We start from the raw sequence: 127,605 nt of genomic DNA, 5'->3' as shown, positions 1-127,605 counted from the left end.
ATAAAGACAGTATTCGTTTCCCTTTGTTATACAGAAGAAATCATCGCTATAAAATTCTGATATCACTTAACTATATCGTGAGATGTTTAACTTATATAAAGTTTTATTCTAAGTGTCAACTCATTATGAAATTTGGAGAACGAGAGCATTAGCAGTGATAATAGAGAAATGACAATATAAATGTCCTGCAAGTACAATATATTTATCGTTCATGTCGATGATAATGTGGATATTGGTAACTTCAATTTGATAAACATATTAGTTTCGATTCAGTACTGTTTTTGACTTTCAAGAACATGTCATCCCCATAGTTACAGTCTGTACATCAGGAAGATGCTCTAAGCTGATTATATGTCCTAGGTTTCGTAATTAAAATCTAGGTACAGACGGATGTCCACATCGATATGTATTGGTCCCCTTGACCTCAGATTCGACGAATTAGGTCTACAAGGTTTACATAGAGTCCAGTTTACGCAAATGACACGCACTACTTACTCCATCATACATACGGGTAATATACAGCTTATAATAGTTAAAACTATAGTAGAACTGCAAGTCATTCTCCTGTATACGATATGGTACAAACTATTTAATTTTGTTCTCGGTTTCATGTCAGAACTTGCCAATAAATTGAAGGAATGGTATCTATGATATTTTATCTATACATAACTGAACAAACAGTTGTGATCAATACAAATGGATGTGGAAATCCTCACTTCGACCAATGCATACATGGAAAGTGTGAAATTGATAACTGACAATGTATATGACAAATTATCAGTCACATCAACCATGATAGATGAAGTCTCCTCTGTGTTACTAAACAAAACGGGTACTATGAACTCTGTACCATGGTACACTTTCCGTTGTTAATATTGCCGATCAATAATTTGTGTTGTCAGTTTTGTGTATGATAACATAATACTACAGACAGTGAAAATGACTCCAGGAGCTATGAATGTAGTAAGTGAAGGATTGATGAAATAAGTCAAACATTAAACATTTCACGACAAATTTGTCATCCATTATTAAATGAAGTTATCGGTCTCGTGACCCAAATTACTAAAGAACCATTATCATTTTGATCTGTCCTGGTCGACGACCTGACTTGAGTAATTGTTACATGTTCCCTGGTCACAGCTACCTGCTTATCTTTTGCCTAGTTTCGTTATTCAAAAAGTACTGAATTACTTTGTACATACATTTGGTGTGCTTTTTTAAAATCCAGATAACAGTAAAATTTACAGTCTCCTGTTAATTTAATCGGAATGATTTAAAGGTAGTAGCCAGTCACAATTACAGCCCAATATTCTGAATCATTTTACCTAATTTACGAACACAAACATTATATGTTAGTTTTAATATCACTTTCCCATATTATGCTAAAAGCGCTTTACAATTGATATCCCTGGTATAGACGTGTCATGACATTTATTCTCCCTAGAGTAGCATGGGGAAGGGGGGGGGGGGTCTAGCATATATAATCAACCACAGTCCCTTTAAGCACATAGCATTCATATTGCTACCTCTACCATAACTGGGTTGAAAGGACAGGGGGCTCAAATATTGCCAAAGGGCTTTAGATATTCAAAACTAATCGTCAGTGACGAGAATCGTAACTGCAACCTGAAGATTCCAAGTTCGACCACTGTAACCATTTGACCATCCTGACAGCACGATTCCCAGATACTATGTCTAAATAACATACTTAGGTATTCAATAAATTAAGTTGACGTTTGAGTAGGATAAGAAATCTGTTCGTATGACGGTCATTATTCGCAACGATATATGAATTTAATGCCAAAATGTTCACTTTCACGTGATCGACTTATAATATGCACATCTAATATTAGAAAGACATGAAAAGGAATGAAAACATTATTGTTCTGCTGCCGACTACGGTTTGCCTATTTCTGCAGTGTAATTAAGTGATCACCTTTTCCCCAGGCTTATTACATAAGAAATCTCATCATTGATGTTGACAACAAGTCGGATTTATTTCTTATTACTTGCTATTCATCTACATTTCAATAAAAAAAAATCGTTTTGCGTAGTAACGGTCCCTGAAGATGTAAGTACGTACGTATGTATGTATGTATGTATGTATGTATGTATGTATGTATGTATGTATGTATGTATGTATGCATTTTATGGATGTACGTATGTATGTATGTATGTATGTATGTATGTATGTATGTATGTATGTATGCATGTATGTATGTATGTATGTATGTATGTATGTATGTACGTACGTACGTACGTACGTACGTACGGATGTACGTATGTACGTATGTACGTACGTACGTACGTATGTACGTATGTACGTATGTATGTATGTATGTATGTATGTACGTACGTACGTACGTACGTACGTACGGATGTACGTATGTACGTATGTACGTACGTACGTACGTACGTACGTATGTATGTATGTATGTATGTATGTATGTATGTATGTATGTATGTACGTATGTATGTATGTATGTATGTACGTACGTACGTACGTACGTACGTACGTATGTATGTATGTATGTATGTATGTATGTATGTATGTATGTATTCTTTGCAATTTCTGTACTCCATTAGCTAAAAGCCATAGTGATTCACTACGTCACTGTTTATGCGTACTTCATTTGTTGAACCTATATTCAATCGGTATACTTGTAAACTGACAAGCTTAGCATGAGTACTGGAAATTGATAGGTCTCATAAGTGTATATCATAAGAAGTTATTATATAAAACATTTTATGAGGACATAAATTATATTGCTATACAGAAACCTAAGGGTTAATAGTCAATACGTCGACAAAGACAGACAATTAACACATAATATATGCATCATCCGTTGTTAACGCCAGCATGAAAGTGGGATATACTGCCATGATGACAGACAGCATCATGTTCACATACCAATATTCTTCTTCGAAAGCGGAAATTTCATTTTCGAACCATATACAATACTATGTGTTTACTATATTTGCTTGGAAGAGTCGCGGTACAATTCTAAATCATAGGTCCCTAAAACAGTTTAGTCTTTTACACACATGATTTATAAATTAATAGTTGCTTATAAGCTTACGAATTATATTGCAAATTGATGTTTGATAAATGGATATTGTCTATATGTTATCCCTTTACATTCAAGATTTACATGTCTTGAACACTAAAGTAGATTTTTCAAGTCTTACATTGATGTATTTGAAGGCTGTATAAGTCCTACAAATGCTCCACAAGGCTCTCTAAGGCTCACAAAGGTCAACATACCAGACAACATCAGAAATGTAAAGTTGCATCGAACATTAAGTTTCCCGTATAAAAAATTGTTTTAGGATATATATATATATATATATATATATATATATATATATATATATATATATATATATATATATATATATATATATATATATATATATATATATATATATATATATATATATACACACACACACATATACATAATTTATACATTTCAGACATAGCTTTCGTTGGTATTTAATTTTAGGCTCAGTCTCTTGTTACGAAGTAAGCTTATGTGAAGAAAAGTTCGCTCATGGGAAAGGTACAATGGCAGGCATCCTGTCGACAGACTGACATGCACGCAGGTAGGCAGGGAAGCAGGCAGGCAGACAGACAGACAGACAGACAGACAGACAGACAGACTGACTGCGTTAGTGATAGGAACACCTTTTATCGATAATATGGAGCTGACCAGGGTCTATGGCTGTTGTTTATGCACCCAGAGTATTTGAAATTGGGTTAGAGATATCATGGGCAAAACAATATTGACTAAACGTACAGTTGTAATTTCTAGATGACATGTTTCATTCCAACTTATTCATAGCGTTGGCATATATATGTTTCATTATACTAGTAATTCTAAAGACGGTTGGTAAATGAATTGTGGTGTTTAGTCGTAATTATTAAGTCGAGTTCTTTCAAAAGTCGTGCATAGATGTAAATTAATCATAAATACCATCATAAAAGTAAAATGGTATCACTCAATATGATAGGAATTCAATATGTTGGTCGGCCATTGTTCAAAATATTTATAGTTCTCATAAGTGTATATCATAAGAAGTTATTTTATAAGAAATTTTATGAGGACATAAATTATATCCAGAAACCTAAAGGTTAATAGTCAATACCTCGACAAAGACAGACAATTAACACATAATATATGCATCATCCGTTGTTAACGCCAGCATGAAAGTGGGATATACTGCCATGATGCCAGACAGCATCATGTTCACATACCAATATTCTTCGAAAAGCGGAAATTTCATTTTCGAACCATATATAATACTCACACAATACTATGTGTTTACTATATTTGCTTGGAAGAGTCGCGGTACAATTCTAAATCATAGGTCACTAAAACAGTTTAGTATTTTACACACATGATTTATAAATTAATAGTTGTTTATAAGCTTACGAATTATATTGCAAATTGATGTTTGATAAATGGATATTGTCTATATGTTATCTCTTTACATTCAAGATTTACATGTCTTGAACACTAAAGTAGATTTTTCAAGTCTTACATTGATGTATTTGAAGGCTGTATAAGTCCTACAAATGCTCCACAAGGCTTTATAAGTCTCACAAAGGTCAACATACCAGACAACACCAGAAATGTAAAGTTGCATCGAACATTTAATAAGTTTCCCGTATAACAATTTGTTTTGGGATGGATATATATATATATATATATATATATATATATATATATATATATATATATATATATATATATATATATATATATATATATATATATATATATATATATATATATATATATATATATGCACACACACATATACATAATTTATACATTTCAGACATAGCTTTCGTTGGTATTTAATTTTAGGCTCAGTCTCTTGTTACGAAGTAAGCTTACGTGAAGAAAAGTTCGCTCATGGGAAAGGTACAATGGCAGGCATCCTGTCGACAGACTGACATGCACGCAGGTAGGCAGGGAAGCAGACAGACAGACAGACAGACAGACAGACAGACTGACTGACTGCGTTAGTGATAGGAACACCTTTTATCGATAATATGGAGCTGACCAGGGTCTATGGCTGTTGTTTATGTACCCAGAGTATTTGAAATTGGGTTAGAGATATCATAGGCAAAACAATATTGACTAAACGTACAGTTGTAATTTCTAGATGACATGTTTCATTCCAAATTATTCATAGCGTTGGCAAATACATGTTTAATTATACTAGTAATTCTAAAGACGGTTGGTAAATGAATTGTGGTGTTTAGTCGTAATTATTAAGTCGAGTTCTTTCAAAAGTCGTGCATAGATGTAAATTAATCATAAATACCATCATAAAAGTAAAATGGTATCACTCGATATGATAGGAATTCAATATGTTGGTCGGCCATTGTTCAAAATATTTATAGTTCTCATAAGTGTATATCATAAGAAGTTATTTTATAAGAAATTTTATGAGGACATAAATTATATCCAGAAACCTAAAGGTTAATAGTCAATACGTCGACAAAGACAGACAATTAACACATAATATATGCATCATCCGTCGTTACCGCCAGCATGAAAGTGGGAGATACTGCCATGATGCCAGACAGCATCATGTTCACATACCAATATTCTTCGAAATGCAGAAATTCCATTTTCGAACCATATATAATACTCACACAATACTATGTGTTTACTATATTTGCTTGGAAGAGTCGCGGTACAATTCTAAATCATAGGTCCCTAAAACAGTTTAGTTTTTTTACACACATGATTTATAAATTAATAGTTGCTTAAAAGCTTACGAATTATATTGCAAATTGATGTTTGATAAATGGATATGGTCTATATGTTATCTCTTTACATTCAAGATTTACATGTCTTGAACACTAAAGTAGATTTTTCAAGTCTTACATTGATGTATTTGAAGGCTGTATAAGTCCTACAAATGCTCCACAAGGCTCTCTAAGTCTCACAAAGGTCAACGTACGAGGCAACACCAGAAATATAAAGTTGCATCGAACATTAAGTTTCCCGTATAACAATTTGTTTTGGGATATATATATATATATATATATATATATATATATATATATATATATATATATATATATATATATATATATATATATATATATATATATATATATAACTCGGTGAGTATCAATCTGCTAAGACAGTGCTCTATACCGCAGTGGCAGAGCGTAATAGTTTTGGTAGTACTGGAACTCTTTCTTGGGTGTAACTCGGAGTTTCACGCATATTGCGATCATCAGACACTCTGAGGCCTACTCTCTGGGTGTGCTGTATATATAGAGTGTAGACAATAGAAATACCATCACTATTGTCTGTGTCGGTGGGTAGGTGTTGTATGTGTGGAGGTGTTGGTTGTTATTGTGTGGGTTATTGGGTGCGGACAAGTAAGTTTGATAAATGGATATGGTCTATATGTTATCTCTTTACATTCAAGATTTACATGTCACTTATTCATAGCGTTGGCATATGTATATGCACACCCAGAGAGTAGGCCTCAGAGTGTCTGATGATCGCAATATGCGTGAAACTCCGAGTTACACCCAAGAAAGAGTTCCAGTATATATATATATATATATATATATATATATATATATATATATATATATATATATATATATATATATATATATATATATATATATATATATATATATATATATATATATATATATATACATTTCAGACATAGCTTTCGTTGGTATTTAATTTTAGGCTCAATCTCTTGTTACGAAGTAAGCTTATGTACAAAAAAAAGTTCGTTCAAGGGAAAGGTACAATGGCAGGCATCCTGCCGACAGACTGACACGCACGCAGGTAGGCAGGGAAGCAGGCAGGCAGACAGACAGACAGACATACAGACAGACAGACATACAGACAGACAGATAGACTGACTGCGTTAGTGATAGAAACACCTTTTATCGAGAATATGGAGCTGGCCAGGGTCTATGGCTGTTGTTTAAGCACCCAGAGTATTTGAAATTGGGTTAGAGATATCATGGGCAAAACAATATTGACTAAACGTACAGTGGTAATTTCTAGATGACATGTTTCATTCCAACTTATTCATAGCGTTGGCATATGTATATGTTTCATTATAATTCTAAAGACGGTTGGTAAATGGATTGCGGTGTTTAGACGGTATTATTAAGTGGAGTTCTTTCAAGAAATCTTCGGGGAAATGATACCATCCATGTTGAGTTTTAATACATATCCAGACCTGTTCAACTAGTTAATGTGCGAACATTATAGAGGGAGAATTTAAATAAAAATGTCTACAGACATTCGAACAAAGAGAGTAGAGTAATGATGGAATTAACTAATTTGAGAGAGCACACAATTTCTTCAGCATTGAAATATGTTAACTTGAATTGAAATACACTTTACTTTGTTACTTTATGAGGGTGAATAAACAGGGTGAATGAATTCAAACAACAGATAAAACGTGCATAAATAATTGAGATATAATATCAAAATGCTATTTATGACAGAATATTTGTGGTATCACAGCTTAGAAAAACATGCCTCTGTTTAATATCAAACCTCTATAATCTCTAGTGTGCCGAGTCGCCAAAGTCCATTTACACGTACATAATTGTACACATGTTTTGGTGTGTTTCGCACGAATTCACAAAAATGTATCTTTTATAAACAACGTGTTAATACTCCCTATAGAGGTTTCACACGTTCAACTGGCACTAGTTGTAACTGTGGCGGTTCTCCAACCAAGCATTCATAGATTACCATATCACGTGTACAGCTAGCTACACACGTAAGCTTACATATACAAATGTAGATGGTTCAATACATCACAGGGTGTGAGAGTAGGTCATTCTATCTAACAAAACAGTTTAATGGACCAGTTGCATCTAATGCAGACTTATTAATCATGAGCGGCACAGTAGAATCCCCGCATAGTGTAAAGACACCCATCGTACGGTGTATTTATTTCCAGTGCATTTGAAGGGTAAATATACATATGAAAACAGTATAAAAGCTCTCTGCAGACTAAGGTAGATTTTGGACTTGCAACTTAAGCCAAAGCTCAATTCTTTTATTCTAAATGGTTGGATGTTGTAATGATTTTATTCTTAGAAATTTTAAATAGTATCATCAGCTGTTCAGCGCAGATATGATAGACCACTGTAAACTACTGTGAACACGTCGTTGCTGCGAAGGTTGTAAAGTTACACGGTGATAACCATTGGACGTGTTGAAATTTGTTATAAATGAGGAAAGAAAGGTGACACGTGTAGGAATTGAACCCACTTCCCCTAAACACTAGTCAGCGTGATGTTTGCCATTTTAATGGAACTCTCGCTTGTCACTAGTATAGTTCAATTATCAGGATTTACAATTTGGAATGAAAATCGTCAAAGCAAATACAGTACCTGCCTGTGGTTATTGCCTGTTTATATGGTATATAATATAGTGTTGTATACACTAACAGCAAATACATTTTATTGTTAATTTTGATAGAAGGCTTGCGGTGATTAAGATCTGCACATATTTAAAACATGCTAATATTTCTAACATAAATGAATCTGTCTAAAAATGAAAGAATTGAAGAGCACTAGATATATAGTTTATCGTTCGAAGTGTTCACCAGTCCTCTCGTCTGTTGTCATGCTTGTGACGGCAATATATTGAGTTAGAATAAGAGGTGTTACAGTTTCCCCGTTGTGATGGTATATGAAATATTTCAGTTGAAAAAAAAACATTTGTTACAAAATGGCTGTAGGTTGGCGTTAGCGTTTCACATCACAACAGCAAATATTTAAAATCTATATTATCATAAAACCGACAAGGGCAATAATCCGAAGACTTTGCGAGATGAAAATAATCACTAAAGCTTTCGCGCGAAAGTAGGTAAAGCTACAATCTGATTAAAATCCGATGTAGATGTCGGCTAATCGTGCATTGCTATCTTACCATCGTTATTTAGCTTGAATTGACCTTCGTAGTACATGTTTACGTTTTTAGCCTGTAGAGGAGGCGATCAGGCTAAAACGTAAACATGTACTACGAAGGTCAATTCAAGCTAAATAACGATGGTAAGATAGCAATGCACGATTAGCCGACATCTACATCGGATTTTAATCAGATTGGTAAAGCTAATGAAAGTGTATTTTAATTCTATCACAGTAAAGTCGTCCTTTTTTGGGAGAGTCCGTTTGGTTTTTAATTATTAAAGACAGTCTCTATTCATCGATTTTCAACAGACTTAAGACCAACGAATTTTAGTGAAGGATTACTGCCTTTCCTTCTTTTGAATATCGTCACGGAGGCACTTGTTAGTGCTTAACACTTAACTTAGTCGTTTCTTCACCTATAATGTCATTGTCATTCAAAAAGGTTGCCATGGCATCTGACTGAGTATCTTTGTTCATAAAGCGGGTAAGTGAACGGCGCGTTTGTATTCGTGAAGATATACGACCAATTTCCCGTCATTAAATCCGATGAACACATGCATCTGTACGGTGTGTACTTGTGATCTATTCAAAGTACGTGTGTATCTTTAATACCACTCAACCTGAGGTAAATATAGGCAAGGACTTTCACGCTGCTTAGAAGTCACAAAAAATGCACGTTTCACAGTAACTTGTCTGACAACCTTAATAGCATCAAAAGTATTTTTTTTTCTTTTTGTCACCATGACAACCAACGTGATAATTTCATTATTTCACGGTGAAATAGTATGTCAAGACTAACCACTTCAAACGCAGAATTCTACCCAATAATGAACAAGTACATGTAGGCTAGCGCTGTTCTCTTAACATTTCAACTATATTTGTATATACATGTACATATGTAACTATGAACCCAGAGTCCATCAACATTCATTCTTGCATATCTATATGGTTGACAAGGACCTCCCATTAACGATGGAGGCTGATAACATATGTGAAAAAAATACCCTGAATATATAGCTATACTTTATTATTTTTTTAAATTTATTTTCCAATCAACAGCGCCATGAGGCAGTCACTTACAAATCTGTTCTGGAAAAGCTGTCTTGTCGCAGCATATACAAAGAAATAAAGCAAAATTCATATGAATTTCAATAACTATTTGATATGAAGACAAAAATATAGTTTCATTTCCCGCTTACAGTTTCCTTAATCGACCATACACATTGTAGGTAGCATTTTGTACCTACAAGTCTGATTACACACCTACAATAAAAATCACGAGACCTGAAACGAAACGTTATCAGGCTCGACAAAATCTTACCCACACATTACTACATCATATCATCTGGCTCAACAAAATTCTCACTAATACTGGTATATTTTATCGTCTGGCCCGACAAAAATCTTATCAACAGAGATATTTGTCTAAAATGTAGCATTGTTAGGCCTAAAAAAAGTCGTTTGGTTCCGGTTACCCGACCCCATCTAATTTTTCACTGCCGACCCTGAACCTTTTTAGGTATTCCAGAAAAAAATAATAAATTCGCAAAAATTTCTCGCGAGTAATAGTGGATGCGCAAACTTAAATCAACTTAAAAAGACAACATAAAACTGTTCTTCCAATCTGCAATGGCTGTACATCTCATGGAAAGAAAATAATAAACTAGAGATCACATGGAAAACAACAGAAAATATAACTACCTGAACTAGACAGCTCACACATGGAAAAAAATCTACCTATCCCACCTATTTTATTGAGCTTAATCTGAACCACACAATTTTTTTAGGCTTTAGTAAGATTTTGGTGAGCAGGATCCAGGAAAACACAATGTTGCTATATTGTTGGTAAGATTTTTGTTGATTAACATGACGTCTTGTTTCAGGTCTCGTGATTTTTATTGCAACATGACTAACTTCAGGATGAGATAGGTTTATCACTGGTCAAATGACTGTCGTCTTCACAACAAAGGGGCTTCTATATCTGCAGGTTAATGTCCGCTGAGTGTCGATGTAGCTATGTAGACTCAGAGTTAATTTACGATGGGATATTTCTAAGACGACTGTTGCATGTAATTGGAAATTAAATAGTGATGGGGCTCCTTCTTGATCGATGAATGAACAAAGTAAACACTTTATACTTTGTATAGTTACCATGATGTCATATGACCCAAAAAGAAGCTAAAAGTTATCCAACCATTAATGATATGACAAAAAAAAAAGAAACGCAATGGTCAAACTGACTTGATTTCAGATGAGGGATTGGAGCAAACAGATTAAGAGACTCTTGGGGTTGCTCAAAAGTGAGTGGGATGCATAGCCTGCTGCAGGCAAGAACATGGTATGCATTTGCAGACAAGTACAGGGACACATAATGCATATGTAGTGTACCGTGTCCAAGAGACTGGTATAATGTAAATAGATTCAAAGGTAGATTCTAGCAAAACTGTCCGTTACGGCTGAGTTGTTTTAACATTAATATCATATAGGCTAGATTTAGTAACCATAACAACAATGATGATAACTAAAAACATTATGTTCTGTAGTGAGAGGGAACGTGGCAGTTATTCATTGCATGATGAAATATCATATATATATGCAAGCACTGACTTAATTATCCATTATATATTTGGAAAGCTTAGGAAATTTCCTTTCTAGTGATATATGTTTGAGATACATATGCCAAGAAATAAAATTTTTGGAGGCTTTAAGTTGTTGATTTTTGAAAAATCAAAATTAAGTATAAACTTTCTATTTTTTTTTTTAAATAACTGCAGACAAAGTTCCAATGAGCACATCTCAAATGCTACAGTGACACCCTTTACTATGTATACGGTAAAGCTTGAATACAGTTCCACAATTTCTACAGTAACAAAGTAACAAAGTTTAATTTAGTGTAGAGACGGTCACGTAAGTTCCAATAAGTACATATCAAATTCTACACTGGCAGGGTTTAGTATATAGACGGTAGACGGTAAAGTTTCGATGAATAAACCTCAAATTCTAAGCAGTGTACTATTATGACGAAAATCACAAACCCTGAAACAAAACTTCGCCTGGTTGAACTACAATTGATACAATTTAGTCTTGACAGTCTCAAAAATATCAAAGAACGCGCCCAAACCTTAGGTTTACCAGACAGGGACATACGAATTTGGCGTTGATAATATAAGATTAATGGTAGCTCACGCAAAGAAAGTGTAACAATATCAGGAAAGATGTTAGTCACGCCAGACGATTGACGAAACGCTGTTGGTAAGATTTTTGTCTAGCCAGCCGATAAAATGTAGCTTTGTTAATGAGATTTTTGTCATGCCAGACGACGTTTTGTTTCAGGGTTTATAATTTTTGTTGTAGTGTATAAGATTACTACAATTTCTATGGATTCCGTCCGTCAAATGGTTATTTACTTCATCTTTTTACGCATTTCTTGTGGACTGCTTTACAAAAGACATTATATCATATGACAATATAACTCGTATTATTTGAATGGATGTCTTTCCTTCGTGTCCTTCCACTGATTTCCATTAAACTTAGTGCTTGTCATGTCTTGCTGTGATACTTAAAAACACAGTACTGTGTAAAAAGGATGTGTTCATCTACCTGGTTGGTTTTTGTTGATGTATGTCTACCCCTTCCAGCGATCGCCAAGCATTGTCACTACTTTCAAGGGCTTTGAAGGAACCATTTTTCAAAGGGGTGTTAGGGTATACGGCAACGATCGGATATATGGGAATGGTTTGTGTTTATTACTTTAGATGTGATGATGCCACCCCTTTCCCAGTTGGACGTCACATACTGTTGAATCCTCTGCACCTCCTGCCATTAGCAATTATGAAAGCATCTCTGTGTGAAACCTTGTAGATTTATCTTCGTCGTACGATATATCGTGAGGGAGAGCTAGTGTGCTTACGTGCGATGCCTTTCGTTATATTCTAAATCAGATCGTATGATGCAGTCAGATGTACCTATAAATGTCAGCGTTACACAAGCCGAGATTTTGTTCAGGCGGATCTTGAGTCTCTCGGCAGTACATCCAAATTACAACTGTGTGTTGCTAGAGAAATGGGTTGCTCTGAGTCACTTAGTGCGACAACAGGCGGTAAAAAGAACAACGGGAATGTTCTATTGGTGAACATACAAAAGGCACCCAAATTTACCTTTGAACAGATACATGATTTGAGACGAACTTGGCCCAAACTGGCATGCGACGCAACAGGAAACGGAGGACAAGTTTTCCTGCAGATTTTCTCCATAAATCCAGCGATCAAAAATCTATTTCCGTTTCGATACGTACCAACCGATATATTATCCCAGAATGAAATCTTTAAAATGCACTCGCGGAGATTCATGCAAGCTGTCGGCGCCTGTGTTGAGAATTTAGAAAACCTGGATGGCGACGTTACGACATTGTTCTTAGAATTGGGTAAAAAACACATCAAATTCGACGGATTCAACGTGGACTATTTCTCAGCCTACGTGGCGAGCATGCAGTTTGTTTGGGATTTAGAACTGACGGGGCACCATTACTCCAAGTCATCGCGGGAGCTATGGACGGTAATATTTAAATTCGTCGTTACTCGAATGGAAGAGGGTTATCGTACTGCGATAGAGGAACAGAAAATAGCAGAAGAGAACAACGTGTCAAACGGCAAGACAAAAGTTTGATGCAAGGTAAACCCTAAATGTATAGTATACACGATAACAACTGAAGAAAATGTAACGTTGAAGTACTACTTAATACCGGGACAATTTATGTAAAAGTAAACTTGAGGAAACATAGTGATGTACCCATGAAGATACGAACTACAGACAAGAACACTGACATGGATTACTTTCACTCATTTCCATCCTGATGAGGTAGCTGGTGACATGCGAATCAATAAATACCCTCCTTAACAACTCTCGAGTAGTCATGGACTTCTGAGGAAGATTTGATCGATATGCGTAAAACACATGTCTGCAACTAATGATATCCCATGTCTTGGGAATTACCTTTATAGTACGTCGATGAAAGATCACGATCAGCAGTATAGCAACTAAATGTATTTGTTCGTAGTTGTGTGTTGTGAAGACAATTAATCAATATAAAGTGAGGTACAAGATGATGTTGTAAAACCCACGGGAACAGTCTTAATTGATGACAGTGGACGACATTTCTTCTATCACCGATGAATATCGGATTTCTTGAGATATTTGTACATTGAGGATTTGTGTGATTACGGTACGTACGTAATGAACTGTAGTTTGTTGGACATTTTTGTCCAGATAAATAAAATTATAAGAGATTACTTAACATAATTTTGTATGATTCTCTACAGGTTAAGTCTTGCTAGGTTCATTTGGGGATTAGGTCTCTCGTCGTGATATGCCATATGACATAATTACTTATCAAAAACTTTACCGACCAATAGTGCTTCTTAATTTTGGCAGTAATTTTTAAGAGTGGAAAACGTCGGCGATGTCGCGTCACTGTTCAGGATTTCGGGACAACTTCAAGAAATAACACATCTTGAAATACAGATATTAAAATATGCAAAACTAAAGCACATTTGTGACAAAAAGTGTACATTAAAGGGACACGAACTGAGTATATACTTTTTGGGACGTAATTTCTGCTGCATATTTAAAATCTACCCACAATATTCTACTCCCTAAAGCCTTGCATGCAAAAGATTGAACTCAAACGTGGTATTAAGACATTGGCTATAAATGTCGAGGAAATACCTACTACACATGCAAATTAATTGTTCTAACATTGCCAGAAAACAATAATAGAAGGCATGCATCGACATAAATATTATATACTAGAATATGTCGTCAAATCAATGCTTAACGTAAGTATTGTACCTTCAGTAAAAGGCTCAGTTTGTACCACTTTAAAGTCGAGAATGGAGAATGGCGAGTACGGTGACTCGTGTGTTTGCTACGGACTATGACAATGGCCTTGAAATATAATCATGGGTTTTGACATTAATAATAATCTTTATTTATACTGGATAGTTCTTTAAGGATATAAACAATTGTCTCCAAGAAGAATAGTGAGGGCCATCCCTCGTGGGTTCAGTGTTAACGTAAATTACAGACAGATACTTAGATAAAAATAATAGATACACGTAAAGACAGACACAAAACGTATAGAACAATTTGTTATGTCGTTATTACCCCAAATAGTTATAAACTGTGATCAGATATACAGAAGAAAATGTAAGGTTTAAAAAGAAAATCAGTTCTTTGCCGGAGAGTATCTGCTTGTAAGTTAATCATTGCCATGAGTTTGCAAACAAGGGCTAGTCAAGAATCGGGAAATGTCAAACAGTCCTTGAATTCTCAATAAACACTTTTCTCATTTCAGTGCATCGATCGGCTGTTATCAAAACCTTTTATATTGCACTCTCGTCTGCTACTCTTATCGATTTAGATCTCATTATCTGGGAGTGTAATATTCTGAATGTTATAAAACATTAATTGAGTAAATCTAACAGTTCCTGATGGAGCCTAAATCCTTTCCCATTTACTCTCGTTGCTAAATCCAAATAAAAAAATAATTATGTGTTTTCGATCCGATAACCCGACCGACCCTTAGTTAAAGATACCGACTCTATCTAACCATATTTTTTTTTCAGAAAAAGGTAAAATGGTTTAAGACCTTACTTCTATTCGATGTAAATTATTTTCATCAAAGTATCACATTCCTGAGAAACGAGGTCTTGTAATGTTGTCTGTAAAGTTGAACAGTGCAGTCCGTATATTGTGTTCGTCTACTTCACATAATTGTCCCTCTTCACTTCTTTTACACCTCATCAAGTTATCACAGAATTACTGCAACCAACGAGTATCTTGTCTTACGGTTGAAGCAATTTCTCCAAAAAAATGAAATATAATAAAATGAAATCCTGACCTATCTACTCTATTTTCTGATGTCTTGTTATCGGAAACGAACAATCTTTTATTTTTGCCTAAAGAATTATTTTCCAATTTGAAATTATAACGTGTGGATAAAGAGAAATGTGACCAGTCGGATGTTATTACTACGATCTCAAGACACACAATATCTGACGTTTCTTTGGTATATGCAGCCTTTGTAGGAATAAATGTTGTCTAAGCTTACAGCTTTTATCCTACTCTAGCCACATATCAAATTTTCTGTTTTTTAATTTACATGGATAGAATACATGGAATACGTGATTACGTTTGTATACACCAGAAGAGATTCTGAACACAAATCTCTCAACCTATTGAATGTAACATTGACAGACTTGTATCGTATATCACGGGGTCGATTGCGTCTTTACAAATCAAACACGTCTCTTATTTCTACTTACTCATACATTTCCTGAAATTGAGATTGCTGAACAGGAGACTTTATGTCCTTGAGAGAAAGACAAAGCAATTAATTACATTTTCTCAGTGACTTGAAATTGACGACACTTCCATGTTTAGATTCGTAGTTGTTTAAGGTTAAGGACGTCATAGAGAAAGTAAAACGGACCGAGGGTGAGTACAGGGACGTGTTGAAACAGAACACAAATCTCTTCACTTGAGAACATGACTTTTCGTCGGCGACGATAATCACTTTAATCGAGAATGAATGTATTTTAGTGGCGTCAACACGTTTCGGTTATCTTTGTTGTAGTAGATAAGACATAGTTGTATTGAATCGACATTAGTGTGGAGGTACTCCTTGCCTGTCTTAATTACAGCCTATTTCACCTAACCTTGTCGGAACAGTGTGCGTCACAAATGTATTTCATACATCCCATTTCACGTCAGTGTTCACCGGTTTTGTTTGAAATAACCACTAACCACTAACCACTCAAAAACCAATAAGGAACTGCACATTCTACACTTTAAGATAGCAAAATCGCAATTTCTTGCAACATTTTGTCTAAATGAAATAAACTGTAACTAGACACATGCACGAGACCCTAGCAACAAGACCATGCCCATAGCAACGGTCAAAACATTATGTATATTGTAAAGATAATAACGGCAATGGGTAGGTATATGTAAGGGCGGCCTTAATTCTGTTTCTCATGACCCGACCGACCCTAAATTTCTTCAATCTGGTGATTTTTTAAATTCGATGCCCTATATGGCAGGGTTAGCAAATAAATTGCAACATAACTGATTGTCAGATGGCAAGCCTATGAGCGCATATCTGAATGAAAATAATTGTTTATCACTGAAATTTGGGCAAATTTAATGAAACAAACAGTTTTTCTTCTGTCATTTCTAAGTCATTCAGAATGTTAAAGTATTATTATGAATCGAAAGTATCACCAAAATGTACTCATAACTTAATATGTTTTAAAAACTTTTTATTTTAATTTTTACAAGACCGACAGACCAATCATTTTAAAGATTTTATGATGAGAAACGTATTGAGGCCCTATGTGGATAACTATACAAAAATGGACACTGTTACATATGCCAAGAGGCCCTATGTGGATAAACATACAAAAATGGACACTGTTAAATATGCCTAGCTACTAGGCCGCACACATAGCAACTTCCAAATGAGGGTATATATTGCAAAGATAACACCAGGGATGGTTAGGCAAGTGGATAAACATTTGAAAAGGGAATACACACATACCTAGCAACAAGACCATACCAATTGCAACAGTAAAATTGTGTATACGTATGAAAAATAACAATTGGGATGGATAGGCAAGTGGATGAACATTCAAAAAGTTAACACAGCGATGCTTTATTTAGCAACAAGACCATACCTATAGCAACAACCAAATAATGGTGTAGATGTACAATTCAAAGATAACAATATGGATGGTTAGGCATCCGGATAAACGCTTTAGAAAGTTAACACATACTACTGTAGAGTTGTACTACAACACAAGTTGTGTATTTATTTACACATCTGTTCATTCAATAGTGACACCAGGCTGCTCAGCAGAATATCTTGGCAAAAAGTCTCATTTGCTCCACAGGTGCACATTTCTGTACAAAACATGTTTTATCTCTTCCATAACCACCTGACTTCACATTCAACATCAGTAATGCGTTTGCACCCCCAGGTCAACTATGGCTTGTGAAGCATATCAAAGCCAGATGTCAGATCTGTAAAGGAATGTCTGCACACTTGCAAGCCAAACTAATAAGCCGAAATTGGTCAAAAGGAGGACATACAATTTGGCAAGTGTAGTTCTGTACAATAAATGAATGCCTTTATTTTTACCATGAATTTACCATGAATTTACATTGGGTGGGAAGCCATTGAGGCTTTTAAAGACCCCTTACTGTTCTGAGTTGGTTATCAATACATGCCTAAAAATGATTAATTGATGTAGTCGCAATAACTCTTTCTGGTAAACTGTCCCAAATGTCTACGACACGTTGACAGAAAAAAATATTTATGTATATCCAAACTGGATAACACTGATGAATTAAAATAATTAATTGATGTAGTAGCAATATCAATTTCTGGTAAACAGTTCCAAATGTCTACTACACGTTGATTGAAAAAAATATTTACGTATAACGTATATCCAATCTGTATTAAAGTGATGAATTATAATGATTACTTGATGTAGTAGCAATAACCCTTTCTGGTAAGCTGTTCCAAATGTCTACAACACGTTGACTGAAAAATATTTAGGTATATCCAATCTGGATCTGTTCTTAAATCATTTCAATCTGTGTCCCCTTGTTGTCGAAGTTGATACGTTGAAAAATACAACTGGATCAAGGAGTATATGTCCATGGAAAAGTTTATAAACTTCCAGCAAATCAGCTCTAATCCGTCTGGTTTCTAAAGTTGTCATTTTCAATATGCCTAACCTATGCTCATAATGCAAGCCATCAAGCTGTGGAATCATCCTGGTGAACCGACGCTGCACTTTTTCCAATAAAACAATATCCCTTCTCGTATGTGGGAAGCATAGTCAAGGTGCGGACAAACTGGTGATTTAAAACATAAACCAACCAGGGTATTCATCGTAACAGAAATAATTCATGGTTGGCGTAATTTTTGAAATAATAGCGATCAGCAACATCAAACAATACAGACAATCAAATAAATCGGAAGTATCATACATAATATGCAAATGATATATAAATAAGGAATTTATAATATATTATGATTAAAATGTAAAATTATACAACCGTTTATAGTCTACAGGATGCCCAGAAATACATTTAGACAGACATAAAGCAATCGTACAGCTCACATTTTAATTGGCCATCAATATACAAAAAACCGTGATTTTACATCAACATACGAAATTACTGCAAAAATTACCCTTTATATTGAAATAAAAATTGCCGACATATATATTTTGATTGCTTAGATGATGGGGAACACAATGAGATATTTTGGTAAAAATTAACATGAATTTCACACAAAACCCACAAATTTGCACATATGCCCCTGCACTATTTAGACAGGTATACACCATGAGTATATTGACACTTACATTAAATTCATCAGGTATCATGGTTTATATTCAATTTGATTAACGTTTTGAAATGAAATTAAAACCTCCATATAGCGTTTACAGATTATCGATTGCTTTTTCTCATCGATCCTAATGTCGACGGCAATTTTGGTTCAGACAATCCGTAGACACGCACGGGGTGTCCCCTCCACCGTGTGTTCCCCTCCACTGTCTATGTACCAACTGACCGTTCTATAGAGAGGCTGTACTAACGCACACAAAAACAAACAACCAAATAAAGAATTACAAATAGACATACTGGAACAACAAGCAATGTTACACACGTAACACAAATTTCTAAAACTTTATCGTCTGCATCTCTTGTGTATTACAAAGTGGAGAAAAAAAAACGATTTTAAAATTGATATGGTTATGTTTTAAGTGTTATTGTCATCAATATTATTCTTGTAATGACTAACATTGTTAAGATTGATCTTTAAGAAAGTGTTCTTCTGACATGTGGGCAGCATTTGAGTGTTATTAAATTTAGAGTGAAATATGACGAAGATCTAATATTAAAAGTATGTCGATTATTGTGTTTTGAATCATGTTGAATTCTAATAATATAATGACGAATATGAATATCTTCTAAAAGTATAAAAATGTTGAGGAAATTCCTATAATGCAATGAATGAACTGTTAGTGTTCTAACGATGCCAGAAGACCATTGTGATATCATAGGATGGTATCGACATTGACATTTATTTATTTATTTATTTATTTATTTATTTATTTATTTATTTATAAATCATCCAACATGCATTGCCCACTAACAGGAGGAAGGTTTTATCATTATACTTGTATAGTTTACTTAATGTTCTATATAAGTTTTTCATCAGAGTGAAAATGTATACCTACTTTAACAAAACCATCCCATAATGTTGAAAGGAAACAATTTAATGGCGGGATGATTGTTGCGTGAAGTCATGATGCTCACAATTGCGATTTCTATTTTTAAATATTCAGTTCGTATTAAGCATTTTGTACGAAAATTAGCAAGCCGCTACTTCAAATATGCGAATTCAGTAGGTGTGAAATGCATCCGTTTACAGCTAAAATGTTGTAGGTTTGGTGTTTCACTCATGGGACACAAAGATAGACATACTTCAACTCTAGCCTAACAATAACAGAGACATAATATAAAATACAGCAGGATCATTTACCCAATCACACTGAACACTGATAAGCATTGCTATTCTTTCACAGTGCAGTAAAAACAGGCTTCTAATGAAAACATTACACATGGACTTGATGATTTCAATGGCCGCAATTGTTTATTTTCTAACTAATAATCAACATATCAACGTGATTACTTCTACATCCACACTGTCCACGGCACATATGCAGTAGTTTCTTTTGCATCAGAAGTTATATGAGGGTGTGTATTAAATGTCATGTTACATGAGAGAAACGCCAAGCCTACACCATTTTAGCTGTTTATTATTCAAACCGAATACGTACAAAACAAAACAAAACAAATTAAAATGTAAAAACAAAGGCAATTTATATTAAACTAAAAATTTAGCAGATATTTATCCTCGTACAGAAGATAAAAATAAAGGTAACCTACTGATAGATGCAATTAAACGTTGGATACCAACTGAAATTAGGCTATAGAATTGTAATCCGGGAATGTGAAACCGTAGTAAAGGAATTTTAGTACGTATATTATTCACACGCTTTTCAATTATTCAATGTAAAGAATCATGCTGTTTTCAATTGACACCCAGATAATGAAAACAAGCTGTGTATACTTTACATGGTTGAGACAGTTACACGAATGCCATCCTATATAACCAAGGTGATGTGAACATCACACAGAGATGTTATTGCTAGAAAACATACATGCCATTATATGACTAGGATGAAAACACATCCCAGGATCTATAGATGGTTAGCATGGTCTCAACTTTTATTGGAGATTTACAAATCACGATAAGGGAAGCCTTGAGGTTGGTCAAACACTGGTATCGACTCCCTGGTGAACAAGTCATCGCTTGATACATACAAAGAACATGAAATTCTACAAAATCTAGTATATGCCTTTACATATATTTTGTATTGGATGTAATTATGAATATTGACATGAAGATGTACAGCTGAAATGATGTTTGATTTTCAACCTTTCAACCATATCTGGTTTTACGTCATGACTAGATATTTACTGGATTTATGACTTGCGGTACTATAATACATCTCTCTCTCTCTCTCTCTCTCTCTCTCTCTCTCTCTCTCTCTCTCTCTCTCTCTCTCTCTCTCTCTCTCTCTCTCTCGATAAATAATGCATACATCTCTTATCTTTATACAGTTCTGTATTTTATGATGCTTTAACAACTGTTACTTCAGTACAAAACACTGTAATTCTATTGAACATCAATGCTTCATTTGTTATGTTTCCTTGACAATGTCACTTCTATAACATTACACACACACACACACACACACACACACACAAACACACACACACACACACACACACATATATATATATAAATGTCTCAGTGGAGAGAACTTATGTACAGTGCTCGATGCAATATTTGTAGCAGAGCATTACATATATATATATATATATATATATATATATATATATATATATATATATATATATATAGAAAGTGTCTGATGATCGCAATATGCGTGAAACTCCGATTTACGCCCAAGAAAGAGTTCAAGTACTACCAAAACTATTACGCTCTGCCACTGTGGTATAGAGCACTGTCTTAGCAGATTGATACTCACCGAGTTATATATATATATATATATATATATATATATATATATATATATATATATATATATATATATATATATATATACATATAAGATATAAATCAGATATATATATACACACATTATATAATATAGTTTCATAATTACAGAAATATAAAGATGTATATGTATAATTTTCTGTAAGTGTACACACAAATTAACCATTAACCTACATTAGAGTACTCACAGTATTTAATGTACAGTTTTAATTTGTCTCATCATGTCAAAGTGGAAAACCAATCTGTATTTTTAATTTGATTTTGAAGCAAGTGTAAAAACTAGGTCAGAGTCTAGATTTATTGGCGGTTAAACGTTTTACGACCGTAAAAGGGTGATGATAGAAAACATGATATCGTTAATTTCTGGTAATGACTAGGATTTTCTCTATCGACTAGCTACATGTCGGTACAGACAGACAGACAGACAGACAGACAGACAGACAGACAGACAGACAGACATAAATTTAAGAGATTTTTTATTGATATTCAAATAAATAGAGATATTCTATTTAATTAGATTTTTTCCGTAATATTTCATTTTGTTTTTTTTGACTGTGATTGCAAGATTTACGACTGTTAGTAGTGAACTGATTGCAAAGGCGAGTTGACGGTACGTCAGATCCCGAGGCTGTTCGCAGAAATAAAGTCTCAGATCGTGATTTTCATGCACAAATCACGATGCTATTTGCATATTGGGTTTGGATGGAAGAACGCGTTTGCACATACATATATGATACATACATACATACGTATGTATGTATGTATGTATGTATGTATGTATGTATGTATGTATGTATGTATGTATGTATGTATGTATGTATGTATGTGATTGATTGATTGATTGATTGATTGATTTTTATTACCTGTACAAGAAATAATTACAGATCACTTGGAAAAAAATATTTATACACAATTTATACAGGCAATGGGAGTCAGAAAATAGCTTTGCTAATCAAGTCTGACCCCTTACATTAATGGTTAATGGTTAAACATTCACGGGTGTTACTAAACGCACTTGCCCCTCCCCCCAACCCCCATCCCAATCCCAGTCATTTTAAAAGTGATGAGAAGAAAGTTCGGTAAAGAATGCCAACTATGCTATATATTCTTTTAGTAATGTATGTATGTATGTATGTATGTGTGTGTGTGTGTGTGTGTATGTATGTATGTATGTATGTATGTATGTATGTATGTACATGCGTATGTGTGTACATACATAGGTACATACATGCATGCATGCATACATACATACATACATACATACATACATACATACATACGTACGTACGTACGTACAAACATACATACATATACATACACATACACACACACACACACACACACACACACACACACCGTGAAGTGCACATGATTGCATGCATATATTTATCCGTGGACGTGTGCAGTCGTGTGTTGATATGTATGTACATGCGGCTATGCATCTTTGTATATACATTGTGTTTGTCTGCAGCTGTCTACGCATCTTTTTATATCCATCCACCAATCACCAACACATCCACCCGTCCCTCCATCCCACACTCCATGCATACGTGCACCCATCCATCCTTCCGTCCATCCATCCATCTCCTGCACTCATCGATCATCCTTCCACTCCTTCCCCTCCCCCCTCACTCCCTAGCCTCCATCAACCCAATGGCACCCACCCAATACATATCAGCGTAACAATTTCAAATGTTGTGGGTTTACACATTTGCTGACCAAAGTTAAAGTCGAGTGTTTAAAGAGTAGATGACTCAGTAAGTTTATTATATTTTGTATTGAAACATATAATAAAGTTACAGAAATTTTAATTTTCCATTTTCATTCCTCGCGTATAATATATACAGCAGCTTTGGCGGAAGAGAGTCCCAGTGGCAGACTCTGGGTTGGCGAGACTAGTGGAAACACGAATCGTGTCTTCTCACATTGATATGCACATAGACCACTATGAAATTAGAGCCTTGATGATTATCTGGAATCTAGAAAAAAAACCCATTCACCTTCATTTGAAAAATCGATCTGATCTCGCGCAGCTGGACCTCCAAATGAACGTCATAGCTGACCTCCACACTATCATAATTCATTGAGTGTAATTTGTACACGTCACACGAATACATCGCTTGCCGCCTGCAGGTCGCTAGTTTATATACCTCGTGTCGTATGATTGTCACAGTGACTCACAGATGACCAATTCTGCTCGTTAACTGCCCGACAGCCACATAAATTTAACTTGCAGACCACATTATTTGGATTAATTTCATGTCGTGTCAAATGGTGAAACCAGTATTCTGATGATTTGCACGATGTCGTCTTTAGAGTTACACTAGCTGTTACGGGGGTAGTATTTTTTTTTCCATGAGACAACCAAATATATATTCACTGAAAATAGTTGAAATGCCTATTTTATCCTGCCCATAAAAAGTACAATAATAGGTTGAATTCGTGATTATGATATACATAAATATTTTTTCAGTCAACGTGTCGTAGACATTTGGAACAGTTTACCAGAAAGGGTTATTGCTAATTCATCAGTTAATCATTTTAAAGCGTCCGTGTATTGATAACCACCTCAGTGCGGGATCTTTAAAAGCCTTAACAATGGCTTCTTACCATTACTTACCATCATCAGTTGGAAGTAAACAACTGAAGTCATCAAAATCATCAAGTCCATGTGAAACACCAATAGAAACATCGTTCCTCCTGTAAAATGGCAATGTGTAGATGATATTTTTAATTTTTAAACATTGTAAGATTTGTTTTCGTGTTACACCGATGACATTTGCTGAATGTACGTAAATACCCTATTAACGTCATTATTTTGTATCGTGATAATCCTTGAATAGCATACTAGTATTACGTGTATTAGCTCACAAGTGACTATGAACGCTACTATAGTATTATAACATAAAAAACATGTATAGGGCGGTGATGTGATGAGAGTAAACGTATGGTAAACAGCAGTTCAAATCTGGAATATGAGGGCGCTATCATAGTGACGCGAGTTCGAGGCTTCGTATTTACTTCCGGGTTTCCTCAGTCATCGTCACATGAATGTCAAGTCGTCGGTGACTCAACAGATAAAAAGAGAAGTTTGTGTAATAATTATTGTGTATTTTTTAACGTGAAGACCAACATGTCGCTGTTTTCGAAGAAGCCAACAACGAAGGGTAAGAAAATACACCAATTAGTATACCAAAACGCAAAACATCCGTGTATCGTCTCCGCTATCAAATTTCAGTGCACTGTGCTGCCAATATTTACATTATCCAAATTGTTGGGCCATTTTACATCCATGCCAGACACTTTCTAGTAAATTATAATTTCAACCTAGTGCTTGAAAATGCATGTCTGACATGAGGCCATGTAATCCTACTTGCAAACGGAATTACGAGATTGGATCCGATTCTGACGGTTTCGAGTCATCTAGACCGACTCTGATCTTGACCCTTGATATCACTTCCTAAATTAGTTGAATAATTTATGATCCTACAGGTTATCCCCAGTCTTGTCAATAATTTCCGTCGAATGACCTTTTCTAATGTTGTTGTCTTCCTGTCTTGATACACATCTTGATGTACGTTTGTATAAACACACGTTCTAGGCAATGGCTCATATCCCCCACCCCACCCCACTCCCCATCCCATCCCCCAAAACCAATTCTATACATAGTGCACACGTTATTTGTAATCTCAGAAATGATGAGGCAACAAGACAGGCAGATGAGGCGGACACAAAGAGATCTAGAAAGAGACAGAGCACAGCTGGAAAGACAAGAAAAATTATTGGTAAGTGAGATAGTAAAATACGTTTCAGTTTGGTGACACACGTGTATATAATTGTAACAATGAATCTGATTTCATGAAAAGAATACTTATTATCACATTATGTACATGTATCACCGATTACTTGCATTGATGTGCACGCATACTTATGGTATTACTACTAATAATAATGTTGGTTTTTATATAGCACTTTCCCACTTTATGCTCAAAGCGCTTTACAGTTGTGGTACTAATGGTGTTACATATGTACAACTGCCAACATCAGAGACCATGGATGAACAGAACCTGTTACAAACAGAGAAAGTAAACTACTAAATTGGATTAGTAACACTTGGCACAGTAGGTTGGAAGTACAGAGACTTGTATTGCATTCCATCATTTGATAAGAACAGTTTTATGGCCACTTTACATAATAGTTCACATTCACCAAATTTTCAGTTCCCCTGGCATTTCATGTACATATAAAGAGGCCATAAAACTGTTCTTATCAAACCATGGTGTGTAATACAAGTCTCTGCTGTTTCAACCTGTTGTGCCAAATGTTATTAATCCAATTCATTTGTTTATTTTCCCTGTCTGCAAGAGGTTCTGTTCATCCATCATCTGATGTCAGCAGTTGTATCAGTGATTACTTGCACTGGTGAGCAAAGATACTAATGGTGTTTACTCTGCAGTACATGTACAATACCAAAAAAAATTATTGCTCACATGTATGCAAATTATATGCAAATGAGTACACAATCTTTCCTTTTATAGGATATTTCCACTATTCACACCACCAACAGCAACAGATACAACACACATGGCAGAATTTGTTGCCCCATCACATTGAAAAGTGCTAGTGATAAAGCATTGTTATGCTTTTACAGTACAGTAGAAACAGACTTCTGATGACAACATTACACATGAACTTTTGATGATTTTAATGGCTTAAATTGTTTACTTTCCAACTTATAATCAACATGATGCCCTGTTTACTTCTATACCACCCCACCCCCACCCCACTTTGTAGAAGTAGACCCCTGGTCTTTAATTGGTCTTTACTCTCGCTTGTGTAAATATTCTAGAGATATTTATTACTCTTAGAGTGCAGGAAAAGGTTTTGTAAATGATTAAATTAGTGTACCCCTCTTAGCTCTATTCTGTATTCTTTCACGAAATAGCATTAATTATTTTTTTACTGTAGGAAATGGAAATAAAGAAAGCAGCTAGACAAGGCAATAAACAGGTTTGTTGTTGGACACATTTACTTTTCAATCACTTTTCTGTCTTTTCCCGTATAGCACTTTAAGTCTTATATAGCAAAATTTATGAATATAAGAACAAATTTTGATAATCATAATTAATTAGTTGTGTAATAAACCCTTCATGTATGACTCTTACTGGCAAAAATGAAATCAAATACTTTGCATTGGTTCTACTCAGTTTAACCCTACAAAGCCCTAATACTGTATTATTACGTATGTGCCAAAGATTACTTGCACTGGTGCGTGCATACTAGTGGTACCGTATTTTCACTGCAGTGCAATACTGAAAACATTATTGCATACCTCTATCCAAATTGATATGTAAATGAGGGCACAATCGTTCATTCTACACGAAAGCACACTATCACACAGTATCATTTGTATGGAAATTCGCTCTTTTGGATAAACATATATGTAATGATAACAACCCCATTCCATGTGAGTGCAAGTATGGGTCCCCAGAGGTATTTGCACTCATGCTTGCAGTGCTGTACTTTCACTCACTACACTCCTGAAAGTATGGCTGCATAGAACACGGCAAGCACTCCTCCACATATATATCACATTTGCACTTGCGTGTCATAGGGTTCTGTCATATTATTTTTGTTGTAGATATTCAAAATTTCTATTAATCCATGCGTCCAGTCCCTCTATCTGGTCAGCAAAGCTGTGATAAATCATGTTTAGAAGGTACAGAAAGGAAAGAATTTTGTGTGTAATGATATGAGACTATTTCTGATGTGAAAAAAAAATTAACTATCTGTTCTGATTACAGGCAGCAACAACGCTAGCAAAACAGTTAGTGAATCTTAGAAAACAGAAAACAAAAAGCTTTGCCATGGGTTCTAAAGTATCATCTATAAATGCACAAACTAAGGTATGTACAATAGTGCAGTAAATTGAATGCCTTGAACTCTGTACATGCAATAGTGCAGTTAACCTGAATGCCTTGAATTCTGTGTACTATGGTACATGCAATAGTACACTCTATTGAACTTATATATGTACAAATGTACAGCCTAATTTGAATGCCTTGAATTCTGTGTATATAACAAAAAGTGGATCTCAACTTCAATGCCTTGATTTCTTTGTACATGCAATAGTACAGCCTAACTTGAATACCGTGAATTCTCTGTACACACAGCAGTTCAGCGTAACATGAATACATTGAATTCTCTCAGTAGAAAAGTTCCTCATGCTAATGTAATATGCTACATATAGGTTGTTAACATAACAAGACCATATTAACTCCATTTATTGCTTGAGTAGATGAATTTTTTTTGTATGTTTTAAGTATTTAAGTATTTGAATTCTGTAAGTTGACATTCCAGAGATTTCACCAAAGTGTGAGACCCCAGTAACAAAGGACAGAAACTAGTATAAACCTGAATGTCAAAGTTGTCAATGTGAGAAATACTGAGTATAAATAAAGCTGGCAAGGGAACATTACATTACATGTATTACAGTATGATCTAAATATGTCTCATCATTCTGTCAACATAGGTCTGTCTGTATGTCTGTCTGTCTGTATGTATGTATGTATGTATGTATGTATGTATGTATGTATGTATGTATGTATGTATGTATGTATCTATGTATGTATTTATGTATGTATGTATGTATGTATGTATGTATGTATGTATGTATGTATGTATGTATGTATGTATGTATGTATGTTTCTGTTTTTGTCCAGGTGTCTGTCTGTCTGTCCATCTGACTCTGTATATATTAGGCCTATACTTGTACATTGTAAATGACTTTGGTACTTGTATGTCTTCATTACAGGCAATGCATTCAAATGTTAAAATGGCTGACGCCATGGCTAATACGACCAAGGTAATTTAAATTAATTGTCACATTTCGTTCAAGAGTATGTCTGTTTCTCAGAACATTGGATTACACAGAGGGCACTAACTGCACCCAGACAGAAGTACTATCATGACCTTTTAACCTTATTTAGTAGTCTCCCGAAGCACAGATCTGAGACTGAGGTATCACTACAGTACTAGAAATAGATATACTGTATTGAATACTGACATTCACATGTAGTTTTTCAATGCCGTATTTGGAAAGTACTTGTACAACCCACTACATTGATTCACACAAAAATAGTCATGTTCAGAGATAACTTAGTGCACAACTATCCAAATAGGTCTTACAGATAACACAGGAAGCCTTCCTCAGAAGATGCACATCAACTAATTAATAATCAACATCATTCCTTTGGTAAATTGAGGTCATAGTCTTACTTTCTAGATAAGATCATTTTGCAGCTATGAGCACAGCAAGATCGTGATTGAGGAGAAAGATTTGCGTAAATTAATTCATGATTTGGACTACCCTCAATAATAATCACGCTGTTTTCAGTAGTAAAAGTGTTGTTATATATCAAGTAAAACAACAGCCACAACTTTGATTTAATGCATTATCTAGCGAGTAAAACAACCCCATCCCAAAGCATAAACTTTTACAATAAATGAATATGTTACATGTAATTTTCTGGTGAATGTGAATGGTTTTGGTTTTAACTACCATCATACTACATTTGTATTATATGCATCATTTTAATTTTAGGCAATGGGCTCAATGAACAAACAAATGGACACTAAGAAAGTTATGCAGACTATGCAGGAATTTGAAAAAGAGTCTATGAAAATGGGAATGACAGAAGAAATGAGTAAGTTTGTGTTTACATTGTGTGTGTTTACATGTATGTTAGTGTGTGTGTGTGTAAATGTGCATACACGTATGTGTGGTGTGTGTGTAAATGTATGTGCATGTATGTATGTATGTATGTATGTATGTATGTATGTGTGCGTGTGTGCATGCATGCATGCATGCATGCATGCATGTATGTATGTGCATGCATGTGTGTATATGTCACACAAAGAAGACAACATTGACTAGGTTAATATTGATCATTTTGATCTTTTAGGATTTTATTATTTATTGTTCACAAAGTCTGTTGTCTTAGAGTATCTTCATGTAATTATGTGGGTTGGTATATAAGACTTCTCCAGATATGTACTAAGTCTGTCATAGACTCCTTGGTTTTGAGAAGGAATATTCGGATGGCCTCTAAAATATTTTATCCCATTCTCTCCAGAGTAACAGTTGGTACTTAGAAGATGATGAGTGCACATTTTGAGAATCACCCTAAGTGATTACCATGCAGTACACAAAATAATTAAGAAAATTCACTTACCTGAAAGTGTCTGAGCTTGTTTAATAGTGTCATTTTCAATTGAAATGTACATGCACATACTATCACCACAGTAACCATAACTTTTGGATGCTAAATTATACAAAGCTGATCCCCTAAACTCTTGTTTGAATCCTACTCTACACTTGGTAACTCAATCCAAACCAGTCCCAACTACAATCAGCTTGTCATATATCAGTCAAAAATCATTATGAAAATAATTGCCTTCTTTTTTGCAGTCAACGATACTCTAGATGATATCCTAACAGAGTCTGGTGATGAGGAAGAAGAAGAAGCAATTGTCAATCAAGTGTTAGATGAAATTGGTATTGAAGTATCTGGAAAGGTAAGATCTTTGTCAATCAAGTGTTAGATGAAATTGGTATTGAAGTGTCTGGAAAGGTAAGATCTTTGTCAATCAAGTGTTAGATGAAATTGGTATTGAAGTATCTGGAAAGGTAAGATCTTTGTCAATCAAGTGTTAGATGAAATTGGTATTGAAGTGTCTGGAAAGGTAAGATCTTTGTCAATCAAGTGTTAGATGAAATTGGTATTGAAGTATCTGGAAAGGTAAGATCTTTGTCAATCAAGTGTTAGATGAAATTGGTATTGAAGTGTCTGGAAAGGTAAGATCTTTGTCAATCAAGTGTTAGATGAAATTGGTATTGAAGTATCTGGAAAGGTAAGATCTTTGTCAATCAAGTGTTAGATGAAATTGGTATTGAAGTATCTGGAAAGGTAAGATCTTTGTCAATAAAGTGTCAGATGAAATGGGTATTGAAGTATCTGGAAAGGTAAGATCTTTGTCAATCAAGTGTTAGATGAAATTGGTATTGAAGTATCTGGAAAGGTAAGATCTTTGTCAATCAAGTGTTAGATGAAATTGGTATTGAAGTATCTGGAAAGGTAAGATCTTTGTCAATAAAGATGAAATTGGTATTGAAGTATCTGGAAAGGTAAGATCTTTGTCAATCAAGTGTTAGATGAAATTGGTATTGAAGTATCTGGAAAGGTAAGATCTTTGTCAATCAAGTGTTAGATGAAATTGGTATTGAAGTATCTGGAAAGGTAAGATCTTTGTCAATAAAGATGAAATTGGTATTGAAGTATCTGGAAAGGTAAGATCTTTGTCAATCAAGTGTTAGATGAAATTGGTATTGAAGTATCTGGAAAGTTAAGATCTTTGTCAATAAAGATGAAATTGGTATTGAAGTATCTGGAAAGGTAAGATCTTTGTCAATCAAGTGTTAGATGAAATTGGTATTGAAGTATCTGGAAAGGTAAGATCTTTGTCAATCAAGTGTTAGATGAAATTGGTATTGAAGTGTCTGGAAAGGTAAGATCTTTGTCAATCAAGTGTTAGATGAGATTGGTATTGAAGTATCTGGAAAGGTAAGATCTTTGTCAATCAAGTGTTAGATGAAATTGGTATTGAAGTATCTGGAAAGGTAAGATCTTTGTCAATCAAGTGTTAGATGAAATTGGTATTGAAGTATCTGGAAAGGTAAGATCTTTGTCAATCAAGTGTTAGATGAAATTGGTGTTGAAGTATCTGGAAAGGTAAGATCTTTGTCAATCAAGTGTTAGATGTAATTGGTATTGAAGTATCTGGAAAGGTAAGATCTTTGTCAATCAAGTGTTAGATGTAATTGGTATTGAAGTATCTGGAAAGGTAAGATCTTTGTCAATCAAGTGTTAAATATAATCTGTAGTGAAGTATCTGGAAAGGTAAGATCTTTGTCAATCAAGTGTTAGATGTAATTGGTATTGAAGTATCTGGAAAGGTAAGATCTTTGTCAATCAAGTGTTAGATGTAATTGGTATTGAAGTATCTGGAAAGGTAAGATCTTTGTCAATCAAGTGTTAGATATAATCTGTATTGGAGTATCTGGAAAAGTAAGATCTTTGTCAATCAAGTGCTAGATATAATCTGTATTGAAGTATCTGGAAAGGTAAGATCTTTGTCAATCAAGTGTTAGATATAATCTGTATTGACGTATCTGGAAAGGTAAGATCTTTGTCAATCAAGTGTTAGATGTAATTGGTATTAAAGTATCTGGAAAAGTAAGATCTTTGTCAATCAAGTGTTAGATATAATCTGTATTGAAGTATCTGGAAAAGTAAGATCTTTGTCAATCAAGTGTTAGATGTAATTGGTATTGAAGTATATTTTTGTCAGGATGTTGGCATTTATTTTATTTTATTTTTAAAATTCTTTTATTGCTGTGCAAATTTTATTTTGTACTGTTTATGTCATATTGATAGGTAAAGCCACATTTTTAACTGATTTTAAACTTTTCCCTGAAGAATTACAAATAAGACAATTTTCAGCCAATAAAGTGTTTCATGTCTGTTTATGTTAATACTATATACAATTATCAAGTTATTTTTCTTTACATTTGACAGATGGCAGAGGCCCCATCAGCACACAGAGGTGCACTGTCTACAAGTACAGGCAAATCAAAAGTTACTGATGAAGACATCGAAGCACAACTTGCAAAATTAATGAGAGAATAACTAGACATAATTTAAAGGGACATGGTCTGTAGCTTGTAAGTATTTTTCGTTTCCAAATAAAGGGTTACTTATATTTTACCCTTTACTGTCACTTGTTTAATGAGCAGTAATCACTGGTAACACTCCCAACATATTAACTGCTGTGATACTGTGTTCTCATACTACATGAATAAAATGACTTCATTTTATTCTTGTACATTAAAATACAGAATCACGGCATGTTTATACGGTAGGAGTTTTACCAATGACTACTAGCAGTCATTAAAGAAGTGACAGTGAAGGGTAAAATGTAAGTAAACTTTTTATTTGGGAACAAAAATGATTAAAAATACTCAGTCGTTACTGACAATTATCCCTTTAATGTGGAATAAACTGATGTATGTAAAAGTAGAGTTAGGATAGAGGGAATGCATCAGAAAGTATACCTCAATCTTTGTAAATAATTTTGTAAATCAGTATCATTATATTAGAAAAGTGACACTTGATTCACACAAAGTATTGGAAAGTTGAATTACAAGCGCTTGTGACTCCTCTGTGCCATGTCTCTTTGAGTCTGAACTTTTCTTTCTCATTTCATATGTTCATCAAATCATAAATTATAATAAAACTTAGGAAGTGTAGTCAATAAAAATGGAATATTATGAACAGTTTACAATTCTAAAATGTTTGATAATGTCGTGAGATTGTCAAAGGAAAGAGCTTCTCACGAGTTCTTCCATAGACATCTTTCTTCAATGTCTATGGTTCTTTGTGGACTAGAGAATAACTACAAGTGCTCAAACAGCATATTTTGTTGATATGGTATAAGAGGAGAGTATGTCAGATTCCACACCTTGTTTTTCTTGACTCAGTGAGAGACTTTAAGTTGTAGAATCCACAACAAGTGTATAACAGTCAAATTACTACCAAACCAGAGTCACACTATAGCATTTCAATTAACTGACATGATGTTATTTATATCTCACGTTTTTTATTGTAAATTACACAAACAAAATAGTCACTGATCGTACACATACACATGAAATATTATACTTTTTATCTCAATGTGAACACAAATAAACAGTTCTGTGTTTGAGTCTTGTTTCATCCGAGTGACGCTGATGTGTTCAGAGAGATAAAATATATCATTTTATGTGCTTGCATGCTACCAGTGTCTGTAATTTGTTTGTGTAATTCATAGCAAAAAAAACATTGTATGAGACGTAAAAAACATTGTACGACCTAATTTAAACTCTTTAGTCTTTTTTGTTTCGTAGTACCTTCATTCCTATGGAATAATTTCATTCTTCCACTGGATGTAACAATTTAATTTTAAAAGACATGTATGTTGAACATGTATTTTATGGTTGATTTTGTGCACCTGCACTTGATGTTAAAAATGAAAAACAGTACAAATGCTTCGTCTACTTGAACAAATTTACCTGTGAAATAATATGTATTTTTATTGTGAAAAGGTTTCTGTCAGTTACTAAAAAAGACACAATTCACATGTAAGTGCCAGTGATTGTTAAACTTTCTTTGTAAATTATTTTGAGAGTTGAAACAAAATATTGATATTTTGAAATTTGTACTATGTAGCATACATGTATGTAAATGATTTTTTGAGATTGAATAGTTAGAAACTAGTGCCTGCCTCAAATATAGCCAACAGAAGTGTTGTAAGAGGCCATGCTAAAATCATAAACATAGGAGAAGTCTGTTCACTGTCAATGCTATGACAAAACAAAGATGAACATTGACAAGTAGTTCAGACTAAATTGAGAAATGTTAATGACTTGTATGATATTGTGACCGAACTCCTTGATGCATGAGTGCAAGTGAGGCACACTCGGGATATTTGGATGAGTGCTTGCAATGTTCTCTGCAGTTGTACTTTCATGAGCATAGTGAGAGAAAGTACAGCAAAAACACCACAATTATGAGTGCGGAGTATCCACACTGGAACTCATGTGGAATGTGGTTCTCATTACTACATATTGTTTCTGTATACCACGTGCTCACGAGATCTCATATAAAAGGAACGATTGCACCCTCATTTACAAACTGACATGCTCAATAATGTTTTCCGTATTGCACTATGGTGTAAATACCACTAATATGTGCACATACTGGTGCAAGTGGTCTCTGGTACATACATATATGCAACACTACCTAACAAAGCACTAGCAGGGTGGTAGAATTTTATGAACACTTGACGGTTTTATCCTGAAGTTGGGTAGATTTTCAAATACAGTTACGGGTGATGCTTTGGTATCCACACTATGTATTTGTGTATAGGACAATACAATATATTCTCTATTATTAGTGTATAGTGCTGATATTGGAGCATCACTAATAACAATATGACAGTCTAGATGACATACAAAGGATATAGTGTATGAAGTAGAATTAGGAATGACTGGGGAAGAAATTCTGTATTTTCAGTTTTAATATTGTTTGTGTGTTTGTTTGTATATAGTATACTAAAGCTTCTAGGTGGCCAATTCATATCTCCTATTACTCTGTTTATGAGGTCAAATCAACCACAATGGGGTTGGAGTAAATGAATAATGAAATCAGCCACAGCACATGGTGGGGGGGGGGATACGGAGACAGAGAATGGTCACACCACCCACAATAATACACAGAGATACGTATCATACGTACACATGTACAATATACTAAATACTTGTGTCACTAGACATTTAAACTGTCCAGAGGAATCAAGGATGTGAAATCAATGATCAGATATGTTGTGTGACCCTTGCTCTTACTTCTTTATCTAAAACATTATCTGGAAAACTAACACAACACATCAAATTTTAGAGCAAAAGTCAGTGGCATTATGTCAGACACAAATATCATACACCAACAATAATGGAATGTAAACTTGCTGTTTTAAAGCAAGTTGTTAAGTCTGTGATGTATTTAAAATTGATAGTCAACTTTAGACAGTAATACGTTTTTGAGTTTACAGCAGTAACTTTATTTTAATTGTTGTATATATATAATTATATATCTCTTGTAAAAATGATGAACACAGTATTAAATTTAAACAGAGTTCAAGTCATACATTTGTCATAGAGTGATAACTGGCCACCATATTGTTTAGGGTAAGTTCTGATACATATATTCAAATTCATGTCTTGTAATAATCTGCAATGGGCCACTCCAGATTGCAAACAGAAAATTGAGAATACAGCGCCTTCGCTCAAATTGGGGGTATCATCACCTCATAGTATTGTTTCCTAAGAGCTTCGTCCCTTGGTATTCTGTAGAAGTGTAAATCAGGGATGTTTTTCGTATTGTTCAGGCATCGGGGAAAGCAGCAGTGCTCGATGATTAACCGAGTAACCTATACCATGTTGACCCCCAAGGTACGTACACAGACATGAAGTAGGCCGCCATCATGGTAAATACTCATTGTAGCATACTTAACAATCACTAGCAATTGACTGAACTCAAACCTGGTATTAAGATATAACTTATAACCAATCTGATGGTGTAATTTTTCATACATACAAAAAGTGTTGAGGAAATCCCTACTATGCTATCAACTGCCAGAAGCAGTCTAGCTGCTAGACACCTCAAACTATTCTGTTTACTTTAAAAGCAAGCAGAAGGTTGCCAATGAGGGCGCTAGCCCAAAGATTTTTTCATCACATTTCAGCTTTATTAGGTAATCCAGACCAAAGGCTCACTACAAGACTATACCAGAAGACAACTGTGATGTCATAGAAGGCATGTATCAACATTGATGTTATACTACAAGAGTGGTTAATCGAGGTTGTATGTAATTATTTTCATTTTTGTAAAATGTTTGTAAACTCTGCAGCATGTGCCACATAAAGTGTACAGATAAATATCAAATACAACACATTCAAATATTATATAAAGTACATGAATTCTGCATAGAGGAAAGGCAACATACATGTTTCATGAAACTAAAATAGAAAAATCTACAAATCCTTAAAAATCATTTCATTATTTGTCAAAAATCGGGAACCCATCCACATTTATTACATAGCTTATTACATTCGGAGTGTTTCCCTTTCTCTATACATGTTTTCTGTCTTTGGATAACTTTCATAGGGAGGTAGGTATGTGTAGCATCACAGTAAGGTGGCTTCTGTGTGTACTTACAGGCACATAATTGATAAAGTCTTTGAGGTTTGGCAGGAACTTCCCATTTGATAGGTTTAAATCCGGTACCAACGTGTGACCCTGAAAGTAAGAAAATATAGAGTCAAATGACAATTTGATGGTTTGTTAGTTTACATTTACTTTACCAAATACCTTTCACTAGGAGTGTGTACAGAAAGTTTTTTTCCAGGACATTTTCGACATCATAGTTTCCATATTGCTAATTTTTACATTTTTTTGTGTGGAGATTTTGACTCCTACTGTTTGGCTAAATGTAGCCTTGGCTACCCAGACTCTCACTGCTGGGGCTCTTCTATGAGATGAGATCACCCAGACCAGAGTCTGGGGAAATGCTACAGAGTCACACAGTGCATTTCTTCCCAAGTCATGAAAAATGGGCTTACGAGGCCAGTTTGTTGTAATTAAAATATATCAGTTGCTTGAGAAGTAATAACATATTGGGAAGGTACCTAAATCTTTCAGCCTGCAATGTTGGATGTTAAGTATTCCCCAGCATGCACTGCTCTGTGAGATATACCGGGGATAGTTGGAATGTCATTTCTCCAGACTCTAATCTGGTTACATGCCGCCAACTGATGGTCTTGTGGAAGTGCCCCCAGTTGTGAGAGTCTGGGTAGCCAACACAGGGCTGAATGTAGACATCTGATGCCTATCTTTACAGCTGATGATATGTAGATTTTGAGCCCAAGTTTTTGAACTTTTGTAGCATTAACACTTATCATTTGAATCCACCAATTACCCAGCCAAGTACCCCCCCCCCCCCCATCTCCCTCACAATGGTCTGTGAATAAGTCTGAGGAGAACACTTCACTCTGAATACTGGCACTGCCCTACTGTGATAGAGATACATGGTATGTTTTGATAGAGCTTGGTCCTCAATATTTCAGTAACCTACCATCACACCAGGGTTGTTTCTTACTTAATCCACACAGACACCATAGTTTCTTATCTCCAGGTTTCAAGTCATACACATTGACTGGACCATACTTGAACAAAATGGCATAAGAAACACATCAATATACAGTGTGTATATATTACAGATGAAATTGAAAGGAATAAACTGATCACACCATTACTGTGTACATGTATGTGAATAAAAGTAGAAATGGGGATGTCATTAAAATGTTGAAATCTGTCACTCATGGATTGCAAAGCTTTAAAATGAACTATTAACACCCCATTCTTTCATTCTTAGACTCAGGGGATTGTGACCACAAGGGACTGTTCATATAATTATTGAGGCATATACATAGCAATGTTCATGGGTTAGTTGCTCAAAGCAATAGCTGCAATAATTATTGTGTTAGTTTTGATTTTGAGGATTTTTTTAAATTTTTTTTTTTATTTAAGGATTTAGTTTTGTACTTCCCACGGAATGAAAAAAAGCTCAAAAACAACCAAAAAAGAAACTCAAACTCAAAACTAACACTAGTTATCAAGACAATTGCTAGCCCCCCCCCCCCCCCATACATATAGGTAATCTCGTAGCACAATCATCCTACTGGCAAATGTGTAAAACACTGGAGCTGGGGTCAAATGACCATTTCATCCACGCATTATTTAGTGCAGTGGTTCAACATACAGATAGAACACAGAGCACTCAGGCTTAGTTGGTTATTATATTACGAAAACAAACAAACAAACAAACAAACAAAATAAATAAACAAACAAATAATAAGTAAATGAATAAATACTGACAAGCATCAACAAGAAAGTAGTTACAAATCATCATCAACTACAAGAATTGCTATATGTTTTCCTACAGGCGAAATGGCCACAATTGTACAATTGTGGCCATTTCGCCTAGGCTATAGGAAAACATGTAGGAATTCTTGTAGTTGATAATGATTTGTTATTACTCTCTTGTTGATGCTTGTCAGTATTTATTTATTTATTTTGTTTGTTTGTTTTCGTACACATAACTAACTAAGCCTGAGTGCCCTGTGGATAGAACACTTCATAAGTTCGGCTACCCCTATCTTTAAAATGAGAATCATCCGGGCCTGCTTCAAATTGCACTTTACGTGTATACGTATACGTATAGCACACGAAGGACTTTCGCTTTACCTGTGGAACAGCAGGATACATTACTTCTTGCGTAATAGTTGAATCGTTGCTACTGTTACTGTCGTGTAACGTTGATGACTGGGTGTGAGTGTCGTCATGGTCGACAGCTTGCGAACTCTCACTTCCATCATCACTCCTCTCAGGCACCCCACTACAAGATGCACCGCGACATGACATTATAGTTACAAACTGTATTAATCAGTTTGAAATGTATTATATGTGAAAATAACAACTATGAAATTGGACTTCGTCATACAACCACTGTCGTCAAAGTGCAAACAGATTTACCAAAGGTTCACTACCGGACCGTTGATGCATAGTGTCTCGGATCCGATGTCTGGATGGAAGCATGGAAGGGCCGGGCTGGTGTCGTAGGTCATGGAGTTTAGTCACATGACAGGGATTCCCTCATAATTCCACTCATCGTAGAGGGCGCACAGTATGGGTTCGGACGTACTCAAGACTCGAGTACACCCTGGCAGGCCATGTTATATCACAAGTAAGTTTACTTTAATACTTGTCTGTCGTTATATGTGCTGCAATATTCAATAAAACACATTTTCATGCATAAAACATTTATATTTACTTTAGTATATAATTCATGTTTTCATTGGTTACTCTTCATAGTCGTATTCCTAAAATCATTATGTTCAATCAGTTCATGCTAAAAATCTAATGCATTTGTATTAAACTGATAAACTCACCGAATTGCAGTGACAAACATTAACTTTACAGTGATTTTTTGTAATTGTCGGGAACGTCATCTTCGTACGTCTTCAGGTTTTCACCTAGTACTTCAGCACTTACAGTGACTGTGTAGTTATCGACTGTCTTCAATCTGTGGATTGTAATTTGGAGGACTTGTCTGATATAAATATACGATTATTTATAAGCTAATAACCAATGAAAAGCCGTCATTGCAAATAAACTAACTGTATTGAAATGTGATTGGTCAAATGACATTCTTATAGAAATATTTTTTTTTTGCCCTGTGCAAGCAGTGTACAAAATGGTTGCTTTTGACCTTTGACCTAATATTACAAGACGAGATATCGACAGGCTAGGCTCGTTATATCGACAGCATTCATGATTTGACATGGGGTCAAAGTTCAATGTGTTTTAACAGAAAATCAAATTTAAACTTCAAAGTTAGTGTAACAGGTAAAGTATCAACTTTCAATATTCCCCCAACGTGGCAAAAAAACCCTATTCCTTCTATCCTATCATGCACAAATCTCCTGTCAAAAAATCATATTTATCTGTCCCTGTGTGTTGATTTGGTCAGTTTCTGCTCAATATCCTTAGGAGCAACGTAATTCACATACAGTGACACAGAAGTTACGTCCCATGTGCACTTGGGACATCAAAGTTTGCCTCTTACCCGTCACCTTTTATTTGTTTGGTATCTATGTCTAACAGTAGACGTTGGTTTCTCTCCAAAGTTTATGGTCTAACGTACACTAATTACACCATTTGTAACAAACAAACAAACAAACAAACAAACATGCACAGGTCGATACTCAGTAGGACACATGGCATGTCTTTCAAGCTGTAAAAAGCACTTTGCTGAGTATAATTAATTGATAAACTGTGGTACTGTTATTCGATATAATATTATTGTTATTTTGTAGTTTGCTAATAGTAATTAAACTTTTAAAAATTTAGTTTTTTTTCCTCAATTGTAATAATATTGGTTATATTTTTTCAATCACCCGGGACTGTATTATATGTAGTAAATACGTATATATATAAATAAATAAATATGTTTGCAACGAACATTACCGTAAAACAACAAGTTAGTCTATACAACTGCTCTAACTGGTTGTTACGTTACTGTTCACTCCCTCGATCTCAAATATGTGCGGGCAAACTTGCTTATGCATCTTTTAATTCTGTTCAACCAACAATGTTTTTTGTCGAGCTGAATACAATTTTGATATAACCTAACTCGGGTAGTTGTATTTCTTTGTGTGTATAACCCTATTGATCAGTATGATGGCGCTTTCAAAAATGAACATCATGTAACCGCATACTTTTTCATTTCCCTGGGATGAAAAACGAAACCATTATTCCCCCCCCCCCATTCTGGTCATCATTCATGCGAAGCACACTGTGTATGCAATGACCTCATAAACTGCTTCCATTTTGCTCACACTCTTTGTTTAATCACATAATTAGAACACGTGTCAACAGGTCTGTGATAGCACTCAATGTAAAAACGATGCCTGCAAAAAGTTCAGATCTAGGGTCTCACAGGGTGCAACAAGTTAGAACGCATGTATATATTTAATTAAACAAACTGGCTGGCTGTTTTATCAAAATATGGTATATGTGTTATTGGTTTCGAATTCTTCCCATCAGATGTACAGCCATTACAGATTGGAATAACAGTTTTATATTGTCTTGTTAAGTTGATGTCAGTTTCCGCATCCACGTGCACTATTTCTGACGAGACTTCACAATTTTATTATTTTTACATATGTAAAAAAATGTTTAGGGTCGGCAGTGAAAAGCTAGGTGGGTTGGGTAATTTATTTTTTAGGCCTAAGTATAGGAGTATTCTTCGAAGAGGAGTTAGAGGTGAATTCAAGGACAACAACACTCTAACCCCTTTTTTTTTCAACACATAATTATGGGCAATTAAAATGTCATACGTACGCAATTCCGATGTATTCTCGGAAGGAATGGATGATTTGTTTTATAATCTACAGTAAACTGCTCGATATTTTCTTTCTCTAGGTTTACCTTTGCAATCCATCCATCCATCCATCCATCCATCCATCCATCCATCTATCTATCTATCTATCTATCTATCTATCTATCTATCTATCCATCCATCCATCCATCCATCCATCCATCCATCCATCCACCCAATATGCATTACTTCTTGTGTAATAGTTGACTCTTAGCTACTGTTACTGCCATGTAACGCAAACTGTGTATGAGTGTCGCCATGGTCCACAGCTTGCGAACACTAATTACTTTCATCATCATCATCATCATCATCATCATCATCGTCATCGTCATCGTCATCGTCATCGTCATCGTCATCGTCATCGTCGTCGTCGCCGTTATCTCGTCGCCGCCGCCACCGCCGCCACCACAACCACAACCACCATCTAATGTCATAAAACGAAAATTACTAACGTACGTCACTAGACAAAATACGAAATCGTTGCTATAGAGCGCCCCTATGCCCGCTTAAATTTGTCCGTACGTTTACCTTCTCCCCTTGCCCATTCGAATGAAAACATGTTTTCCCACTGAAATACTGGCCTGTATCCCCCTTCCCACTGACCAATTCAAAAACTCCCCGGGCCTCCAACTGAAAAATCGTGTATGAACAGCTTTTTGCACACACAGCTTCGTTGGCTGTAGTCTAGAATTCTAAAGTGGTACAGTATTACGTATTAAAAACTTCATTATTAACAAATGATATTAGTAATGAAGTTTTTAATACGTTATACTGTACCAGTTTAGAACTCTAAACTACGTTTAGTTGGCTGCACCTGACAATTACTCTCGTGTAACGTTGACTGTGTGTGAGTGTCGTCATGGTCGACAGCTTGAGAACTCTCACTTCCATCATCACCATCAGGCACCCCACTACAAGATGCACCGCGACATGACATTCTAGTTACAAACTGTATTAATCAGTTTGAAATGTATTATATGTGAAAATAACAATTATGATCAGAAATAGAACTTCTTCATGCAACCACTGTCGTCAAAGTGCTAACGGATGGATCCGATGAAGGGCTGGTTGCCGTAGTTCATGTAGTTAGTCACATGACAGGGGTTCCCTCATAATTCCACTTAATGTGGAGGACCTACAACATGATAAGAAAGTACGTCCCGCTTGCGGGCATGTTTTTGCATTTGTTTTCAAATTAAATGTTAATTTTTTCTTACTGAGTACCCTTTTTTACTTTATTTTTTTCCTACAAGGTGTCATGTAATAAAGTAACCATTTGAAAACATGTAGTAGTGTTTTGTTTTCTACGTCAGTTTAAACTGTTCGTATTGTTGGTTTTACCACTCCAGGCTATCCTACTAAATTAATAATGAGTTACTTTTACCGAGCGCCCTCAAACAGCGAACCTTAGAGGGCGTCGGAGACCCCTGTAACTAGTCAATTTGACCACTCTCTATCGTGCGAACAAAACCCATAGAAATTTTGAGCAAACAAAATGTGTTTTTTTTCCTAGGTAAAGTTACTCCATAAAACCGTACGTGCATGAAGACTGCAAATAAAAGAGTCTTATTTATTATGTAAGGTATACATGGAAAACTATTCATTGTCTTTATTTTTAGAGCAAATATTTACCGAACCACAAACACGGGTAGGAACATGGATGTAGTACTAAATGCACTAAGTGAATACTACTCTGACTGGACTGTTTTCCATTATCATCTATCGTTAAAACAAACTAAAATAATATGTCTCTGGGCTTGCCTGCCTTCCCGTCCGTCCGTCTGTCTGTCTGTCTGTCTGTCTGTCTGTCTGTCTGTCTGTCTGTCTGTCTGTCTGTCTGTCTGTCTGTCTGTCTGTGTCTCTGTCTGTCTATGTCTTCATTTCTGCCTTGGTTTCAACATAAATTTGATCGTAAAAATGGAACATTATAAAATAAAAGATTGGTCACAGAATACAAATAAATACTTTATCAAAACGATGCCATGCACAAATTTGAGATCTAGGGTCTCATAGGGTGCAACAAGTTAGAACGCATGTATATATTTAATTAAACAAACTGGCTGGCTGTTTTATCAAAATATGGTCTCTGTGTTATTGGTTTCTTCCCATCAGATGTACAGCCATTACAGATTGGAATAACAGTTTTATATTCTCTTGTTAAGTTGATGTCAGTTTCCGCATCCACGTGCACTATTTCTGACGAGACTTCACAGTTTTATTATTTTTCCATATGTAAAAAAAGTTTAGGGTCGGCAGTGAAAAGCTAGGTGGGTCGGGTAATTTATTTTTAGGCCTAAGTATAGGAGTATTCTTCGAAGAGGAGTTAGAGGTGAATTCAAGGACAACAACACTTTAACCCCTTTTTTCAATTTCACCACTCTATCGTGCGAACAAGACCCATAGAAATTTTGAGCAAACAAAATGTGTTTTTTCCCCTAGGTAAAGTTACCCCATAAAAGCGTAAATACTAAAAATGGGTAAAATATTAATTAAGCAGGTACTTTCGACTTCAAAGTCCGACGTACATCTGAAGGATCTATGCTTTCATGACGTGTCCATATACACCCACGCCAAATATCAAATTACTTATAACTTATTTAAAGTCGTGTTCTCAACTGACCATTCCAAATTAAGTAGCGTGCCAACCCATCGAGCAGCTGTTTGCAGCCTTCCACGGTACATTCACTTTGTTTCAAAGTAAGTGGTGACATTTTGTGTACATGCGTTTGTCTTTTTATGTTTTGCTAGTATTACAGCGGAGTTCATTCGTATAATTAAACACGTCATTTCTAGCTACAATATCTTAGGTTTAGTTTCTACAATACATCTTTGAATATAGTTTTTTTTACTATGCATTTATCAGAGAATTCAATGTCAATGACACCAATGTCAAAGTTAAGTTGATTTGAATTGATCTATTTCAGCACAAGAAAAAGAAATTATAATAGACAATATAATACATTAATGTGCTGAGTTAACACAGCAAATTAACTTATTTTCACTGTATCTTGATTACAATTAAATGATGAAATGTTCATGAGCACAATCAATCAAAAACAGCGTAATAATTAATCAAATGCAACGTGCGACCAGCTTTTATATATGTCCATATATAGTTCAATATAACAAGTGCCATACAGCAACGTACTTGGCAATTAGAAGTACCTTAAACTCAAAATCCAAGATAAGTTGCAGACCATGTTACAATATTCTTGAGTCAGTTAATGTCGTTATAAAGTAAAGTAAAGTAAAGGTATGATAATGAAAACCCGGCTTTGTCGTATGAAATCAATAAGAGTAATATAACATGTGGACTAAATTATAACTTACACTTGGAAAAAACTAGTAGTCTAGATATCTAATGGGACAACTCTGTTAATGGCTTTTAGATTGATATCAGGTTATTACGTTATGTTTTACATTACATTTGCTTCATTTGCTTGGATACTATATTTATTTCCGGCAGTATCTATTTTATTTGACAATTTTGGACCAGCAGTAAAAAGGGAATCCGTGATGACTTTTGAATTTTCCTAATTAATTAAAAGTTCTCATTCCGTTAAAGGATATGACGAACTATCAGTAGAACTTTAGATTAATGTCCATTCATAACTTTTATTATCGCAAAATGAAGTCAGCTTTTTATAGAATTATTGCTTCACAGCGTAGTGGTTTCTAAAGTCTGACGATCGGTTTGATTGTAGTACGGGGAAAAAATCTAAAGGTTTGTAAAAAGTATACTGTCTGGCCCAAAATGATCTTCACAGACATACCACTTTGCTCTCACCGATCTTAAAATTGGAAACAGAACAATTGACATGCGTACACCGACAGTACAAAGCGTTCTCTCTACTAGACCGTTTTTTACCGTATCGAGAATCTTGAAAACACTTTTTTCCAGACACTTTGCCAATTCAGTTGTTACACCGGTAAACTTGACAACTTGCCAGGACGGCTTCTGTGACAGTTGTGAAAACGCATAGATGTTGTACGTTGTTGCATCACCTGTACGTGCTATTTATTTACCAGGTGAACATATTTGATTCCACGTTCAACAAGCAAATAACACCATACGTCAAATTCGAAATATATCTGTCCAGTAACTTATGGCGCGATCGGGTGATCATAGACTGTTGACAGTCGTTCGTGCCTTTTTGCTACGTTTTGTCTAAAACTAATTAAGTGGTTGCCTCGCTCCGATCCGGAGCAATACTATAACCGCGTACTGATCAGCGAGTGCCGGAGGCATTCGTGCCTTCGGCACTCACAGTTCGTGCCTTCGGAAATCGCAGTTCCTATTATTACGCATTAGTATTCAGTGCTACGGAGCGAGGCGACGACTTTGATTTAGATGAAACGTAGCAAAAAAGGCACGAACGACTGTCGACAGTCTAGGGTGATCACTGCAAGTTCGTAACAGCTCGCACATCGAATGAATTGTATCATAAACGTGTAGGGTCGATCGGTCGTAAACGACGAGTTTTGTAATTTGGCGATTTTGATAGCGCATTGTGTAGACCTAAAACTGTCCACCATCCGAGTATTGGTGATTGCTTCATGAGTAGACAGTTAAGTAATGCCAACGAGGTAAAAACTGCATTTGACAGACAGTTGACAAATATTGATTGCGTCGACGTCAATTTATCAATGAATTTCATAAGATTTGTACCGGTATATATGAGTATTACACGATCGCAATGACGGACGGACTGACTGACTGACTGACTGACTGACTGAATGATTGGCTGACTGAATGATTGGCTTGGGGCATTTTGTTCTGTGAATTTATTGTTTGTATATGTGTTAATGTATTGATAATTAAGTTGTAATATCCATATGTTGCTGTGTGATTTTAACGCAATTTCGGTAATTTTATCTTCTTTTAATTTATTTTATTTCTATTTTTACCAGATTTGTAAATGTTGTATGCATTTTAGTCTTTCTGTAAATGGGGTAATCCTGTAGATCTCAAATAAATAAATAAATAAATCTGAAATAAATAAATAAATAAATAAATAAATAAATAAATAAATAAATAAATGGTCATGTAATAAATGAGCCAATACCACCTACTTCTTATCCTTCTTCTTTTTTAATTTCTCAGATTTACTCCAAAATAAGTGTGTTACTGACCGTTTAGTCTACAGCTGTCCATTTTATGTGTGTAGCTTTTTCACTAAATTGAGATCGGATACCCACTTTATGCTATCAATGCCTCATGTGCCAACACTACGATACATTAAAATGTTCCTGTCGTTTCTTGCATTTATTTCATTTTTTCTAAAAGTACTGAGACTGGAAAATATCATTGTTTAAAGAAATTTAGCAAACTTGTAAAGATATCGATCATTTACAGACAATCTCTTGCAGTCGGTGATGTTTTGTATATCTACGATTCGTCATCCATATTCGTACAGCAAACACTATAAATGTTGTAATCCATGGCCACAAGCCGTATATATATATATATATATATATATATATATATATATATATATATATATATATATATATATATTGCTATGTTGTATATATATATATATATACATATATATATATATATATATATATATATATATATATATATATATATATATATATATATATTGCTATGTTGTGTCACTTCAAGACAAGTCTGTTTTGCATTTTGTATAAATGTGTTGCTTGTAATTGAGCAGAGAACGAGTTTCAACGTGTCAAACTGTGCACAGCTTAAAATAGAGAATGACTAGCGTGATAAATGTTGCTGGTATTATAGTGGGTGTGTTTGTTTAAAAAAAGGGATACAACGTTGACTGCCGAGACTGTACTGATGGATTGGGTTGCTGACATGACGACTCAGGATTAACATATCACACACATACACACACACACACACACACACACACACACACGCGCGCGCGCGCATACATACATACATACATTGTACATACATACATACATACATACATACACACATACATACATACATACATACATACATGCATGCATACATACATACATACTTGCATAAATACATACAGACAGAGATAGACACACACATACACTTGTAGACACACAAACAAACACAAACACATGCCTGCACACATTCCCTCACTCACACAGCTACACACACACACAGACAGACAAACAGACAGACAGACGGACAGACAGATAGATGTAAACACATATACACATAAACAGACACACAGACACTCGCACTCACATTATATTTGGGTGGGTTTGAGGTTGTTTTTTACTGGTTATGTTATGCTTTTGTCTGTCTGTCTGTCTGTCTGTCTGTCTGTCTGTCTGTCTGACTGACTGACTGACTGACTGACTGACTGTCTGTTTGTTTGATTGTGTTTTTTTGTTTATTTGTTTATTTGTTTGTTTGTTTGTTTGTTTGTTTGTTTGTGTGTGTGTGTGTGTATGTCTGTATGTATGACTATCAACACGATATCTAAAAAATACTTCATTGTTTCTAATGAAACTTGCTACACATCTTCGATATGCTAATTACAAGAACTGATTAGATTAATCAGTTAATATTAATTAGTCATTTGCATAATTTATGGTTTTTATTTTCAATTAGTTTCGGTAATTAGACTATATCATTCTGAAGAATGCAAACGTAAAATTTCATCTAATTTTGTACCTTCATCAACCACAATGAAGCGAATGTATTTGAGGTAGTCTTTATTTAATTTTGAATTACAATGTGTAAATGTGCATAGATAACCATTTTTGATAATTAAGCAATATCCTTAACTGAACACAAGCTTTAGATTTCAATTAATTTAGAACCTGGTTGTAAAGCGATTGATTGCAAAGTGTGTGTGTGTGTGTGTGTGTGTGTGTGTGTGTGTGTGTGTGTGTGTGTGTCCATTAAAGGTTGTTGGTGTACCTAATAATATTTATGGTTCATTTCCATAATTAATGTGTTTTCGATAATCAGACAATATCTGAAATGTGCAAGGTCACATTTCATCTAGTTTGATAAGATTAATTTTCCAGTTAAAAGTACGTCATGTATGAAACCTATAACTCAGAATTGTGCATTCCAACAACGAATGTAAATACAAGTATCTATGGGTTTTGTCCTTTCAGAATAAATCTGCTATTTTATGGATAGTAAACCCCACACTTGTAGCAAGTAGGGTCTATCCATTGATCGACAGATACTGACAGCTTGCTGGTGTGCGTGTCCCACCACCACACTTTCATGTATTTATTATTGTACTGGTTGGTTTCCCGTCTCCATATTTTCATTTATTTACATTGTACTTATTAAATTTACCTTCCCCAAACTTCCATGTATTGATATGTACTGGCTAGTTACATGTATCTTGAGTAACGTCTTGACTCTTTAGCCACACCTTTTGAGTTGTAGAATAACAGTGTATGAGAAAACACATTTTTTTAGTGGACTGGCCTGTAGCTCATCAAATCATGCAAACGAAAGACTATTATCGGGATAATAACAACGAAGTGGAATATTTATTTTATATAGATATGTTTTCAATTGCCTTTTAATTTTTTTTATCTACAGTTGAAATACTAATCCCAGACATAGGATCGGAGGATATTCAAAATGAGAGCAGTTGTAGCATTTGTAACCATACTTTATCTAAGTGATTTGGTAGCATGTCTCAGTGAAGGTGGGTTGTAAATACTTTACATGTTTGATATATGAGTAGTTGTAATAATGGCAACAAGATATGATGAACAAGTGGGTGAATATAGAAGATGTTACGATATGAGCTTATTATTAAGCTTATATTATTACCACGATGCAAATATAGACCGCGTGTTTTTTTTTTGCATGATAGCTTGCAGCTCCTCCATTGTCCATGTTCGCATTAAGTAACAAGACATGTACATGTACATCGTCATGTAAAATAAGCATTTGATGTGATAATGGACACGTTCGAGATAAAAGCTGTTTGCGATCCGTTAGCTAATGGATCACAAACCACTTTTATCCTGAACTTGCTTAATACGTCACCTGAGAGTGTTTTCTCAATGTCCGAAAAGTTTTTTTGTTTTTTCGTTACATTGTTTTGTTGTGTACTTACAGGCACAAACATGGTTGGTGTAAACTGTGAGAATCTATTAGTGACAAGAAATCGTGTCGATGGTAGATGGTTTGACACAACCGACACTTGCTGTATCGAAGCCATTGCTGTTAATCGCGAAGATAATACTCTACTGGGGGTCTTCAACAAACGACTATACACCAAGAAAAGCCCTAATCTCGGTCAATGGGAGGGACCCATTGAAAATAGCTGCTGTGTGAGGGATGTTGCTATGATGTATAAAGAAGACGACTTCACAATCCTGGCAACAACAACTGAAGATAAGCTGGTTTTCCGCCCTGACTTGAACAGTGAGTGGCAGAAGGTTACAAACAGTTATGGCGTTAGGTCGATTGACGTGTACCAAAATGGAAAGATTCTTGGTGTCTCCAAAGATGGCGCCCTAAAGCGTCGTCAGAGAGTAAAAAATAGTGAATGGGAGTATATGAGTGGTGGTGGTGGTAGGGGTGTGCGAGATATAGCTATACAGCCCAATGGTACCGTCTTTGGTATTGGAAAGAGTACCAAAGGCATTTATACCCTTGATGATGAATTCAAATGGGGAGATTTTCATGAAAACAGCGCTTGTGTAATCTCTATAGTATCCACGGGAAATATGAATGGTTAAAAAAAATGCAGCCTAGGTTTGTTGAGACAGAGTATCTTTTCTCCAATGTGACACATTCAATTACAGAAAACGAGTAAATATGGAGAAGATTAGGAATTCCACTCAGTTCTTTTGACAGATTAAAACAATACCCTTGCTGGATTCATGTAGGGTCCTTAATATGTTCACTTGTGACCGTATATGTGTGAATGAGAAAATGGACAATTTAACATTTATAATGATCGTTTATTGAAGAAATAATGATAGAAAAATAACAGTAACCATTAGGTTCCAAATGGTCTACAGCAAACAATGTATTGTGTTCACATCACAGAAAGATAGTCTGCCTTAGCACGTACCACCTGCTGCAATGTCAATGTTTTCATATATTTTAATTTATGTATTTATGAATAATGGTTTAACATACACAAATTTCCTCATTGCAGGTGGTTGTTTAGGCCAAGAGAAAAAAGTGTTTGTTTCTCGTTCTTATGAAATGTAAAAGTGATGCGATTGCGCAGTATTCAACTTATTTTATAAAGCGCCATTACACTGATCAATAGGATTATACACAGAGAAGAATAAAACTATCTCATGCTATAAAAGACAGCGTTTTATTGAAAGCTTGCACAGAAATGTGGCTCATCCCTCAAAAAACAACAATAACTGGCTGAAACTATACGTACCTAGAACCTATGCCATTCTCATGGTGCTTGTGCATTACTGAATATTTGAATAGTATCGTGGCAACATAAAATAAACCACGTGCTCTGACAAGAAGTCTGCTAATTCACAGTTTGGAAAGAAAAGACATAATATAATCTCCGGCGCACACGTTCCCCATCACGTGATGCGCGTGGGGACGTGAAACACAACAATTTGTTTTCTTGGCCTAATTATCTGGCAGTATTCATCGAGCTGGATTTAGAGGTGAATTTAAGTACAACAATACTCTAACAACCCCTTTTCAAACATAGTTATGGGCAAATAAAATATATTCAATTTCTTATATATTCTGGGAAGAAAGGAAGAATGAATATCTATATAATCCACTGTAAACTCCTTATTTTAATTCTTTAGGATTGCCTTTGCTAGACACAGTATATAATTGAAAGTTATCATGTCAATGGATGTTGACTAACTATGTGATTAATCCAGCTGTTAGACCCTCGGGTTACTAGCACTGTCAGTGTAAAATTTACAAGCGACCGAAAATCGCATAGTGCCGAGGGCGTGCAGCGTCTAGAGGGCCTGACGTCCGTCCTCCGGCTTCGTTCCGAGTAGACAACCTTCGGGATGTTTAGTCCAAGGTCCTGTTCGTCAGTATTGTGTGCTGTAATTGGGTAAAGAATTTCACAGAACTTTTTTTGGCAGTGGGAAAAAATAAATTTCAATATTGGCATCATCTTAAAATTGACTGACTCAATATAAAGTGAGTGTATGATACCGCCACCTCCCCAATTCATCCATCCATCCATCCATCCATCCATCCATCCATCCATCCATCCATCCATCAATCCATCCACCCCTCCCTCTGTCCTTCCTTCCTTTCTTTCTCCCTCCATACCTCCCTCCCCCTCTCCTCTGTACCCCTTCCCCGCCCCTCCTTCCCTCCACCAACCCACCCACCAACCTATCCATCCATCCACCCATCTAACCAATCCCTCCCTCCCCTCTCTCTTTCCATACCTATCTCCTTCTTTCCTACCTTCCTTCCCTCTACCCCTTCTATCTCTCTCTCCCCTCCCTCCCTCCATCCACCCACCCACCCACCCACCCACCCACCAACCTATCCATCCATCCATCCATCCATCCATCCATCCATCCATCCATCCAACCATATGCATCAATCCACCGACCCACTTGAAAATCTGACACGGCCAAACGTTACCCACGTATGACGGTATGCAGGTAGTCATGTTGAATGTATGTTAAAGCTGGGGTTGGTTGAAATGTGAGGAACCTGAAGACATTGCGTCTCTTCTTTTCTTGACTGAATTCTTGATATCTTTCAGCAAAGCGTACATATTTTATAGAGTGACTGTGATTTCAGTACATGAGGACTACGACTTGGACATATATACAATCGCAGTCACGATCAAAGACACTAGTACTGTGCGCAAACATTAAAATGGCCATATGGATGAGAATTGGTATTGGATCGCTAATTGATAAAACAATTTCACTACATCAGTCCAGTCTGTGCAAGTAACATCGGACCCCATATATAATATTGAAACATCAACATGATGCATGCGTGAATAATTTTATTTCTTTTGTTTACAAGTAAACTTGTGTTTGAGTAGTTTGTTTACTAATCAATTCCATTACGTCGAATGACAATCTTTTTACATGCTTATTTATTCGATTTTGCAATTTATTGACTAGAATTACTGACATTGACTCGGGTATATGGTTCACATAGACTTGTTGTTTACTAGAAAAGGCTTGGTAATTTTAAATTATCTGTTTTAGTACTCCAATATCAAAAATACATCCGATTTCTCATCCATATGCTCACTTTGACATAAAGTTCAACCGTTGCTTTTAACAATGGGACAACAACAAAGAATCATGTTATTTGGCCAACAAAAGGATTAATACAAGTGAATAATTCAAGTCACTGTAGACACACCCTTGCACGACAATTTTAAATTTGTAAGGGTCTGAAGTAAGATTACAATCTGACAACAACGCGATTCTATAGTAATTAAACAATCTCATGTGTTAGAATGACAAACACCGACTTTAACAGTAATTTGTATAATACGGCTTCAGCATTCGATGTCTGCAACGATCCTCTAGTACACAAAAAACAAACAGATATCACGTAGGCGTATTTTACTGGACTATCAACATTGTGCTCTGGGATCACAATTAACATTTACAAAAAAAACACTTTTAATAGTGCCTGTATATTTTACGCCAGCCATTCTTATCCATAATCTAATTATATTTTCAAAAATTTACAGAATAGTGCGTAAAAACTCGCAATAATATAAAGAATATCCCATTGAAAACAAGTCCCCTCGATCTACAATTAAATAACGTATAGATTACGTTTGACCGAATAAAGTGAAGAATTCCTAGCCCTCACTATCAGTATTAATCCAAAATATATATCAATTGTGTTCATGCAAATCAGATACAGGCATATATGCGAAGGTAGCGATGACATTATATGCTATTTCAACAAAGTTTGATCTCGACAAGTCAAAATATAGTTGACAGAAGTGAAAGTACCGGCCATAATTAAGGTAGGTAGAGTGTGTTCCCTCCACGCATTCAACTTCGGCATCGTTTTAATTTGTTATGTTGTTATATCAAGTCGTTGTCTTGAAAAGGTTTCAAATCAACTGTCGTGTGTGGTAGGCCGAAATGAGTTTCATTCTCTGTCGTGTATATATATGGTAGGCCGAATGTGAGTTTCATTCACTGTCGTGTATGGTAGGCCGAAAATGAGTTTCACCACCATAGTGTAAGCTAATGGTAGACCGAAAATGAAATTCACTGTCGTGTATGGTACACCGAAAATAAAATTCACTGTCGTGTATGGTAGACCGAAAATGAAATTCACTGTCGTGTCGTGTCGTGTTAATAAGGTGACCTAAGGATGACAGCTACTAGTGAAACCCTTGTTGAACAATGAAAGTGCCTAGCTCATGACCCGCTACCAAAAAATGCAGAAAAGCTGGACAAAATGCACTTTTGCGGGTTCAACGTTAACACTACCTCCTAATTGTAATCACGCAATAAAATGGTACATTGAAATTTAATGATTTGATTAAATAAAGGTAGTTGTAAAAGTCCTGCAATTGATTTCTAACTATTGACTACAATAATAGTACTCGTTATATGCTATTTTTGTTATGGCTTACCTCTATACGGGTCGTAAAATCTACAAAGTGGTTTTAAGATAATGATACATAGTGGTCGTTAGAGATGGGTGAAAGTTACTTGTTGCTGACGGACCGTATTCCGTACTACGTTAACTTTACACTTATACCGTCTAGTCAAGCCAATGACTCAAGGCGTTAATTATGGTTCAACCCAATGGTGAGCGAAGTGCGAACAACGGCGCATGTCAGTAGTAATCCATCACAAATTGACGGGCTGTCGTCATCGCTCATTAATATTTATTTGATACAGCTGTTCTATACAGCTTTATATTCTCTGCCGAAAAGATATTTATTTCCACCATAAAAACACCAACAAATCTCTCTGTACATGTACAAATGTATATTTGTATCAAACTCAAATCTAGATATATATCCAGATAGAGAAAAGAGGGGGTGTATGTTTTTAATAAACAACTCATGGCGCACAAATGTTGAGATTATTTCACAGTTTTGTTCCTCTGACCTCGATTGTCTGTTCATCAAATTTTGGCCACACTACCTGCCACGCGAATTACCAAGCATTGTTCTCTCAGCTGTTCACATTCATCCAAATGCTAATAGATCGGTTGCACTAAATGAACTTTCAAGTATCATCACAGGTTATGAAAATTCCTACCCCGATGACGCAGTACCAATAATTGCTGGCGACTTCAATCATACCAACCTAAAGAAGGTGCTCCCAAAGTTTTTCCATATGTCAGCTGTCCATCTAGAGGCAACAAAACTCTAAATCATTACTATTTGACTATCACTATTGACAAATCTTGATCTTCACTTTTATCTTATTGTGGTTTTTTATCCGTCCTTTTTATCCTTTCTTTTGTCACTAAATATTTTAGACGCACTCGTGAATAGTTATATTCCAATGTTTTTATACAATGCCAATAAAATATCTGAATCTGAATCTGAAGCTGACATACAAGTTATGCTCGTTGACATATGTTTTCCCCTCCCACTGAAAAAATCGTGTACTCGTGAATAACTTTTTGCACAAACAGCGCTAGCTTAAACTGCCCCTGAAGTCTATACCAAGTGTGACATTTACCATGGATTGCGTTTTAGCAAGAAGAAACCAAGCAGTCAAACAGACAGACTCAACATACGAATATTTCCTTGGATATATTATGTATGTAGCTGCGTGCGTGCGTGCGTGCGTGTGTGTGTGTGCATGTGTATGTCTGCCTGTATGTCTGTCTGTCATCACTAGGGGTTACAGATCTAGAGCGGACCTTACCGTTCCTTCTATCTGCAGTAAAAAATTACTATAGCTAGGTTTTCTAGTCAATTTTGTTGAAACTATGAACAAAATATATAAAAAACCAAGATATTTCCAGTAAGGACAGTACACTACAAAAGTGTAGATGATGTATAACTAGCACGAATGGAACTAACTAGTGATATGTACCAGCTGATGTAGTTTATGCTATTTTTCTTGCATCAATATATTCTGATAAAATGTACGTGTAAATAATACAATGGGTCATCGCCTACACATTGAGAGGTTGTGACGAAGCATTGCGACTTTTGTGATCTAGAGGTTGTAGATTATTCATTTTAACGAAATGCCGAGTTTTGTTTGTTTTATGGCCACCACGGGTTCATATACTTTTATATTAACCTTAGTATTGTTTGATGAAATAGAGGAAGAACTTTAGTTTTTAAAAATGAGATATGTCTGTTAATCCTTTTTGTTTACCCTCTCATTTATATACACAATATATTCACGCTGTGTATTTAATAAATAAATAAGACTTGTTTTCATCCACTTTTTCCTTATCCCGCTTATAGCAAAAAATATTTTCTAATGTTATATATATGTCACAGTGTTATACTAAGAAAAAGGACCAACATAAAAAACTCACACCACACAACATAACAAAACAAAAACTTAAACAAAACAAAAACAAAAACAAACAACATGGTAAACATAATCATCATCATCATCATCATTATCATCATCATCATCATCATCATCGTCGTCGTCACCACCACCACCACCACCACCACCATCATCATCATCATCACCACCACCACCACAACCACCACCACCATCATCATCATTATCATCATCATCACCATCACTATCATCATCATCATCATCATCACCACCACCACCACCAACACCACCACCACCACCATCATCATCATCATCATCATCATCATCATCATCATCATCATTATCATTATCATTATCATCACCATCATCAGTTAAAGATTGATAAGACACTGTCACATCTGGATTTAAGAAATACACATTGTGTTAATAGATAGATATGGAACAAATTGCCAGCCAGCGTGGTACCACAACCAACCATACCTGTATAAGAAAGTCGTCTAGTCAAACTGTTGGAAAACCAACCCTTGTATTATGATTAGAGGAAATAAAATATTGCCACATCACTTCAAGGAGACTGTTATGTTAGAACACAGGAACCTTGAAAAGCATAGAACTGATGTCACAATAGAGAGCCGAGATGTCTGAAGTCAGAACTACTCTGTAAATATATGATGAGCGAGTGTATTAGTATGCCGTCATTAGTTATGTATCCGTCAGTCTCCCATGGCACATGCCGTGTTGATGCAAATATGTAATATCTCCATTCTCAATCATGGACTGAATTTCAGAAACAAAATGCTATCATATCTGCTAATAGTTGAGTACACAGACAGCTGAGGTGTTATGGAGTAGGATCGCGACCGGAGACAGGTAGATTGATTCCATCATTTTAGTCCACATAATAGATTAGAGATGTAAATAATCCTAGTTTGTGACATAATGGACAATGTAAATACCGTGGCACATTGAATTGTGCAAATTACATACTGCAACAGGCTGGGTAGAATCCAGAAGTTCGTCTGTAACAGATGATATGCTACTTTCATCATATATTGCGATTCATATCAAGTTCTAAACTTTCCATGAAAGTAAAGTGAACATTTTGTTGCACTTACTTTGCACTATTCATTGTTGATTTTTTTCTCTCTCTCTCAAATCGTAGCAGTTCAGAACTTGTGAATTCATTTGCCTCATTTCTAATATCCCTTTGTCACTTTTAGTTCTCCACTTAAATCTTTGATTGGGAACAACACGTACATTTGTATATTATGTTTTATGATTAGTCAAAGTAGTGACTATGGGTATCACCATGAAAACAGAGGATTCATATTCCACTAATCTTGTCTCGGCATTGAACAAACGATAATTGCTTGATATCATCGACATGGGGATGTTGCTACATATAAGCACACAATATCGTGCAACTACAAACCGTGTACAAATAATACATACAGCGGATATCAATCTACCACTCAGTGGCTCTGTTTGATACAAACACACAGAAACTGATAAGAAACCACACGTTATACTTTAAGATAGTAAGATTGAATGAATACATTTTTTTGCAACATTTTGTCCAAATGAAATGAACTGATGTGCTACCATGTAGCCATAAACTGCAGAAGTAAAAAGATGGCGTCCGCGTCTGTCTTGCTGCAGTAAATTGTTTTAAACACAGATAAGTAACACATATAGTTTTTTCTTTCAGACAAAATGTAGCAATCAATTGTGATACACTTTTGTGATGATTTCTGCATGGTTGCTTCGAAAGTGACTTAAGCAAATTGTCAAAAAGTCAAATTGTTGTCGAGAACTGTCGGTTACAGGATATAATATATTGTTTGAAATGATATTGTTGGTGATGTGATATATTGCTAGGCCTAGAATAAAATGATATCCAACATCTCCGTATATATACATGTATGTATATATATATATATATATATATATATATATATATATATATATATATATATATATATATATATATATATATATATATATGTATATATGTATATATATATATATATATATATATATATATATATATATATATATATATATAACCTAGCTACTGATACGTTTATTGATATATATATGTATATATATATATATATATATATATATATATATATATATATATATATATATATATATATAACGATTGCTATTAACTTAACGATTGCTATTAACTTAAAATCCTTTTGATTTAATTCCAAAAGTAATATCCATTTAAATATATAGACCATTACCCGCGCGATGATATTGCCCGCGCGTGCAGAGAACAGAGAATATTGCCCGCATGCCTTCGACCGTTTGCGCATCTATCCAACGCATGTTTTCCAGTGTTACACGCGCGGGATGACAAGATCACTACAGCGAAACACACACATTTATTTCTAGCAGGAATTTGAATAAATATAATTGCATATGAGCCGTGGGGATACTAGAGACCCTACATATACGTTATGCCATGGCCGCATTCTATGGTTATCTACAAGTATACAGAATGGAAATGCACATTGAAAGGAAAAACCTTCTGTCGATGACGAATGGTGGTGAATGCCATGTGAATGATTGGACGAATGAGTGGACTGTGTGATAAAATTGACAACACATGCACTTGGGCAATATCACAGTTTTATGCCTGCTCTCGGCCTGGCACCATTCGCCAAATTTTTGATGATGCTTGCACATCCTCTTAATTTTGTTAAGCGTACCATCCCTCGGGCAGGCACTAAATTGAGATATTGCACTCGTTGGTATGTGTTATTGTGTATTATATTATAGCATTACCAATTCCAGTGAATTTTGTGACGTCATCGCTGTACATTATTACTGATAATGTACTCCGTTATTGGGCATCGCGGCCCCGGAACGAGCATAACAATACCTGCACTGCTAGTGTTACTGAGTTCTAGTACTTGGCGGTGTCGGGACGTCGCGTCGTACATGGCATATATGTACTACATGGAGATGAGATTTGTTCTGTTTCTTCATACGACTAGGTATTTTTTCGAAATGTATGTTGTTACTTATGATTGTCATTTCCACTGTTTAAAAATACAACGCATTCATGAAACAAATTTGTGTTCACAGCAGTTCATTGAAGTGTATATGTATGTGTACGTGTACGTACGTGTGTCGGTATGATTAGTATTCAGCTTCCGGGCCGAACATGGCAGACGATGTTCAGCGCAGTATATATTATACGTTGTTTTGCGTTTCTCGGTCTACAAATTCACTGGAATTGGCAAAACTATAAAATAATAACAATAATGTACGCCCTCCCAGTCCATAATGGACTCAAGCAAACTTTGCACTCCATAATGGGCTCGGCTGTCGCCTCGCCCATTATGTCGTTCAAAGTTTGCTTTCGTCCATTATGGGCTGGGAGGGCGTACATTATTGTTTAAATAGTTACCTGCTGAAATAATGGCCTATGTATAATTGGAACGGCTGAACAGTTTAAATTAAACAATAATTGTGCTCAACGATCCATGGGCGAAATATACGTTGACCAATCTGTATGCATTCAATTCAGAAATCATAATCCAATCGACTTTCTAATTGGAAAATTTGGCACATTTGTTAAATTTTCCTTTCATAGGTAACAGACTGCCTCTCAATTTACGCCGTAAATTGTTTCCTGCATTCTTTGATGACAATATTCAATAGATGATTCATTTTTGTCAAACGGAATACAATGTGTGTGCTACCATACAATGGAATAAAACATACGAGGGGTCATGACTGCTAACACGTGGCACAATTGTTTCAAACACCTGTTTTCCAATTGTGCTTTGCAAATAGCAAATTATAATGAATATTAAATGATACTATTGTGTTGTCCTCAAACAGCTATATTGTATTAGGTGATCAATAAATGGTAGATTTATTTAATAATGTGCCACAGTACAAAGCATTTGTGCCAGATGATATAATAATTAGATTATCTGTTTAGGAGACAAAAGAATTCCAAAGTAATAAAATCCCAGTATCTGGTTTAGAAATTTTACTTTCCATTCTGTTCACTCCATAAGGCAGAATACTCCTACAGACCTGATAGGTGTTTTCATACAAGGTAGTGTATTCAGTTTCATGTTACAATCCAATTTTATTGTTTTGTTAGCTTTAAAAGATCCATCTAGACGTACTGGTTAGACGATGTGTTTAAGTTAATATTTTATATGCTTACAATAGAGCAGACGTCCTGATTAAATAGTGTGTTGAAGTTAATCTAAATCAATGTTTTATTATTCTTAAACGAGGCCACAAAGACATATTATAATTACTTAAGTGTGCCATGTTAATCTTAATGTTGATTTAGCTTAAACAGGGCAAAAGACATAATGTGTTTAAATTGAAATTAATACTTTATTAAACTTAAAAAGAGATATTCATGACGTACTAGATAAACACTATGATTGAATTAATCTAAATAAATGTTTTATTAAGCTTAAAAGAGAAAAGACATAGTATTTAACCTGTGTTTAAGTTAATCGAAACGTTAATTAAGCTAGCTTAAACGAGACAACAAGGCGTACTACATGAACAGTGCGATTGAAAGGCAATAAATGTGTAGATGAACCTATCATATATTTATTGAGGACATGTGAACTCCTAGGATTTTTCTTGCATCTTTATGTCGCGCGCCTTTCCTAAAACGAGAGTTATGTTTTTGTTTTAGCAGTCGACGCTTCCGTAATCTCTTGAGACGGGGATGGGAAATGAACTCCTGGACATAGGTATCCCGGATGCTACATTAGCATTTAAATGCCAAACGGTTCAAAATTGCAAATATTTTAGTTGTATAAGTGATTACATTGTAAAAGTTATTAATTGGTCACATTTATTTTATGAATACACAAGTCACAGTCATTAGGACTATTCATTAGGACTAATCGCAATCACAAAAAGCTTTTTATTAGCATTCTTTATTGAAATAAAAATAATTTTCTCTAATATTTTATCTGTATTTGGCTTTGTAGACATTGAAAACTTGACAGTTTCAACATGAAGGTGGTATTTGGACTGTTCAATATATCACTCGTTATTGGAATGGTATCATGCTGTTATGTAGGTGAGTTGTACAAACTCTTATTTGGAACGTATTAGAACCATTATCTATTTGTCTTTGCCATTTTCATTACAGGTGCATACCGTACTGGGTACTATACAGTAATACACATGGTTATGCCAAAGAGAAAAATAATACTAAAATACTATGTCAACAAGCAATTTCATGCTACATATTATCTGAATAACATAATCCATTTAAATCTACTGCAACTAGACGATGACACCCGGGTCTGACATGTTGAACAGTCCTCCCAGCATTGCGAATTCAACAAGAGAGAGTCGATCGCGTTTTCAGTCCCTAGAAGCAGCACAAATACTTGTAAACTAGTGAATAAATGCTTGTATACTTAAAAACGACGTTTAAAAGCTGTCCAAGACTGAGACGATGATTAAAAACGGTAAAAACGATAAAACCGGAAGAGACGAAGTTATAGGCAGCCGATTAACAGCGCCAGCATACATACATGTATGCCAGCATACATACATATACATCATGTATGTATGTATGTATGTATGTATGTATGTATGTATGTATGTATGTGTGTGTGTGTGTGTGTGTGTGTGTGTATGTGTGTGTGTGTGTGTGTATGTATGTATGTATGTATGTATGTATGTATGTATGGTAGAAAATAACTTTATCTTTTATGCATACCTGTCTAGAGAGCATTACACACCTTTCTGACAAAGAAATTGCGTAACAAATCATTTAGACATACGTTTCATTAGGTTGAACAAATGCCGTGTTCTGCTATTGAATTGGTAACAAATACAGGTCTCAAACAAACACCCGTCTAAATGATACCCAATCGGATATTTTTACAATATCAATATGGTTATTTCCAGGTACCAATATGATTGGTGTTACATGTGACAATAAATTAGTTACAAGAAGTCGTGTTGATGGCAACTGGCATAACGCAGATGACGAATGTTGTATTAGTAACGTTGCTGTTCTCCCAGATAACACACTGTTGGGGGTCTACGAGGGAAAGCTATACACCAAGAAAAGCCCCAACATCGGTAAATGGGAGGGACCCATTGAAAGTAGAGGCAGTGACGGGAAGAATGTGCGTGTGAAAGATGTTGCCGTGATGTCTGATGGAAGAATCGTGGCCACAACATCAGAAGACAAGATGGTTATCCGCGACGACCTTATAAGTGAGTGGGATAAATGTGAGGAAAGTCAGGGTATTAGGGCAGTAGACGTGTACAACGATGGAAGGATTCTGGGCATTTCCAAAAATGGTAACCTGAAGCGTCGTAAGAAAGTGGTAAATGGTGCCTGGGAGTTTTTCGGTGGTGGCGGTGGTAAGGAAATGCGAGATATTGCGATACAGCCTAATGGTACCGTCTTTGGTATTGGAAAAAGTACCAAAGGTATTTATACCCTAGGTGACGATGATAAATGGGGAGATCTTCATGAAAATAGCGATTGTATTATATCCATTGTGTCTTGTGATAATATTCTTCCTACATAAGGTGCAGTCAGATTCAAGAAGAGAAGGTAATTTAGTGCAGTGTCATTACATACATACATGAATAAATCCACAAATGTAGCGCTAAGACAATACAGCCGAAAGTCTGTTTAACTTGTTATTACAGCTAACACTAAGTGATAAATCATCTCATTCATTTCACCATAATAAGCATGATTAGTAACCGTAGGCAGCTTTTGTCATAACATGTTTTGATTGTAATAATTAATAATTGATAATTATTAGGCAAAATTTAACGTGTATTTGTCTAACTTAAATGTTCCGATGGTTTTACAATATATTCGGTTGGCTTTTACGAAAATATACCAAAGATCTGGAATTGGTCAAACACATTTGTTTTGAAAAAAAACGCTGATTTGCAGCGGTAGCGCAACCCTTTCTTCTCGTCACAGGAATCCGTCGACCAAATAATTTTATTATTGTAAATTTATTTAGTAAAATCAACCTACTAATGTAACATACACCACTTTATTCACAACGACAATGTCTCACGCCCCCGGTTACAAATTCATGTTACGTAAATATCCTTGAATAATGTTTTAACCATTGAAAAAATATCGTTCTAAAAAAGGTGTATTTATGTATGTATGTATGGTACATGTACATTAAAATACTTGTCTCAATCGATATTTGGTCATGCACTGACGTTAATATATTTCGTATCTTTTCATTATTTACTATAATAATATATGCATGATGATTCTATCAAGTTCTACTGAGAATATCAATAAACATCTTCCACCGTAATCGAAACAATACACTTATCAAATCTACACAAGTTGCAACTGTGGCATTTGTCCCATTGAATAATCACATATATATTCACTAAAAATTGGTCAATTACTTGTAAAAAAAAAGACATTGTGTCTGTTAATTAGTAGCCAAGATTATCTGTAGGCATTGTAGTGACAAGTTTAAATTTTTAAAAAGAGATAGCTTTTGAATCTGTTACTGTGTTGAAACTGAAACTGGAGTATCATTTTTCTGATCCGACGACCACAATCTATTCACTGAAAATTGTTAAAGTCCCAATAAACAGACACTGCACATGTTAATCAGTGGTACAATATTATCAATAAGTAGTACATAAACAGGTTGAAATCATGATTGCCGTTTAGGGCATTTAATTTTGGTTTGTCATGTATACAGCTACAAAGAATATGTTTACCCACAGGTGATTCAATACTGTTCACGGGTGTACGATATTACGAGTAAGTTATTGTACCTAACATAAAGAAAATATTTTCAAAACAACATTCCGGTTACAGCTAGTGTAGCTGAAACATAATATCAAGCATACACTATTGTACACGTCAGTGTTAAATTACATATATCTTTATTGGAAAATAGGTATTATACAATTAATCGAACATGTATATAAAACATGGATATATATATATATATATATATATATATATATATATATATATATATATATATATATATATATATATATATATATATATATAGTGATATTTTCCTACTTTGTTGTGGCTTTGTTAGGTATTGTTTGATGGCATGATATTTCTCAATCTGTAATTATATTAGATATATTCTATCTTTATATTTCATTGATGCTGTCACTTCAAAATAATGGGAAAATAAAGTATATCGTATTCAGCACGTGGATGGATTTATTCAAATAGCATGACTATATACTAAATAGCACAGTTTTAGCGCTCTCATTATAAGTTATCTTTGTCCACTAGAAGAAGGGAAATTAAATTGTGTGAAGATACCGCATCAATTTGGTCAAATTCCATGTTTCGGTCTAATTGCCAAAGGGTCAGAACTCATAAACACTAGAAGAGCCCACTGACGACATTGTCGAGACGGAGGTCACCATCAGCAGTCCACCACACTGTCATCAAAATCTTACTACACTGTTTCCCCTTTACACCTGTGACACTCACTCCTCTCCTCACACTACAACTAACAGTTAATTTACTGCATTGTTTTCAACAGCGATTTGACTGATATCTTCTGATATTACAGTACAATGGTGACAGTAGTAGAATATATGGCAGCGGTTGCAGTGGTGGGATAACAAAACCGATAAATAATGCAACCCCAGTTTCATTTTCTAAATTTGTGGCCCTCCCACCACCGAGAACGGATTTGTAAAATGTGATCCCCGTTATTCCACCTGCCATTCCTCCTTATAATGACTGCAAGCTCCCTTATCCCTTGGTGACAGATTACTGAAAGATTGTTGTACTACTGTGACCCATACTGTCGTTTTCTGCAACAGCATTGTTATAACGCCTACGTGTAGGCCAAATTTAACATTGATGATATCACCATTGTTTAATAGTGAATGTCGAAATCGGCGTCTTGGCCTTATTGTTTGGAAACATTTCCAAATCGTCAGTTTTGTTTCATCCAAATAAACAATTGTAAAAACGCCCTGTCAACAGCCTAGGAAGTTGTTGGTAATCACTGGCATTTGTAGATGATACATAGTCCAATGCAGGAATGTTTCTGTACAAACCTGCATTCAGCAGGTGAAATTTTGAATTTACTGAAAGGCGAAATTTCAACTCCAGCGAATTCTGAAGCCCACTTACATATCGACTATTGTTATTCAAACACATTGATGATTATGTTATTCAACAGATAAACATGGTATTTGTCACAATTACATGTATTGTTGATAAGAATTAAAGTCCTATATATATCATGTTACTTTGCTCCTAAATCCGTAAATTTAAATGTTAAATTCCATAAACATTTTGATCCCAAAATTTAAAATTCAGGACCAAATTGATCCTACGAAATCTTGCTCAAAGAGATAACTTCCTAGGCTGCCCTCACCGTCCCGTTTAATCTCCTTTTGTTCTTCTTCTGTCTCTCGTATATTAAACGCTCACTTTTCGCTTTTATTTTAAGAATAAGTTCAAAAGGTCAAATTTCATATATAGTTTCATATTTTTCCAGTCAAGGGAACATCATGTATGATAGCTATAACTCACAATTTCGAATTCCATTAAAGAATGTAGGTACATATACCTACATTCGTTTTCTATGTATCTGCTGTATTCTCGTTATCCTCTGTTCAACCCATAATGTAACCAGGTCACACCCGTACACTGAACTGACCCTTGCTGGTATCTTCCGCTCGTCGTCCGTACTCATCATTCGCTGAAAATCACTCAACCAGGCTGTGTTGACGGAGACTACTTCAAATAATTGAAATTGGCTAATGTCGCCACCTATAGACTTAGTAAGGCATGGCTAGCCGGGCAATTATGGTTATTCGTTTTGCACACGTTCATGCATGCATGTATTTCTTGACTTATACTGTACATCAATATATTGGAGTCTACACATATCAACATGATTAACGTCGTTCGACTCGATAAGTTCGGGACCATGGTTTCAGTTCTCGAAAACAACGATATTTCAGGCAACATCGTCATAACTTAATAGATAGAACGTACATTTTACAGAGATGGTCTCAGTGCTGGACAGCTCAACCTTACGCCCAAGCTCTCCCAAATATGATTCATAGCATAAAATAGCTATTCAAATGTGTGAAGTACTTAAAGTGTTTTGTTACCGGCTCCCTGTAGCGTAGTGGTTAGCGCACAGGATTAGCCAGATCGGATTAGCAGTCGGGAGGTCACGGGTTTGAATCCCACTGGAAACAAGGGACTTTTCTGAGACCGACCCAAACCCAGGGTAGTGTATCACTCAGCCGTGTCTCACTCACAAGACGAGTGCGAATTCGGGGGACTCCTGGAGAAATGACTCGAAAAGTCGGGGACGATTACTCACACGGAACCCGCAGGTGCTATGTTTGCCGGGCCTGGGTGACTAATAAAATAGCAGTTATGGTAATTATATGTTACAGGTAGAAATGTGATTATAATTACAGTTATAAAATAATTAATATCGTCAGTGAAGAAAAACAACTTCTCCTGCAATATTTACATCAACTGATGAGGTACGTTCCTATTTATCCATGGGAGGCTGTTCTCGAATTTCATGGTTCATTCTTATAGGATATTAAATATGGTCATCGCTCATGAAGAAGGGAAGAGACAGACCTAAAAGAACTGTATCTCCACCCACGTGCTTCCGAATGATACAAAGTCGCACTACCCGTCGTAAAACGGCAGACGATACCCAGTTCTGTTGGTCCTGGCAGGATGGAAAATGCAATGACAAGAACTGTAAATTAATTTATAGACACACTTTAAACCCATTTTCCTATTATTAGTACGTCTTGTTGTCTCAGTTGAGCTTCATAAATGATTAAATTAACTTAAACTATTTACATTGTACGTCTTGTCTCCTTTGCCTCCTCTGCCAACTCCAGTGGGTTTAAATTTCACATTAATTTCAAATTAATAAGAGTCCAATTCACCCACTGTTACTCGAACTATAGGTTGAAAGTTTGAAAGTGGACTCCCTAGCTTACGTAATTAGTTCTAAATGAGGAAAGAAAAGTGACACGTGTAGGAATTGAACCCACGTCCCCTAAATAATAATAATAATAATAATTAATGGTTTATTAAAATTGTTCGTAGCAGTCAGAGACTGAATTGCGACAACTTTACATAACTGAAAAATTAAAAATATAGCAAACATTAACACCTTTACATTTCATGTTAAGGCAGAAACAAATTTTTTTTTACACAATTACAACTAACAAAAGGGCACGGCAACGGACACACACAAAGACACTAACCACTGAACCATTTAAAATGCTTCTAACAAGTGTGTTTCTCATCATTCCATAATTTAATCATGTAAGGAATTGCACTTTTAGCATATCTCTGTGTACGTATCCTAGGTAGAGATAGTTGACGAGAATTACGTAATTCAAGGCCGATTTCATCGCTACGTTCCTTAGTAAGCCAGTCACTGTGTAATCTAGACTTTTTGAGTGATTTCGCAAAGTTTAAACATATATTATCGCGTCTCTGTTTCATATCTACAATTTTACATGTCTCAAGTGCCTGTTGATATGATACATAGGCCATACCCAATATTATTCTACAAGCCCTTTTCTGAATATGTTCTAATGAATCATGTTGTTTAACGGTTAACCCAGGATGCCATACAGGTACAGCATATTCCAATAAAGGTCGAATGTAGCCTATATAAATTGTGATCAGATCACTTCTACTAAACACTAGTCAGAGTGCTCTAACCAGCTGAGCTAACGTGACAACTGGTTGATAAAGTGAATTTGTCCTGATGTGTATCTTCTTTCCTCGAGGCAGTGGTGAGAAGCCAACTCTTGTTTATAAAGCTGTAACATCTACATTATTGTAACATTAACTTGGGTTCAGTGAAGTCACAGAAAGACGGCGCGTCTATTTTCTGAATATTTGTGTGGTAAGGTTTTAACACAACGTCCCAGTGTTATCAAAATATATATTCACATTCGTAGTTGTATGTATTCGCATTGATATTGATATTGATACTCTTTTATTGACACATTAAAAGCGAACAGTTTCAGGTTAAAACTGCAAAACAAATGACATGGGACAACAGACGATACAAAACATACATTACTTACATTTCAGATATAAAAATATAGACGAGACACTCTTCCTTCAAGTATAAAAAACAACAAGCTCAGAGAATAGAAATTCTAAGCTCTTAGAATCCTATTATCTTGACTGTACGAATAGTCAAAATTCCAGGATAGCTAAAGTTAGGTTATAATGTCCACAATTATTGTTACATTTAAAGGACTTTTAAAGATTTACCTATAATGCTGCATTATTCTTGATATATAATGGCAAAAGTTGAGTTGGTAGATATCAAACTGACTGTGACATTGGAACTACGCTGTCCTTCGATAATATATTGACCTTCATATAAGGTAGAATGAGGAAGGAATCGTACATCAATTATTAAGTCTTAAAGTATAAACGTATAATTTTAGAAAAGAGAAACGTAAGCTTCTTATAATTTCAAAATCAGCCAGCTACAAGTCTTGACATCAGTTGAAATGAGTTTAAGTACATATATCATTAATCATTGGTCCAATGACTAGATAACCTTTAGATAACCTTTCTGAGGTTCTTACTGTTATCAACATTACAATTCTCTCATTCATTTACAATACGTATGTAATATGTAGAAATATGATTGATTCAATATGCAGTTTGTCTACGATCACATATAACGTAATATGTGATGGATGAATGTAGATTTTGAAAAAGATGTGAATAACAAGAATATTGCTTTAGATATACATATTTCTTTCAGTGATGTTGCAACTTAAATAGAATTGATAACAATTACATGAGTGATGCCTACCATCAAAAATGTGTGGTATAGGTATACCTTAAACACGGAGATGATATATGGCTACAAATAATGTATGTTAGGTTAAAGTGGAAAACCACTTCAGGAAATAAAAGTACTTTCATTATTACCAAGAAACAACAACTTGCAATTCTGTCTCATCTCTATTATTCTCACACTCCACCATTGCCTCTTTGGACTTAGCAGACATACACATTTATTAAATATACACTGAGTCATAAATATTCAGTATGCACCTAATACATGTGTAGGTCAGATAAATTCCATGATGCAACAGTGGAGTGTAAGAACAAGAGCTAAATTACTGTTTCATTTTGGTGTTTCGTGGTGCAGTCAATACCGCAAAATTTACCAATGTGTAATCATGAAATCAAATTAAAGCTTGTGTAATAAAAGCCATAAAATGTATTCCTTAAAATGCTTTTGCATTTATTTAAACGCATCATAAATGACGTATAATGCCCCAATTAGTATTTTATTGAGATGAGAATATTGCATGCGAATTGGTGTTTTTTTATGCCAAGAAACGCTGAAGAAAAAAGGTGTACAGTGATGACGAGAGTGCTGACAATTTCAGGATATGTTTGGATAAGATGTATTTTTGAAGATAGTAAAATATATATGTCGTATTCGTACATATTATGCTTCATCTCTTTGTCGTTTACAACGTAGTAAATGTCAGTATTAAGTACATATTGTATCAACCACATGAAGTGACATTGCAGGAGTAATGTAGTTTTGTTCAAAAACGAAATAATAACGAAATAAAGTCGTTGATATTCATGTCCCAGTGACAATGAAGAATACAAACTTTAGCCAATGTGATCTGTTTCAGGAATATATATAGCCGATTTGCTTCACTTCACTGCAACGCATATACATTGCATGATACAATGGGACTAGCTTCAATAGCAAATTATTTTACAGTGAAGTTGATGTCCGTGCTATTTTATTCTAGATCATCACATGACAGGCCAATGTCTACCTCAGTTCCATTGTTCCTTGTATAAAAGGGACAACTTAGACAATTTTATATCCAATACTTTAATGTTTATGCACGATCTCAGTCTCAGTAATGTGCACAGCACAGATTAAAGAGCTCTGGGCTGAACTGATCAGATGCATTCACTAAGCAATGTGGTTAGGAACCTGCGTTGTACTCATGTACTATCGGAGTTATGGCGAATCTCTTAAAAGCATATTAATATATGTCAACAGATTTCATCTGATTGATAGGCATCATTTAGTCAAGAGATTATTCCAAACTTGCTTGTAGTTCAGCTCTTAAAATCTTGCAACTAACACTCTTGGATTACACATCAAACCACCTTGCAAGAAGTAAATGCAGTCTAAGACATAGTTCATTGCTGATAAAGAAAACTATGTATGATATATATTGTCATCTAAAACTACCTGATTGCATCCGACCGGATGGATGGATGGATGGATGGATGTGACTAAAAGAAATCTTTTGATCAGGATAACCAGGTTTGTTCATCTGCTGTAGCATGTACAGATAGGTGATGAGATGGCAAATAAACTGATCTGTTACATGGGACATCTAATTCCAGTACAAGACAGAATTCACAGCTGCATACGAAATTTTCCTTTAGTGTTATTCGGATTAATGCCAACACAGAAGAAAAGTTTACTTTCCCAGCCTGTGTTAAATCTGTGAACAATTGCAAACAAGTCGTCATCATATCCTGCCTGCGTCTTTATTCTCCCAATCGCCAGTGCAGTGAAACAAGGTCTAGACCACTGGTGAGAATATCGAGTTGCACATTTAAAGGTGTCAATATGAACAGGCTGCCTTGCACTGTGATGAATAGTGTGTTGCCTTTACAATTGGAAGCAACTTTAGACTATTGAGATGAAATACCTATCACGAATACAGTGTTGTACTTCGGCACAGTTTAATGCATTCTCTTGGTGGGACATAATTTCATTCTGTAGAGGTGAGGAAATACATGCACAATGGTGGTTTCAATGTTGTGAAGTTTCCACTATTTCGGATAAATGTTTTGGTTTTAACCTTATGGATATCACATAGATTTTTAATACTTCCTAGTAATTACTTGTTATGAAAGTCAGACTGCGTGTATTAACTATGTAGTAGGCTGCCATTGTGAAAGCTGTACTGTGATTGGTCAATATAAGGTTTAATGAGTCAATCCAAAAATAACCTTGCAAGCCAAATGTCCTAAGCTTTAAATGAGTCTGTCTGTCTGTCTGTCTGTCTGTCTGTCTGTCTGTCTGTCTGTGTCTGTGTCTGTCTGTCTGTCTGTCTGTCTGTCTGTCTGTCTGTCTGTCTGTCTGTATGTCTATGTATGTATGTATGTATGTATGTATGTATGTATGTATGTATGTCTGTCTGTCTGTCTGTCTGTCTGTCTGTCTGTCTGTCTGTCTCTCTCTCTCTCTCTCTCTCTCTCTCATATTCAGATCGTCAAACAGTCGTTCAGTAGCGTATGCTAGACTGTAAACGCAACAAAAAGGTTCATTAAGTTGATATATTACCTGATCTATGTAACAGAATGAAATACAGATGTTGTGCTATAAAGCATTTACATCAACATGTTATAGCATTTTAATCCAATTTATTGACCCTGATCTCAACAAAAGTTACAGACACTCCCCTTACCTGGTAAATCAGTAACTCGTGTCTAAATCATCCCAATATTTTACATGCAAACCTCCTTTTATAATAGTAATAAAGTTATGGTAATACACTGCATACTAAATCCAGTAAATAAATGGCTTTAGATACGTGTACAAACAAACACATTTTGGCAGAGAGAATACTATAAATGTTTGAACGTCTTCTCAGCTCTCAGCCCCAACACTTTTGAACCATCTCTATTGCCGCCTGACTCTGACTACCTGATAGGATAATGTCAATCTAACAAAACTGGTTTTTTAACTTTCAAAATGTAGTAACAAATCCATATTTGTAAGGAAACAAATATCATAAACAGTATTAATTGTGTGACTAAAGGAACATCACGTACATGCAAATAATCAGTTCTTAGAGAAATCACTGTTTATTGACCATTAATGTCAACACGTGTAGCAGTATGGATAGTCGCGAGTATGATTATATAATGGTAAAATTATTTGTCTTTTATTTCATGCATTGTAGTCGACCATTTTCTCTTTATTGTACTGGCATCTCTTACTCAACTAATTGGCCAGTAGAAACAATAGACATAACACAGTCACTGTTCTCAAGAAGGTCTCCCCACTTGTACTCATCATCAAGAAAGTATAGACCCTTTTTACTTTTTCCAATACCAACAACGGTGTCATCAGCTTGAATAGCGATATCTCTAACATCACGATTGCCACCATCTCCAAGGTACTTCCAGTTGCCTTCATCAATACTTTCACGGTATTTCAGACCACCACTTTTAGCCAGACCCAACACAGCACCATCACTGAATGCGGCTATAGCTCTAACTCCCTTGCCATTGTGAGTTTTTACCCATTCATCTTCTAACTCATTGCGTTTCACCATAACTTCATCTGTGGTCGTGGCAAGTATGATTCCATTAGGCATCACAGCGACATCTCTAACACAGCAGCTGTTCTCAATTGGTCCTTCCCACTTGCCTAGATTTGGTGCGGTTTTCGTGTATAACATCTTGTCATCACCAACGCCCAATAACGTTTTATCTTTTCGAACTGCTATGGCTTCGATACAACAACTGCCGTCTGCTCTAAACCAATCACCATTCGCGCGGCTGCGAGTAACTACCTTTTGATCACAGTTCACACCTACCATTTCAGTACCTGGAAATACAAACTATTTTCTTTTAGAGTTGATATAAGCATACGTAAAATTATGTTATTTGCCAAATACCGTTCCATATCTTGCTGCGTGATGTCATGTTTTCGTTATCCTGGAAAAAACCTCGAGTAGAAAGATGTGGAACAGTATTTGGCAAATAACATACTTATACGTCACCTGCGACTACGAATTACTTTTTGAATGTCTAAAAAGGCTGTTTCATTTCGAAATAAAACACTTCCGCGTTATACTGTCGAGCGTAGTTATCACGCACCTGTCTGATAACAGCTATGCGGTTGTTTACAGCCTTAACTTTATCATCCAATCATAGTGCGCGTTCGTTTGCTCAGTAGTATAACGTAATGTTTACTATTTGCATATCACTAAGTGATATTCAAACTAATAATAATAATAGCATTAATAGAAAACTAAAGATTACAATACAAGCAAATAAATACATTAACAGCGAATACATCACAGGGTAAAGGACAAATGATCAATTTTGTACTCGCGATTTTCCGGAGTTCAAATATTATTTTCTGTATATTTCAAATAAAGTTACTGTTTCCTCTCACTGTTGTTTTTCTATTTCCTACCTGATATCAATATCTTATCTGAGTTTATCAGCTTTGCATTAATTAGTTGCTTGCTAGAACAAACTCGCTATTTGCCCAAATTAACGCATTATGCCGTGAGTGTAAACATCTACTGATACGACTAATGGTAAAACACGGGGATATTTGTTCGAATTATATGGAATTGAAGTGTGTTTTAAGATATGGCCTCCTTTGAAAATATAATTAATTCTGAAATTGACTTATTAAAACTGTAAGCTACTTAAACATTCTTTATAGGATATGTTCGCTTACTATTACTGATGACAATGATGTACGTTATATGGGCTTTAAAGTATGTATTCTTAAAATATAGCCAAGTTTCCAAAAAAAATAATTATGCAAATTACTCGTTGATATTCAGTTCTTACAATAAGCAAAATGAAAATGTGTAGCCAGTTTATTGAATGCAGTTGCGTTTTAGATATCGTATTCACAGACAGATGGACGGACGGACGGACAGACAGACATACAGATACAAGCGTAAGCATACCATTCCCGGCGTTCTCACATAAATATGCAGTTATGTTTGTGTTAGTCACTTTCCTCCAATTGCTATATGAAGCGAAATGATTATATCATTTATTTACTAGTTTTATAACTACTTTTTCACTACTACGTCATGAAACCGATTTCGTGTTCAGTGTAGGTATATTCAAAAGTCAATAATCAAGGCTTGCAACCGTAAAGTTACTTGATGGCGTACATTACCTTTGTCAAGACAGGCTACCATGGTAACAAGAAACTGGACAATCAACACATTTCGTACAAATTCCATCTTGGATGCTGACTACTTCTGATAAATCTGTCTCTGTCGGTCAAAAAAAATAACTTATTACAGTATTCATTTACACTGCAAGTACTCTTTTTCCTTTCGAGAATTTTCCAATAACGTTAACCCCACCTTATATAGTACATGAGTGTGATGATTTAGACTGTTAACATTTCGATCAGACAACATGTCCGGTAAAAAATATTTCATTGTCAAACTGAGTCGCTTTATTGTAATCACTTAGATGAAGTAATAATACAATTCCATGAAAATTCCGAACAATATAGCTTGTCTGTGTATAAAATATACACGCATTCTTCGCAGTATTTTCACACTAACTGATTACGTAATAGTTTTTCACTTGTATACCCTACCGCAAAAAGAGTACTATTTTACAGTCTAAATGAATACTATATACCATCTATATATAACTATCTTCACTTCTCATGTTTAAACACATTTACCTTTCACATTTATGAACAAGATGCACTCCTCTCAACAGCATTTGAAGCATTCAAACATTTAGCAAGATACACTCACTTTCAACAACTTTTGAAGATCTTTGAATCATTTAAACATTTAAAACTTACTCCAACCATCTGGTACTTTGATATCAACACAACAAATAATTTCTTACCTATTTGGTGAAGAATGTTTCTGATGTTGCTGGTGACGCTTGTTTACATACAGCGGAGTTTACAGTAACAACTCTCCTACCATACACGATATATAAAGTATTTGGAACTACCCGCAACATTTCTGTGTGAATTTGCTATTGTCAAAATGCACGTTAAGAAAAGTGACAACCTCAAACAATGGTATACTGTTCCGACATAAACAGTACCAGTATTAAAACCAAAACGAAGCTGTTTAATACCTAGCCACATCTAAAGGTTCTCGTTCTGTTTGTATGAATTGTTCAGAATTCTTTATATTACTGTATCTAAAGAAAATTATGTGATTGTTAACAACAGTCGTGTAAGTAATTGTATGGTTATCGATCCCCATATGACGAGTACACGTCAACATACATCATGGCATATTGTCAAAGTTTACAATTAATTACATTTGAAATAACAACAAAAAAACTGTGTTCTTTGTGTGAAACAATAGCCTGACTGAGTGATTGATTGATTGGTTGATTGAGAAACAGTCGGTTTGAACGCCTACATCCCGAGACTTGTTATTTTTGACCGTAGTTGAAATTCTTGTAAATGTAATCGGGAGTGATACAGAACTTCAGGGATATAAAGTTTGAAGTAAGCGTATAAAGATAATGCAACTTGCGGATGATATGCAAACATTTATAAGTAAGAAGTAATCTTTAACTAGAGTTTTGAATATTATAGACAAATATGGCAAATATGCTGGGTTAAAGCTAAATAGAGAGGAAACAGAAGGGTTGAAACATTAGACATAGGAAACGGGAGGATCTCGGGCTAATGCTTTGAAACATTTGGGCATATTCTTTGGACATAACAAGAATGAACTGAGGAAGCTCAATTGAGTGAAAAAAATGGATGGAAGAAAAGATAATCGAGTATCCTTGGCAAAATAAATATTGTAAAGAGTCGTCTTGCCATGTCATAAATTGCATATGCAGCTTCTATGATTGAAATACCAAACCTAGTGGTTCCAAGTGGTCTAGACCTTATTTCACTGCACTGGCTATTTGGAGAACAAAGGTGTGGGCATGATATGATGACGGCTTGTTTGCAAATTTTCATGGATTTAGCACAGGCTAGGAAAAGTAAATTGTTTTTCTGTGTTGGCATTAATCCCAGTAACACTAAAGGAAAATTCCGTCTGCAGCTGCGAATACTGTCTTGTACTGGAATTAGATGTCCCATGTAACAGATCAGTTTATTTGCCATCTCATACCTATCTGTACATGCTATAGAGCAGGTGAACAAACCTGGCCACCCTGATCAAAAGATTTATTTTAGTCACATCCATCCATCCATCCATCCATCCATCCATCCGGTCGGATTCAATAAGGCAGTTTTTGATGACAATGTCAATCATGCATATTTTTCTTTATCAGCAATGTTCTGTCCTGGACTGCATTTACTTCTTGCATGGTGGTTTGATGTAATATCCAAGAGTGTTATAGTTGCAAGAGTTTAAGAGCTGACTATGGTGTGTACATGATGTTTTTTTTAGAAGTTGTTAGGGTCGTAGACACTACACGCAAGTTTGGAACAAACTGTTGGCTATGATTCAGAAAAAGAAGAAATCTGTCGACATATATTAATATGCTTTTAAAGAGATTCGCCATAACTCCGATAGTACATGAGTACAACGCAAAATTTCCTAACCACATTGCTTCGTGAATACATCTAGCCAGTTCAGCCCTGAGCTGTTTACATCAGCTGCTGTGTAGATTACTGAGACTGAGACAGTGCTAACATCCATACAACCTCTTTGATAAAGGAGTTGAATCTAAATCGTCCCATTTATAAAAGGAACCATGGAATTGAGGTGGACATTGCCTGTCAGATGGGTTAGACAAAATCTAGCACGGACATCGACTTCACTGTCGACTTTCTACACAGGGCCTAAACTGCTTTACATGTCTGACAAGAGAAATGTTTGGCTATAGACCGGGTGGTTGAAATGTCATTATACATTCTAATGACCTGATGATGATATGTTTTTTCCTTTACCTTAATGTTTCACACTCATTTACCAGAGGTCGATGTAAAATATTTGGCTTTTACCTAATCTTGTTAGGCTCAGTAAAATAATTTGCTACTGAAGCCAAGTCCGTGCTATGTATATGCGTTGGAGTCAAGTGAAGCAAATCGACTATAAATATTCCTGAAACAGATCACATTGGCCAATGGTTGTATTCTTCATGATAGATATCACTGGTCCATGAAGATCAAAGACTTTATTTCATTATAATTTCGTTTTGAACAAAACTACATTACTCCTGGAATGTCACTTCGTGCCGTTGATACAATGTTCTTGTAAACACAAGGGAATGCGCATTTTTCTTAACGCGGACATTTACTACGTTATAAACAACAAAGAGTTGAAGCATAATATGTACGAATACGACAGATATACTTTACTATCTTTAAAAATACATCTTATCCAAACATATCCCGAAATTGTCAGTACTCTCGACATCACTGTACACCTTTGTTCTTCAGCTTTTTTTGGCATAAAAAACACCAATTCGTATGCAATATTCTCATCTCAATAAAATACTAATTGGGGCATTATACGTCATTTATGATGTGTTTAAATAAATGCAAAACCAATTAAAAAATACAATTTATGGCTGTTATTACACAAGCTTTAATATATGATTTCATGATTTCACATTCACATTTTGTGCTATTGACTCTGCCACGTAACACCAAAATGAAACAGTAATTTACCTCTCTTGTTTTTACACGTCGCCGTGGCTTCATTGGACTTATCTGACATACATATGTATTAGGTGCGTACTGAATATTTATGACTCAGTGTACATTTAATAAATGTCTATGTCTGCTAAGTCCAAAGAGGGAATGGTGGAGTGTGAGAATAATAGAGATGAGATAGAATTTCAAGTTGTTTTTTCCTGGTAATAAGTGCAACAGTTATAAAAGTATTTTCCTTTCGTGAAGTGGTGTTCCCTTTAACCTAATATACATCATTTGTTGCCATATATCATCGTCGTGTTTAAGGAATACCTATACCACATATTTTTGATGGTAGGCATCACTCGTCATTGTTATCAATTCTATTCAAGTTGCAGCATCACTGAAAGAAATATGTAGAACAATATTCTTGTTATTCACATCTTTTTTTCAAAATCTACAGTCATCCATCACATTTTAAGTCATCTTTGACAAACGGAGCTGCCTGCCTTCAACTCATCAGTCATATTGGTACATGTAACATACATTTTGTAAATGAGACAACAGTAAGTGCACCAGAAAGGTTATCTAAAGGTTATCTAGTCATGACCAAATGATTAATGATACAACTGATGTCCAGACTTAACTATGGAGCTCGCTGGTTTGGAAATATTGCTTATTGGTATATGTAAGTTTCTCAAAATCATACGAAGCTTACATTTCTCTTTTCTAAAATTATACGTTTATACTTTAATAATTAATTGATGCAGGATTCCTTCCGCATTCTACATTATATATGAAGGTCAATATATTAGAGAAAGATAACGTAGTTCCAATGTTGCAATCAATTTGATATCTACCAACTCAACTTTTGCCATTATGTCTCAAAAATAATCCAACATTATTGGTAAATCTGATAATAGGATTCTAAGAGCTTAGAATGTCTATTCTCTGAGCTTGTTGTTTTACTTGAAGGAAGAGCGTCTCGTCTATATTTTTGTATTGATGTGTACGTATTATAATGCATGTTTTGTATCGTCTGTTGCCCCATGTCATTTTTTTGGGGTCGGAGAAATTGTTTTGAATATCAAGAAAATTTGAGTAGCCCTTCACCCCTTGCCTAACTTGAACTGTAGGAGTAACTCTCCCCTCCTTCACATGGAAGTTGTTAGTAAACCCCACCCACCATTTTACAGTCATAACTTCTAAGCATTCCACAAATTAAGGTTGAGTGTTGCATTGAGACACACACGCACATGCATACATACATACATACATACATACATACATACATACATACAAACACACACACACACACACATACATACATACATACATACATACATACATACGTACACACATACATACATACATACATACATACATACATACATACATACATACATAAATACATACATACATACATGCATGCATACGTACGTACATACATACATACATACATACATACATACATACATACATACATACACACATACATACCAAACCTTTTATTTTGAAGTTGAATAACGTGATGGATATGGCTTATTTCAAAAGAAAGAGGTAACAATGAACTTTCTAGTGCTATTTTAACAAGTCAAGGTAGTAATAATACTACATAAACTTTGAATCAAAATAAAAGGGAGCAGTGGGAGGGTAGGTACAGGAGGGGGGGGGGGGTTCCCTGTGCCCCTAGAATTTTTTGAAATTCAAGGACTTAAACTACAAGAGTGCTATCTGGTGTTATTTTAACATGTCAAAGTGATAACAATATCCTCTCCTGATCACAATTGAAATTTCAATTCAGAATACTAACACCGAGAAAAATTCTCAAAGTATAGTTGCATGCCATACCATATAAATTATTTTATCATTATGAAAAATTACAGTATACTTACATATTCATTTCAAAAAAAAATCTTCGCCCGTTTCTCCAAGCCGCTATTGACGATGGTAAACGAGCGTTCTTAAGTTTTGACAAACTTGTCATAGAAGGTGTAAGGTATCGTTTTGATGATATTGAAAATGACATCCGTCGTGTATAGGGGTGTGGCCAGGCCCGCAGTGAGACTACAATAAAAGAAAATTATATAACTAATGAACTTTCTTTAGTAACATGGAATGCAAATGGTTTAAGAAGACATCTTTCAAATAACCATTTGAAAAATTACCTCTCTAGTTTTTCTATCGTCTGTATTTGTGAAACTTTTGCTAGCAGCTGTGATCAATTTATTGATTTTCTTCCAGGTTTTACCGCCTTTGCTACTTGTAGAGAAAAGTCATCAAGATATGGTCGTTGTTCTGGTGGGGTATTAATTCTCATCTCAGACAAAATTGTAACTTATGTGAAACGAATTTATAAAGAATTAAATGACATAATTTTCCTCGAGATGAAGAAGGAGATATTTAATTTAAATAGGAACATTTTTATTGTTTGTACTTATGTTTCACCTGAGTGTTCAGTCATTTACGAAGAAGACGAACCGAATGGTATTGTACGTTTGGAAAACCACCTCGTACGGTTATATAGTGATTTTCAGGATTTTGATGTGATTTTAGCTGGGGATTACAATGCTAGAACTGGAAAACTATTAGATTACATTCCGAAAGAACATCAAGACACACTTGATACTATTGAGTTTTCCGACTTCAATGTGCCAAGACAGTCAAAAGATATTTATGAAAATAATTTTGGGCGGACGTTGATTGATCTGTGTTGTAAACTAGATTTACATATCTTAAACGGGCGATTTGTAGGTGACAAGAATGGTGAATACACCTGTTGTACTAACCAAGGTGTTAGTATTGTTGACTACATAATTGTCTCAAACTCACTATTTGAATATGTAACAAATTTTATTGTTGATGACCTTGATATGTCTGACCATTTTCCAGTCAATTGTAGATTTCTTTTTTCAAGTGCCCAACATAAATTAAGTAACCACATTGTTGATATGATGATTTCTCCATTGCAAAGATTTTATTGGAAAAGTCAATTTGCCACTGAATTTGATGAAAAACTGCAAGATGAAATATCACTAGATTTGTTTACTAAATTCGAAAATGAGCTTGTTGGAAATACAAATATCGATTGTGCTGTAGCATTATTTAATGATATCATCTGTAGAGCAGCTCAGAGTATGCAAACTAGATATGGAAGGAGAAATCATCGTACCAAAGATGAAAATAAAGAATGGTGGGATCGTGACTGTGAACTTGCCAGAAAGGACAAATTTAGCAAACTTAAGAAATTCCGTTCGTCAAATAATACCTTGGACCTCGCGGAGTACAGGTCTGCCAGGAATAATTTCGAGCGCCTTTGTCGTGAAAAAGTTAAGTTCTACAAAGACAAACAAAAAAGCAACCTTATGGAAAACTGCAACGATCCTGTAAAGTTTTGGGATGTAATTAAAAAAGTTCGCGGGGAGTCTGTTGTGGGGTATAAATCGAACATACCGCCCTTGGAATGGTTTGACTATTTTAGAAAGCTATTGAATCCAAAGGAAGACACTTGTGATATAGATTTTCATTTACGTATTCATAGCGATCTTGAACAGCACGATAATTCATGCATCGAATGTAACAACGATATGTTCAATGATGTAAATGCTGACATAACAATTAAGGAAATTCATGAAGCCATTAGTAATTATCCAAAAAATAAAGCTCCTGGTCCAGATGGCATTATTTGTGAACTACTTAAAAGCGCTTTACAGATACTCGCTCCACGTTTGCAACTTTTATTTAACAGTATTCTGAGCACTGGTAATTTTCCGACTGAGTGGGGTAAGGGGGTCATTTGTCCGTTGTTTAAAAAAGGCAAAAGGGACAGTGTAAACAATTATCGTGGTATTTCTTTATTGTCTGTTGTCAGTAAAATATTCACAAAAATATTAAATGAACGTTTAGCAAATTGGGCAAAGGAAAACAACATTTTAGTTGAGGCACAAGCTGGCTTCAGAAAAGGCTACTCCACAATAGATAATTTATTTACTTTGCAATCTCTAGATCTTGTAAGTAAACAATTATCCCGTCGAGGTGGTCGTATATATTGCATATTTATTGATTTTTCTAAAGCTTTTGACAGGGTCAGTCATACGTATTTGTGGCACAGGCTGATAAGTTATGGTTTACATGGCAGGGTTCTGACAGTGTTACGTTCAATGTACTCGAAACTTCAATCATGTGTTCGTTGTAGTGATGGTATAACCGAATATTTCAACTGTAATGTTGGTACAAGACAGGGGTGTATGTTAACTCCCCTTTTATTTTCCATGTTTATTAATGAGTTGGCGAGTTGTATGAAAGACAATGCAGCTGGTGACATTTATGTTAATGAAGACTTCCCATCAGTTGGCATTTTAATGTATGCTGACGATGTGGCAGATGTAGCAGTTTTACCAATATGGTTACAACGCAAAATAACTAAGCTAGCAACATTCTGTAAACGTTGGGCAATGGAAATTAATTTAGATAAAACAAAGATTATGGTATTCAGAAATGGGGGTCCCTTAAAACACAGTGAAAAATGGTTTTATGGTGGAACAGAGGTTAATTCTGTCACCTATTATAACTACCTAGGTTTGTTAATTTCCTCAAGGTTGTCATGGTCACCTGCAAAAAAGAACTTGGCACTGAAAGGTAACAAAGCCTTGTTTCAAATACAAGCCATTATCAGAAAGTTAGGGGGTATGTCGTTATCAAATGCATTTAAATTATTTGATGCCATTATCGTTCCTATGATTTGTTATGGTAGTGAAATATGGGGTTTCGAGTATGCTGAACAAATTCAAAGAGTACAATATAAGTTTTGTCGATTTTTGTTGGGTGTAAATAGTAATGTGAATACTGTTGCTCTTCTCGGTGAATGTGGAAGATTTTCTTTGTGTCATGTATATTTTAAACGTTGTGTATCTTACTGGTTAAAATTACTTAGCATGGACGACAAAAGGTACCCGAAAGCAGCATATCAAATGTTGAAAAAGCTAGATGAAGCAGGTAGAAAAACATGGGCAACTTACGTTAAAATTTTACTGATGAAATATGGTTTTGGTATTGTTTGGTTAGAGCAGCAGGTTGGCAATGAGGAAGTGTTTTTAAAACTATTTACACAAAGAGTGAAAGATTGTTGTTTTCAGGAATGGTCTTCCGAAATTCGGGAATCAGCTAGACTACGTACGTACAGAGAATTTAAATCTGCTCTCGAACCAGAACAATATTTATCATCAATAACGGTTATGAAATACAAACGTGCATTAGCTCGATTCCGTTGCTCTAGTCACAATCTAAGAGTGGAATCGGGTAGACACGAAAATGTTCTTTTAACTGTTCGATGCTGCCCTTTTTGTGTACTTTTTGACGTTTCTGTTATAGAAGATGAATATCACTTTTTGATGTCATGTCCATTATATGCTGATGACAGAGCCGTACACATTCCCAAGTATTATTATACTTTCCCATCCAGGGAAAAGTTTAATTATCTTCTTTCAAATGCAAACTCCAAGCTTAATTTTCAGTTGGCTATTTTCATATTTAAGTCCTTCCAAACACGAGAGAGGTTTTTGAAGGAAGTCTAGATTTTTGTATCATTAATTTCGTCTTATGGCATATGTGTAGTTGGATAACTTTTACTATATGTTGACCAATCCAGTGTGTTTCACCTGTGTATGTAATTTTTGTATGATGGGCCGTGGCCCTTTACCGAATTAAAATTATTATTATTATTCATATAACAGAACGCCATGTACTAGTACATGTGCTATGAAAAGTTAGCTATATATATATTACCATAAAATTCTTTGTCATGTTACCATAAATTCTTGTTTTCAACATGTACTTAATGTTTATAATCAGTATTTACCAGTTATAAATATATGTGCAATGAAACCTGTTAGAGATTTTCAGCTCACTAGGTCACCATATCATCCCAGTATGTGGTATGTTTCAGAACAGAACTCCATGTACTACTCGGATCGGTTTGATCAATTTGTGTTACAGATTGTTATTTTCCACTGTACTGGCTTCAGAAACTACATGTATATGTCGAATGTGTATACATTTAAAAAAAAATAAATAGTGAGGGCTCCCTAAGGAAGAAATAAACGTGCGGCTGAATGACCTCAGAACTATGAGCACAGAACCGGGTTGTGGTTTGGCTTGATTTTATCAAAGCACGAGAGAGAGAGAGAGAGAGAGAGAGAGAGAGAGAGAGAGAGAGAGAGAGAGAGAGAGAGAGAGAGAGAGAGAGAGAGAGAGAGAGAGAGAGAGAGAGAGAGAATTTAATACGTGATCATCGGAGACACCAATGGTAGCAATCATAATAGACTAACACGAGTGCTATGTTTGCCGTAGCTGGGTGACTCCGGGTTAGCCTGTGTGGACTTACTGGCAAAGCCTAGACTGTTCCGGACACAGGGACATGATATGGACCGTGCAATATGTACATAGCCCTTACCTGTCATATAGTCCCAAACCTAAATAGTGTGTGATTATGAATCGCTGGGAATACAAATAAAATAAATTCTTTTTTTTTTTCAAATGTTGAAGAACGGGAAAAGACAAGAAGATATTTGTTACGTCTAATTACCTTCAGAGACACATTCTACCATATCAATGAGTCCTAAGATGTTTACCAGCGATGTGAGAGCTCGCATGTTGAAATATTGTTATCCTGTAAGTACAAGATATGTGAATCTATTAGAAAAGTCTATGAAATAGTGAAACAGGAAGAATTATGGCGAATGTTTGTTATTTTCCACCTTGTGATATCATAATCGATTAGACTAACATTAACGCCATTTAATCCCAATAAGATTCAATTACTAAGATATTAAAGCCATGGGATTCGAATATTGGGGTTTAAGAAAACGAGAAATAAGTTAAGTTGTGTCCAACTAATTGAAACATGAGAACAAGCTCACTTATAAACGTTTGATAAAAACTCTCCAAATTCAAATAACTTTTAGTTTACTCATTTCTTAGTATTTTGCAATTTATTGAGTTATAAACAAGGCATTTGCATATATTGCTTCACATATTATTGAATCGTATTTATGTGTAATGTAAGGTACTGTCTACATGTAAAACTTGAATTTTTTTTTTATTTATTATTTTTTTTAAATACAAATGTTTCATTGTCAGTGTTCAGGAAGACGGACTAGGCTGGCTTTTGCTATTTTGCGACCTCCCTTAAGAATGCTGTAAAATATTTCTTCTTTTTCAATAACTTAATAACATTGATTTATCAAGTCGGAAAGTCACGATACAACATGTTTTATAAATTGAAATCAAAATACCCTAGCCTGTCCTCATCCATATGGGGGCCTCTTGAAAACCAAAGCAATTAAACCTGTTTTATATTTAAATATATTTAAAAATGATAAAGATACGCAATGTAGAGTTTATTACTTCGTAAGGCCTAGGAGTTTAAATCCAACGACATAAATGTAATTAAGTACTTACCGAATGACTGTATCGAATAATTTTACAGTTCGATAGATACCGGGTTTAAATGTTAAGTTCTTGGCAGCCTATTCATACTTTTTTATACATACATTTCTATACCATCTGTCTCCACTCCATTTTTAATTGTTTCATCTGTAGTTGACATGTAATTCAATCATTTTTTGCACGTGCACCCTTCAAAGTTTGGCTATTCATTATATTCATAATATGATATACGTTAACACTATACCAAAAGGACAGACTTGTACCGCATATTTCGGGGGCATGACAGCCCCGTTTCTGTCGCGCCTATGCATACTGTATTCTAACTATTCTAACTACATTGATATATTACATTCTCCTTTATGTTATTTTTAAAAAAAAACCCTCTTGCAATGAAGTAATTTGTTCTTCTAGTGACCTTAAGTGACGAGAGTATCATAGACAACGCTGCTGTTCGTATAGTTTCCATTTGACCATTATTATGCTAATCATACAGTCCCTACTCCAACCAGGACATACTGTACATGTCACAGTGTTTTACAGGTACAGCTAATTAAGTAAAACATTCACTATTAAACAATGGTGTTATCATGAATGTTTGATTACACGTAGGCGTTACAACAATGTAGATAGAGATGAGGGAGCTTACAGTCATCATTACAAGGAGGAAGGGCTGGTGGAATTACAGGGATCACATTTTACAAATCCGTTCTCGGTGGTGGGAGGGCCACACTTTAGAAAATGAGACTGAGGTTGCATTATTTATTAGTTTTGTCATCCCACCGCTGCAACCGCTGCCATATATTCTACTCCCGTCACCATTGTAATGTAATATCAGAACACATCACTCAAATCGCTGTTGAAAACAATACAGTAAATTAACTGTTAGTTGTAGTGTGAGGAGAGGGGTGAGTGTCATAGGAGTGAAGGGGGGACAGTGTAGTAAGATGTTGATGACAATGTGGTTGACTGCTGATGGCTATTTTGTCTGTGATTGGATGTTTGATTTGCAAAATGAAAATGAATTTGAAATGAAAATCGATATGCACATGCAAGTGAAAATGAAAATGAATTCAATTTGGAAATTGATTTGCAAATGCAAATTAATATGAAACAAACTTTTGTTTTCTTTAAAAAAAAAAAATTGATATGAAGTAAGCTTTTTCCTTCTTTTCTTTTCTTTGATCGAAATTAATTTGTGATGTCTTGAGCCTGTTCAGTTGCCGTAGAGTACGTTTGATATTATGTTAAAGCTGCACTAGCTTCAACCCGGAATGATTTTTTGAAAATATTTTTTTTGTTAAGTACAATAACTTACTCGTAATATCGTTTGATATTATTGATAATATTGACAACTGATTAACATGAGCAATGTCTAATTATAAGGAAATTGACTGAGTGGCACTTGAGTGGCACCGACATTCTAATTTGACCCTACAAATATGATGGTTGTATTGCATATGTAGACGAAGAACCGTCCATGACCCTTTGTGCATTGTTTGTTTGGCTCAGTTTAAATTACTACCAGTACATTGTACTGTTGATGTTATACCATTTCAAGTTGTCCTTTGCACATAGCACAGACAGGATATACATAAGTACGTAGTTATTGATTCAAATTATATCTATTTTAATCCAACAAAGCGACATATTGAAGGTATGCTTTTACTATGTTGTTTTTAAAAACAAAATGAGTCGACTTGCTTGTCTTGATGACTGTAATCCGTTGTCTAGAGTCGTATCGAGAGAGCGAGTAATTTTCAATAATATTTTCCTCAAGTAGTGCTTTTTCTTATTTCTATTTGGGTCACCACATGACTTCTGTAAGTCAAATGAAGCAGCAGTACATTCATGGTAAACAAATTAAAAAGGCCATGAAGTCAGACGAAATTTACTCCGAAATGTAGTCCTACGGAACAGGTTAGAACTGAAAACATAACGCGAATAAGTTTTCGAACAATAAGAACTAAAACATGCTACCACAAGGCTTATGGACAGATTCTAAATTTCTCATTGTTTGGCATATGTTTAAAATGGGAATGTTTCCTAAAAAACAAGTCTTTTCACTTAAATTGTTAACATTTTATTTCTTTTGTTCAATACTATAAAGTCGTTGCTGTCTAAAAAAGATGCATGGTTGATTTGCATTGGACAACCTTTTAATAGTAGATGTGCATCTATTGGACGGCAAGGAGTTGAAATAAGGGGGATAGCTTTATCGCCGCTTTTAGATATAAGGGACGTGTTCAGCGAGTTTTATTGCATTGACTGGTACGGTGAACACATACAGGTAACCCACTCCTTATTTGTTATATTGTATTGTATGTTTGTAATATCGTAGACACACAAGTAAGTAATGTATTCGTTTAAATCTTTGCCACATCTATCACAGTGAATTTAACAATACTGTTCAGCTTTTCTATTTGATACAACCACACAGACACCAACAAACTACATATCCACACTTCAATAGCAAGATCGCACTTTTTATTATATTTAGTCTAAATGAAATAAACCATTTAAATGTATTGCAACTCCATGCAGACATTCGGGCACCAATGGTTTTCTTAGTATCAAACACCCGGTGAAGGACACATAAAATGTTCTTTACGGTGTTCAGTTGATGTCCGTATGGTGGCATGTGTAGTCCATTTCACTAAGACAAAATGTAGCATGAAACTACTCATTCAATCTTGCTATCTTACAAAGTGTAGCATGTGGTGTGAATGGTGTTGTGAAATTCGCTGTAAATGGAAATATTCTGAAATAGTTAATTTAGTACATGGAAATTAATGTCGGGAAGTGAACTAATTGCCAATTCATATTTTGAGCATTAATTGGTATCAGACTGAAGGTATTTAGTGGATCATCATTCGATTTCTTTTCTTCTAAAGTACCGAATGGGGTCATGAAGGTATATCAATATCATGTCGATATGTGGTGATACGGGTAAATGTCAACCTCAAACGTAAATAAGCAAATCCAGGATATAGTAATTATTGAACAACTGACAGGAACTGTGTCTTTTGTGCCTCCAAATACTTCTCTATGATGTTAACGACCTTTAATTTAATTTGGGAGATAGAAATTTGTTGATTATTTCACCATAGAACAATACAATCAATTTTGCATTATTTCTATTACTTATTGCTAACTCTTAAAGTGAAACAAGCCGGATTTATGAATTTTTATATATTCTGAAAGTAAGCCGGATTTATAAGCTTTTATATACGCAAGTGAAAATACTTACATAAAACCTTCTATCATTTTGCAATTGTACAATTTCCTTTACTCTTAAGTTCATGCATAATAAATTAAACCTAATTCAGGAAGCGATATGTCTATTCATCAATAAATTCAGCTTACAGGTTCAAGTAACAATTATGGCAAACTAGTCTAATAGATATTTGGATTTTACAATATTGTTTAAGGTATTTCTTATACCAATAAGCATGGTGAATGATAAAAATAATAAGCGATAGAAAGGAAGGTATGATTGTTATATTTGTTTAAGAATTGCCCTGGTAGTTAAAATGCTGGTACAAAGGTCAATCTGACATGTTAGAACGTAAGATACAAGATTCATTATCTAACCATGCAAGAGATAAGTATGGTGACTTAGCTATAAATTATCTGTGTGACCCCTACACTGATCACATGAATAGGTGAATAAGAAATAATCGCTGTCACGAAAGGTTAGAATATGTTCTGTGTAAACATGTCGTGTAGTGACACTGAGGTTATGGTATTCTAATAATATCATTGCATAACGTTAACTACACAGAAGATGTGCCAAAGTAAACACTGGTACTTCATATTGCCTTACCTCCATCGTATTCCTAAAGACGGTACCTATTTTAAAGTTCAATAATTAGTTGGAACTAGAACAATTTTACTTTGCTGTTGATAAAACCAGATTTAGGAACATTGAACAGAAGCCAAATGTAGTTATAATATATTACATGACATTCTAAGCGATTATGTCACAGTCTTAGGATTTTAATTTGACCCCCTAGGTCACCATAGGATGATGAAATAAACCATTATTATTAGTATACGTTCACAGAAGCAAGTAACCATGTTTTGAATTATTGCAAACAAACTTTCGATTTAAGAAAGAAATGGTTGAACCTGTGATTCTAAAAGACAAGTGGCTGAAATGATTGAAACTGGTCCTCGCATAGACTAGTATGGGCATACTCACCTTACGCTAAAATTTCAGGCCATGAATCACTTTGCATATTCGTTTACCCGTTTTTTTAATTAAGCATGCATTGGTATAATAATTCAACGATTAAAAGAATTATTTATATTGAGAACTTGTTGGATTTCGTTTATCCCAAGCAATGGATTTAAAGAATTGCTGATAGCATAGCACGTATTGTGTCAAAGGTTGTATGAGCGATTATGCGGTAAACCATACACAAAGTTATGCTGGTCCTCATGTGACAAGACAACGCACACATTTTCAACACTGAAACCTTGATTTTTGACATAAAACGTTCAAATTTTGTATAAAAACATTTATTCACGTGCTAAACATAATATGGAAACAACAGAAATCAAATTTTGGACACTCAAAACACGGATAAATGGTAATTCTGCATGGCAATTACCAGTGTAATTAATATGATTAATTCATACAATGACAATATTGGATAATACAATATACATAGATGTACAATTTAATTATTTTATTATATTAACACGTGTCAATAATTGGAAATGAAAAATACATTTCTTGATTTCAAAGTATAAGTTATTGATACCACTCTCGCTACTTAATTGTTTTAAATTCCGTGGTATGCTGTAACATTACACTATTATTAGCTCAGATAACTAGTGGTCTGAGCTATTAGCAAGCACTTATATGCTTATCACTATGTTTGAAGCAGTTGTGCATAGATATTGACTTTGAAATGTAATTTGCAAAACGTCTCTTTCCAGTGTATGATATGATGGTTAACGAACCGCCACCAACGGTTAACGAATACCAACGAACAATGAATGAATACCGACGCCATGGCTAATTATACCGCTCATTTCATGAATCGGGCTATACTACCATAACCGAAATTATTTAAGAAATACGAAACAAAAGTTGCAAATATGTGTTTCAAATATGCACATGTGTAACAGATTCGATTAATTAACATTAATTGTGTCCTAATTTGATTATTCATTTTCTATAATTGATTATTGTTTATTATTTAGAAAGAAAACCCATCATCCAACAAAAATATGCAAGTCATCCACTATCTGTTAATTGTCAATGGTTTTATTGGCATAGGAGTGTGTCTTAACCCTGGTACGTATGCACTTTTGATTATTTGAATGATGATGATGATGATTTGCGACTAGTAGCTATGGAACAGCAATGGCAGCAATGCTGGTGGGTTAGGGGTGATAGGTAGACAGAGCAAACCGACATTAGGCCTAAAAAAATAATTGTTTGGTTCGGTTACCCGACCCTAAACTTTTTTTTTTACATATTTGAGAAAAAAAGATAATAAAATCATGAACATTTTGTGAAGTCTTGCCAGAAACGGTAGACGCGGAAACTGTCATCAACTTAAAAGGGCAATATAAAGCTGTTCTTCCAATCTGTATTGGCTGTACATTTAAATTTGATGGGACGAAACCAATAACACAGAGACCATTTGGAAAACACATAACTATCTGGACTAGACACTCACAACTGAGAAAAATAATTATAAAATAAAATAAAATAAAATAAAATAGAAAATATACCTAATCCACCTATTCTAAAATTGAACGTAATCGGAACCACACAATATTTTTTATTACGCCTTATGGTTAATACTGACGTTAAAATGCATTATCAATAAGCATATAAATTTGTTTATAATTGATATCATTTTGACTACGTATTTCGACATATTGGTCTGGTGAAAGTGTTCCTCTCTTGTCCATCAAGAGTAACTGTTATTCATAGTGAGGTTTTATGTATAACTCTATTGGTAACATTGACTTCGTATCCTGCAATGATTTCTCTCAGTAGCTTGCAGAAATCTCCAAAAAGGTTGAACGCAGTTTTTGTATTTTACCGTTGAATAAGTTATCAATGTGTTATCTTTTCATCCAAAATCATATGTAAGTTGATAGCAATAGTCAATACATGTGGCCTGAAGGCATGAATAAGGCTGACTGGACTTTTCCTTTAAATTTATAGCAGTAATCAATACAGGTATAATAAACTTAAGGTAGAAATACGTTGAATGGAAGTTTCCTTTACCAATTCAAGTGTACAATTTCTGACTATTGCCCATTACTGTATAGCTGCATTAGTCAACATATATGGACGCTATGAACGAGTATAAACCTTATTGACCTTGAATCAAAGCGCTTGATAGAGCTCAGGTTTATTTAATAGCCAATATCTTTCTATTTTCACTAAGTCAAATTTTAATTTTTACATTGTTTTCACTCTTCATCTTTACAGGTACAAAGATGCTCGGTGTCAACTGTGATAACAAACTAGTTAAAAGAAGCCGCCTCAATGGCCATTGGCGTGTAGCCGAAGGAAGCTGTTGCATTGACGAAATCGCCATTCTACCAGACAAGACTTTGCTAGGCGTCGGGGAGGGCAGAAAGTTATACACCAAAAATGGTCCCAAAAAGGGGGATTGGGAAGGCCCGATTGAAAACAGCTGCTGTATCAGAGATATTGTTGTCACCCCTGATGGTGCCATTGTAGGCATAACTGCTGATGAGAAGATGGTTGTAAGACCCGATTTAGAAAGCGAATGGGAGGCTGTACCGAACAGCAAAGGTATAACGGCAATAGCGGTTTACCCTGATGGAAGAATTCTGGGTGTAACTAAAACCGGTGCATTGAAGGTTCGTCCTGGAGTGCAGGGGAAATGGAAATTGTTGTCTGCCGGGGGAGGTATAAGCGTTGAAGTTCACGATCTCTCTATTCAACCTGATGGTACAGTGTTTGGAATAGGAAAGAAATCCAAAGGACTTCATGTACTCGATGAAGAGAACAATTGGGGACCCGTACTGGAAAACAGCGACTGCGTTCTGGCGATCGTTTCCCCTGGAAACCTAAAATGAAGATTTTAAAGTTATAAACAGTGATAGCAGTAAGAAAGGGTTAAATAAAGGATTTGATGTAGTTTTTTTATTAGTATTGCTTATAACGGCATGGCTTTTACCTAAAGAATTATCGCTTTTATTTTAATGCAATGAATTGAGACTGCATTGGTTAAATGTAGGTGTATACGATACATCGTACTTGTGTTGCCCTGTGTAAGTATCTATACCTGCAAATAACAGATCGCAATGCACATTAATTGATAACCGGTCATTCTAGATATTTTACCTAATGCGGTAAGGGCTAAAGGTGAAAGGTTATTTTCAGAGTTTTTAAATTTTAGATGATGATGATGATGATGATGATGATGATGATGATGATGATGATGATGATGATAATGCTGTTGCTTTTAGTTGTTATTTGGGTCAGTGGGAGTTTCCCTCGCATCGATCGATAATACAGACAGATCTAGAAGCTTCCATGGGGGCGCTAGCATGCATAGGGGAAATTCGATCTCCTGTCTGTTAGGCCAGGCCCGTGGGACACAAGCCTATAGTAACACGACGTCTGATAGGATGGATGGAATTTCAACATTTAACCAAATAAATTATTGTATTACAGGATAATATGGTACATTTTAATTTAACGATACAATGCAATAAATATGATATAAGAGCGGCAACTTGTATGTTTATCGCACCGTATTTAATTTCATTCTGATGAATATTGGGAAGTAATTATATTTGAAGGCATTTATTCATTTAATATATCGTTTATTAGTAAGCGTATGGTAGTATCTTTCACATTTAGTACGATTTGCAACATATGACATGTTTCTTGTTGCGTAATTGTGTGGGAGTTTCTAAATCACTATATTGCAGGGTTTTGGTGAATTTTTAAGGGAATAAAACATTTTCCGCTTTATATCACGTTGCTAGATTTGTATTTCTATATCAAATGTAGCAAATCAGAGTGTTTAATTAATCTGACTGACTGACTGTCTGTCTGTCTGTCTGTCTGTCTGTCTGTCTGGCTCATGTGCTGAACTTAACATTTTGTCGGTAAATAGATGAACATTAAATACATATTATATCAAACTCGTATTAGTTTACTGATGATACACACCCTGAACAACATCGAACTGCATCGTTTGGCGTTGTTTCCACGCGACAAAATTTAGGTTTAACTCGGTGCTGAACAAATGACCCAATATAACAGAACAACAACTCTACATCAGTGAACTGCACTACCAGCTCCACCTCCTCAAACAACAACAACAACAACAACAACAACAAGGGTTTTAATTCATTATACTTAACTGACGAACGGGTCATCAGAACCTGACATCGATAGATACATAACCAGATAAACTTATACACGACTTGTGCAGCTGTCAAAATTAAACAGCCATTTGCTATCAATGAATATTAACACGTTTATATATTTTCACATATCGCTCACTGTTTTGTAGTCACTTTCTGTTTTGTACTTGAATAATTATCAAACTATATTCATTGTGTAAGTTGTAAATCATTGTGAATATTTGGAGTATTGAGTTTATACTTCTCTACACTATGAGATGATCATTTAGTTTGTAAGTACACTAAATACAATTACTACAAACAAAACAAAACAAATGGAAACTAAACGGAAGCTGTTTTTTGCCCGAGCAGTAATTGTAAATAATGGTTGCGAACCCCATGTTCACCCTGCAAAGAATTACCATACATATTGTACACATGACGAGATATCGCTTGTGAAAAAAACCCGTCTACTGTTTCAGAAGATCTATATTTGACATAACAATGGTAAATATCTAACAGACGTTTGACGTCATCACGACAAGAATATATATGCAATGCACCCTGGGTCTGGTTAGCACTGGCACATACATGTACATACACGTTGATAGTATGTTTGTTTTGTTGTGGAGTCATGATGGTCGAATGGTTAGCTTGGCCGGTTTGGAATCTGCAGTTGCAGGTTCGAGCCCCATCGCTACCATTTGTTTCTGAATGACTAAAAATCCTTGGGCAAGATTTGAACCATGATTCATGAGCCTCAGTCAATCCAGCTTTATAATTGGGGACCTGGTAGGATAGCGATAACAGCTAGTCAGTAGATACTGATTTTTAGACAATCACCCACGTAGAAGTCCTTTAGAAATGTATTAGCGACTTCTTCTCTGAATTTGCTTCTACAATCTTCTGCTATTTGATGAAAGGCTGTATTCGTACAGCTTGGCGATGAGACTTCTCCAGAGAGATGAACATTCTGTAGATCTAAGGTTCTTTATCCAAATTTCCATCTGGCCACCAATAGAAACGTAATCATGAACAATTTAGAAAGATGTGGAGGAAATATAGAAAGTGTGCTATTGATGAAATGGTATGGTTCTTCCGTCCAAGGACGAATATCGATAATGATGGATAGATTGATAAGATAGGTTGCAATTGAATAATTGGTTGTTTCTTAGGTTGCAATATGAATGCTTTAATCATATGCGCTTATAAATGCTGCAATGGATAGGAGGGAGTTGAGGAAGTATAAAAGGACCAGTGTGCTGCTATAGATCCGTGCTAGAGGTAATAATTGTAAAGAGCTCTGAGCACATAGTGGAAAGCGAAAATGTACCATTTTTTTCTTGTGACACACTATGAAAATAACCAACGTGCCATCATGCATGGAGACATCAAATGCAGACATCAAAACTTTGGCGTGGCTGTACGTTTAAATTTCATTGAAATGTAGCAAGAAATTACGATCTAGCTAGTATCTTAAAGTGTACAATGTACAGTTTTGTATTGGTTTCTGCGTGGATGTATCAAAGAGAGCCAGTGAACACTAACCTGGAACGGAATGTATGATATATTAAGCAACACGCTAGATCAACATTACAAAACGATTTCCACTGTTAAAACAATAAGCTCTATGGAAAAACTCGATCACAATTACAATAATGCATGGTTAAACAAGCAGAAATAAACATGTTACGCGCTGTGGCAAACACAACCGCTATTTCAACAGTGATATAACCACCACGGTATCAACATCTGCTTATTTTTATGCCTTACCTTTTGATCTCACAGTCGAGTTTTATTTTTCTCATCGAACAAAAGATAGTAAGCCATACATCTGTTTATGACACTTCAATGGCTATGACGTGACACATGTGTGGCGGAATACTTTTACTGTCATTTTCTTTTGTTAACGGCCTATAAAACAAGCCATGAATCATATCATTGTGTCTCATTTGTTGATGACATAAATCATATATACATCGATCAACCGGCAATTTCCTAATGGTATCGACTGTATTTGAAATCCCGGCTCTGAAGAACACTTTAGCCGTTGTGTATTGATGAAAATACAGAAAAACAAACATAATGAAACGGGAAAAAACAGACAGGCAGACTTGCGGACAGACACACAGCAAAGCAGTCAGTCAGTCAGTCAGTCAGTCAGTATGTCAGACAGACACAGGCATATAGACAGACGGATAGACAGACATACAGACAGACGGACACAGACAGACGGACACAGACAGACAGACATACATATATACAATACAGAGTACGTGCTACCATCAACTGATTCGCGACTCTACTTTTACTACCGTAATGTTTTATTAGAAGTGTAATTGGTCAACTTGCCCATTTTAGTTTCGACCAGAAAAAAAAGCACAGATTGGATTGATAGCACATAGCGTGAATCAGACGACATTCATGTATATAAAGATTTAGCCGTGAAGACACGTTGCTCCTCAAACAGAATCTAAAATGTGTTCATTTGTTGACAATGTGTAATCGACTCAGATAGACAGAAATGATCTAGATGAATTAATGTCAATGCGGCATGTACACAAAAAAGAACAACAACAACAACAACAACAACAACAACAAAAACAAAACAACAACAACAACAGCAACAGCAGCAGCAGCAGCAACAACAACAACAACAACAACAACAACAACAACATGATTCATTCATGTAAAGGCACTCCTTTAATTATCAAAAGTTACTGTAATTATAAAATGTTGTACCTACAGATATGTAAGTATCAACCTTCGGATTTATTTTAGTATAGCATTATAAAGCATATTCACTTGACAAAACGTATACTTCAATAAAAGGACACCTGTCCATATTTTCAATTTATTAAATACAATATTATTGTCTAATATCATAACAATGAATACGTTAAGTATATAGAAGTGTAGAAACAAGTTGTGGATTATATAGATTGCTTTCTTCTGGTCGTTCAGTAACTGTGATTTGATAAGTTACATGTATGTTCATTACACAGATGAATTTGTTAACAATTTGCCGTCATCATTAAAATACCTCAAGCCCAGGAATGTCTAGCAACGCCAAAAATAGTTCATATATTTTCTTTTCACTTTTCCTGACACTATTATTACTTAAACATAATAAGGTGTAATTCTGACAATAGAATGTGTTTACCGTCTGGGTATAAGATTTATAACATATTTTTACTACCTTGTATTACGTTACGACATGCACGGCATTGGTTTATTGTCCCATTAAACAATACACATGTCCTTTGAATACCAAAAAAGTTGATTTATCATGTCACCATATTGTATTTTTCTTACAACTGTTCCGACGTAGGGTCAACACGGGCGCTTATCTTAAAGCATTTCTAAACTTAGCATTTTGGCGATATCATTTTTCTCATCAATCAAGCTTATGGCCCATTTTGAACTAAGTAAATTGTACTCGTAGACTTCCATCGCACTACGAATAGATCTAAACGTCTGTTTAAGAGGAAATCGTGCTTCCTATACTGAGATTAAATCTGTAAACAGGGTAAGTCATTTACCCCGTCGGGGAATCAGGAGGAAGCCGGACACTGAAGGACCACACTTTCATAATAACAGGTAGGTATTTTTCTTGTTTGAAGTTTAAAACTATCTTCACAGACTAGTGAGATTTTTTGACCGTTTCGCAGCATTTACCATAGCTTCAGCGGAATTTACGCCATTTAAATTACATGTATACTTACATAACTGGATGTATGTCATAAACCCGCAAAAGCAAACACCGTCTTCTACCCATGAGCTCACTTATTATAACATGTATGCATACAGAAATATACGTACATGTACGTAGTATTTACAAAAATACATACATATGTACATAGATACATACATGCTCGTAAGCACACACACGCGCGCGCACACACACACACACACACATACATATATATATATAATATATATATATATATATATATATATATATATATATATATATATATATAAATATATGTAAATACACATACATACATACATACATTCATGCATGCATGCATACATACATACATACATACATACATACATACATACATACATACATACATACATACATACATACATGTCATACATACATACATGCACACATGCACGCATGCATACATACATACATACATACATACATACATACATACATACATACATACATACATACATACATACTGTAAATAGCGTTTTTGCCATTAACATCTTATATTAATATTTCTTCTCCATATTCAGAACGTAGTGTCGTGATTGATTGTAACAATGCGAGTTTTAATCTTTGTGGTAACCCTCCAACTTCTAACTGGTACTGTTTTGTGCCTACTTGGTGGCAGGATTCCTGATAGTAAGTTAATCTAGCCTATTTATGATATTAATAGTATTTTTTGAAAACAAGTTCCATTATCACAAAATGAATTTGTAAACGCTTATGTTCGGCCAAAGTATAAATTTTCAAAAGTATCGCTACGGAAGTGTAGTGTTAAGCTGTGCAGAGTTATTACAGCCTTTTAAGGATCAGCATGCAGTTTTTCGATCAGAGACAGGGTGTTCACATTAAACAAGTGAAGGACGATCACACAATGGACAAACCCTCCCCCCCCTTAACGAACCTTCACAATTGTGACATCTACACGTCTATATATGATATAAACCATAACAAAATTTGTAGCGGTCACACCACTGCGATCGATGCAATGTAAAAAACATGATGGTAAAAACATTTAAAATACTAACAGAAACCGAACACTCTATTTCACATTAAAAGTAAGTATAATACAGAACCTGTTTATTTTTGAGTAGTGAAAGTTTTCGTAATTTGGTTAGAAGTGCTAGAATGAAGTTCAGCAATCACATTGACGCCAGGACCCCCCCTCCAAACGAACGTAGATCGTTTACTTAGCTTCTAAAACATTGTGCAATCGTCCCCTATGTTGACTAAGAGGTCACTCTAATATTAAGCCGAGTTAAAATAAAAAAAACCTCAAAAGTTGGCCCAGAGGCGGCTTAAGTTAGGCAAGGTGGAAGAGGGAAGCTAAGTCCGATCGCGACATATGTTTTATGTCAACATATCTTCTCTGGGTGAATGAATTTGAGTTCAAGTTGATGTAGTATTAAGTTTTCAATGTAAGATGTAAAGAGAGTGTTTACAGTGTCAGAGTTCAGAGTTAATGCTAAGTGATTTAAATAAGTTGAGATAATGATGTCACCTTAGGTACTATCGGATGACTTTGGTCTGAGGGCACCATGATTTATGTTGAATCTGAGTTGGATACAAAATGCAATAGAATTAAAAACCTCTTTATCAGCTGCATGACTAAATTCCCCTTAGAGTCGACACTCACACTTGTATAATGTGAACATATAGTAAGACAATACTATGAAGGATAAGGATAACACGTAATTATATGCTTAATAATGAAGCGTTCACTATAAATTTGGTTAATGATGCACGCACACAACTAATAATATTACAAAAGGTACATAACAGACTTGATAGTTTGCACATGCATTATTTAATTCAAATTTTCGACTTACAGTAACCACGCAGACCACAAAATGTAACACGTAAATAATCTCTGCTAGCTTTAATGTGTTTACCTTGTAGCCAATTCCAAATAATGTAATTAAAACAGCATGTTTATCCCTCCATTCACACCCTTATAGATGGGGATTTAGTTGCCTAAGAGTAATAATCCACTGTTCGTAGCCTCAGCCTAAATGTTGTTCAGGCCATAGAATAGAGACTAGCTAACTTCAACATCAATTAATATTTTAAAATGGGTAATAACATAGGAGTAATCTTTCCATTGTCCTTTTTGTGTTCATATTCTTAGATGTAAAAATGCTTGGTGTAGGTTGTGACAAGTCCCTTGTAAAACGCAACCGTATAGATGGCAAATGGCGTAAAATAAACGGCACTTGTTGTGTAGAAGCCGTTGGTGTTTTGCCGGATTACACCCTGGTAGGAGTTGGCGCTGACAAACATTTGTACACCAAACGGGCTCCAGATGTTGGTCGCTGGATTGGACCGATCGCCAATAGTTGCTGTGTTAGAGATATCGCTATAATGTGTGACGGAACAGTCTTGGGAATAACCCGGCATGATAAGTTGATATATCGCGATGATTTACACAGTCGCTGGCAGAAGCCTAGCAAAAGTCAAGGCATTAGGGCCGTGGGGGTATTCAGAGATGGCAGAATACTTGGTATATCGAGAAACAGTACACTGAAGGTTCGACGAGGCTTGAGGGGCGAATGGAAATACCACAACGGAGGTGGAAACCAGAATGTAAGAGATATTGCTATTCAACCAGACAATACAGTTCTCGGAGTTGGAAAGAAAACCAAGGGCCTTTATATTCTCGATGGGAAATTAAAATGGGGACGCCTTGTGCATCAAAGCACGTGTGTTATATCGATTGTATCCACGGGGAATCTAAATTAATGACATACCACTATCAATTGCCAATGAAAACATGAACAAAAGAACAAGAACAGACTTTTATGAAAAACACACACAACAATAAAGTGACTGGTGAAAACAATGCTAGTTAATACACAAGTAAATATGGAAATATTCAAAGTTTGATGTAATATGAACAGTACAGTCGAAATTGTTTGATGTATAATATTAGTTATGTGTAAGCATGCTGCTGGTTGTTGTTTTTGTTGTTGTTGGTAAATATTGAGCCAGACTAGAATATTTGAATTTCCTCAAACTCAAGTTCACATCATACCAAATCAGAGTCTTACATTTTGTATTACATATGTACACATATGAACCCGAGATAATACCTAAAGAATCGTTTTACTAAGTGAAACGCACACGCACGCCCGTGTGCTTGTGCGTGCGTGCGTGCGTGCGTGCGTGCGTGCGTGCATGCATGCGTGCGTGCGTTCGTGCGTGCGTGCGAGTGTACGTGCGTGCGTGTGCGTTTCACTTAGTAAAACAATGCTTTAGGTATTATTTCGGGTTCGTTGAGCATGCTTTTCGAATTCATGACAAATGTAAGACAAGTGTTTATTTTGACCCCTCTATAATTGCTTTACAAAATTCACACGTAATGAAAATGACAATTTTTTTCATTATGCAAATATATTGTACTCTGTATGTGTGTTTATGCTAAACACATCTAAGTAACCCTTCATATGGAACACATAACCATATATCTGAGTGTGTGCAATGTCTGAGCCCTTAGCATTTGAAATAAAGCAAAAGGTGTATCTTCTGTGAAAGAATGGCATTACACAAGAGCTGATATTACAGCAAAATCATCTCCATGGTTCAATTCGACAAATCTCTCATTCCCACCATGAGTATACGATTTAGAACGATAAAAAAATATATTGTTTGTCTCTTCTCATAGCAACTTTTATTTAGGGGTCAACCTAGTCATATGTCAGTAGTGTCCTAAGTAGTAGGGATCCTAAAGTTGATAGCCTTTTTTATTTCAATAATAATATATGATGGTCATACAGGCATTGGATACAAAGTTTATGTCTTTGCCGATCCCATATGGGATGTTAGTTCAATTTTAATCAACATGTCCAACAGGGTAAAACAATTAGCTCAACGCATGTACTGAAATAAATGATCATATTATTCTACTGGTAACATGTAGAGAGGGAAACATTTGGAATCGAACCTAGATGTTTTAGCAGTGTCATTTGTGTAGTTTCGTTTAGAAATTGAGTACATATTAATTACATGTATTTTAATGTTTATCAAATGACAATAGGTTATAGGGATAGTATTTAAGAATTATGTTTTTAAATCATTTGGTGCTAATAAAGAGTCATGAGGTAACTTTTTCAACTTCACTGTCTGTAATTTAGTATGTATGTATGTATGTATGTATGTATGTATGTATGTATGTATGTATGTATGTATGTATGTATGTGTATGTGTCTGTGTATGTATGTATGTATGTATGTATGTATGTATGTATGTATGTATGTATGTATGTATGTATGTATGTATGTATACAAGTATGTATGTAACTATGTATGTATGTATGTATGTATGTATGTATGTATGTATGTACGTACGTGCGTACGTACGTACGTACGCACCCACGCACGCACGTACGTACGTACGTATGTATGTATGTATGTATGTACATGTATGTATGTATGTATGTATGTATGTATGTGTGTATGTATGTATGTATGTATGTATGTATGTATGTATGTATGTATGTATGTATGTATGTATGCATGTCTGTCTGTCTGAGTGTCTGTCTGTATAAGAGCGTGTCATGTATACGAATATGTATGTGAGCGTGTTTGTCAGCAGTTGTAACAGTTATGCTACGTTGGTGACAGTATGCGGTGGATTTAGACTGTCAGAAAGATACCATCTATCGTAAAATGTTTAAAATGAGAAATGAGAAAACTGTTAACTGAATTTGAGTCACTTGTGAATTATTTTGGATCTCGTCTCACAATTTAGTTCCCTCATTAGGTATTGTGGTATTAAACAGTTTTCAGGATTTAAACACATGTATGAATATCATTCAAATGTCAGTAACAGGAACAGCTGACACACTGTCCAATCTAAAATAACGTCATGGTTTGTATAGTAAGGAATCTGTCTTATTTTCAATTACAAGGAGGGAAAATAAAAATAAAATGAGACAGAAGCCGTTACACAGTGTTTCATGCTTTCACAATCATCGGACGACTAACGGTACAGTGATGTTATACTATTAAAGTTCAAAAATTCTAAGATTCCATAGATATATATTTATATATATATATATATATATAACTCGGTGAGTATCAATCTGCTATAAGACAGTGCTCTATACCGCAGTGGCAGAGCGTAATAGTTTTGGTAGTACTGGAACTCTTTCTTGGGTGTAACTCGGAGTTTCACGCATATTGCGATCATCAGACACTCGCAATATGCTGATCGCAATATGCGTGAAACTCCGAGTTACACCCAAGAAAGAGTTCCAGTACTACCAAAACTATATATATATATATATATATATATATATATATATATATATATATATATATATATGTATATATATATGTATGTATATATATGTATATATATGTATGTATATATATATATATATATATATATATATATATATATACATTGTATATATATATATATATATTTCATATGAGAGTGTCTAGTTCAGGTAGTTATGTTTTACGTTGTTTTCAAAATGGTGTCTGTGTTATTGATTTCTTCTCATCAGAAGTACAGCCATTACAGATAGGAAGAACAGTTTTATATTGTCTTTTTAAGATGATATGTCAGTTTCCACACCCACTATTTCTTGCGAGACTTCACAATAGTCGCCATTTTATTATTTTTTCTCGATTATGTAAAACAAGTATATTATTGGCGTGAAAAAACTAGGTGGGATCGGGTAAACGGAACCAAATATTTTTTTATTACGCCTAATCTCCTTCGTAGTCAACTCTTTCGATCACATACTTTTCGAATAAATCCTTTTTTTTTATTCGGGACTACATGACCAATTTTCAGATTGTTGACCTGTTTGGCGATTGTAACATTTTTAAGGAATGTTTCATATAAAAATTTAATTTCAAATGTCTATACTACTACTACTACTACTACTACTACTACTACTACTACTACTACTACTACTACTACTACTACTACTACTACTACTACTACTACTTCTACTACTACAGTGACTACTACACACACGCGTGGGAGCTCACCCCCAAGACAAACACGAATACACTCACACACACATTCAAGTGTTAACGTTTTTAAGAGTGATCTCTCCCAACGCATAAAACGTAGTGTTGATTTTAAAATGACTACCACCATCACTGTACACATACGTCAAAATGACCATCCCCCACACTCAACGTCGTGTATTTTTTTTAAAGCAAACCGCAAACCTCTCATCGACACACACACACACACACACACACACACACACACACACGCACACACACACACACACACACACACACACACACACACACACACACACACACACCACTGAATGATGCAAGAGGATGACCTGTAGAGAGATACGGTTGGATATGTTTTTATCAAATCTGTCACATGCCATCTTTCATTTGAAAATAAAGAGGACACAATGAAACCCTTCATTAACAGACTACAATTATGCACCACCTGGTATTCCACCATACTATAAATTGTTTGGTATGAAATTGTTTTTGGTACTCTTCAATTTTTTCTATTACACTAAATTACTCCACGTGTTTTGCAGTATTGTTCGATATTAGGATTTATTTGAATTACTAGAATTCATTCTATTAAGTGAGTAATTGAGTCATACAGAGAATAATAGTCATATCTTTATGACATTCGATAAACTATACACCATAAAAAAAAATCAACACCTGTCTCGCTTTTAAACTGTGATGAATATTTGTTCCCTGTCAGAATAATTTCAATGAAATGGCTTTCCATTCCCTCAAACTGACACCATCTATTCACACTATGAATTACCCTAAGTTTCATATTTCACCAGAGTCATAAAATTTCCAGAAAACAATCAATTTTACAGTAAGATAATAGAAAGTGAATGCGCCTTCTTCTTATATAAAGGCACCTGTTCTCCCACACACCGTCATTACAACATTGGCAGACAGTATTCTCCCAAAGCTCGAACACAAGAAGTGTTGCTGATACATCCGAGGTAAAAAAAGTTTTTATTGTAGATGGACTTTGAAATTGTAAACGCATTTTTCAACGAAACAATGTTCATGTTGACGTTTTGTCAAAGTGGTTTCTATTAGCAATTTGATCGTCACACGCTTAAGTCTGACTTCTGAACAATTCTCTACTGGGGATTTGTGTTTGGATAGTTACAAATTTTAGCTTACCCTCTTCGTCAGTTCGACGTATTTAAGTTTCACATTTTGTGAAGTAAATGTACGTTTTCTATTGCGTTCATTTACGTCTAGCTGTTTTTCGTTATTATATTGGTTTATGAACAGCGTTATTAAAAGGTTTGGAATCTCGAATAAAATTGAAGTCATCAGTAAGAAAATATCGTAGTACGTTTACTTTTTGATGTATCTAATGGACACAATATGTGCGTCTGAAATGAAGTTTCAGAATTCAGACGATGTTTGTATTGATGACCATTATCCAAACTACATTTTGCTAACTGTCGTTAGAGTCATCTTGTTACGAAAGAAAATAATGTCGCTCTCTGAATTCATTTGATAACATTAAATAGTCGTCTCTAAGGTTAATGTAAGTGTGTGAACAAGGCTCAGGTAGCCAGTGCTGTAGAGAGGGGTTGACAGGAACTATGTTCAATGCTTTCGTCTCATGAGAATGGTTTTAGTCAAAGTACTAAATTTTAGTTTAGATGATCGGTGATCAGTTTGTTTTAATATTCAGCATGCTAACAATAATGTACATTTTCCCGCAGGACATAATCCCTTACTGAAGTACGACGATGCAGATTTGCCTTGGAATACTTGCTATCCAGTTACTGATTGGCACAGCGTATGGCCTTCATGAAAGTAAGTTCAGAAGAGATGAAATATTGTAATAGTTATATCGCTGTTGTATATGACAATTCAGCGACCATGTAATATAGTGAAATTTACAATATATAATATCCAATTTTGTTACTCTTATTATATGTATACATTCTTATGAAAAACGTCATTCTGTAGTTAAACCTGCACAATTAATCAGCAAAATATTCACTGAAAACCATTAATACCAATAATTAGACACTGTGTATGTAAATTAGTGGTCAGTAATCGGTTCAAATTATTATTGAAGTTGGGCGCTAATTTTTGGGTACAGTCGCAAACATTGATTGTATTGGCCATGTTATATGTATGTGTTATATTAGTTATGTTATATTATATCTAAGGCTACACAAATGTGTGTTTACCTGCATGTGATTCTATACTGTGCAGGGTGTACGAGTAAGTCATTATATCTACCAAAATATAGTCAAAAAATTTCTCAGTTTCAACTTTAAGCTGTTCTTCATTCAAAGTACAATGTACACACACAAATGACTTACTATGTAATACAACCAGGGATTATGTTGTGGCTATATTTGAAGTATTTGTTTGGTTGTAAGCAATTATCACACAATATCTTTCCTAGGTTGAAGTTGCAAATTTACTATGAAATTCATTCATATTCACTCTTATTATTATATTGATACAATAAAGTGTAGATCAGAAATTTGTCTCGCGTTATCTCGCGATAACTAAAAAAACTCAGAAATCCGTGAAGTTGCTTAAAGAAATATTGGAATTTTATTTCTTATGTGTATTGAATTTCCCGTTGTGATTTGTATATTAACAGATACAAAGATGATAGGTGTTGACTGTGAGAAATATCTTGTTACAAGGAGTCGTCAAAATGGTGATTGGCGTAGAGCAGATGGTAGTTGTTGTGTCAAAGATATTGCCGTTATGCCAGATGGCACTTTGCTAGCAGCTAAACAGAAAAGCCTATACACAAAACGAAGTCCGAACATGGGTGAGTGGACTGAGGTTGAAGACAGTTGTTGCGTTAAAGATGTCGCTGTCATGTCTGACGGAACCATTCTCGGTACAACACCCGAAGAAAGACTGGTAAAACGTACAGATTTAAACAGCGATTGGGAATTTGTACAACATGGTAAAAGCTGTGTGTCAATCGCTGTCTACCCTGACGGTAAAATACTTGGGGTAACTAAACAAGGCATATTGAAGGAACGAGACGGGGTAGATGGTAGTTGGACGCGCGTGGGCAATGGAGGCAAAGTGGTCGCAACAGATATTTCTATTCAGCCCGATGGCACTGTCTACGGGATCACAGATGACGAGGGTGTCCATATCCTTCAGGAAGACAACACTTGGGGGCCAATGTTGGAAAACAGCTTTTGTGTTCAATCGATTGCATCTCCAGGCAATCTGAAAACCAAATAATTCTACACGAAGTGACAGGCAGGCCGTTAACTTTCAATGTATGAATTCTCCAACATACACCAAATTAAATTAAATTCAACAAAGTTTGTTGTCCAGAAATTATTTTCAGTGTTGTATGGCATTAATTACGCTAACACTTGGATGGAAGACTATTTTAATTAGTTTAATGTTCAGACTTGTTAATATCATAGTCACTCAGGTCCACCAACTTATCACTTTGACAGTTTATTAGTTGCAGTTTACTTTAAAGTTTAATATACAAACACCAAATAATCAAGGAGTTTGGAAGTTTATTAATTTTATTACCTTAAAGTAACTAAGCCGTATTTGTTAATAGATTTAGCATTCAAATTATACATATTGTTAAAGCCTGTCGCAGTTACTTTTCATCAGTTTTATCCTATCTATCTTCGAGTGTCGTTTCCGTTAGTTATGTCACGGTGATACTGTTAGTCTATCTAATGTAAATACATCGTGATAGTTCTAATAACTCCTAGTACTGGTACAAATAAAGTCAACTATTCAAATTGTTGTTGTTGTTGTTGTTGTTGTTGTCGTCGTCGTCGTCGTTGTCGTAGTAGTAGTAGTAGTAGTAGTAGTAGTAGTAGTAGTAGTAGTTGTGCTGCTGCTGTTGCTGCTCTGTATGTATGTATGTATGTATGTATGTATGTATGTATGTATGTATGTATGTATGCATATGGTGTGGTTGTCTACAATAAAATGTATTTCTGTCTTGTGTCTGTGTATAGGGGACAACAAAGTAAAACGTGGCACTCGTCTTCAAGACCAGTTTCGCAATATTTACAAATTATATACGCTCTCTTTGTGTATCTCATCTGCCTGTTTCTATGTGAAAGTCTGGCCTAAACGCCCACCCATGTCATGTCTCAGACTTTCGCCTTTTACGTACGAAGCCATTAAACTATATTATAATTATAATATATGGCGAAAGTGAATTGATATCTGGATATACTGTATAAGCAGTTGACTGATACATGCAAACACTTCTTTCAAACTTCACTATGTTGTCATCCTTGTTTGTATACATGGTAGCAAGTGCTTTGTGCGTATAAAAAGTATGCTGGGTGAACTTTGTAGAAGGATTGCCAGTCAATCTTAGCCATGGTATTTCTTGTACAACCACTCAGCCTTTCTACATGTATGGCTTAATGGGGCGCTCTTAGCGGTCTGAGATTTGCATATGTATGGGTGTGATTAATCAGACGTCATTTCTGGAAACGAGGTTGTAAACAAAACGCTCAGTCACGATCATGATATCTTATTACATGTAAACATTTAAAAAGGTTTTTACACATTTCCTATAAATTAAATGATTTAACATCGTCAAAACGTCATGCACATCAGCCATGCGCGCACGATTCCTTCACGTTATTAAGTTGTCCGGCCTCTTGGAATCACGTCATTCATGTGATTACCATAATGATTGTGATTATATTGGTACTTAGCAAACGGGAAGTCATGATTGTGATCGATAAATCATGATTGTGATTGTGCAAATCGAACGCGCCCCTGATATTAGAGAACTACTATTTAGGCCTTGGCATTCAGGTACTTGCAAAATGCCTTCTTGTTTGAGGGCGCTTTATATATTCAACGTATTCCAAATCGAATAGTTCTTGTAGAATAATCTAACTTATTCTAAGTTAATACAAAATGAGAAGATCTTTCTCCCCTTAAGAAACTCAAACCCACACACGTGACAGAGTAATACTTCTACATTTTGACATTTGTTTGGGATTTCGTCTATCAAATCAAGAGTCCCTATAGTTTAATTTCTAGTACGCTACCCGTGTTGATGATGTGGCAATGTATGACATAGCGCCCTCAGACTTGGTAATTCAACCTGAATTAGGCGATCATATCATGTTACAGCCTGTCCGCGAGATATGGATATGCCGGAAATGTCGCAGCCTGTTTAAATGGTATTGATAGACATCAAAATAGTTTTAATGCCTTGGGAATATTCAATAGTACATGCACGCTGGTCACTTTTGTATTTGAAACGAGAGTCAGATAATATTCATAAAAGTCACGTTTTGAATTAAAATGGACAAATGCTGGAAAAAATCGACGGCAAACTACACAGAACCCACTATATACTCGGGACTGAAAGGTTAACTTTTATTGGTTATTTATAAAGTTAAGTACACGATTCTATTAATTGGACTGGCCGCACATTGCCATCATGCTGATGGAGCTCAATATGTGAACGTATTTTTCTTCTAATTTCCTATATTCATTTATCGATCCGTACCTCCGAGTAGTTCAAACTGACGTACTCTAGTGGTCTCTGTTTTGCCTGGCTTACCTTTATTTGGTACAGTACAAGAATCAATTACAACATAACCGGAGTTTTTTCTAGGTGCCGTCTACGCAGATATGCCAACTGTGTATTTTTCCCTCTTGACAACTCCGCTCAGTGATCACCTCGGTCATCTATGAGCCTGTAGTATTAAATTACGTGATAGTAGCTGCAACATTGTTTCACTAACGAGACTATCACTCAACTTGACGGTTACACAGCGGATTTCAAAATATCGTTCAATGGCTCTGATATAACTAGAAATAAATAAGAAACTGTATATGCTACACAATAGCAACATCGCAATTTATAATAGTCTAGAAATATATAATTTAAACCTACCGCTGTAGAAAGAATCAGACACGCGGGCGCCAATGTTGTGACGTCGATATTTGATGCCTGCATGGTGGCGCGTCAGTTGATATCATTTAGACAAAATTTTCACAGAACTATATTAATTCAATCTTGCTGTCGTTTGTTAGTTTCTGCTTGATTGTATCAAACAGAGCTTCTGAACGGTATTTCGAAATCCACTGTACCAGACACAACACACTCGATACCAGAAAGAGTTGATGGTATGTCAGACAACAAACACAATGTCTGAGGCATTCAAAACAATGTCTTCACCAAATTAACCATATCTGTGCGAACTAGTGTCACTGCATAACATTCTGAACTTACAACATACAGCTATCATGCTACACACACATTGCAAAAGACACTCACTATAAAGGGGCAGATTAAAAGATGGCGACGGGTTCAATTACAAGGGTGTTGCGGATAGTGTACTTAGCAGAAAACTATGATTTCAATTTGAGTACATATCTCATATATTAATATAGACCCAGCTGTGATAGTCTGCAAGGCATGTACAAATTGGAAAATTCCAGAAAGAGGTAGTCTAATATACAACAAATATTGGAATATATTCTAATCTACTATCCTATAAAACCAACCTCACTAAGAATCATTTTGTGGAGAATTCTTTTCTGGGGATATTATGACGCATAGATTTATGAGTAGTCACAGAAACAGCCACGAAGGAAACGGTAGAGTATAATTATAGGTGAATGAATTCATTAATCAGGAATGAAAGATAATACTTTACAATTATGATATGTATAGTAGTGCCTTGCTTCCTTCAGACAAAAACGGAGGTGAGTGAATGAGGTAGCACATTTGAACAACTACATATCCTTCTTAAAATAAACGGTGACAGCAATTGTAACCAGCAATTTTATATATTTATGGACACACGTACGTGACTGAATATTTGAAATATATACAAGTTGACAAGCTAGTCAACTATGACCAAGTCTCGTCAGGGTTACCAGAGATTAGGTCAAATGTCATATCCCTATCATTCATACCATTTTGTCTATTTCATGTAGAACAATTTAATATTGGTTTTAATTTACATGTGAAGTGTGTTTCATTTTATTGATGCGTGTGTGTGTAGTTATATGTACATTTGTCATCTATGCTCGTAAAACACACATGTACACATACCCAAACGCACATGTACCTATACAACGGACAAATCTGTTATGTGTTACACATAAAGTTATATTTCTGTATACAATAAAGTGTAACTCCTGTTGTATTAATCAAACATTGTCATATTTAGTACTCATTGAATCACCTGCCTTGGGTAAAATAGCATGTAAAAAGTATATACACACATACGCCCGCGCGCGCGCGCGCACGCACACACACATGTATATAAATGTATGATACTTGATTATGCCCATAATATGTTTATGTGTCAAGGATTAGCAGAATAGATTGTTCTTCTGGTATTTCCTGTAATGAATTTACTTAGTCTCTTTAACTTGATGCTTTGAACATCGACAAAAATCTACTGGTATATACGTATCATCTGAGCTTGGGCACTATATGTTAATACGTTGTACAGTATATTAACTAAGGCAACTCTATACACAGTGCATATATAGTATTTTATCACACCAATATATTACATATTCTATATTTTAAGATAATCCATCACATCCCTGGAACACCAGTTTGTTATATATATGTAAATTAATACCTCGATTATGTCCATAGTGTGTTTGTGAGTCAGGAATATTAGCAGGTGAGATTGTTCATCAACCTAAGTGGTCTGATATTTTCCTTAGTGTACTTGTTTCGATGACAAGTGATACATAAAGCCCTTTTATATATTGATGCTTTTGACATCGACAAAAATCAAGTGGTATGTACCATTTGACCTATCTAATGGGGCTAAAAAAATATGTCAACTCTATACACAGTGCATACAGAGTATTGTATTATACAAGCATAATGCATACCCTGTCTTTTCAGGTACTCCATGACATCCCTGGAACACTAGATTGTTGTCAGTATAATACACATTGTGTCTTTTCTGTGCAAGTCATTGCATCCCTGTTAAATCAGTTTGTTGTTAGTATAATACGTATCTCACCTTTAATTATATCCATGACACACTACAGTATTGTTGGATGAATACATAAATTTATGAACAATTCACTACATACCTTTCAAACGAGTTTGTTGTTGTTTAATACATACATCTTAAAGTTTGTAAGATTGGCAATTATTTACATAATGACACACTAGTTTGCTATTACAAAAATACATGTCTTGTCTTCTAGGGCCATTCATGCCACCTCTTGCATACTGGTTTGTTATTGGTCTGATAAATATCTTCTCTTTAAGGGCAATAGATTACTTGTTACTATAAATGCATATATTATCTTTTAATGTAATTCATTAACACACCAGTTTGTCGTTAGTATAATAGATACCATGTCTTTTCAGATGATTTATTACATCCCTGGCAAATCAGTCTGTTGTTAGTATTACACATATATCGTCCATTAGGGCAATACATTACATCTACGTCACTGTTAAATTATTGTTAGTATAATACATATCTTGTGTTTTATTAGCTGAGGTATTTCATTACATCCGTTCCCTAACAAATCAATTAAGTCTCTTTTTAATTAAGTAATTATTACGCTCTGTTAACCACACGTTTTTTTTTTGCTGCAAGTAAACAATTGTCATTGCACTAGTGCCACCAATATGAGGAAGTTTTACCCATAATGCTATGTGGTTGAAGTAATGCAATTTCTAATATTAATCCAACTACGAAAGTATGTAATGTACACGTATGAGAATGTTGACACAATGGAATACTACCAATATGGTACAAATGGTTTATCTGGAAAATGTGTCCCATATCCTTGATTCTTTGATGATATAAATAAAAAAAAATAAAAAAATAAAAATAATAATAAAACAATATAATTATAATTGTTAATATGCATTACCGTCCATGTCTTCAAAAGAAGTGATTACTGTTTGTATTTGTTTCTCTCTTTTGACATTCACCATACTTTTTTTATAATATGTGTGAATGTACACCATTGCGCTGTTTTGTGCAGAATTGCGTTATGTTATGTTAGGTTGTGTTATGTTATGTTATGTTATGTTATGTTATGTTATGTTATGTTATGTTAATTATCGCCCTTACCCTTGTTCTGTCATTTTCTTTCTTTGCTTTCTGTTATTTTACAAGTGTGAACTGTGTTACATTGCCTTGTGGATCTGTGCCCTGTCGCATTATCTCTTAACAAACCATATTTTTAAATAAGCATGCTCCATAGATTTGTTTTTCTTGGTCTGGCCTGTAAGAGACGCTAGAACGATGTCACACAACTCAATGAACGAACTTTGTTCGTTTAGGGGGAGGGGTGTCTGGCGTCAATGTTATTGCTCAACTTCGTTTTCGCACTTATAACCAAATTTAGAAAACTTTCACACCTTCAACTACTTGTGTATTTCTGAGATGTTGATAAGTTTATTAAAATTGACTGCTAAAAACTTGATATAAACTATTATGCTTCCGCTAATATCTTAATGTTTTTAATATGTTTTTTTACACTGCATGGATCGTAGTTACCGTTCTGATATCATATAAAAATGACGTGTCGATATCGCTCTTGTGAACGATCGTTCATGGGAGAGGGTAGGGTGTCTTGTCATAAACGAACGTTTATTGAGCTTGTATGACATTGTCCAAGCGTCCCTAAACTGAAGACATTCTGCGCAGTAACCAAGTTGAATATGCTATATTGGGATATCGCAAACTTTTAACTAGCTTATTAAGGTGTGTGTAATATAAGGCCAGTCTTGGCTTTCTAGCTCGTTTAAATCGACTTTACACCCGGGAAAAATTCATCCGCTTTTCAATGGCCAACGTACCAACAAGCTGAATTACCAAAATAAATTTGATACCAGTAGAATAAACAAAGAATAAACAAAGGATGTGAATATGAATGCAAATGAGTTGATCCGGGGTCTTTAAAAAAGCAACATTCCATGCCAACTATCAGCAGAATAGCTGAGGTACACCTAATCGTTATTTTACATCGAAAGGTAAGTATACCTCTACAGCGTCCACTATTTCTATCTATATTGTGATCGAAACATCAAAAGATAGGTAACTACGCATTGTAGTAAGTCTTTGCAACCTACCCAGTGGTATAAACATCTCAAAGGTCATTTTATACCCATGAACAATCTAACTTTTAAAAAGTCTCTTCCCCTCATTAGAACTATCTAATTGATAAAAGTGAACAACTTCAGAAAACGTTTATCCAATATATATGCTTAAAACAGGGTTTTGTGTATGAATCTGACCAGTATTTTGCCTACAAGTGTGTGAATTGTAAAGCTATTTGTCCAGATATTTTTGCGAAATGTAGTTTCTATATGTCGGGCCTAGCTATAGATGCCTAAGATCAAACGATATTTTAGACTACCCCTGCCACAGAGTTAATCTAGATCTCTTCAAACATGCCTTTTTTTAAAAATCGCTATACGAGGCTTTTAAACATTGTTTACCCATATGGAAATGACTTGTTTTCGCCATTCGCCAACTTTAAACATCAATTGTTAGTTGTTCACACACGATTTATAGTTAGTCCTTTCATTGTTGTGTTTGTCATTGTGTATATGTACATTTGTATAATTATCCAAATCATGAATAGGTCGCATTTTTGCAAGGAGACATGCAGATGGTTAGTCAACTAGAAAGGGAATTTAAGAGTAAGGCTAAAACTGCAAAACTTTAGTACAAAAACAAGGTTGAGGAGAAATTCAGAGGTGGTAATGCTCTGGAAGCATTTAGTGGGTTAAACGTTATGATGGGAAGGAAACAGAAGCAATAAATTAAAGCGTTCAATTTAATTATCCTACTTCTTTTGCCAACGAACTAAATACTTTCTATGCACGGTTTGACGTCAGAAATTTTAAAACGGAATGCAATGAGTTATGTCAGTTCTTGTCGAAACAGATAATTTTGTCAGAGTTTTTTTCCAGAGTTAATCCCCGTAAGGCCCCAGACCTGATGGTCTGAAGGGTAGAATTTTGAAAGAATGTGCGAACCAGTTAGGACTTTTAATTGTTTACTCGTCTTTTCCAATTGTTTTTAAATGTACATTTTATTCCCCGCGTGTGGAAAGTATCGTTACACCTATCCCAAAGAAACCAGGTGCAAAGATAATGAACGATTTTAGACCTATAACCCTGACTTCAATTCTTTGTGAATGCATTGAGAGAATTGTTTTTAACAATCTCATATGGATCCTTTACAATTTGCATATGAGGCCAAAAGGGGGTGGGGTGGAAGATGCAACCTTGACACTTTTTAACTTTGTTTCACGCCATTTAGATTGTTCTGACACTTCTGTTCGGTTTCTCTTTATGATGTCTCTCCTGCTTTAATACCATTCAACCACATATACTGTTGAAACGTTTACTTGCTTTGCACACCAACACGTTAATACCCTGGATCAAAGCGTTCTCAAGCGATCGGCCCCAGCGCGTTATAATTTAGTGTGCAAGGTCATTTCTCCAACGAATTTGTGCCAAATAAGGGTGCTCCTCAGTGATGCATCTTGTCCCCCGTCGTTTTATCTGTGTACACGAACGAATTCTTACCTTAATGAAATTTGCAGGTGATATGGCGCTGGTCGCCCGCTTAAAAGGTGAAATTTCACTTGGTCAATATTTTCTATATGTGAATAATCTAATATCCTGAGTTTCCTTGAACACAATGTTAGGAAAACGAAGGAGATGTGCATGATCAGGGGACGGAAACAAGACACATCCCTTTGTCGATCTCTCACCATAAACTGAGATGACGCGGAGAAAATACATATTATTAAATACCATTCTAACTTCCAGTCTAAGTTTGACACATTTTGTAGATTACCTTTTTAAGAAAGAACAACAACGCCTCCATCTGTTTCGCAATCCCAATAGTGTTAGCGTCAATAACGATATTTTAGCATCAGTGTATCGCTCAGTAAGGCCAAATAAAAAAGTTGTTTGGTTCCGGTTACCCGACCCCACCTAGTTTTTCACGCCGACCCTAAACCTTTTTTTACATATTCGAGAAAAAAATAAGAAAACCGTCTCGCAAGAAATAATGGATGCGGAAACTGACATCAACTGAAAAAGACAATATGAAACTGTTCTTCCAATCTGTAATGTCTGTACATCTGATGAGAAGAAGCCAGTAACACAGAGACCATACAGAAATCAGCAGAAAACATAAGTACCTGAACTAGACACTCACATATGAAAAATAAAATTAAAAAATCATATAAAAAAATTTCCTACCCCACCTATTTTAAACTTGAATGTAATCGAAACCACACAATTATTTGTTTACGCGTAATCGAAAGCGTTTTATATACAGGTATAGAAATCTTCTCTGTTAAAGACAGGACAAATTTGACGCGTGTCGTCAGCCAGGTGGGAAGGATTATTTGTTCAAAGCAGAAACAACTATCCGAATTCTACCATTTGTCACTGCAACGAGCTATTCAAATTGTCAAGGATCAATCACACTCACTAAATTCTCAGACTCAACTCAAACTCAAACTCTACCGTCAGGTCGGCGACTCAAATTTCAACTTGCAAGGACAAAATTGCAACAAAATGTCTTTCATTCCATCTTCAATTTCCATTTTAAACTGTGGATTCACTGAATTGTAATAACTGTAATAGGACTTTAGTCTTGCATTTATTTATAGATCTACGTAGTAGTATTACAAACTTGTCTGTTTTGATGTGTGTTGTCTGTGATAGCTGTTTTATTTGTATCGGGATTTCTGAGATGCCAGAAGGAAATTGTCCATTATATTTTTCAATTCAATGGAAAATAAAGGTGTTGAATTGAATTGAATTGAATTGAATTGAATTGAATTGAATCGTGTACTATATTGAGTATTTTCTTTTTATTGTAATTTTGAATAAAATCGAATTCAAGAATCAAAAAATCAAAAACATTTCAAGCATTTGCGTTCTTCTTTCAGACTATTTGAGTACTTGGAGACTTACAAAGAAACTATCCATTGTTGTGTTAACAGTCCTGTTATTGGCAGGGTATGGGCAGTGCAGATAGATATTTTATCGACGATCCCGACTAGAACTATATGCTGTTTTATCAATAAGAGCTGTCATGAAATACAAATGTTATTTAACGATGATAAACTGGTGAAGTTTATCATTTCCCTTCAAAATTAGTCCACAGAGTTGTTATTGAAATGAGACGCACATCATGGCCATTACATTTCAGTCTGCCATGCCTACATGTACTAAACTCGAGCAAATATCTATCTTTCAGGCATGCCAGTATTACATGTTATTATGGCATAGGTCACTTGTCCTATACTTTTGTCTGTGCATATAATGAGTATTTGCTCTTTGCAGGCAACAAAAAGTGACATAACTGGCACTCCATGTGTTGCTCTTTGTAGTAAACATTGCAACATAATTCCTTCTACCTAGCGGATTGCAAACCGTTTTGATCTTGAACTCGCCCATAGTATATACATTGCACTTGGCGTTCGCCGAGACTAGCACCTCGTTGATGCCGTAATGTAGTTGCCATATTACCTACATAACCTAAGCTAATTATGATTGTCGTTCTCTGCTAGCTAACTGATTGTAGTTTTCGGCTAACTCATTCAAATATAGTCTTTGGTTTAGCTCTGATATCTTACGCTATCCATTGAGAACTACTCGTACACACGCCACTCTGTATTTCAAAGTCTAAATTGCCACCAAAGTAAAAACAAAATGCTGCAATGATGACCAATGGGTCCATCTGAAAAATATTGAACTACACTGTTTTGTATTTGGTCCTAAACAATGTCCATTGTTTCACAATTCTGGCTTTCTTTTTCTTCAACAGCTTGCACAGGGCAAGGTAGGTATTAACTTTTTTTTCTAAATTTCAAGTAACCGTCTGACATATTTCATGATAGTTATATTACATGTGTATGGCACTTAGACATTTATGAATGTAGAGTCAGAAAATATAGTTAGAATACAACACTACTTGTTACAGTGCACTACAATATCCAATTAAAACGCAGAAGTAAACATAACATTTAGTCATGTATACGCGACTTTCATGTCTTAAGTTTAGATACGTGTACATGTTGTCAAGCCTTCATCTTAAATAAGAAACCATACAAGTACACACGCACGTACGCACTCCTACCAGCCTACTCACCCATTCACTCTCACACACTCCGACCCCAACCCGCTGCCTATAAAATCCGTGTTACAAATCAAGATAACACAATCAAGTAAATCTTTGTTCTCATAGATAGGTTCGTCTACGCATGTGAGAATCACCAGTTGTCATTGGACTGTACTGGAGGAGCAATAGAAGTTGTTTCCGCCAACTATGGAAGACACAGCACTTCGATTTGCCCAGCTTTCCTTGTCTTTACCACTAATTGTGGAGTAGGCTCCAGCTTTGACAAGGTGAAAAACACTTGTGACGGGAAAGAACATTGTGCCCTTACAGCATCCAATGGTGAATTTGGTGATCCATGCTTCTTAATTCCAAAATACCTGGAGGTAACCTATCACTGTAAGTGTAATTTCTTTTTCTACATTGAGATATAATATGTTGATGCATATTTGAGGCTCTGTTCGATACTAACTTGCCCAGACTGATATATGAACGAGGAGGAACAATTGAAGAAAAGGAATAAACAAACAGGTGCAACCCCAAAGAAAAGAAAAGGATGCATTCCATATCCTGTTCAAATGGGTTACCTGTTTACTAAGACAGGGGTCAACTTTTCATCTGAAAATTTCCTGATCATAGGGTCGATAGCATGGTAAACATCTCCATGTTTTTTTTTAAATAACTTCACAGAATCAGAATGAAGTTCATCAGAATGATTTTCCATGAAAAATCTCTAGCCATGTTTGGATTATACATGGGTAGACGATTTGAACTTTGGCCCCACACCCCAATCTGAAAGAAATAGGAGCACCCCTCCCCCAAACCCGAAACAAAATAAAGAATGTGTGAGGTTACAATTATTTCTCTTAGATTGTAATACTTTCAAAAAAACTATGTCTGATTTATTAACGATCAAGTATAAAGTAGATGGACACAGTTTATGTCGTTCTATTTTTTTAATTTCAGGCATATCAAAATGTTAGACGACTGATGGCACAATAAAAGAGTAAATATTGAGAACCCGTTCTCACAACGTTCGCTACATATATTTGCTTTAGGAAACTATTTATCGTTGTAGTGTATTTTGGGAGGTGGTGGTTTATCTTGTATTATCCTGAAATATCGAGCAAATAAATAAACTACGTTGATCAGCATATTAAAGAACGTGTTGTGCCAAGTGTTGATTTGTTTCACCTCTAAAAGTGATAAATTAATCTTTGTCATGTTATGCTGCACCATGTGTTGAGTTACCTATATTGCAAATAATTATAATGTGTAATGTGGTACTGGCGTATCTCTGCTGACACATCTCGAATTGTGGTGTTGTCTGTCTGTCTGTCTGTCTGTCTATCTGTCTGTCTGTCTGTCTGTCTGTCTGTCTGTCTGTCTGTCTGTCTGTCTGTCTGTATGTATGTATGTATGTATGTATGTATGTATGTATGTATGTATGTATGTCTGTCCGTACATCCGTTTGTCTCTCTGTGTCTGTCTGTCTGCGATGAAAAATAAGTCCTTTGCAGTTATTATAAAATTTGATCCAAAATTATTGAAAAACAACTTTTAAAAAAACAATTATCGTATATTCCGCGGACTACAAATTCTCGCCTACTGGATATATATATATATATATATATATATATATATATATATATATATATATATATATATATATATATATATATATATATATATAACTCGGTGAGTATCAATCTGCTAAGACAGTGCTCTATACCGCAGTGGCAGAGCGTAATAGTTTTGCTAGTACTGGAACTCTTTCCAGTACTACCAAAACTATATATATATATATATATATATACATTCGAACAACTACCTACCCTTCTTAAAAATAAACGGTGACATCAAGTCATGACAATTGTAACCCGCAATTGTAAATATTTATGGATATTTATCGACTGAATATTTAAAATATATACAAGTTGACAAGCAAGTCAACAATGACCAAATCACATTCGGGTTATCTGAGATTAGGTCAAATGTCATATCCCTATCATTTATACCATTCTGTCTATTTCATGTAGAACAATTTAATATTGGTTTTAATTTATATTTGAATTATGTTTCATTTTATTTGAAGCGGTGTCCATTAGATAAGTAAATCATCAGTTCGTTTGTAGTATAATACATATATCGTCTTTTAGCTGAGGAGTACCTATTAAGACATAATCTGTATAATATCGGTCAGTACAAAACACGGGTACAGACCAGGTCAGGCCATTGTATGATTCGCCTTGATTTGCCTTTTGCAATTTTTGCGTAAGAACAAAGCATATCACGAACATTTCAAAACGCACTCATTTTCCACCTGAAGGTTATAAGTTTGAATACACATAGTGTGATATGCAAATAGTAAACATTACGTCATACTACAGCGCAACGCGCACTCTGATTGGATGGTAAAGTCAAGGCTGAGATGTAAACAACCGCATTGCAGTCATCAGATAGGCGCGTGATACTACTCTTCAGTAACATTATAACGCGGAAGTGATTTTATTTTGAAATGAAACAGCATTTTTAGACATTCAAAAATGAATTCGTAGTCGCAGGTGACGTATAAGTGTGTTATTTGCCAAATACTGTTCAACATCTTTCTACTCGAGGTCATTTTTCCGGTATAACTGACTAATGACCTTTCGCAGCAAGATATGGTACGGTATTTGGCAAATAAGATATATATCAAGACATCGCAAACTTTCAACTAGCTTATTAAGGTGTGTTTAATATAAGGCCAGTCTTGGCTTTTCTAGCTTGTTTAAATCGACTTTACACCCGAAAAAATAATCATCCACTGTTTTAATGGCGTAACAATTTTTTATGTAACAACAAGCGGAATTACCCAAAATACATTTTGATACCAGTAAAACATTGTACTTGACGAGAAGTGACAAAAAATAATCGAACGATGTCAAGATGAATGCAAATGAGTTAATCCGGGGTCTATAAAATAGCAGCATTCCATGCCAACTATCAGCAGACTAGCTGAGGTACACCTGATCGTTATTTTACATCGAAAGGTAAGTGTACCTCTACAGCGTCCACTATTTATATCTATATTTGAGAGGAACATCAAACGATAACAAATTAACAAGAATAACAATTATATTTAATTTCCTAAAAATGTTTATTTTGGATTGTGTTTCTTCTGAAGAAAATGTTTTAAAATTATTAGTAAGATTTCATACAGGTGACAGTTACTCTTCAAAGAGAACAGAATAGAAAGGAATTTCGATATATAGTTGTATTTTATATCCCAATCCGTATAGCATACGTATGTTGGTAATTGCATTTCTTTCCATATGCACCTATCCTCCTTTGTAGTAAAGCTTAGCTAATCACATAACGTTGCACTGTTTGCATTGAACTGACGAATATCCCTTGACATTGACCGACATTTAGAATATGATCTTTCATGTATTTTAATATCAACATTCATATACTTTCCTTTCCATTGATAAACGTTGAGCTTCGGCTTGGACATCCCCTACCTCCCAAAAAAGACATTGTAGTGAGATACCTCTTCTGATATGACCACAACAGTTAAGTCCTGGGTACATGTATGTAGTTTTATTACGTGCATGTCCTTGTATTAAATCATTTAACTTCGTACAATTACGGTACTGAAACAGTTGTATGTGTCTTTCTTTTTTACGTGTACAAAAAAAGTATTGCTTTTTCGGATTGCAGTGAAAATAAACAGTTGATTACGCAGTACGCTGACCACTGAATTACGATTTGACGAACTTTATTGCAACAATTTACGAAACTTAAAATGGCCTGATTGCGAAGTAACTCACCTTAAGATAAAATTAAAGCAGTGTGATAGTAAGGGCAATTATACAAGGTTTTCTAACAATAGGATTTCATTGAAATGTGCAATTACACATTTTTCTCTTCGCAATTTTCAAACATAACGTTTTACTATTAGCATTCCATACCTAACCTATCAATTTATAGAGCTAGACCTACAGCAAAAGAGTTATCACGTTACTAACTGTGTTATGCAATCAAGTACTTATATTTGAATGGTTATTGCATCCTTAGTGTAACCGACAATCCTTTTATATTTTATTTAAAATTTTGCTCAAACTTAAAAGAAAAACGTCATTGTTCTATTCTCATGAAATACTGAACCAACCAACCAACCAAACAAACGGGCGTGGCCGTCCACCAACAAATCAACGCGTATGTAGAACTAAGACGTTTGAATGCTTCGTCAGTGCCACATATTCGCAGTACATAGAGAGCACAACCCATAAACAACCAACTACTCAGACTTTACTAATAGTAATATTGATTTTAATTGCTATAAGTTGAATGCAGATGGGATGTAGAACAATTTCTTTTTTAAAGGTAACTACATTTCGTAGTCTTTGCAACCTGCCCAGTGGTATAAACATCTTAAAGGTCATTTTATACACAAATGGACAATCTAACTTTTAAAAGTCTGGTCCCCTCAATAGAACAATTTTATTGATAAAAGTGAAGGCGTTCAAAAAACGTTTATCATATATATATGCTTAAAACAGGGTTTAAACATCAATTGCTGGTTACTCACAAAAGGTTTGTAGTTGGTCTTTTCTTTTTTGTGTGTGTACATTTTAATGATACACTTTGTCATTGGTGTATGTATATTTGTATATTATTATATTCGTCTATTGTATTTAGTATTTTCTTTGTATTGTGTTTTTGAATAACATCAAAGTCAAGAATCAAACAATCAAAAACATGCCAACCATTTGAGTTCTTCTTACAGACCACTTGATTACTTGACGAATTACAATGAAACTGTCCATTGTTGTGTTAGCAGTCCTGTTATTGGCTGGGTATGGACAGTGCAGAAGGACGAGTATGTCATTTCTTCTTATCATAATATTAGATATTTTATTCGTAAAACTCATTAAGTTTTTTCCTTTTTAAATAAATAAATCCCAACTAGAGCAACAATCCCGACTAAAACTATTATTCTGTTTTATCAGTTAGAGATGTCATGAAATAAAAGTAATTTAGGTGGGAAAGGATAAATGTCACCAGTTTTATCATCGTTAAAAAACGATGATAACACTGGTGACGTTTATCCTTTCCCACCGAAATTACTCCACAGAGTTGTTATTGAAAGGAGACGTATATCATGACCAATACATTTCAGTATGCCATGTCTACATGTACTAAACTCGGAACATAACCATCTTACAGGTATACCAGTATTACATGTTATTATGTATGGTATAGGTCTCTTGTCTGTACTTTTGTCTGTGCATATAATTAGTGCTTGCCCTTTAAATTTGCAGGCGACAAACATGTGACATAACTGGCACTCTATACTGTTGCTCTTTCTTTTTATCGTGAACCCGCCAATAGTATATACATTGAGTGCACACTATGCGTTCGCCGAGACTAGCACCTCTTTGATGCCATAATGTAGTTGCAATATTACCTACATCACTAAATAAGCTAATTATGATTGTCGTTCTCGGCTAACTAACTTAAATATAGTCTTTGGTTTAGCTCTGATATTTTACGCTATTATTGAGCACTACTCGTACACACGCCACTATGTATTTCAAAGTCTAAATTGCCACCAAAGAAGCAACAAAATGCTTAAAATGACCAATGGGTCCATCTGAAATATATTAAAAGTACATTGTTTTGTTTTGCAATGGTCCTAAACAATGTCCATTGTTTCACAACTCTGGAATTCTTTTTTCTTCAACAGCTTGCACAGGGGAAGGTATGTATTAACATTCTTCAGTTACCCTCTGACAAATTTCATGATAGTTAGATTAAGACATGCGTATGACACTTGCACATTTAAGAATATATTATAAAGCTGATAATGCTTATAAAGCTTATTACAGTGTCCACTTAAAACGCAGAGACAGTAAAAAATACAAGTGTAATGAGTCGACGTGTATTCACGACATTTCATGTCTTAAGTTTAGATACGTGTAAATGTTCCCAAGCTTTCATCGTGAATGAGAACCCACATAAATACACACATAAGTACTTAAACACTGACGTACACACACACACCCACACACACACACACACACACACACACACACACACACACACACACCCAGTGCCCCCACGCCCACCTCCTGTCTACACTAAAGTCCATGTTACAAATCACAAACAACTAAATCTTTGTTTATAATAGATAGGTTCGTCTACGCCTGTGAGAATCATCAGTTGTCATTGGATTGTACTGGAGGAGAAATAGAAGTTGTTTCCGCTAACTATGGAAGACACAGCACTTCGATTTGCCCAGCGTTCCTTGTCTTTACCACTGATTGTGGAGCAGGCTCCAGCTTTGACAAGGTGAAAAGCGCTTGTGACGGGAAAGATCATTGTGCCCTTACAGCATCCAATGGTGAATTTGGTGATCCATGCATCTTAATTCCAAAATACTTGGAGGTAACCTATCACTGTAAGTGTAATGTCGAACTATTTCCTTTCTACATTGCGATGTAATATGTTGATTCATATTTGAGGCTCTGTCAGATGCTAACTTGCCCAGACTTATATATGAAAGAGGAGGAACAATTGAAGAAAAGGAATAAGCAAACAGGCGTTGCACCCCCATAGAAAAGAAAAGGATGCATTCCATATCCTGTTCAAATGGGTTACCTGTTCACTAAAAAATCCCAAAACAAGGATTTCCTAATCATAGGGTCGATAGCATGGTAAACGTCTCCATGCTTTTTAAATATCTTCACAGCATCAGAATGTCGTTCATTTTCACCGGGTGATTTTCCATGAAACAACTTTGGATTCTAAATGGGTAGACGGTTTTAACTTTGGCCCCACACCCCAATCTAAAAAAAAAGAGGAGAACCCCTCCCCCAACCCGAATCAAAATAAAGAATATGTGAGGTTACAATCATTTCTCTTAGATTGTAATACTTTCAAAATACTATGTCTGATTTGTTGACAATACAATACAAAGTAGATGCCCACAGTTTATGTCGTTCTCTTTTTTATTTCAGGCATATCAAAATGTTTTGTTAAACCAAAGCAACCGACGGGGCCATAAAAGAGTAAATATTGAGAACCCGTTCCCACAGTGTTCGCTACATATATTTGCTTCAGGAAACCATTTATCGTTGTAGTGTATTTTTGGAGGTGGTGGTTTATCTTGTATTATCCTGAAGTATCAAGCAAATAAATAAACTACACTGATCAGCATATTAAAGAACGTGTTGTGCCAAGTGTTGATTTGTTTCACCTCGAAAAGTGATAAATTTATTTATGTTATACTACACCGTGGGTTGAGTTACCTATATTGTATATAATGTTCAATTTTATACTCACGTATCTCAGCTGACACAACTTGAATTGTGATGTTGTGATGTTGTCTGTCTGTCTGTCTGTCTGTCTGTCTGTCTGTCTGTCTGTCTGTCTGTCTGTTGGTCTGTCGGCCGGTCAGTCTGTCTCTGTCTATGTCTGACTGTCTGTCTTTCTGTGTCTGTCTGTCTGTCTGTCTGTCTGTATAAATATATATATAAATCTTACCACTGACTTCCTATATATATATATATATATATATATATATATATATATATATATATATATATATATATATATATATATATATATATATATATATATATATATATATACTATACTATACTACCTTGGTTATGTCCATAATGTGAGCTTGCTCATCAACCTACGTGGTCTGATATTTTCTTTAGTGAATGAGGTCCGATGACAAATGATAAACATCGGTCCCTTTGATGTTTTTAAAGTCGACAAAAATCTACTGGTATACCATTTGATCTTTGACATTATTGGCTGATACTTTGTATAATGACTAAGCAACTCTATACACCGTACATATAGAGTACTGTATCATACCACCATAATGCATATCCAGCTGTCTTGTAAGGTATTCCATCACATCCCAGGAACACCAGATTGTTGTTAGTATAATACTCATAGTGTCTTTAAGGGCAAGTCATGGCATCCCAGGAACGCTAGATTGTTGTTAGTATAATATACATCATGTTTTTTTAGGGCAAGTCATGGCATTCCTGTTACATCAGTTTGTTGTTATTATAATACATATCTCACCTTTTAAAGTAATTTATTATATCCATGACACACCACGTTATTGTTAGATGAATACATATCTTGTGTTTAAGGAAAATTCAGTACACTTTTTTAATACATGTATCTTTTTAAGGTAATTCTTTGCATGACTGACACATCAGTTTGCTATTAGAAAAATACATGGTTTGTCTTTCCATGCCATCCCTAGTGTACATGTTTGTTGTTAGTCTAATAATATCCTGGCAATAGATTAGATCACCAATACACCAGTCTGTTGTCAATATAACACATGTATGTCCTCTTTTAAGGAAATTCATGACTTTCTGAAACACCAGTTTGTTGTTAGTGTAATTTATACAGTGTCTCTTAAGATAATTTATTACATCCCTGGCAAACCAGTTTGATGTTAGCATCACACATATAATGAACGTTGTCTCTTAGGGTTGCATCCATGACACTATGAATAGTTGTTAGTATAATACATATCTTGTGTTTTAGCTGAGGTATTTTAGTACCTCTCTTACACACCAGTTCGTCCAGGTCAGCAGCTTGCTAGAAACTCATTTTCCTTTGAGCTTGGAGCATAGACCATTGTGCCACACCTTGTCGAATGCACTTTTGATGTCCTGGGCAATAAGACGCACTTCATAACTCTTGTCCAGAGCATTGGGCCATTGCTGAGAGAGGATTGTAAATATGTCAGCTGTGCTATGATGAGGTCTGAATTCAAATTGCCTGTCCAATATCAGCTAGTTTTGCAACAGGTACTTCTGAAGCTGATTATTTACCACTACCTCCATAACCTTACTGATGTTACTAGGAGTGAGATAGGGCGGTACATAGATGGGTTAGACTTTGAATCCCTCTTGTGTACTGGGATGGCAGAGATGCACACTTCCACTGGTTTGGAAAAACTCTTTGGTCAAAGCACAGCTTAAACAGGCAGCTGAAAGGTATTAAGCTTGCTAGCTCTGTACTGCACTCATTCAGGACTTTGGTAGGGATCTCATGTGGTCCCATAGACTTGTCTGGTTTTAATAGCCTCTAAATAGCCTCTTGATGTCCTTGGCATTGAAGGCTATGTGTCCCTTTAATGTTTGGAGCAGGTACCTCTGTACTTTCAAGTTGACATTTCTTTGCAAAAGTCTGACCTAGTTTTTCAGCTTTCTACTTTGCTGTGGTGTAGATATTGTTCTGATCCTTTAACACTGGTATCTCCTCTCGGGCTGTTCTTCCGGAAAGGGTATTAACCACATTCCACCACCTCTTACTGTTGAAACTAACATCTGACAGTTCCTCCTTAAACTCGTTGATATATCCTCTTTTGGCTTGTTTCTCAATGTGATTATATTACTTTCTGGCTTCTACAAATTTATCTTTATTTTCCTGCGTGTTATTTTCTTTAACTTCTTAAACAGGCGACACTTTCTGGTTTCAGCTTTCTTGCAATGGTCATGAAACCAAGCTTTGTTACCAGACTTTTTGGTTTTTGGTGACATACTTGCTTGGAATGTAGGTTTCAATAGAATTATAAATGAAGTCAGTGACATCACTGCAAGCTTGTTCGGGGTCGTTAGATTGGAGGGCTTGGGTCCAGTCAGCAGAAGAAAGGTAACTTCTCATAACCCAATAGTCCGCCTTGTCGTATCGCCGAACTTTCCATCTGTAAGGTCTGTCTCTATCTATCTATAGACAGGCGCATCCAGTTTAACTAGGACAGGGTTGTGGTCAGATGTACCTAGTCTTGCCAAAGTTCTAGCAGTTGAAGCCAGGTCAGTCAAAACCAGGTCAAGGATCTGGTCCTCCCTAGTTGGTTCGGGGACAATCTGTCTCAGTCCAAGGGAGTTCGACATCTCTATTGTACAGCTGCGTCTGTTTTGCGACTGCCAAGCCAGTCAGTGTGATGAACGTTGAAATCGCCAAGTAGTTTCACAGACTAGCACTGAATTCAGTAAGTTTTGATAAGGTGTTGGAGGTTAGGTAGTTGATAATGTCACTGTTGCTACTTGGTGGTTTGTAGACTGCAGCTGTCAGTAGCTTCTGGGATCTGAGAGCCACTGAAAACCACATCACTTCAAATTCTAAGGGGTCTAATTAAAGTCAATGTCATGGAAACTGGCAATTCCTTCAAGGCAGTAGATAGCAATTCCACCTCCTGTTTTAAATTCATTCGGTCTGTCTCTGTGGCAGCTTAGGAAATAACCAGGTATGGCAATGCAGTCTGCTCCATCCAACACTGATTGGTCCAAGAATGTTTCCAAGACAACAATAATAGTTGGCTTGAGCTCTTTGCACAAGTTAGACAGCTGACCTATGTTT

At 35.3% G+C, this 127,605-nt stretch overlaps 10 protein-coding genes across 10 annotated transcripts; 8 read left to right on the top strand and 2 right to left on the bottom strand.

Moving 5' to 3' along the window:
• Positions 1-13,000: 13,000 nt before the first annotated feature.
• Positions 13,001-13,603, top strand: LOC144433247 (neuroglobin-1-like). The gene has a single exon (XM_078121555.1). It carries the CDS (start codon positions 13,001-13,003, stop codon positions 13,601-13,603), a length of 603 nt encoding a protein of 200 aa, XP_077977681.1.
• Positions 13,604-25,193: 11,590 nt separating this feature from the next.
• On the top strand, positions 25,194-38,266 carry LOC144432572 (uncharacterized). Its single transcript, XM_078120813.1, has 8 exons — positions 25,194-25,327; positions 25,854-25,945; positions 27,129-27,170; positions 27,965-28,066; positions 28,975-29,025; positions 29,764-29,866; positions 30,631-30,737; positions 32,798-38,266. Exons 1-8 carry the CDS (start codon positions 25,294-25,296, stop codon positions 32,906-32,908), a joined length of 642 nt encoding a protein of 213 aa, XP_077976939.1. The 5' UTR covers positions 25,194-25,293; the 3' UTR covers positions 32,909-38,266.
• Positions 36,815-39,410, bottom strand: LOC144432573 (uncharacterized). The gene is made up of 3 exons (XM_078120815.1): positions 39,119-39,410; positions 37,947-38,037; positions 36,815-37,111 (listed from the first exon to the last, which is right to left on the bottom strand). Exons 1-3 carry the CDS (start codon positions 39,293-39,295, stop codon positions 36,879-36,881), a joined length of 501 nt encoding a protein of 166 aa, XP_077976941.1. The 5' UTR covers positions 39,296-39,410; the 3' UTR covers positions 36,815-36,878.
• A 5,011-nt stretch (positions 39,411-44,421) lies between these two features.
• LOC144454031 (uncharacterized) lies at positions 44,422-51,873 on the top strand. The gene is made up of 3 exons (XM_078145439.1): positions 44,422-44,510; positions 49,345-49,453; positions 49,873-51,873. The coding sequence occupies exons 2-3, from the start codon at positions 49,387-49,389 to the stop codon at positions 50,496-50,498; spliced, it is 693 nt and encodes a 230-aa protein (XP_078001565.1). The 5' UTR covers positions 44,422-44,510; positions 49,345-49,386; the 3' UTR covers positions 50,499-51,873.
• An 8,324-nt stretch (positions 51,874-60,197) lies between these two features.
• Positions 60,198-64,174, top strand: LOC144432592 (uncharacterized). Its single transcript, XM_078120840.1, has 3 exons — positions 60,198-60,297; positions 61,205-61,296; positions 62,139-64,174. Exons 2-3 carry the CDS (start codon positions 61,230-61,232, stop codon positions 62,771-62,773), a joined length of 702 nt encoding a protein of 233 aa, XP_077976966.1. The 5' UTR covers positions 60,198-60,297; positions 61,205-61,229; the 3' UTR covers positions 62,774-64,174.
• Positions 64,175-71,671: 7,497 nt separating this feature from the next.
• On the bottom strand, positions 71,672-74,950 carry LOC144432779 (uncharacterized). Its single transcript, XM_078121061.1, has 3 exons — positions 74,893-74,950; positions 74,195-74,294; positions 71,672-72,871 (listed from the first exon to the last, which is right to left on the bottom strand). Exons 2-3 carry the CDS (start codon positions 74,259-74,261, stop codon positions 72,255-72,257), a joined length of 684 nt encoding a protein of 227 aa, XP_077977187.1. The 5' UTR covers positions 74,262-74,294; positions 74,893-74,950; the 3' UTR covers positions 71,672-72,254.
• A 12,268-nt stretch (positions 74,951-87,218) lies between these two features.
• Positions 87,219-92,374, top strand: LOC144432945 (uncharacterized). Its single transcript, XM_078121258.1, has 3 exons — positions 87,219-87,341; positions 90,266-90,359; positions 91,515-92,374. The coding sequence occupies exons 2-3, from the start codon at positions 90,293-90,295 to the stop codon at positions 92,129-92,131; spliced, it is 684 nt and encodes a 227-aa protein (XP_077977384.1). The 5' UTR covers positions 87,219-87,341; positions 90,266-90,292; the 3' UTR covers positions 92,132-92,374.
• A 4,392-nt stretch (positions 92,375-96,766) lies between these two features.
• Positions 96,767-100,226, top strand: LOC144432911 (uncharacterized). The gene is made up of 3 exons (XM_078121211.1): positions 96,767-97,012; positions 97,667-97,775; positions 99,265-100,226. Exons 2-3 carry the CDS (start codon positions 97,694-97,696, stop codon positions 99,873-99,875), a joined length of 693 nt encoding a protein of 230 aa, XP_077977337.1. The 5' UTR covers positions 96,767-97,012; positions 97,667-97,693; the 3' UTR covers positions 99,876-100,226.
• Positions 100,227-103,976: 3,750 nt separating this feature from the next.
• LOC144433395 (uncharacterized) lies at positions 103,977-106,763 on the top strand. Its single transcript, XM_078121697.1, has 3 exons — positions 103,977-104,094; positions 104,839-104,932; positions 105,741-106,763. Exons 2-3 carry the CDS (start codon positions 104,866-104,868, stop codon positions 106,346-106,348), a joined length of 675 nt encoding a protein of 224 aa, XP_077977823.1. The 5' UTR covers positions 103,977-104,094; positions 104,839-104,865; the 3' UTR covers positions 106,349-106,763.
• Positions 106,764-112,640: 5,877 nt separating this feature from the next.
• LOC144433246 (L-rhamnose-binding lectin CSL3-like) lies at positions 112,641-124,267 on the top strand. The gene is made up of 6 exons (XM_078121554.1): positions 112,641-112,686; positions 116,926-116,940; positions 117,346-117,615; positions 122,948-122,962; positions 123,392-123,661; positions 124,221-124,267. The coding sequence occupies exons 1-6, from the start codon at positions 112,641-112,643 to the stop codon at positions 124,265-124,267; spliced, it is 663 nt and encodes a 220-aa protein (XP_077977680.1).
• The last annotated feature ends 3,338 nt before the right edge of the window (positions 124,268-127,605 follow it).

The sequence above is a fragment of the Glandiceps talaboti genome, chromosome 3, assembly GCF_964340395.1.
Source record: "Glandiceps talaboti chromosome 3, keGlaTala1.1, whole genome shotgun sequence".
Classification (NCBI taxonomy): domain Eukaryota; kingdom Metazoa; phylum Hemichordata; class Enteropneusta; family Spengelidae; genus Glandiceps; species Glandiceps talaboti.
Note: the sequence above shows the minus strand (reverse complement) of the source record. Positions and strands in the feature narration are given on the sequence as shown.

Coding starts and splice junctions, on each gene's coding strand:
- LOC144433247 (XM_078121555.1), top strand. CDS start 13,001: ATGGGTTGCTCTGAGTCACTTAGTGCGACAACAGGCGGTAAAAAGAAC.
- LOC144432572 (XM_078120813.1), top strand. CDS start 25,294: ATGTCGCTGTTTTCGAAGAAGCCAACAACGAAGG. Junction 29,867..30,630: donor GGGAATGACAGAAGAAATGA/GTAAGTTTGTGT, acceptor TCTTTTTTGCAG/TCAACGATACTCTAGATGAT. Junction 30,738..32,797: donor GTATTGAAGTATCTGGAAAG/GTAAGATCTTTG, acceptor TACATTTGACAG/ATGGCAGAGGCCCCATCAGC.
- LOC144432573 (XM_078120815.1), bottom strand. CDS start 39,295: ATGTCATGTCGCGGTGCATCTTGTAGTGGGGTGCCTGAGAGGAGTGAT. Junction 38,038..39,118: donor TGTATCCTGCTGTTCCACAG/GTAAAGCGAAAG, acceptor ATTTTGTTCAAG/TATGGTCCAGTCAATGTGTA. Junction 37,112..37,946: donor GAAACAACCCTGGTGTGATG/GTAGGTTACTGA, acceptor TCTTACTTTCAG/GGTCACACGTTGGTACCGGA.
- LOC144454031 (XM_078145439.1), top strand. CDS start 49,387: ATGAGAGCAGTTGTAGCATTTGTAACCATACTTTATCTAAGTGATTTG. Junction 49,454..49,872: donor GGTAGCATGTCTCAGTGAAG/GTGGGTTGTAAA, acceptor GTGTACTTACAG/GCACAAACATGGTTGGTGTA.
- LOC144432592 (XM_078120840.1), top strand. CDS start 61,230: ATGAAGGTGGTATTTGGACTGTTCAATATATCACTCGTTATTGGAATG. Junction 61,297..62,138: donor GGTATCATGCTGTTATGTAG/GTGAGTTGTACA, acceptor GGTTATTTCCAG/GTACCAATATGATTGGTGTT.
- LOC144432779 (XM_078121061.1), bottom strand. CDS start 74,261: ATGGAATTTGTACGAAATGTGTTGATTGTCCAGTTTCTTGTTACCATG. Junction 72,872..74,194: donor GGTAGCCTGTCTTGACAAAG/GTAATGTACGCC, acceptor TTGTATTTCCAG/GTACTGAAATGGTAGGTGTG.
- LOC144432945 (XM_078121258.1), top strand. CDS start 90,293: ATGCAAGTCATCCACTATCTGTTAATTGTCAATGGTTTTATTGGCATA. Junction 90,360..91,514: donor AGGAGTGTGTCTTAACCCTG/GTACGTATGCAC, acceptor TCATCTTTACAG/GTACAAAGATGCTCGGTGTC.
- LOC144432911 (XM_078121211.1), top strand. CDS start 97,694: ATGCGAGTTTTAATCTTTGTGGTAACCCTCCAACTTCTAACTGGTACT. Junction 97,776..99,264: donor TGGTGGCAGGATTCCTGATA/GTAAGTTAATCT, acceptor TCATATTCTTAG/ATGTAAAAATGCTTGGTGTA.
- LOC144433395 (XM_078121697.1), top strand. CDS start 104,866: ATGCAGATTTGCCTTGGAATACTTGCTATCCAGTTACTGATTGGCACA. Junction 104,933..105,740: donor AGCGTATGGCCTTCATGAAA/GTAAGTTCAGAA, acceptor GTATATTAACAG/ATACAAAGATGATAGGTGTT.
- LOC144433246 (XM_078121554.1), top strand. CDS start 112,641: ATGACGTGTCGATATCGCTCTTGTGAACGATCGTTCATGGGAGAGG. Junction 123,662..124,220: donor CTTGGAGGTAACCTATCACT/GTAAGTGTAATG, acceptor TTTTTATTTCAG/GCATATCAAAATGTTTTGTT.